The sequence below is a fragment of the Lepidochelys kempii genome, chromosome 16, assembly GCF_965140285.1.
Source record: "Lepidochelys kempii isolate rLepKem1 chromosome 16, rLepKem1.hap1, whole genome shotgun sequence".
Taxonomy (NCBI): domain Eukaryota; kingdom Metazoa; phylum Chordata; order Testudines; family Cheloniidae; genus Lepidochelys; species Lepidochelys kempii.
This window is the reverse complement of record NC_136395.1, coordinates 8,788,677-8,927,842: the sequence shown is the minus strand read 5'-3', so window position 1 is coordinate 8,927,842 and position 139,166 is coordinate 8,788,677. Positions and strand designations below refer to the sequence as shown.

At 54.4% G+C, this 139,166-nt stretch overlaps 6 protein-coding genes across 6 annotated transcripts; 2 read left to right on the top strand and 4 right to left on the bottom strand.

The window, feature by feature from the left end:
* The first annotated feature begins 31,760 nt into the window (after positions 1-31,760).
* ENTPD2 (ectonucleoside triphosphate diphosphohydrolase 2) lies at positions 31,761-77,334 on the top strand. The gene is made up of 9 exons (XM_073313981.2): positions 31,761-32,067; positions 58,324-58,441; positions 63,848-63,998; positions 65,400-65,559; positions 67,030-67,257; positions 68,406-68,675; positions 69,056-69,175; positions 71,316-71,450; positions 73,534-77,334. Exons 1-9 carry the CDS (start codon positions 31,951-31,953, stop codon positions 73,735-73,737), a joined length of 1,503 nt encoding a protein of 500 aa, XP_073170082.1. The 5' UTR covers positions 31,761-31,950; the 3' UTR covers positions 73,738-77,334.
* Positions 77,335-82,191: 4,857 nt separating this feature from the next.
* TMEM141 (transmembrane protein 141) lies at positions 82,192-87,121 on the bottom strand. Its single transcript, XM_073314534.2, has 5 exons — positions 86,799-87,121; positions 85,885-85,951; positions 83,889-83,972; positions 83,303-83,410; positions 82,192-82,533 (listed from the first exon to the last, which is right to left on the bottom strand). The coding sequence occupies exons 1-5, from the start codon at positions 86,850-86,852 to the stop codon at positions 82,454-82,456; spliced, it is 393 nt and encodes a 130-aa protein (XP_073170635.1). The 5' UTR covers positions 86,853-87,121; the 3' UTR covers positions 82,192-82,453.
* Positions 87,122-87,253: 132 nt separating this feature from the next.
* LOC144929510 (uncharacterized) lies at positions 87,254-99,551 on the bottom strand. Its single transcript, XM_078849132.1, has 7 exons — positions 99,415-99,551; positions 97,226-97,963; positions 96,180-96,246; positions 95,380-95,523; positions 91,635-91,879; positions 89,592-89,694; positions 87,254-89,105 (listed from the first exon to the last, which is right to left on the bottom strand). The coding sequence occupies exons 1-7, from the start codon at positions 99,549-99,551 to the stop codon at positions 89,046-89,048; spliced, it is 1,494 nt and encodes a 497-aa protein (XP_078705258.1). The 3' UTR covers positions 87,254-89,045.
* Positions 99,552-99,910: 359 nt separating this feature from the next.
* LOC140899379 (uncharacterized) lies at positions 99,911-111,183 on the bottom strand. Its single transcript, XM_078849131.1, has 7 exons — positions 111,002-111,183; positions 106,754-106,937; positions 105,744-105,975; positions 104,241-104,335; positions 101,799-101,995; positions 101,172-101,250; positions 99,911-100,161 (listed from the first exon to the last, which is right to left on the bottom strand). Exons 1-7 carry the CDS (start codon positions 111,181-111,183, stop codon positions 99,979-99,981), a joined length of 1,152 nt encoding a protein of 383 aa, XP_078705257.1. The 3' UTR covers positions 99,911-99,978.
* Positions 111,184-113,226: 2,043 nt separating this feature from the next.
* Positions 113,227-118,904, top strand: PAXX (PAXX non-homologous end joining factor). The gene is given in 9 exon segments (XM_073314190.2): positions 113,227-113,429; positions 115,099-115,159; positions 116,305-116,354; positions 116,456-116,646; positions 117,581-117,652; positions 118,343-118,436; positions 118,663-118,676; positions 118,679-118,801; positions 118,804-118,904. Coding segments are annotated over 9 exon segments (789 nt in total). The 5' UTR covers positions 113,227-113,331; the 3' UTR covers positions 118,890-118,904.
* Positions 118,905-120,924: 2,020 nt separating this feature from the next.
* CLIC3 (chloride intracellular channel 3) lies at positions 120,925-137,375 on the bottom strand. Its single transcript, XM_073314809.2, has 6 exons — positions 137,340-137,375; positions 124,691-124,800; positions 123,828-123,953; positions 123,329-123,435; positions 122,385-122,560; positions 120,925-121,117 (listed from the first exon to the last, which is right to left on the bottom strand). The coding sequence occupies exons 1-6, from the start codon at positions 137,373-137,375 to the stop codon at positions 120,956-120,958; spliced, it is 717 nt and encodes a 238-aa protein (XP_073170910.2). The 3' UTR covers positions 120,925-120,955.
* Between the last annotated feature and the right edge of the window lie 1,791 nt (positions 137,376-139,166).

Below are 139,166 nucleotides of genomic sequence, written 5' to 3'. Positions count from 1 at the left end.
GTAAATCTGTGCCAGTGACTAGGAGTGACACCTTGTTAACATTCCTATCAGGGAACAATCCCTCTCCATTCTTCCATGAATGAACTTGGCTTCTTTGTTTCTGCTGTCTCAGTTACAAAGTACAGATATATCTTAAAAGGCTCGGTTAGTCCAAAGCAATAGTTGGAATGAAGGATTAACTAGGCATTCACTCAATAACCTCATTTCTCCTTTATCCATTGGCAGGATCCGCCTGTGGGAAGCAAGATAGCAGAAGGAAATAAATTATCAATGACCATTTGTATTGTGCCGTTGATTTACCCATGCATTTACAAAGCACAGAGTTCGCCCTCTAACACTGCTTTTGTTTGCTGGGGATTGAGAGAAACATTATTTTGTTCCACTGATCCCACTAAAGAGCTGCCGGTGACTCATGGGGCTCTTTAGTGTTGTTGGGTTAGTAGCAAAAGTGCATTGGTGTTAGTCGTGGGATTTTACACCAATGGGGACGAGACTCCGCCAGTTAATGCACAGACACAAGGGAGCTCAGAGAAGCCTCCAGCTCCACAGGCATCATATGAGGGTGCAATTGCTCTTCGACTGTCTTTCACAGTCCCTGTTTAAATACATGAAAACAACACCACACAATGCAGGTCAGTCAACAGAGTGAGGCAGAGTAGGATTTCCCATGGGCAGTGCTGAAGTTGCCTCCCCTGGGGGCTTGTTGGAAAATGCTACACCCACCAGTTGTTTGCTGCCTTTGTTCTTTTGGATGGAATCCCAGTACTTCCAGAATCACGAATGAGCTTGCTGAGCTCAGCCTGGGGGCCAAAGGCAACAGCAGGCGAAGGATCCAAGCTCCGGCTCGAAGGAATAGAGAACATAATGATTTAAAACAGGCATGGTTTCCCCCAAGAGATAAACAGCAGAATCTAAGCTTCTCATAGGAAGGTAGCTCCTCCAGCTAACTTCTGTCTGTACACAGTTACTCCCATCTGATCTCCAGATGTCTGGCTCGAAAGAGGCATTCTCAACCCATGCACCACAAACACAGATTACACTCGCCATTATCCCTTACAGCAGTTCTTAGAATCTGTCCTCATGGGCTTTGCTCTGTCTCGTGCCGTCAGGGCTGTAGCTCACGAAAGCTCATGCTCAAATAAATTGGTTAGTCTCTAAGGTGCCACGAGTACTCCTTTTCTTTTTGCAAATACAGACTAACACGGCTGTTACTCTGAAAGCTATACCAGTGCCTCAGGATTGGGGAAAGTGGCTTAGAGCCCTCTTTGCCCCCTGTACTTGTGCCAAGCTCAAGTCAGACAAACTGGCTAATCTGAGGGCGATGTATGCTGAAGCTGGAGGGCAGGGCAGGAATTTGGCTACTCTCAGCACAGTTCATCCATGGGACAGGGTGGGTGGAGTGTAACTTTGGGGCCACCAGCGTCAAATCTGACACCTTGACGAATGATCAGACACCATGGGAATTCTAACTGGCCGGCACAATACTTGTCTGCAGTGCTGAAGTAGCCATGTCGGTCCCAGGATCTTAGAGAAACAAGGTGGGTGAGGTGATACATCTTTTACTGGGCCAACTTCTGCTGGTGAGAGGCCAGGGTTGGAGTTACACTGAGCTCTGTGACCGGAGGAAGCGCTCCCATGCAGCTCGAAGGCTTGTCTCTTTCACCAACCCCAAAGGGCACAGTAATGGTATTCTCAGCCAGGGTGGCTTCACAGGAGCAGGGCTCTGCAAAGGAAAAAGAAGCTCCAGATTTTTGGGGGGTGAGGGACGGCATTGATTGAAATATGTGCTCTTAGCAGATCGCGTTTCTCCACAGGTCTGGGGCACTGGCCCTTTACACAGAGATAACAAACAAGTGCAATGAGCGGAAACTCCACAGTCAGGGTGAGACACCACAAGGCTGTGGTGAGAGCTTGGAAAGGTTACGTTAGGCAGGATCTGCAGCTCATGTACTTAAATCTGTCCACACTGCTAAACTCCACTGCAGCTGAGAGGAAGGGCTGGCCTTGCCTATATACAGATCCACCCTATGGAGGCTGCAGCCACAGGTGTTCCCTGTGACCAGATAGCAAGTGTGAAAAATTGGGACACATTTTTTTCGGGGTGGGTTGTGGGGGGTGTAGTTGCCTATATAAGACGAAGCCCCTAATATCAGGGCGGCCCCAATAATATTGGGACATCTGGTCACCCTACCTGCAGAACCCCTCTGCAGAACCCCTCTGCAACACCTACCCAGCATTGGCTGTGACTGGGGCAGAGTAGCTCCATCGCACCGGGCTGCACTGGACTAGCTGGTGTGTCTACGTGAGGGTTTTCAGGGGTTATTTCTCCCACTTGTATGCAAGCTCAGTAACAGGGAGCTTTATAGTCTGTATTCTAGCTGGGATCCCTTCGGGTGTTGAGTGTTTACCTGGGAGTTCTTCCATGTGAATTAACAAATAGGCGCAGTTCACGCTCTGTGTGCTGCTTTGCCGGCTCACACAGCCCATCACACGCCCAGGCTGCATTTCAACTCCCCTGGGCAATGAGACAAGCCTGCCCTTCTCCTGAATCTAGTGACAGCACCACGGTCCTCTTGGGAGGCCAAAGGAATGCAGTTTGAGTGACTAGTTAGGCTACATTACTGGTCCCCAGGACTGGATACTAGACTTGAGGGACATTTTACATGCATCAGAAGCAGGAAGACTGGGAGAGCATCTGGGGGTCTGCTGAGCCAACAGGAAGTAAAGGAAGCAGTCCCAGAGGATAAGGGCATTGCAGGCAATCTAAACGATTCCCTGGCATCAGTCTTCCCCAGGTCTGTTTTTTTAGGTAATAAAGCTGAGGCCCTATCATGGGCTGAGTTGTTACAAGAGGAGGTACTGGAACAAACTGATAAATTAAACAGCCGTGAGTCACCAGGCCCAGATGGCACGATCCAAGAAGGAACTGAATGAAGTGGCTGAGCTGCTACCATCTCATTCCATCGCATTGAAATCGGCGGCTAGGGCAGAGACCTGGAGGGCAGCAAATGTTGCATTTCTCCTCAGTATCTTTTTTAAAAAGACGATCCTGGAAATCACAGAGCAGTGAGTGTTGCCACAGTACAGGTGGCAATAACTAACGAGAGAATTTGTAAATTTCTAAAGTGAACAAGCTAGGATGGGGACAAACCAGCATGGCTTCCAGAAAGGAAAATCGTGCCTTTCCATCCACTAGAATTCTCTGGGCAGGTCAAGAAAACAGCAATAAAAGACAAGCAACTAATAGAAATCCCTCACAGGGGGCTGTTCAGGAAACTAAGGGTATGTCGACACCAGAGCTGGAGGTATGATTCCCAGCTCGGGTAGCTGTACGTATACTAGCTCCTCTAAAGACAGGAGCGTAGCCACGGTGGGGCGAGCAGCAGGAGGGCGAGTACGTACCTAGGGTTTCAGATGGGATTGTAGGGTGACTTGCACCTCCAGCCACTCATGGCGCTGTGGCTACACTCCTATTTTTAGCACGCCAGCTCCATCAGAGCTAGCGCGGGTACGTCTACCCAAGCTGGAAGTTATACCTTCAGCTTCAGTGGAGCGGCACTCGCCGTAGTCATGGGGTGAGAAGGAAAACGTTGTCAGGGGTCAGAAACTGGTAAAAGTATTAGAGTAAGAATCTGTTGCCAGTTCTCATCATGACATCAGGGGACTATCTCAATGGCCTAATTCTCTGTTATGGGACTGCCCCTTTGCTCCACAGTGGTAGTACAAAGGGGTGGGAAACGTGGCTTAATCAGCTACCCAGGAATTCCCAAGCATGGTGTGTGGGGGAAGGGCTGGGGGAAAGGGGCTGCAGCAGGCAGAGAGCTTATGCCCTCCAGCTTTCCCTGGCTGCTGGAATGGCCTTTTGGGTGTAACTTAGAACCAGCCCTAGGGCTAGGCAGCCACTAAGATGGCTTCAAGCCCCCATTGTCCCTCCCCCTTCAAGGCACAGCTCAGATGGACCCAAGAACTCAGCCCAAAGTGTCTTATAGGCAGTACTAAAATATAAGGGCCCAGATCCTGTAAGGTACTGAGCACCTGCAAATTCCACTTACACCAGGGGGTCAGATCGGGAAGTCCTGACTCAGGAGTGAAAGCTAGTGTGAAATTTGCCTCAGTAAAAACTGAGCCAGGATTGAGGATTTGGCCTTATGGAAATGGAGCTAAGGAGAAGATTTAATGAACAAGGGATGCTCTGAACCTTACGAAAGGACAAGAGAAAATAATACATCTCAGCTGCAAGTCAGATGTGGAAGGTTTATGTTGCCAAACACAGATGATATCATTTATAAGGAATAAACAGTAAAACAGCTATGCAAACACCATGAGTGCTAGGAACCTGACTTTTCCCGAGAGGCCTGGGTGTGCGAGGAGTTGGGCACGCTGGCGTGAAGGCTGTGAAATAACTGGCGCACTGCTCCAAGTGGCTCAATACCTTGAAGAATCTGGTATATTGCTTGTCTTCTGCATCCTATAGAACAGTCCTATGAACAATATTGACGTTGGCTAAAAAGTGTATCCTGGGGTTTGGACTGACATCCAGGATGACCCCCAGTGAATCTTGTAAGAGGAAAACTGATCAGGGAGACAAATGACTGGGGATCCTGCGTGGGACTTGGGCCAGTTTTAAGGAAAACTTTCAACAATTGCCTTTTTTCTTCTCCCAAGCCAAACAACGCCTCCAGCTCCAGGACACCTCTGCCCCAGTGAGGAGCTCTGCACATTGCAGCCGCTGGCCCACCAGCTTGGGCATGTTTAGATGGTTCGTAAGTGATGATTTGTTAATTGATGACAAAGTGCTGGGCTCTGACGATGCAGCTGGTCGCCCTGGGGCAGCTCCTCTGCCAGTGAAGTCAATGGCACTCCAGATGCCAGCAGAGGGGCTGGATGGGGGTGCTTTCATTCCTTGGATTTGTTTTGTTCTGATCGGGTCCTCCCCTCCTCTCCGGACACACCACGTGAGTGAGACCAATTTACAAGAGGCAGCCAAGAGAATTATTGCAGTCTGGCAGTGGGTCAGTGCTCTGACCCCAGGTGATTAATTGGATTTACTTGGATCCAGTCAGCTGAAACAGCCAAGAAGTCCTGCAACTATGGTTACTTTCTGCTGTTCTTCCAGACAGATAGACAGCCTCTTCCCCATGGCCCTACACTCCCTATGCACAATTACTGGGGTTCTCCCCCACCCACACTGCAGTGTAGGGCAGAATGGGAGCATTGTATCAAAGCTGCAGAGCCTGTTAACAGGTTTGGAGGAAAAGAGCTGAGTTTCTTCCCACCCATAACAAGCCTATTTCAATTAGTGACAGGAAAAGGATTTCAAGGGAGAAAGTCCTAAACGAGAATAACCCCAGGAAACTAAACTGGGCCAGAGCCACTTGGGACAGGGCCTCTGTGCAGAGCTGGCAGGCCATGAGGATCCCCGCGCCAGGCCTCCAAAGACAGACACAATGGGATGTAAGGCCCTGGCTGCTTCTGCTGGACTGCAAAGGACAAAGGAATGCACTGAGGAAAAACGAAAGTCCTTGTGAAGGCTTCTCTGCAGGACGCTGAGCGAGCAGAGTGAACCCCCAGTGACCTGGGCCCAAGGGGGGTGTGGGTGGGGGAGACAGCATTTCCTCCCCTACATCTCACCAACATTCCCTGTAACACGTGTGGCCACACGGCAATCTTCCAGTTACTGAGTACTTACTAGCCAATCTCTAAGGTGCCACAAGTCCTCCTTTTCTTTTTGCGAATACAGACTAACACGGCTGCTACTCTGAAACCTTCCAGTTACTGTGCACATCACACACCATGCCGCTCACAGCTTCCCCCAGCCCCAGGGCGGGCGCTCCAGGGCTGGGCCAGAGACTCAGGCGGGGCTGCCTCTCACTCCTGCCCCCCATCCCTGACACCTGACTTTCCAGTGGTAGAAGCATTTGGCCCTCTTGGATGCAGCCCTGTCATCCTGTGGGGGCCCCACCCCATATATGTGCTCGTTCCTCCTAGGCTTGGCCCATCTGGGGAGTAGGAACCCTGGGGGGCCATTAAAAGTTCGGTCGGCGGTGGAGCGGGACTAAGACAGGCTCCCTGCCTGCCGTGGCTCCACAGGGCTCCTGGAAGCAGTGGCCCATCCCCCGTCTGGCTCCTATGTGTAGGGGCAGCCAGGGGGCTCTGCATGCTTCCCCCACCCCAAGCACCAGCTACGCAGCTCCCATTGGCTGGGAACCACTGCCAGTGGGAGCTGCGGTAGCGGTACCTGCTGACAGTGCAGCATGCAGAGCTGCCTGGCCGCACCTCTGCATAAGAGCTGGAGAGGGGACATGCCGCTGCTTACAGGAGTAGCCTGACGTAAGTGCCACCCGGAGCCTGCACCCTCACCAACAACCCAACCCCCTGCCACAGCCCTAAGCCCCCTCCTGCCCTCCAAACCCCTCAGTCCCAGCCTGGAGCCCCATCCTGCACCCCAAACCTCTCATCCCCAGCCCCACAGCAGAGCCTGCACCCCCACCTGGAGCCCTCACCCCCTCCCACACCCCAACCCACTGCCTCAGCCCAGAGCCCCCTCCCGCACCCTGAACCCCTCATTTCTGTCCCCACTCCAGAGCCTGCACACCCAAGCAGAGCCCTCACTCCCTCCCGCACCCCAGCCCCCTGAGCCAGCCCAGTGAAAATGACTGAGTGAGGGTGGGGAGAGCAAGTGACAGAGGGAGGGGGGATGGAGTGAGTGGGGGCTGGGCCTCAGAGAATGGGCAGGGCCTCGGAGGAGGATCAGGGCAGGGGATGGGGCAAGGCTGTTCAGTTTTGTGTGTGTAGAAAGTTGGCAATCCTACTGGGGAGAGGGCCAAGCCCTAGTGTCTGGAACAGGGCAGCCAGTTATTCCAGTCCCAGTGAGCCCCCTCAGTATATCTAGCCAGACATTTTGCTCTTATGGAGTTAGGGCAACAGTGCAAGAATGGGAGGTTAGGGTTGGAGCTAAATCAGTGGCTCAGAGAGGCCTGATCCTGATGTAAGTCGTCCTTGCTTTCCCAAGTCTCATCACTGAAGCCAGTGGGAATACGCAGGTAAGAGTTTTCAGGCATGGGCTCAGGAACAGTAACATGGAAATAATTATTCAGGGGTCACAGGGGTGTAAATGAGGGCACAATTTAGGTCACTATGGGTCAGATTTTCAAAATGATAAACTCCTACATGAAGTGGCCAGAGTTCCATTGAGAGCTGCTGGGTTCTGAGCTCTTTTGAAAATCTGGCCTGGGATGTCCACCAGTACTGAAAACTCATAAAAGTTTGGATTGTGATCATAAAAGTTTGGAAAACTGTAGAATGGAATTAAAGCAGAGCCTGCTGGATTGGGGGAAAAGGAGTTAGAGAAGTCTAGAAAAGCAGAGAGATGACATAGAAGAAAGTTAGCTATTAATTACAAGTCAAGTTTGATAAACGCAGAGTAACATGAGTTGGTCTCTGACTCCTCCTCCCTCTTCAATTCAAACCAGTAGATTTGATTTTATTGTTGAAATGTACAAAGGAATGCCAGAAAGAAATCTCCTCCAGATCATGAATATTACAGAAATTCAGAATAGATTAATTTGAAAAACAGGACACCCGCCCCTTTAAACTAAGGCCTGGGACTGTTAAAAGAAAACAAAAATGCCAAGACAAGAAATAGCAGCTGAATGCCCCCAATGGCCAGAGCAAGGGGTGCCTTCTGAGATATTTCCTAGGGCCTCCCTACTTGTCCTCAAGCACTGCCCTGGAATGTTCTTTTCAGGGATTGGTGTTTCTTGGGCAGGTCTGTGGGTGCAGGTTCCATGCTTGCCTCACCCCTGTCAGGGCTTCTGGTACTTGCATTGTATCACTGCCCTGGCTGATGAATATCCGTGCTCCCTCAGCAGCCTCTCCTGGCGCATGTAAATCTGTAGGATGTGTGTGCACGCATGGGAGGACAGCTGTGATTTATATAGCAACCCTCCTCCCCACTCTAGGATCAAGCAACAGCAGCCACCCGAATTCTGCCCTCAGTTGCATTGGTGTAAATGCAGTGACGTCATGCCCTTCAGTGGAGTTACTCCTGATTTGCTCCAGCGTAAGTGAGGGTAAAATGTGGCCCACAGTGAGGAATGGAGCAGGGTTAGTGCATTGTGTTGGCCAGTGGAATTCACAGCCCACAAGAGGAATACAATGTGTTTGTGTGTTAAGCTCAGTGCCTGTGTGACCTCAGTCATCTTAGCCAACATGGGGGTTGAGTCTCAGCTCGAGCGCTCGCGGTGGGAAGAGTAACAGATCCAGCTCCCCTGTAGCTCAGGCACAGAAGAGACCCTGTGCCACACCCAGACTGGGTTACGTGCCTCGCCTCCGAGGTATGGCTCTTACACAGTACTGTCTCATCAGTAGATCTCAAAGCACTTCATAGTCTTCATGTATTTGCCCCCACTCCACTCCTGTGAGGTAGGGCAGTGCTACTATCCCCATTGCACAGATGGAGAACAGAGGCACAGAGAGTCTAAGTGACATGCCCAAAGATACAGGGGACGTTTCACAGAAATGTCAGGCTGGAAGGGACCTTGAGAGATCATCGAGTCCAGCCCCCTGCGCTGAGACAGGACCAAGTAAAGCTAGACCATCCCTGACAGGTGTTTGTCCCACCTGTTCTTGAAAACCTCCCATGATGGGGGTTCCACAACCTTGGAAGCCTAGTCCCGAGCTAACTACCCTGAGAGTTAGAAAGTTTCTCTGCTAATATCCAACCTAAATCATCCTGGCTGCAGATCCAGGCCATCACTTCTTGTTTCTGTCAGAACATTGACTTGAACTCTGGTTTCCCTACGCTCAGGCCAGTGCCGTACCCACTCGACTAGCCTTCCTCTCACTGGCTCAGCTGACCCCCTACCCCATGTGTGATAACTGCCAGCTTGGTCAACACCCAGGTTTTGGATCAGCAACTCCAGATCTGAAAGGGTAAGTCTCGGCAGCTTGAGCTAATGCCGATGGGTTTGCCTTGCTTCTTCGTGCATCTGCTCATTCCTGCGTGTGTGTATGCGTGTGTTTGCACGAGTATACGTGTGTGAGAGCCTGCAAGGCCAGGTTATTCCCTGCCTCCAAATCTGCCTGTGTTGACCCCCTGCTCAAATGGCAGTAGAATGGCTTTCCCCAGAGCCATTTTGATTCTGCGGAACATGCTGTAAAGCATCCGTCTTCTTCAGCTCGGTCTGGAGTTAGTTCCGTTTCTCTCCCTGGCCTGCAGCCATAGAAACCCTTCCACTGCAAGGTACAGAAAAATGTTAGAAATTCTTCCGTAGTCACCTTGCACAGTATGTGTGAACGAGCGGGGAGCATATATGTCTGAACAGGGAAAAACACCGTCCTAGGGGATACAGCATAAAAATGATCCAGTATCACGCAGGCAGAGAAACTTCTTGGTTGGATGGGGTATAATTTTCACTCAGGCAGTGAGCAGTCCTGGGTTCAAAGCCCAGCCGTTCTTTGCCAGGCTCAGATTCTAATCTCAGCTACACCGGTGGAAACCCAAAGTCACTTCAGTAAAGCGAGTGGAATGGCTCCTGCTTTTCACCGGGGTCCGAGCACACCTTTAAATGGGAAGGGCCCAATTCAGAGTTGTAAGTTGCTGCACGTCCACTGACTTCCATGGGGCCACATTCACTGACCCTGCGTCTGAATTTAACCCCATCAGTGCAGGGTAGCCTGGGGTGGGGGAACAGCTGAGATTTACATGAATGTCCCTCTGTCATTGAAAGTCCAAATACAAGGGGCTCTCTGGACAAGTCACACTCAGTCTCCATGGGGCACGCCGCCATCTGGCTGGAGGCCAAGCTGCCCTAGACAGCCACTGGCTCTGGGTTTGACTGTGCGTGTCTCTGTGCGAGTGTGCAGTGGATACGAGCGCTAAACATTGAGAGCCATTGTCTCCCGGAACAAAGGTCATCTGAAGCAGCCCAGTCACTTTCATAGAGCCCACGCAATTAAAGAGCCCGCTCAGAGAGAGCCTGCCCAAAACAGCGCGAGTCTGCTGGGCTTGGATGGGAATTCTTTCCGTTTATGCAGAATTCGGTGAATCTGGGCTGTGTCCATGGCGGGGGGAGGGGATGGTTTCAGATCTCATTGAATCAAAATGAGAAATGAAGGGAATTGCCATAATTAGCAGTTTCATTAGCTGATGCCAAGGCAGAAAGTGTGTGTGTGTGTTTCAGCTACCCCAGGCCCCACCCCAAGGACATCCCCCCGAGGTCAAGGGGCCCCAGCTGACAGGAGCCCATTAAGGCTACTGGGGGTGTGGCACCTGCCAAATTTTGCTCCATCTCCAAGATCCACTTTCTCCCAGTCCCACTTGCATTTCAACACAAAATGCTTTCTCCCATTTAGGGGGAAGGACTCCACCACACCAGCTCTAGAGTCCGATTCTGGATGGGCCTTACTCGGCCTCCTGGCAATCCCTTCCAGCAGAGGGGTAGCCAGCAATATAGCCAGGGCAGCTGGCTCACTGTGGTGGAGCTGTTGGGAATTCTGAGCCATGGGGCTGGGCTGGAACTGTTTGCGTGAAAGAACTGGAGATGACCTGGGCTTTATTGACAGGCCGCCCAGTCACCCTGCTGAGAACGTCCCCACAGTTGTGTTGCTTGGATTTTGGGCGACCTTCATCCCTTGTGAACTGCCTGGGGCTCCCCTGGATTGTCAGCCAGCCAGCAGGGGCAGGGCCAAACTCTATTAAAACTTTTTGGGCTATGCTTGTGGGTAGACTTTGTTCGAGCCTGGACTTTGACCTCACTTGGAAAGCTGCCGGAGGGGAGACCTGCCGGGTGTCTTGGCCCCTGGCTGCCCTCTGGGGCCTTTCAGTTTCCCCTGGGTGGGAGTGAGGGCTGAGCAGGGAGCAGGTATCATGTCTGCTAGAGCCCTTTTGGGAGAGCTGAGGGGGCAGGGATAGACTTAATCTCAAAAAAGATCTATTGGAATTGGAAAAGGTTCAGAAAAGGGCAACAAAAACGAGGGGGATGGAACGGCTTCCGTAGGAGGAGAGATTAAGAAGACTGGGATGTTTCAGCTTGGAAACGAGATGACTAAGGGGGGACAGGACAGAGGTCTGTAAAATGATGACGGGTGTGGAGAAAGTAAATCAGGAAGTGTTATTTACTCCTTCACATAGCACAAGAACTAGGGGTCACCAAATGAAATGAATAGGCAGCAGGTTTAAAACAAACAAAAGGAAGTGTTTTTTCACACAACGTACAGTCAACTTGTGAAACTCTTTGTCAGGGGACGTTGTGAAGGCCAAGATTATAACAGGGTTCAAAAAAGAACTAGATAAGTTCATAGAGGATAGGTCCATCAATGGCTATTAATAAAGCTACGATTTAGTCATGGAGGTCATGGCAGTCACGGATCCCATGATTTTACCGGACCCCCGTGACTTTTTCCACTTCCGCTGTCAGGAGCTGAAGTGGGGGTTAGAGGCAGGACTATGCACCTTTTCCCTGCTGCAACTGGGGCTGGATGGCTAGAATCAGGACCCTGTGTGCCGCTGTGGCCAGCTCCAAAAGGGGGGCTGTGCTCCCCGCGTGGCTGCACCCCCTGCTGAGCCCCAGCCCCGTGGCTTCCGTCTGGGGCTGCAGCCAGGGCCACATGCCCCAACCCTGCATGACCTTGCCCCGCGGGGTCCCAGGACTGTGTGACCCCGTCCCTCCTCCAGACCTGGGGCTGCACCCCCCCCCCCGGCTGCACTCCAGCCCCACGGCTTCTGCTGCTGCGGGCTGCAGCTGGGGTCACACGCCAGCCCAGTGGCAGGAGCTGCAGCGGAGACTGTGTGCCCCTGCCCTGCGCCGTCCCAGGGCCGTGCCCCCCCTCCTGGCTGCGGCTGAGGCTTGGGGGGGCTGCAGCTGGGACCGCACACCCCGTCCTGCAGCTACAGTCAGCTCCAGAGCAGGGGGCTGTGCGCCCCCTGTGGCTGCATCCCTCTGCTGTGGCCGCTGGAGCTGGGGCTGTGGCCCCTGCCATGGCAGGGCTCTTGGCCTATCAGTCCCCCCTCCATGGGACTCCATTCCTCCCCACTCTTTAGCTCTGCCCCCAGATATTTTCAGTAAAGTCACGGATAGGTCATGGGCTCCCTGAATTTTTGTTTATTGCCCGTGACCTGTCCATGACTTTTACTAAAAATAACCTTGACAAAATCGTAGCCTTAGCTATTAGCCAGGATGGGCAGGGATGGCGTCCCTAGCCTGTTTGCCAGAAGCTGGAAATGGGCGACAGGGGATGGATCACTTGAGGATTCCCTGTTCTGTTCATTTCCTCTGGGGCACCTGGCATTGGCCACTGTCGAAAGGCGGGATACTGGACTAGATGGACCTTTGGTCTGACCCAGAATGGCCGTTCTTATGTATGCCTCCAGGTGGGAGGCCCTGGGAGTTGCTGCTTGACAGAAAGTGTAAGGAGGCTGCAGAGAGCTGCAGGCTTTTGTGGTCTGTGAGCAGGAGACTCCTGAAGGAGACCCTTAGACATCAGGAAGGAAAAGACTCCAACCAGGTGGGGCTGGGAGTGGCCTGCCAAAACAGGAAAGCCTCCAGGCTGGAAGGCCAAGGAGTGGGTTGAATAGCCCCAGTGGAGCAGAACTCTTGTTTGTGTGGACTTATATTACCCAGAAAGGAGACTGAGCTCTGAAAGTGACCCAGCCAGAGGGCCAAGCCATGTAAATCCCTGAGAGAGATGGAAAATGCTGGTGCGGAAACACTGAGGCAGAGCATTGTCACTCAGTATAGAGCCACCTCAGGTCACAAGGGGTGCTTGGGAGGCTGCTGCCTGGTGACACTTGCATTGCAAGCCCTTTGGGGAAGGGACTGCCTCCTCTATGCTTGTACAGCACCCACCACACTGGGGCTTTGGCCTCTAGCTGTTACTGCAACACAGCTAATAATAATCACAACTAGATTCTACTTTCACTGGTGCCCTGTAAGGCCCCAGGAAATCAAGAGTAAACCAGCCACGTCATGCCCACCTCCAGCCATTGTGTAACCCACACACCTCCGGGGGTGGTGTTCTGTCACCAAGACCACTTAGAGAAAGATTAATGAGTCTGCTCTACAGCCTTAGTTAACAGTCAGTTGGCTTTTAGCTCATGGGGTAGAAGCTCATGCACTAAGCTCCAGAGGTCCTTGGTTCGATCCCACTATGAAAGTAGAATGAATTATATTGAAATTATAATTCATTAAAGAAATGCTGCTTGAAAGATTTGTTGAAATATAGTTGTCAGGAAGAGAAACATTAAGGAGTGTGAGACAATGGGTCCTCAAACCAATTAACTTAGAGCTCCTACTGAGCTAGGAGATTGGTAAATGTTAGTATGCAAATAAGATATGTATGTATATTTGTCAGTTTCTGCTTCATTTTGTCTCCTATGTTGGATTGGCTTTGGTTTGTCTGTATAAATGGGTTGGCTTGAGCTTTTTGCAGAAGGCTCACATATATCTGGGTGCACTGGCAAAGCGCTTTGCTAATAAACAGAGTGGTCTGACAAATTCAGTGAGTCTTGAATCTGACTTTCAAAAAGAAAAGGAGTACTTGTGGCACCTTAGAGACTAACCAATTTATTTGAGCATAAGCTTTCGTGAGCTACAGCTCACTTCATCGGATGCATACTGCGGAAAGTGTAGAAGATCTTTTTATATACACACAAAGCATGAAAAAATACCTCCTCCCACCCCACTCTCCTGCTGGTAATAGCTTATCTAAAGTGATCACTCTCCTTACAATGTGTATGATAATCAAGTTGGGCCATTTCCAGCACAAATCCAGGTTTTCTCACACTCCCCCCCACCCCCCCCACAAACCCACTCTCCTGCTGGTAATAGCTTATCTAAAGTGACCACTCTCCTTACAATGTGTATGATAATCAAGGTGGGCCATTTCCAGCACAAATCCAGGGTTTAACACGAACGTCTGAGGGGGGGGAGGGGGTAGGAAGAAACAAGGGGAAATAGGTTACCTTGCATAATGACTTAGCCACTCCCAGTCTCTATTCAAGCCTAAGTTAATTGTATCCAATTTGCAAATGAATTCCAATTCAACAGTTTCTCGCTGGAGTCTGGATTTGAAGTTTTTTTGTTTTAATATTGCGACCTTTAGGTCTGAGATCGAGTGACCAGAGAGATTGAAGTGTTCTCCGACTGGTTTATGAATGTTATAATTCTTGACATCTGAATGTCAAGATGAATGAATCAGATTCATACAGAAGTGAGCTGTAGCTCACGAAAGCTCATGCTCAAATAAATTGGTTAGTCTCTAAGGTGCCACAAGTACTCCTTTTCTTTTTGCAAAGACAGACTAACACGGCTGTTACTCTGAAAATTGTAAGGAGAGTGATCACTTTAGATAAGCTATTACCAGCAGGAGAGTGGGGTGGGAGGAGGTATTTTTTCATGCTTTGTGTGTATATAAAAAGATCTTCTACACTTTCCTCAGTATGCATCCGATGAAGTGAGCTGTAGCTCACGAAAGCTTATGCTCAAATAAATTGGTTAGTCTCTAAGGTGCCACAAGTCCTCCCTTTCTTTTTGCGAATACAGACTAACACGGCTGTTACTCTGGAATCTGACTTTGACACCACCCACCAACGACTGGGGTCTGTCAGCGTTACAATTGCACTGCAAGAAATCATCTCTCGAAATAGCATTTCATGAATCGTATCAGCCCTAATAAGGGAATGGCAGCCTCAGCAAACAAGGCGTTAATTACAGAAGCAGAGAATTCATCAGGCTAGATGATTTGGTATTAGCCAAATAAAACGCCAAGGGCTTGATTCTGATCTCAGCTGCACTTGCGCCAGGCCCTTTAGGTTACTAAATACACCACCGCTCTGTGATAAGTGAGGGCCTACCGCTGACCTCGCTCATGCCGGTGTCAATCAGGAATAACTCTCATGATGGTCATGGAGTGACGCTGGTGTCGGTGGAGCAGAATCAGGTCCCGCGTGAGGTTCACTGCAGCGAATGTACAGCTGTGCAAGCTGGAGTCGCTCTCCCAGCTGCAGGGGAGACGGACCCATGGGAGGGCCGAGCTAACTCCTGGGTCGGGCTCAGTGTGTCAGGAGAGCTCTTGTTATTTTAGCAGGAAATTCAGCTTGGAACCCAGGTGTGTTTCCCACCTAGGGCCCGTTCTCCGAGCATGGCTGAGCGTGGGGGGCAGGGGATTAGCTTTTCTCCTTTGTCGGCTGTCAGGATATTGTGACTGCCCTGTGTGGTTCAGATCCCCTGCTCCTCCTCTCCTTCTCATTTTGGGTATCCCCCTTCCAGCTCCTGCCATCGGGGCATCTCCTCTGCTCCTTCAGGGCTTGGGTGCTGGGGTTAGCAAAGCCCAGCTGGGAATCTGTAGGGTTTCTAGGGTCAGAAGTTTCTTTTCTGCAGCATGCTGAGCTGGGGAGTTGGTTGCTTAAAAGGGAGGAATGGTCACAGGACACTGGGAGCTCTTTCTCCAATAGTTCCTAAAATCTTTGACATTAAATATATGGCCCATATATGACTGTCCAGCAGCAGGGTGCAGGAGCGTAGGGAGCCCGCAAGGTCTCTTGGGAGATGAGCACCATTGAAAACCTTTTGCTGTCAGAGTGGTCCATTGGGTAGGGGGCTGGACTCAGAGTCAGAAGACCTGGATCTTGGTCTAATCTCTGCTGCTGCCTCTCTGAGCACTATGGGGATAATGGTATTTACCACCCTCTGTGATGTACTTTGAGATCTATGGATGAAAAGTGGAGAATGACTGATTGGCTGCCTTTGCCAGTCTGCCCTTCTGTTCTGTTGTTTCTATATCACAAGTCACTTCAGTTTTAAAATAAATGAACGAACTGAAATCCTGCAGGGGCTAAATCTGTGTCAGCAAATGCAGTCCCTACACTGCTGGGTCAAACTCCATTTACTTCCTGTTCTCATTTGGCAAGCAGAACTATGGTCTGTGTTTTCCATGTCAACCAAGAACCCATCCACTCCGCTCTATTCTCCTTTGCAAAGAAAGCCTGACTCATCCATTCAGACAGACCCTTTGCTCTCGCTCTCTCTGTTCAATTCTCCCATTGAAAAAGGTCATGCTTTGAGGTTATTTTTGATTCTTTGATGCAGCTTCCTCAGTCATGAAATTTCCATTTTTGTAAACACAGCAGCTCATTTCCCTTCAGACTTCCTTTGTTTTCATCCTTTGCGTTACTTAGTTTTAGAGGGACCGGACCATAGCGCCACAATCAGATCGCATGGTCCCAGCTCTGCAGAGACCTGATTCTCCCATCTGCCAGAGGAAATGAGTAAACCCCTCGATTTCATTGGCAGCTACTGATCTTCTGTTTGGGGTGAACTCTTCCCATTTGTTTAAACAGAAAACGGAAACATCCACTCCCTGGCTCAGCGAGTATCTCCTTTCTTTGGGCCCAGTCAAGTCAACAGCCAATCTTCAGTTGACCAGGATTGGGGCCTTTTGCACGGCTCAGCTGGGAATATCCTGTCTTCTAATATAATGGTTCTCCCTCTCTGACTTGATTTCTAGGGATCACTAAATTCCTATTTCCTCATGCCTACCTGTCTTTAGTCTCTGATATGCAGGGTGGACAGCTGTCAAGACAGTTGGTGTTTGTCTTAAAGCCCCAGATCCAGGAGTCATGTGCAGAATCTGAAGTAGGAGCTGCTTGAAGGAGAGCCAGCCTGGAGCAGACAGGACAGCAGAGACCGCACCGCCAGATCCACCATTCTGTGCTCACAGTCTGTCTCTAGCGGGGGGAGGCAGGGTTGTGTGCTGTACCCTGTGCCAGGCCTGGGCAAGGGTCTGCATAACCCTTGCCCGAGATCCTCCCCTGGGTCTGCTCCTGGCTGGGCCAGAGTTAGAGAAAAGTCTTGTTCTGTTGCTAAGTGAGGTGCTTGTTCCAGGGGCTAACCCTGGGACCCCTAGAAGGGAGTGTTGGTGTTTCTGCAGAGGTGCTTGGCTAGGCCCCCCGGGCCCCTCTCCAGACTGCGGGAGCCCCTCATGCGACAAGTGGGCTCGCAAACAGGATATGGGGAGTTTAGGCAGAGAGCCCTGGGGACAGCGGCTGAGGCGCGCAGGGTGGCAGGTGCGGTCGGGGGAGAGACCCAGCCCCAAACAGTGGAGGAGTTGGGCCCCCGGCCCTGAATATTTCTGGAGCACTCCCTGAGGTACAGGTGGTTGGAGGGTCAAGGACATCTGTGAGTATAATGGATGCTTAGCCAACCCCCCCAGCCCCCGCTGGCCGGCCTGCCTCCTGGCAACCTGCCCAGCCCCCATGACTTTGACATGGCATTTTGGGGTGTATATGTCGGGGCATTGCCAGCAGATCGAGGGACGTGATCGTTCCCCTCTATTCGACATTGGTGAGGCCTCATCTGGAGTACTGTGTCCAGTTTTGGGCCCCACACTACAAGAAGGATGTGGAAAAATTGGAAAATGTCCAGCAGAGAGCAACAAAAATGATTCAGGGACTGGAACACATGACTTATGAGGAGATGCTGCGGGAACTGGGATTGTTTAGTCTGCGGAAGAGAAGAATGAGGGGGGATTTGATAGCTGCTTTCAACTACCTGAAAGGGGGTTCCAAAGAGGATGGATCTAGACTATTCTCAGTGACAGCAGATGACAGAACAAGGAGTAATGGTCTCAAGTTGCAGTGGGGGAGGTTTAGGTTGGATATTAGGAAAAATTTTTCACTAGGAGGGTGGTGAAACACTGGAATGCGTTACCTAGGGAGGTGGTGGAATCTCCTTCCTTAGATATTTTTAAGGTCAGGCTTGACAAAGCCCTGGCTGGGATGATTTAGTTGGGGATGGGTCCTGCTTTGAGCAGAGGGTTGGACTAGATGACCTCCTGAGGTCCCTTCCAACCCTGATATTCTATGATATGACATACCACCTGGGGCCCTGTGGCCACTCCGGTTTACAGGCTGGAATCCATGTTTAACATGTGCAGCCTCCCTGAGCACCAGAAGCTGGGGATCTGGTTGGGCCAGCTGGGAGCCGTCCTAGTGGTACAAGGAACACCTGAAACACCTGGATGTGGGGTTCACCCAACTAACCAGGTGCAGGCTGAAGATCAAATCCTCCACATGTGACATGCTGAAGGAGAAGCGGGTGTAACCTGGGCCATGTGGTGACAACTGAGGGTGTAGCCCCTGAACCGGAGAAGGTGCAGGTCATTGAGCCATGGCTGAGGCCCACCACAGCATGAGATGTCCAGAGGTACCTGGGCTTTGCTGGGTACTATAGACATTTCATAGAAGACTTTGCCAAGCTAGCTGTGCCCCTATATGCGGGCTACAAGGGCTCTACATGGGCAGGGCTGTACAGAAGGGTCCTCTGAACAGGGAGGCAGGCTGCCAGAGGGTTTTTGAATGCTTGAAATCTGCCCTGGTGAAAGCACCAATACTGGTCTATCCAGGCTACCCTCTGCTTTCCTACAGATACAGATGCCAACAATCAGGGGCTGGGGGGCCACGCTCTCCTAGCACCAGGATGGGCAGATGAGGGGATCGTGAACACCAGCCAAGAACTGAAACAGTCAGATGAGAACAACAAACACTACAGATCCTTCAAACTAAAATTCCCGGCCCTGGTCTGGACCCTCACCAAGAAACATAAGGGCTCCCTGGCAGCCATTCCCTTCACCCTATAAACGGACAACAATCCCTGGCATATTGGCTCTGCCAAGCTGGGAGCACTGGAACAACACAGGACATCGAGACTGGCCAATTATAAGGCTCAGTGGAATTCCAGTGTGACTGGAGCGATGCCATTGCTGATGCCCCGTTCAGGCTGCCTACAGTGCCAGAAACCAAAGGACCAGATGTCTGCGAGGACCTGAGGAAGTTACCATTAGTGGCAGTCCTGCTGAAGTGGTACAAGTGTTCTGCGAGGCAGGTGGCATCACCCTTGACACTCCCAAGGGCATAGAGAGAGTGCTAGAGATTATCCAACAGGGTGCTGCACTCTCTGCCATTGAGTGGAGCCGTCTGCCCCTGGAAGCATCCTGGAGTAGCAGGCCTAGTTACAAGACCCAGGACCCTGGGACAAATAGAGATCACCCAGAGGGGGCTCCCCCAGACAGCAGCTGAGATGGTGCTCCAAGCCTGCTAGGATGCTTTGGGCCACTTTGGCTCCAGAAAGACTGAGATGAACATTCGCAGGAGGGATGGCCATAGCCATGCAGAAGTGATGTGACAGCTGCTCAGTCTGCACCTACAGAAGGAAACCCGGGGCAGAAGACAGGGCCCCATTCCAGCAGATAGAGATCAGAGTGCTGTGGAGTTGGTATCACTGGGCCACGTGAAGGTGGAACCAAGCCAGAGTGATGCATCTTACGTCATGACCACGGTGGATCACTACACCAAATTCCTGGTCACCGTGCCCCTCAGGGTGATCACAGCCAGAACACACGCAGTAGCCATCTGGTGCTACTTTGTCCAGCCCTACAGCTACCCCACCAAGGTGCTTATGGACTGCCCTGCAAGTCACAGATGTTCAAGGAACTGGGCTCTCCATCTGGCAGGAACAAGCTAAGGACGACAGCCTACTGACCACAAGGCAATGGCCTCTGCCAGCGAGCCAGCCAGATGCTGCTGAGGACCCTGGCAGAGACACGGCAGAGAGACTGGCCTTCCTACCAACCAGAGCTGACCTACATGTATAACAAAACGGCATATACAAAGAACAACCCCTACTTCCTGATGTTTGGCGGGCATGGCCAGCTGCCAATAGACATGACCCTGAGCATCTGCCTGGGGACCCCCCCAAGATCCATGGGCCCCAGAATGGGTCCATGAGGCAGGCTGGATTGTAGCTACTAACATGAGCCAAACCTGAGACAGACAGAAGTGGAGCTATGACAGACATGCTGGTGCCAGGCCATTGGTGCTGGGGGACCAGGCTCTACTCAAGCAGCCGAGGTGTTCCAAACTGGACACGGCCTTGGGCCCCGAACTATACATTGTCTGTGGGAACCCGTACTTCAAATGGTCAGTGTACAAGATCCGAGCAGAGTCTGCGGCTAGGCCAGAGAGGGTGGGATCCACCGGAACATGGCCAGGCCTTGCCACATTGAGCCTGAGCCAATGGAATGAGGTGGGGGAGGAGATCCTAGTCCTAGGAGCCAGGAGGCAGAGTCATAAGGGGTCATTGGGCCCCCATTAGTAGGGTGGCTCACATTTGAGGGAGCCCCACCAGAAGCAACTGACCCTGGTCCTAGCCCCAAGGCAGGGAGAAGCAGAGCAGAGAGGTAGGAGCATCCAGAGAAGAGGCACCTGAGCCTGACCCTGGGGCAAGGGGGCACAGAGCGATGGAGCCAAATAGGAGAATCTCCTATCCAACTGATACAGCAGAACACCTGGTGTGCCCAATCCCTGGGGACAGGTGTGCTTATGTGGCGGGTGGTGTAGAGCCCCTCCCCCCTTTCCCTTCCTTTCTCCCACATCTTCCCCGACATGTGATTACATGAGAGTCTGAACAATCATTTAAAACAAAACAAGATTCTAGCCCTTGTGACTGCAGAAAAAAACTGGCAAGTGAGGTTCATGTTTATTTGCCGTCTGTTTTAACTCCGCAATGGTTTTTCAGTTTACAGTTCTGCGGTGGAGAGAGACTGAAATTACACTGATCTACGGGGAGAAAAACTTGCATGGATCCTAGCAGAATCAGGAGCAGCTCAATTTACCTCCAATGGATCCTCTGTCTGACTGCTTCTGATATTGAGCCTGGAGTCTCATTTCCTCTCAGAGGACAAATAAAATAAAAGGAGTGTCACCCCTCCCTCAAGGATCTGGGTTCAGTATATTCACTGGGGTTTCACTGTAATGCATAGACACTCCGCAGTGTTTATCAGCTGGGCTGACTCCATCAGGTAGTTTAGCCAGCCCAAAGTCAGTTCTTGTTTCTTAAAAAATGAGGCCATGTGTGTGTGTAATAGGGTCCTTGGTGGCCTAGAGGTTAGTGCCCACCCAGTAGTGGGGGCAGTGGTAGGGGAGCCTTGGCCTGACATCTCCACTGTGCTTTGACCCAGGTCCTAGGAGGGTCAGCAGTGCGTGGCCTCTGAGGGGGCCCTCTGAGTTACTGGCCCTAGGTCACTTCCTACCACTGCTTTCCTTTCTCAGCTTCTGGTCCAGATAAGACAAAAGAAAAAGAAACCAAACCGTCAGCCCCAAATGGGCTCAACATATAGTCCTATTCCCTCAAGGAGGCTTCTCCGGCCCCCTTGTCAGGAGCTTTCAGGATAGGTCTGTCTCCCTTCCCAGCCTCTCCCTTCTGAGCTGGGCTGGTCCCTGTTCAACCTTGTCTCCAACTGGCACATGCTCTGCAGGGCTAGTGGGGCCCAGTACTGTCATTTAACACTTTCCAGCCCAGTGTGGGGGTTGTATATATCGGCTGGAGGATGTTTTTGAAACCTCAGCGCACAATCTTGCAATCAGAGTCATGCCCATTTAAGAGTCTGACCAGGCTGATCTGGCTGTAGAACTCGAGCAGTAATATGAAAAGACATATTTTCTTTTCAAGCTGGGCAAAAGCTCTTTAAGAAAAAAGAATTGCCTTGCAGTGTGGGAAAGCCAACCACAAGAGTGTTGTGCTTGATGATTACCTGTTCTGTTCTTTCCCTCTGAAGCACCTGGCAGTCAGGCATGTCAGAAGACAGGATCCTGGGCTAGATGGACCATTGGTCTGACCCAGTCTGGCCGTTCTTATGCTAGTGCACAGGAGATAGGACTGGGATTTTCAAAAGAGCCTAAGGGGTTTGGGTGCCCATATCCCATTGAAGTGCACTGGGAGTTCAGTGCCTAAAACCCTTGGGCTGTTTTGGAAATCCCAGCCCAGGATGTGAAGTCGATGGGTCTAGTTTCACACTCCAAACCGAATGAAATAAACAAAGAACATCAACAGTCAACATGAAAACTCTGTCACAATGAGTTCCAGCTGTTTTACTAGTAACAGGGACAAGGGTGTTTTCTCAGCAAGGATAGGGTTTCTGCCTTAAGCCTTTTTCATTTGTTGGTTATCTGAGAGTTTTATGTTCTCCATTTCTCCCCTGTAATTATATTAGTTCCCTCCCCAACATACATGGAAGTTCCCTTTGTTCTTTTTCTTCTGTGCCCACTTCTCTCTTCTCAGAGATCTTCCTGGTTCATACTGTCCACATTTCTCTCTGTTTTTAATTTTTTTCCTGCACTCTAATTATATACAATTTCATTATTGAATCATGTAGTGTATAATGACATCTGATTTTCCTCCTGAGGTTCAGTGGATGTTCATGTTCTCGGACTGAATTTCAGGGCCATTGGGCCACAGAAAATAAATGAGTCCAGTTGTAGAATTCAAGACTGGTATCAGATTCCAGCAGTCTGGGGGCCTGAGCCAAAGCCCACTGATGTCACTGGGGCTTGAATCAGCTTCTGGGTGCATTGTTGTAAGTTGCAACCACTGATAAAAATAATCGGTACTTTAAAAGGGCCAGTTTCACAAAGCTGAAAGCAATTATGAGTGAAATCCGCTGGGAGGAAGAACTGAATCAGACAAAAGTGAATGATAATTGGGCATTGTTCAAGAACACTTTACTAGATACCCAAAGAGCCACAATCCCACAGCTAAGGAAAAAGACTATATTGGTTAAAAAAAACACGACATGATTTAGAGGGCAAGTGAAGGCAGCTATGGAAAATTAAAAAATGATATACTGTATAACAAATGGTAGAAAGGGGAAGTTGGTCCTGCTTTGAGCAGGGGGTTGGACTAGATGACCTCCTGAGGTCCCTTCCAACCCTGATATTCTATGATTCTATGATAATAAATATAAATCAGAAGCTAGGAATTGTAGAAACTTGATAAGAGAAGCAAAGGGACACAAGAAGAAATCTATGGCCCACAGAGTTAAGGACAATAAGAAGGAGATTTTTAAAATATATCAGGAACAAAAAGAATCCTGTCAATTGTATTGATCATTAATAGATGGAAGTGGTAGAATTATCAATAGTAATGCAGAAAAATGCAGAATGGCTTCATGTCTAGTTGGCAGCCAGTATCAAGTGGAGTGCCCCAAGGGTCGGTCCTGGGACCGGTTTTGTTCAATATCTTCATTAATGATCTGGAGGATGGCATGGATTGCACTCTCAGCAAGTTTTCAGATGACACTAAACTGGGAGGAGTGGTAGATACGCTGGAGGGTAGGGATAGGATACAGAGGGCCCTAGACAAATTAGAGGATTGGGCCAAAAGAAATCTGATGAGGTTCAACAAGCACAAGTGTAGAATCCTGCACTTAGGATGGAAGAATCCCATGCACCGCTACGGACTAGGGACTGAGTGGCTAGGCAGCAGTTCTGCAGAAAAGGACCTAGGGGTTACAGTGGATGAGAAGGTGGATATGGGTCAATGGTGTGCCCTTGTTGCCAAGAAGGCTAACGGCATTTTGAGCTGTATAAGTAGGAGCATTGCCAGCAGATCAAGGGATGTGATCGTTCCCCTCTATTCAGCATTGGTGAGGCTTCATCTGGAGTACTGTGTCCAGTTTTGGGCCCCACACTACAAGAAGGATGTGGAAAAATTGGAAAGAGTCCAGTGAAGGGCAACAAAAATGATTAGGGGACTGGAGCACATGACTTATAAGGAGAGGCTGCGGGAACTGGGATTGTTTAGCCTGCGGAAGAAAAGAATGAGGGGGGTTTTGATAGCTGCTTTCAACTACCTGAAAGGGGGTTCCAAAGAAGATGGCTCTAGACTGTTCTCAGTGGTAGAAGAGGACAGGACAAGGAGTAATGGTCTCAAGTTTCAGCGGGGGAGGTTTAGGTTGGATTTTAGGAAAAACTTTTTCACTAGGAGGGTGGTGAAACACTGGAATGCGTTACCTAGGGAGGTGGTGGAATCTCCTTCCTTAGAGGTTTTTAAGGTCAGGCTTGAGAAAGCCCTGGCTGGGATGATTTAGTTGGGGATTGGTCCTGCTTTGAGCAGGGGGTTGGACTAGATGACCTCCTGAGGTCCCTTCCAACCCTGATATTCTATGATTCTATGAAAAAGCAGAAGTGTTCAATAAATATTTCTGTTCTGTATTTGGGGTAAAAAAACAGATGCTTGATGCTAATGCTGACACTCTTTCCGTTCCAGTGGTAACTCAGAAGGATGTTAAATAGCAGCTACTAAAGTCAAACATTTTAAGAGATATCTTGAATCCAAGAGTTTTAAATGTGAAGCAGTGACTCTGAAAAAGGTTTGGAGGTCATGGTGGATAGTCCACTGAACATGATCTCCCAATGCAATGCTGTGGCTAATGGGATCATGGGATGCAAAAACAAGGGAATCTCAAGTCGGAGTAGAGAGGTAATTTTACCTCTGTATTTGGCACGGGTGCATCTGCTGCTGGAATCCTATGTCCAGTTCTGATGTCCACTCTTCAAGAGGGATGTAGATAAATTGGAGAAGGTCCAGAGGAGAGCCATGAGAATGATTGAAGAACTAAAAACTTGCCTTATAGTGACAGACATACAAAGCTCAATCTATTTAGTTGAACAAAGTGAAGGCGAAGGGGTGACTTGAATACAATCTATAAGTACCTAGCTGGGTAATAAATATTTAATAATGGGGCTCTTCAACCGAGAAGAGAAAGCTCTAACACGATCCAGTTGAAGTTGAAGCTGGACAAATTCGGACCTGAAATAAGGCATACATTTTAAACAGAGGGAGTAATTAACCATTGGAACAACTTATCAATTTTCCATCACTGACCATTTTAAAATCAAGATTAGAGGTTTTTCTAACAGATCTGATCTAGGAATTATTTGGGGGCAGTTCTACGGCCTGGCTATGCAGGAGGTCAGACTGATCACAGTGGTCCCTTCTGGCCTTGGAATCTATGAATCCACGCAAAACAGCATTTGCCCTTGCAAGGATACTCCCTGTCAATGCCCCAGCTGGGTGCAGAGTTCCCCAGTGCAGCAATCTCTCTCTGTGCAGTTCAGAAATGAAGGCAAACCTGTTATTGTTCCTGTTCTCTCGCTACACCGGTTCCAATCAGGGACTCCAATGCTGGTTTTCGGATGCAGAGGTACAGCACAAGCCTATGCACCAGTTAAGTGCACTTACGGGGTGACTAGGCCTTGGGAGTCTATATGGTGCCTAGGTCTTATGCTGGCTCCTCTGCAGAGGGGAGAATTTCCCCCATGGGGAGGACTGAGATAGAAAACAGTGGCATTATCCTTCACCCCACGTACAGTGCTGAAGATGGGCTCCTTCTCCCACCACATTCAGTCTCCTTCAACGTTGTCATGAAATGCACTCCCAACTACATGCATGCAACATCAGTCCATTGCTATGAGATTGAGACTCAGGTCCTTATGCTGCGCCCATCTCCCTGGTATCTGAACACCACTTTGTCAGCCCAGTGACTTTGCTGTGAGAGAAAATGGGACCGTGAAAGAGAAATGCCCTTGTTTACAATCAGTTTGCAGGCAGTGATGGAAGCCACGTGGAAGGAATTTATGGTTAAATAGGGTGCTGGGTACTTGGCATGGTGCTGCCATGTGCAAAATCTTTACTGAGTCAAGGAAAGAGCCGCTGTCTTGCAGGGTGAAGCTGGGTTTTGAATTGACCAGGATACACTTCTTTAGCAATCAAACTGCCAAGTAGGAAGTACTAGGGCTAGGATTTAGCAGGGTGCTCAGATGCTGTGATGATGGGCATGGTATAATAGCTAGAGTTGGGCAACAAATGTTTTGGTGGAAAACAGCCTTGGTGACACCGAACCTTTTGGCAAATTTGTGTCAGTTTCACTGAATTGTTTGTGTTGAAAAACAAACAGATTCTGACATTTTCAAAACCATTTCAATTTTTCAGTTTGAAAGGACTTTTTGTTGCAAAATTTTCCTTCAATTTTATTATTTAAAAAGCACTCAAATATAAATTAAACATTTAATTTGGGATCAAACAAATTTTTCCATTCAGCCCAAAATGAATGTTTTCCTTTACGATTTGTTGAAAAGTTTTAAAATTCAGTTCAATGTGAAACCATTTTTTTTTCAATTTTTTGGAATTGTCAGAAAACCAAACTAAATAAATAATAATAATCATAAAAAAAATCTGTTATTTGAACCTGTATAAAAATAGAACAGGTTTCAGAGTAGCAGCCGTGTTAGTCTGTATTCGCAAAAAGAACAGGAGGACTTGTGGCACCTTAGAGACTAACCAATTTATTTGAGATGAAGTGAGCTGTAGCTCACGAAAGCTTATGCGCAAATAAGTTTGTTAGTCTCAAAAATAGAACAGATGCACTTAAGTATGTCAGTAGATATAAGTATATGCTGCTTTGCTGGACTGGAACCTAAGTGCATAGATGGCACAATGATGGACATGGCAGGAACCTTGGTAGAGTTACAAATGCATAGGGCAGATAGCCTAGCAAAATATGGGAAGTTTTAGCCATGGCCTAAAAAACAATCCATTCTGCAAGTTCTTGGAGTGAAGTGAGAACTGGGTTGGAAGCTCTCTTCTTTCTCATATTTTTCTCCCTGCTGACATTTTATATTTATTATTTTGCTCTAGTTCTTCTTTCTACACATGTAAGCTTTTAAAATGGTCTGATTTGGAGCCAGGTGATGTAACCTTTGCCTTTGCTTGTAATGTGCTTAGTGAAAACACACAAGATTATTCCCTTGTGGACTTAATAAAAATATTCAAAATATATACAGAAAGCCTCTATTGAAATCGACCTCCTACTCCCTTTGGCTATATTAAGGAATAGTAAAAGGACACTATCCAGAAATAAATAATATTTAGAAACACTTGTCTTCAGCTGTGTTACAACCTCCTCCAGGAATATTAAAAATGTAACTTTAAAAAAACATTTACTCCACTTTTCCTCATGTAGGTGGTTTATTGGTCGTTCATGACACACCTGCTTTGCTGTCCCTCCAAACCCATCTCTCTAGAGTCAGCGGTAGCTGAATGGGGCCCCAAGCCAATCCACCCCATGCAAATGCGCTCATGGCACGGATAGTTTCCCGCCATTTTTGTCCAAAAAGTCCCAGATTCCAAGGCCAGAAGGGACCACTGTGATCATCTAGTCTGACCTCCTGTAGAACACAGGCCAGAGACCTGCCCCAAAATAATTCCTAGAGAAGAGCTTTTAGAAAAACATCCAGTCTTGATTTAAAAGTTGCCAGTGACGGAGAATCCATCCCAACCCTTGGTAAACTGTCCCAGCAGTTAATTACCCTCAATGTTGAAAATTTACACCTTATTCCCCATCAGAATTTGTCCAGCTTCAACTTCCAACCATTGGATCGTGATCAAGTAACCCCTTCACCTTCTCTTCGTTAAGCTAATAAAAGCTATTGTTTAAATACTTACCCAAGACTCTGGAATTGGATATCTCGGACCAGGTGGGTAACAGGTCGAACCCGCAAAGGAGCACTTTTGCTTGAGAAGGGAAAGACTCAGTAGTGCTCAACCATATCAAGTCAAATGCTTCACAGGATTCTAAGTACATTACATCAGCACTATTACCTTTAGCAGCCAAACTTGTCATCTCATCAAAAAAAGATATCAAGTTGGTTTGACAGGATCTATTTTCCATAAACCCATGTTGATTAGTATAAATTACATTATGCTCCTTTAATTCTTTATTAATCAAGTTCCTTATCAGCCACTCCATTATCTTGCCTGGGATTGATGTCAGATTGACAGGCCTGTAATGACCCATGTTGTCCAGTTTACCCTTTTTAAATATTGGCACAACGTTAGCTTTCTTTCAATCGTTTGGAACTTCCCCAGTATTCTAAGACATCTTACAGATCAACATTAAGGCTCCAGTGACGCCCTGAGCCAGCTCTTTTAAAACTCTTGGGTGCAAGTTATCCAGACCTGCTGATTTACAAATATCTGACTTTAGCAGCTGCTGTTTAACATCCTCCTAAGTTATGATTGGAATGGAATGTCATCATCATCATGTAATATGACTATATCATCTTTTTTCCCCACGCTTCTGATTTATATCAGTTACTATCCACTTCTCCATTCTATTTGTTGTCTTTTTTTTTTTTTTAAATTTTCCATAGCTGCCTTTCACTTCCCCACCTGACCAGGTTGGTTTTTAACCAGTACGTCCTCTGTCCTCGATTGTGGCTTGTATCTCCTGTTTCCTCCTTCCCTGTAGCAGATTCTGGCATTCTTTGACACGGGACCCCTTACCCATGTGTTATCCACACACTCAAGGGCACCCTACCTTTACCCTTCTGTGGGCTCATGGCGTAACCTGGTTAATTTAGGCATCCCTGCCCCTTTCCCAGTTCCTAGTGCTCTAGGCGAAATGCACCTACCCTTCCTAGGGCTCAGCACCACCCATACCCAATTTCTAGTGCTCAGTGCATAATGTTCTACACATCTGCAGGGCCTTTTACCAGTGAAAGAGCCTTACCCAATAATATCCTTAACATCTATTTATTAACAGTTACCAGAACAGAATACTCATGCTAAGCATACAACGCTGAGTACTCCCAATAAGGCAGACAAACTTTTCCTGGTGGTCAGTCAGGATCAGGTCATCTGGGGTTATCAAACAAAATTTTCTTTAAATATCTTAAGATCTATTTCTTTATCTGGTGATGGCGGGTACTATTAGGGCAGGAGTGCCTTCTTAACAGCTCAATATTTCATTATTTTGGTCTAATTTAGAGGGAACCTGAGTATATGACTTTCTGCTCATAGCTGCTACTGTCCTAATGTGGCTGCAGAGTACGGCCTCAGACCTTACACATGGATCAAAAACCTATGGGCCTGTGGACCCCCAATCCCATCCAGCCTGGACCTACAGAGGCATAGAGGTGCAGATGTTGTGAAGGCCAAGACTATAACAGGGTTCAAAAAAGAACTCGATGCATTCATGGAGGATAGGTCCATCAATGGCTATTAGCCAGGATGGGCAGCGATGGTGTCTCTTGCCTCTGTTTGCCAGAAGCTGGGAATCGGCAACAGGGGTGGATCACTTGATGATTCCCTGTTCTGTTCATTCCCTCTGGGGCACCTGGCACTGGTCACTATTGGAAGACAGGATCCTGGGCTAGATGGATTAGTCTGACCCAGGATGGCCGTTCTTATAGTCTTATAGACCCTTCCTTAACTCACCTCTTTCTAGGTGTCTCCCAGGCCGGGTACTTCTGTCTCCTCCCCTGACGCTCGCCAGGGCTCAGTAGCCTGCACCCTCACTCCTCCCTGCTGCCTCAAAATCAATGCCGTGCACCCACCTCTGACGCGGCACGGGGGTGAAGATGGGGCCCTGCGGGTGCAGCCACACTGGTGACCTGTTCCTAGGGATGGCTCTGCCTTTTGAGGCCCCAGCATTGCCACCCCATGAGGTTCACCTTGTGCTGCCTGGCAGTGGACCCCTCCCGGGAGGCTCACAGCAGATGCACAGGTGAATTGACTGACCCGCGCTGCTCTAAAAGCCCAAGTGCTAGGGCTGTTCAGCAGCCAGTGGAACCCAGGAAATGGACAGGGGGTAAGAATGGCCATATTGGGTCAGACCGATGGCCCACCTAGCCCAGTGTCCTGTCTCCGAAAGCCAATACCAGAGCTCAGGGGGAGTGTATAGAACAAGGCAGTTGGAAAGGTTCACCCCGTCTTCCTCTCCCAGCTTCAAGTTTGAAGCAAGGCTCCACCAATCCCTTCGGTCCTACCCCTCTGGAAACTGACCCCATGCTCAGAAAGGGGTGGCCCTGCTACCCCCTGGGCAGGCACCTTCGCCCACTCCAGTCCATTAGTGTAGGATAGTGTAGAATCCCTTCTCAAGCGGGTGCGGAAGGGGTAACTCCAACCCCACATTTGTCAGATGGTAAGTAGTCACTGGAACTAGAAATGTCATTCCCAGCTTGGGTGACATACACTCTAACCCAGGGGTGGGCAAACTTTTTGGACCGAGGGGCCACATCTGGGTGGGGAAATTGCATGCAGGGCCATGAATGTAGGGCTTGGGAAGGGGGTTGGGGTGTGGGAGGGGGTGCGGTGTGCAGGAAGGGGCTTTGGGCAGGAGGTTGGGGTGCAGGAGGGGGTGCAGGGCAGGGGTGCAGGGCGGGGTGTGGAGTGCAGTAGGGGGCCTAGGGCAGGGGGTTGGGGTGCAGGAGGGGTGTGGCAGGAGGTTGGGGGCTCAGGGCAGGGGGTTGAGGTGCACGAGGAGTGCAGCAGGGTGCTCAGGGAAGGGGGTTGGGGTGCAGGAGGGGTTCGGGTTGCGGGCTCCGGCCCGCGTCACTTACCTTGAGCAGCTCTGGGGTGACAGCGGCGCTCTCCCTGCCTGCCTGCCCTGGCCCCACACTGCTCCCGGAAGCAGCACCACGTCCCTATAGCCCCTGGGGGAGAGGGGGCAGAGGGCTTGGCGCGCTGCCCCAGCCTGCGTGTACCTCCCCTGAAGCTCCCATTGGCTGCAGTTCCCCGTTCCCGGCCAATGGGAGCTGCGGGGGGCGGTGCCTGCAGGCAAGGGCAGAGCGCGGAGCCCTCTGTCCCAGCACCCCCAGGGGCCACAGGGACATGGTGCCGGCCGCTTCCGGGAGTGGCGCGGGCCCTGCGGTGCCAAGGGGGTGACAATCCTGCAGGCCGGATCCAAAGTCCTGATGGGCCGGATCCGGCCTGCGGGCCATAGTTTGCCCACCCCTGTCCTAACCCTAACCCTAGTGCACTGAAAACAGCAGTGTAGCAGCCCCAGCACCATCCGAGAACACACCCATCCAAGGCGCTAGGCACATACTCAGGGTGGCTACTAACCTCTCCAGTTGGCTGCGGTGGCTATGTGTCTATTTCTAGAGAACTAGCTGGGTCAGAACCAGCATGGGAACACATACCTGAGCTGGAAATGACACGTCCAGCTCCACGGTAGAGGTACCCTAGCAGAACGCAGTGCATGGCTTGCCAAGTCGGGCAGGAAGCACACAGGGTATGTCTCGGTAGGGAAGCCACTCATCCGCTATTAAACTGGACAGTCTTTTTGAGAGGATCGTACCCTGTCCAGTACTGGGACAAAACTGGGGGTGGTTTTGTCCGGTATCAGAGGGGGGTACACCATTGTGAAGAGCACGCTGCTCTCCCGCTGCTGCCCCGGTTACTTGGCATACATGTCACACTGGCAGGGGTGGGCCTGCGGTGTCCTTGCCAGCACTGGAATGGCTGGTACTCAGGCAACGTGTGATCGCCCTGTGTCTACACTGCGAACAAGGGGCTATCTACACAGCATTTTGGAGCAAGCGTGGGAGTAGCCTCCCAGTCCAGGCTGGGCGAGTGGGGCTTGCGCTAAGGAAAAGAGCTGCGTAGACAATGCTTGAAATGAGGCTAGGACGGGGGAGGGGGGGACGATTGGGTTTCACAACCCACAGTCAAAGCGCTGTCCACACAAGCCCCCTGCCCCACATCTCGCCACCTAGGCTGGGGGCTCGCTCCTGCGCTGTGTGGACCTCCCCCCAAAGGGGTGCTCTTAAGGCAGGTTAAAGTTTGCAGCGAAGGCAGAGCCGGGGGGGGGGCCTGGAACTGGGGCTGGCGGCTGCAGAGGCCAACCCCCGGCTGCCCCACGCAGGCTCAGCCTGGGACGAGAGAGCCAAGAAGGGCGGCTGGCTGCCCCAGCGCAGCGCCCCCACTGCCTGCAGAGCCCAGCGGGGCGCGGGGCCCTGCTCTGGGCAGCTGGGAGACCAAAGGGGAGCGAGCGAGCGCCCGGCGCCCACCTGGCCCGGCCCCAGCTCCGGGGCGCAGCGCGCAGGGCCCGGCGCAGCAGCCGCCCCGGCAGCCGCAGTGTCTCGGCCCCAGCGGGAGGAGGAGCCACGGGCCCATCACCTGCGCCCCCTCGCACGGCTCCTGGCCCGTCTCAGCGCCCGGGCAGCGCGCCAAGAAGCAGGAGGAAGCCCCGCCTGCTCATGCAGCCGCCCCGGCCCCGGCCCCGGCCCCGGCCCCAGCCCAGCCGGCTCCAGTCCTGCGGGGACCGCACACCATGGCCAGGAAGGCGATCGCGGTGCTGCTGCTGCTGCTGCTGTGCGGGATCGGCATCGTGGGCATCCTGCTGCTGTGCTTGCCCACCAAGGACCTGCGGGAGCCGCCGGGCTTCAAGGTGAGCGGGGGCCACCCAGAGCGTGGGGAGCACAGGGGCGCCCGGAGCCAGGCACAGCCGGAGCCCCGGGCCAGGCAGAGCCCGGGCGCCCGCAGCTCCCGAGATGCTGGCTCAGGGATCCCAGCGCCGAGGAGCCGTCCTGTCCCCCCCGCTGCAGCCGGGTGAACTCGGAGGCTCAGCTCCCTGGCAGGACAGCGAGCCCCCGCGTAACGCTGAGCTCAGGGCTGCTGGGCCGGTCCCTGCAAGCGCCCTTCCTTGCGAATAGTTTTATTTTCTCATTCAAAAAAATACACGGCTGGAAAACCGTAGCGGGTTGAGATGCAGTTCTCCGCTCTAGGAGCAGCTCTCAGGGCTCGCTTGTCCCCGAGCTGAGCGCCCACTGTTGTGGTGAAGCCAGTGGGACCTGTGGACTTCGCCAGCCCCTGGGCAGAGCCAGCCCCTGTCTGAAAGAAAAATGTCTGCAGAAAATTTTGATTTTTTTTCCCCCAGCAAAATTTTCAAAAGAAGCTGAAACCCCTCCCAAAATTTGACCCACACCCAGAGTCATGTTTTTTGGCCAAAATCTTTTGAGTTGGGGATTTTTGAGTTTTTCAATTAAAAATCTAAATTTTCCGCAGAAAGCAGATCCTGCCCGTGAAAAATGTGTATTAGTCGAAAACCCCAATGTTCCCTGAAAAAACAGGTTTCTTGGAAAACTTTTGATCCGCCCAAGACTGATTTTACTATGTTGCCTTTTGTGAAGATTTGATAACTAAGATCCATACAGCTCTTAAGAGAGGCAAGGGTAGCACACTGCCAGCCGTGGATTTTAGAACTAGTCATTTCCTAGTCATCATTATTACCCCTTTGACAACGTGGTGCTTGTGTTTACCAATCCAGCCTCCCATCAGACATGTGCAAACACATAATGGGCCAGAGTCTCAGCTGGTGTAAATCATGCTAATGCCACCGAAAGGAAGAGATGCTGATTTACACCTGGCCTATATTCACTGTACTTTATGTAGTTTTGAATGACTAATGTCTCCTGCAGTTGATTCCTCACTGGGGGCCTTTTCTCTTTAACAAACTGCATTAATAATGATCAATATTTTATTCTGTAGCTAGGGTTTTGGGGAACTTTTCCTGAGGTTTCCCCAGCGTTAGTGGCTTTTGAGTTTCTGAGCACTGCTGTTGTTTTGGTGTTGCTGGGGGATCATGAATTTGCTTTTCAGACCTGCTCCTACTTTCCTTGTGCACCTCCCAAAGCCAAGGGAATTAGAGTGCCCAGGGAATGCAGGATCCGGTCTATGCCGGGTCATGCTTGTTCTAGGAAGGGCTCCACTTTCCTTGAGGCATGATGACTAAAGCAGGGCTTTAGAAAAACAAAACTGAGAGTCAAGGCTTTGTGCTGTCCCTGGATAGAACAAGCACATCAGGATCCACTGGACAGTAAGAGGCACAGATGATAAACTCTCTTTGTTCCTCTCTTGCTTTATGATTCCTACAGGCCCCCTTTTCTTTTTTTCCCTCAAGTTGTGCACAGCAGGCAGGGCTGCTCTGCTCAAAGGATGAAGCATGTATGGGTGTTTGGTTACTGGGATACAGAGCATTTATAAATACACAGGGCTAGAGAGAAGGAAAAGAAATGAAGAAACTCCCTGAATCAGACTTACTGCTAGATAAAACCTCCCCCAAGTCTTCTGTGAGGGCTGATCAGCTGGGCAATAAAACCTGTGTATGGAATATTCTAGGAGCTTTAACAAAGTTAACGGGCCTGATTCTGATCTCACTTATCCCCATGTAAATTGGAAAGGACTGAAGTTAGATAGGTATGGGGGGGGGAGGATTGGGCCCAGCTGACCTGGCTTGCACCACCTCAGGGGAGCCTTAAAGGGTGACAGTTCCAGTCTCTAATCTCCCCTTCCTAGGAAAGAAGTGGGGGAAAGGGAGTGAACAAGCATGGTCCTGTTCTCCCTGCCCTAGAACAGAGAAGAAATGTTGGCAGCAGGGAGCATGAGCTTTGTCTTGCCCTCCCCCTGTGGAAGAAGTGGGATGATCCCCCAAAGTCAGGGTGGGGCTCTGTAGGACTCTGCTGCCGCTGGATATGGCGCTTGCCCCAGACGTTGGGAATGGAGGGAGAGTCTGAAGGAGCCCAACCCATTCATCTGCCTCCCTCTACCCCCAGCCCGCTCTCTCTGTCCTGCCCCCCAACCCTGCGGAACTGGAACCCGGCAGGGTCCTTACAGCAGGGCCTCCATACAATGTGTGGGGCGGTGGGGGCATGCAGAACACGCCTGCCCACTCCACCTGGCCCCAGCCGCAGGCTGTCTTCAGCAGGTGGACACAGGCTCATGGAACAAAATTATGTTTGTTTCTTAATGCTCCTTGCCAGCTTGCTGCAAAGAGGAAAGACAGTAAATATGGGAACTAGAGCCCTGCAATTATCCAGCTTGTTAAAGTGGGTGGTAGTTCCTGGGATATTCCTGCTGATGTTGCTCGCCCTGTTTTACAAGGCATGAGCCCTGCCTCCAGGAGGCCACAGTAGTAGGCTGCATTAACTAAGTAAGGCCCAGCTGCTTTACTCCGGTGCAGCTCCCATTGACTGTGAGGGGAGTTTCATGTGCATGAATGACACCAGATTGGAGTCCTTAAGGGTACGTTTACACTGCAATAGAAGACCCACTGCAGCCACAGCTGGCCCAGGTCAGCTGACTGGGGCTCGCAGCTGTAAAGTTGCAGGGTAGACATTCAGGCTTGGGCTGGCACCTGGGATCCTCCCCCTCAAGAGGTCCTGGAGCCCAGACTCCAGCCCAAGCCCAAACATCTACTCTGCCTGAGCCGGCTGACTGGGTGCTGAGACTGGGTTTTTTATCGCAGGGGAGACTACTGTGAGTTGAGGCTTTTCTCCACGAACCACATGTATGGGTCTGAACCTACCTTCTAAACTGGGGCTCTGCCCCCGTTGAAATCAGTCAGGAGTGCTGCATCAGGCCCGGGGTCTGTTGCCAGCTAGCATCAAGCAATTTCCCTGACTGGTGCAGAGAGCGATAATTTGCTATGAGAACCGTATTGCAAAACCTGGCAGTTGCCTCCCTGAGCAGGACGGGCGCAGTTAGTCCATTGCACCATCCTCTGGATAAAGAGCATCCTGAGCCTGCTTTCCAGGGCATCCTCCCTGGAATTGCACCAGCACCAACCCTGCTCCGTGGCTGCAGCCCCAGGGCTTTCCGCTGGAGGCTGCTGGACTCTCACTAGCCTGCTGTGATTTCCCAGCGATTCTCCTCTCTAGCCTGCCCCCTCAAGGCAGCTTTTGAAACCTTTAAAGGTGCTGGTCAGGAGCGGTTGGCACATGGTGAACCTGAGCCATCAGCCTGGCTCCAGTCTCCAGGCTGGACCTTCTGTGTCACTTGCTTTGCCTGTTACTGCTGGGCCCTTGTTAGTGTCGGCCCAGTTGAATTTACTGGCAGATTTGGAGAGTTCTCAGCAGCTATGGGATTAAAGTGCAGGTCACGTGGGAATTACATAAATGTCCAGCTCTGTTGCCTTCTCTTCCAGCCTGAAACTCTGCTTGGAATTCAGCTGCCACAAATAGTAACCCTAAAAATATCCCAAACTGTGTTTATTTCCCTACCCAAGGGCCTGATCCAATGAGGAGCACCCTAGATTCTCTTGGGTGGGTGGTGGCTGCTCGTTACCTAGAAGAACTGAGTTCTAATGCCCCATGCCGTCTCCTTTTTTATTTTTTTTTCTCTACTAGAATTCTGTAGGTCTTCTCCAAGTGGCCTTATAAAAAACCAGGCCAGCTAGTTCTCTCTTAGCAACTCCAGGGAGAGCTCTTGGAATGACCCCGTGATAAATGAGCAGGGAGGAGAGCATGCATGGATTTCCAGAAGGGACTGTAGCAGAGCCCTTCCAGCATCCTGCTACAGTCCCTTCTGGAAATCCATGCATGCTCTCCTCCCTGCTCATTTATCACGGGGTCATTCCAAGAGCTCTCCCTGGAGCTGCTAAGAGAGAACTAGCTGGCCTGGTTTTTTATAAGGCCACTTGGAGAAGACCTACAGAATTCTAGTAGAGAAAAAAAAATAAAAAAGGAGACGGCATGGGGCATTAGAACTCAGTTCTTCTAGGTAACGAGCAGCCACCACCCACCCAAGAGAATCTAGGGTGCTCCTCATTGGATCAGGCCCTTGGGTAGGGAAATAAACACAGTTCGGGATATTTTTAGGGTTACTATTTGTGGCAGCTGAATTCCAAGCAGAGTTTCAGGCTGGAAGAGAAGGCAACAGAGGTGAGGAGGCATGGGAGCCAAGCTCTGGGATAGCGGCAAAGAGTCCTGTGGCACCTTATAGACTAACAGACGTATTGGAGCATGAGCTTTCATGGGTGAATACGCACTTCGTCGGATGCATGTGGAAATTTCCAGAGGCAGGTATAAATATGCAAGCTCTGGGATGCGTGTGTCTCCCTGAGCTAGGGCTGGCCCCTAGCGGTATGCTGAGTTATGCTATGAAGTGGTGAGAACTGGAACAGCCCAAGAGAGAATTGGCCTGGGGAAATGGCTCTGACCTTGGTCTCTCTGGATCCTGTGCCCCTGGGAGGCGAAGGTGCAGGTTGGACCCAGCATTTGGCATGAGGGACCATGTGTCTCATCATCCCAACTCCACTTCGGACAAACTTAAGGCGGGAGGTCGGGGGAAGGAAGGAGAGAGCTGCATGTGGCAGGGAGCCCAGAGATGAACTTTGCAGCAATCTAGCCGGCAGTGCCAATGCTCAGCTTACCTTGCTCAGCCAATGCTCTGGGTGCTGGCCAGGGAAGCACTAAGAGATTGAGAGAATGCCAGGAAACTCAGCCGAACCTGTTGAAATCCTCCACATCTGCTCCTTTTTCAAGCGGCCAGGCCTGGCGGCTCTGTGGGACATGCTGTGCCCTGGGCTGTGAGTCTGCAGTGACGGTATCAAGCCATCAACAGGGATGCTAGCCTCAGTTTCCTGGCTTCTGGGTCAAGCGGCACTTTCCCTTTGCCTGGAGATTTCACCCTGCGTGTTACCAGCTGCTTCAGAGGCTGCAGTGCCTCCATGAGCCTCTTTGGCCGAGCCTCAGGGGCTCTGTGTCCCTCAGCCTCCCCCCGTCACCACACTGCAGCGGGAATCGACCGCGCGCCCCCAAACCTCAGCGCTCTGAGCCCTGCTGCCCTTTCCCAGGAGCAGTGCTTGGGTCCCGTCCGCAGAAATTGGGGTTCCTCTGCTAGCCGTGCAGGAGCTTCGCGCCCCTATTAGCGCAGCATTTGCCGCCTCTCCAGTGTGGTTCGTGAGGGAAGCTGCAACAACAGGCCCTGCGTCTCTCTGGGCTTTCCCCACTGCTGCTCAGTGACGGCCTGGCACGGTGCTAAGGAGAGCTGCGCCCAAATGCGGCACTGGGTCAGTGATGGCGAGAGTCCATCTTCCACAAGCAGCAAGGGTTGGGCCCCTTCCACCATGGAAATCTGTTCCTGTCTGCACCCTCCAGCTGCTGCCTGGTGCCTTTTACCTGCCCTTTGCAGAGGGGAAGGGAAGCTGGCAGCCAGCTGGCTAAGGCTGATGTTTCCACTGGGACAGCTGAGCTGGGCTGGTCCTGGAGGAGGCTGCTAAGTGACACAGGAAAAGAAGCTCTGAAACGTCCCGTGTGTCATGCAGAAACCTTGCTGTGGTTGAGTATTCCAGTGCTGTGCGTGCATAGCCCCAGGAATTCCTACACTGGCACATCTACATCACTCCGAGATGTGAATTTTTCACACCCCTGAGCAATGCAGTTAAGCTGACCGAACTCCCGATGTACACAGCGCTTGGTCAACAGGAGAATTCTCCCATCGAGCTAGCTACCACCCCTCCGGGAGGTGGATTCCTATGTTGATGGCAGAACCCCTCCTGTGCCATCGTGGTGAGCCATACCCTCAGTGTACAGCTTACATTTGTGGGTGGGAGTGTGGTCTAGTGGTTAGAATACAGCACTGGGAGGCAGGACACCCCTCTGCTGCCTGCATGTGACTTTGGATAAGGTCACTTCCCCACTCTGTGCCTCAATTTCCCACTGTGTAGTGGATGTACTTGTGCTCTGTGAGAGCGCTTTGAGATCATCGGGGGCAAGTGCTACCTAAGGGCAGAGTGTTATCAATGGAGGGCATTGTAACGTTGTCATTCACAAATAGGCTGGCAGCAGGGCAGAGGCCTGAGTGCCGGGCTGCTTGTCAGCTGCTTAGGGTGAGGGTGGAGGAATGTTGGCTGCAGGTGGCAGGAAGGAGATAGGTGAGGTTGTGAAAGGGGAATTGATGATTGGAGCATAGATTGGATATGGAATGATGGAACTGCTTATCTCCTTGCCTTTTATGGCTTGCCTTACAGTCAGGCAACCTTGACTCAAAGTGAAAGGAGTGTTGCAAATGGCAAGTTAAACTTTCTGTACTCTTTTGAAGGCGCGCTGTAATTAGACATTCCTAATTAATGGCAGTGTTAAGCAACCATCCTGGATCCAGTTGCTCAGACAAAATGAAAAAAACAGGAGGGACTTAAGGCGTGTCTACATTTGCCATTTAAAGCGGAAAAAGTCCCTTTTTTGCGCAAATACCGTGGGAGCGTCTGCACTTGCCAATAACTTTTTGTGGTGAAACTCAGAAGTTTCACTGCAGAAAGAAAATCACTTCCATGAGAGGCACACACTGTTACTGTTGCTTTTGTGGTGATGTGCAAGGGAAGACACATTCTTCCTGTTTACAGAGCCTTTAGCCTCCTGAGGGTATCCCACAGTGCCTAGGTGACCACTCTGGCCAGCAGCCAGGTAAACAAACGTCCCCCACTTCCCCTGTAAAGCCCTGGGAACTTTGAAACTCCCCTGCCTGTTGTCTTGGCGAGTGCTCACATATCATCTGGCCAGGTGACAATGGCTGCTCCGTGAGCAAACGATCCCCTGCTTGGAGCTATGCTGAGGTACTGGAGCTGATCAGTATTTGGGGGAGGAGGCTTTGCAGGGACCCAGGATGCCCCGTGATCACACGCCCCCTTCCCCCAAGGCCTATCGTCAAAATAGAGAGAGCTGCACTGTGGGATAGCTGCCCTTAGTGCGCTGCTCTCATCGGGGATGGAAGTGCTGCAAATGTGAACGCTCTCTGACGCCTGTGGAAGTGGGTGAGTACACAAACCAGTGCTTTTCTTTCACCGGCTCACTGTCTCTGCAAATGTAGACATAGCCTTAGGGCTGGCTTTTCAGAAGAGCTCAGGGAGGGATTTTCCAGGGCTCAGCAGCACCCAACCTGCACCAAGCACTCTGAGCTCTTTTGGAAATCTGATCTCAGCTGTACATGGGGGCTTTGTGCTCTTCTGAACACCTGGCCACTACGGAACTTCCCTTGAACAATAGAACTGATCCTTCCCACAGCCAGAACCCATCAGTCACAATAGCCTATCCACATAGCTACCATATCCCCACCCCATCAATCTGCCTGCTCCTCACATCTCTATGAGAATGGATGGGCCTGTGAGGTTCACAGCCCCAGGTCCTGGCAGACCAAAGGGGGAGTGAGCCCCAAAGCAGAGTCCTTCACAGAAAACATCTGGTGAACTTAAATGAAAAAGAACCAGTGTCTGGCCCAAGTGAGCCCTTAATAAGGCTGGCAGGGCAGGGCAAAGCTGGAATCTGCACTGGAATGACTGTCAGCTCTCTGGAGCCGGGACTGTCTTTGCTCCCTCTTTGATCTTCAAAGACTCGATCCTAAGACCAAGACACTGGAGAGGCTTCTTGTTGAGGCACTTTTTGCAGATGACTGTGCCTTGATGGCCCATAGACAAGACGACCTTCTGGTCATCGCTGATAGATTTTCTGAAGCATCCCAGCTCTTTGGCCTCACCATCAGTCTCGGGAAGACCGAGGTCTTGTTCCAACCAGCACCTCATTCCAATGCCCCAGTGCCAGCCATCTTCATCCAAGGCACAGACCTGAAAAATGTGGATCAGTTCAAGTATTTGGGCAGCACCGTCTCAAGTGACAGTTCCCTTGATCAGGAAATCTCCAGAATTAGTAAAGCCAGCCAGGTCCTCGGCTGACTTCGAACAAAAGTTCTTAACCAACACAACATCTGTCTTTCCACCGAATTGAAGATCTAAAGTGCAGTGGTTCTAACATCTCTCCTGTATGGATCTGAGACGTGGACTCTTTATAGATGTCACAGTAAACAGCTTGAGCAATTTCACATATGCTCCTTCCGCTCAATAATGAGCATTCGCTGGTAGGACAGAGTGACCGATATTAAGGTCCTTGAGAGAACAAACACAACCAGCATTGAGGAAATGTAACTGAGAGCACAACTTAGGTAGATCTTGTTTGGGGAGCTGAATCAGGGCAAAAGAAAGAAGAGTCATCCATATGAGCGCTTCAAAGATAATCTGAAGAGGAGTCTCCAGTGGGTTGGCATCAATACCAAAGAACTTGAGCAAATGGCTCAAAACAGGACTCGCTGGCTGCCTCTGACAGGATCAGCATGTGACAAGTTTGAGTGGGAGCAACGAAATTATGTCCAGGCTGCACGTGAAAGGTGACATAAAGCTGCATCATCAAACATCGTAGATACAGATTTCCCATGCCCTCAGTGCAGCCGACTCTGTGCATCATATGCGTAGCCATATATGAGAATTGCGACAATATCATCAGCGATGGACTACCAATATATATGTACAGCGCCCGGCACCGTGGGGTCCTGGGCTGTGACGAGGGCTCCTAAGTGCTATGGTAAAGCACTGATAATTATTGCAGGGACTATTGATGCAAATGTGCAGTCTGCTGCGAGTTTGCTATAGGTACTTGCTGGGGGTGCAGCCGAGGCTGAGGGTGCCCTGGATTACTCTCTGAGGAGTGCAGTGTGTGTTTGTGAGTCTGGGGTGGGGGGAGGGGGAGAAGGTGGGCCTTGTTAACCTCAGACACAGACTACTCTTGCCTGGCTTCTTTACAGGTTAAATCTTATGCCCCTTCCCCGCCTTTAATCTTGGGGTGATCATGGTGCTCTGTGACTGAGGGGGATCATTCTAGCTAGATCCAGGCACAATGAGTCAGCAGGATTAAGGGGCACCAGTAGAGCTGGGGGTAGGGGCATCCAGGGCTGGGATAGCGGGTTGGGATTGAGGGGCACCAGCAGGGCTGTGAGTGGGGGTGCTGAGGGCTCGGAGAGCAGGGAGCTGTGGGTTGGGATTGAGAGGCACCATCAGAGCTGGGGAGGCGGGGGAAGGGAGCCCAGGGCTGGGTTTGCAGGGGCTGCAGGTCGGGATTCAGGGGCACCGGCAGAGCTGGAGTGGGGGAGTCCAGGACTGGGATAGCAGGGAGCTGTGCGTTGGGACTAGGGTAGCCAGCCCTCCTGGTTTCACCAGGAGTCTCCTGGAATCGGACTCTATCTCCTGGAGGCTACTGAAGCCAAACTGGGAGATTTTAGGCGCTGAAAGTCCAGTGGGGCTAAAGCAGGTTCCCTACCTGCCCTGGCCCCGCACTGCTCCCAGAAGCGGCTGGCGTGTCCCTGCGGTCCATGGGGGTGGGATCAGGGGGACTCCGTGTGCTGCCCCCACCCCCAGAGCAGAATCCGCAGCTTCCATTGGCCGGGAACTACAGCCAGTGGGAGCTGCGGGGACAGTATCTGCGGGTGTGGGCAGCGCTTCCCTAATCGCCCCCCCAGGGGCCGTGCCTCCGCCTAGCCACTTCTGAGAGCGGCGCAGGGCCAGGACAGGTAGGGAGCCTGCCTTAGCCCTGCTGCCCCACTGCCCGGGAGCTGCCTGAGGTAAGTGCCTCCTGGCCAGAGCCCACACCCCCTCCTGCACCCAAACTCCCTACAAGAGCCCGCACCCCCTCCTGCACTCCAACCCCCAGCCCTAAGCCCCCTCCTGCACCCAAACTCCCTACAAGAGCCCGCACCCCCTCCTACACCCCAACCCCTGTCCCAACCCAGTGAAAGTGAGTGAGGGTGGGAGGAGAGCGAGAGACGGAGGGAGGAGGGATGGAGTGAGCAGGACAGGGCCTCAGGGAAGGGGCAGGGCAGGGAGTGGGGCCAGGGTGATTGGGCTTGTGTGGTTAGACAGTTGGAAACCCTAGTCAGGACTGAACCCACTACTCTCGGAGTACCCCTGGTGCAGGGGGCAGAAGAGGGCATGGCCAAGGCATTCCCCTGCCCCAGCTATTCCCCAGTGGTGTGAGGCCTACAGGGGCCATTGTCATCTGGGTGCAAGTTGGGCAGAGCTCAGGGATGCCCTAATGTGTGTCAGGGCTGACCCGACCCCATGCCCAGCATTTTCCCACCGCTGACATTTCACCCTGACTTCGCTCTTCATCATCCTTTTATCTTTGTGATTGACCTCGACTGCAGTCATTGAACAGTTCAAGCCTTAGTAGAACAGTACCCCGGCTGGCCTTTGTTGTTGCTGGCTCCTTGGCCCCCTGTAGACACCTCATGAGAGCGACTCTCCACCCATCCCCTCCTGTTGGCGTTACACTGCCATCTCCTGCTTGATGCCCTACTGGAGACTTGGCACAGCATCGCTGGAAGCAGAGCGTCGGCACGCTCAGGCCCTATGTACGCACAGCAGCCGCCCCAGGTGTTCTGCACCTCCTGCTGTGAGATCTTGGTGGGCTGGGCCCCCTACGATGGTCTCGCCCCAATGTGGTTGGGAAGTCAAGAGTGTCGCTATGCTATTGAAAAGTACCCAGCCCCCAACTCCGAGCAAGCATACCCTGGACAGCCACCCTGGAAAGACGTGTGGGTGCATCATGGTCCTGTTCCATGGGACCTCAGCATCAGGGTAGGCATGATTAAACCATGGAGTGAAAGAGGAAGGTGGGGGAGGGAAATCTCTGAGCTGATGTGTTTGTGAACTGGCCTCAGAGCTGGGCCCACTGACACACACAAGCAGGGAATCAAAGGACAATGTTGCAGGAGAAAGCGGCTTATTAAAGAAAAACTAGGTCAGAGCTTAACCTGATTTGAATTCTGTCTTCGTATTCCTACTGGAGACATAACACTTTCTCCCACCAGCTGACGGGCATTCAGGGCCAACTGGTAGAAGAGCTTGTGTAAAAATGGACTTAGCCCTGGGAAAGGTACAGCACCCCAGGAAGAGCAGAGAAGGTGCAGGGTGGACAGCAGCAACGCCTGTCTCCTCCCCTCCAGGTTGCCCCAACAGTGAGACGGCAGGAGAGTTCATTCTCCATGCCTATCCAACCTGTGCCCTTCTGCTGTGAGTTTGCTGTGTGGTATGGGGCTGTGTCCAACCTTGGGCCTGGACTGAGACATGGAGCTTGTCCAAAGTTAAATGATGCACTGGCTCTTAAGTGTCTGAAACACTAAACGTCAAACTGAAAGGCCTCCAATTGTCACCGTGCCCTGGAGTGACACACAGGCAACCTGGTGAGGGATGAGGATCTGACCAGAGCTTCCTCAGCAGTCAGGCTTAGGCTAGGGAACTCCCTTCTGTCACAGGTGCCAACTTTTGTCAGCACCGGTGGGTTCTTGCGCCCCCCCACCCCGCCCTGCCCCAGCTCCACCCCTCCCTGCCCCTATTGGAACCCTCCCCAAATCCCCGCCCCGGCTCCGCCTCCTCCCACAAGTGCATCGCATTCCCCTTCCTCCTCCCTCCCTCCCAGGCTTGCCGTGTGAAACAGGTGTTTCGCAGCGCAAGCGCTGGGAGGGATGGGGGAGAAGCAGGACCCAGCGGCGCGCTCAGGGGAGGAGGCGGAGCAGAGGCGGAGGTGAGCTGGGGTGGGGCGGGGAGCTGCTGGTGGGTGCAGAGCACCCACCAATTTTTCCCTGTGGGTGCTCCAGCCCCGGAGCACCCACGGAGTCGGCGCCGATGCCTTCTGTTAGAGCTGAGAATGATCAGGGGTTTTGCCCCTTCCAGAGGAAAGTGGAAATCTCCCTACTTCAGCTTGGCCGCAGCAAAGACCCTGGTGAGGGGGGGACGGTGAAGGTGGAGGGGACAGATTTCAGGGTGGAGAGAGGAAACTAGACTACGTGTGAGCCTCTCAGTGGTGATGGCATAGGTTTTGGAACTAGGGTGTTGCCACACCCCCTGGCTTGAATTAGTTTCCATCATACACAGGGTTTCCAGTTTGGTTCGATGGCTCTCAGCACCCCGACTATACGAATTGTTCCAGCTCCGCTGGCCGGTGGTGATGGTTTTATTAGGTGCTGAGGTGCTCTGGTGGTGATCACAGTGTAAGTGCTTAGACAGCTCCATTCTGAAGACCCTCAAGCGTCAACCTGCTGCCTACAGCAGCCCCCCAACAGCCTGGTGGGGCTGAGCGAGGGAGTGTGGATACGTGGGGTCAGGGCTGCAAGCCTGTCTCTCAAATGTCCCTCTTCTCTAGGGACGTCACTCACGTTTCATCCCCAAATTCCCAGTGTCTCCCCTTCTCATCGGTTATTGACAATTGTTCACATCAGAAATGAAGAATTCATCATTCATAAGGCCAGACAGGACCCGTACGAGACTTCCAGGGCCCAGACTGTCGCCCCGTGACACCCGCATTGACCCAAACAGCTTGTGTCTGCGCTGCAGTGTAACTCTGAGCTAGACAGCCAGGCTTCATTGAAAGGAGAATGTCCCATGTTGCAATGGTTAATTACCATTCCTGTTTAAAACTGTGGCTCTCAATGCCAGTTTGCTTAACTTCAGTCCTGCCAGGGAGGTCACAGAGCGCCGGTTACCCTGCAGGAAGGAATCCCACGGCATTTTTAAAATTCCTGCCCAAATAATGCTTGTGCATCCCTCATTTGGGGTCACACGCTGCACCCCGCATTTGGGCCTGCACTGGCTGAGGGACAGGTGCCTGATTTCTGTCTAAGTGACTCGCACCGGGTATCTAGGCCCTTAATCTGCTCTGATCTTCAGGCCAGGCGGAGATGGGGGCAGCCATCAGATGGTCTGTGTGCCCCCGACATGTACACAATTGGGGGAGCAGAACTCCAGCTTAAAGCATGTTTGTGCAATGAGAGGCTGGCGGGCTTGCCTGGGGGCAGCAGACGGTGTTGGGAACCTGTTCTGCCAGCGTCTGATGGGAAAGGCCATCACCAAGCACTAGCCAATGAGAGAGCAAATGGGTCTCCATAAAGCTCTTTGCCGGTGTGCCCAGCGGCTCAACAGCAAAGCCTCCATCCTACAGCATCAGCAGTTGGCCTCACTGGGGTGGAAGTAGAAGAATGTGGCTAGTGTACTCTTCTTGAGCTCCAAGGTGATGGGTTCAAATCCTGATTAGGTCACAAGTGAGTTTGGTGAGCTCAGAGCCCCCAGTGGGTATCTGGCCTTTTATTAACTGTCTCTGCCCACGCAAAGGTGTCCTTGGGGATGCTGGGTTCATGTAAACCCAGCCACTTCATGGGAGAGGAACGATTCAGCCTAGGACAGCGAAGAGTTAACAGAACACCAGCTAGCGGAAGCACCTTTGAACCCCCCAAATATGGAAGTTGCTGAGTGGAAAACCAAGACACTGGCCCTGGGTTTGACCAAATTTAAATTTAGCTCTGCTGGATCTATCAGTTGATTTCATTTCCCCTCTCTCTGCAGGGGTGAGGTGAGGCTTGCAACAGTCTAGTAACCTCTGATTGTTTGCTCATCGGTGACATGCTTCAGCGTGTGCTGCACTGGGATCCCGACCCTCGCTCTCAGGACAAGCTCCCTTGTGGTCCTTCTGAGACTCAGGAACTGGTCTGAAGGATGCCTAGTCTAGGAGTCCTATAGAGTCCTCAGTATTAGGACCAGCCTTGTGGGTTTGTGTGTGAATCTGCCCTGCAGGCTCCGTTCCCTATGGCTGGGACGTGCTGCTGGCAGGTCATTAGGAAGCAGGAATCCCAGCCTGGACATCTTCCTCCTTCAGCCTTGTCATTATGCCTCTTGCCACCACCCCAGCTCCCCCAGAGAATTGATCCCGAGTGAATGAGATGGGAGGGAGCCCTATGCCCAGGACGGAGCATCAGGAAACCTGGGGACTAGACCTGGCTCTACCGCAAACTCGCAAGTCATTTCCCTTCTCTGTGCCTCAGTTTCCCCACCTGGAACTTGGGGAGAACTCATCCCTGGTCCAACGGGGCGCTGTGCAGGTTAATGTTTGTAGGGCCCCATAGCTCGATAAAAGACTCCAGCAATGCATGCAGGCAAGTCAGACCTCATTATTAAACCCCCTCCCCACCGCTCTGCCTTGGCCTCTTGCTGTGACGCCCCTGACATTCTGGTTCTAGGTTTCTGAGAGGAGACTCTTGGGCCATCTGTTAGTCTCTTAAAATGGGGCATCCTAACTAGGTTTCACTCATGACCTCACCAGGTTTCCAGAGGGGAAAGCCTAATGCACTAACCCACTGTACTTGTCTCGCTGCCCGGCAGGGGCCCTATTCATCAGTCCAGTTGGGTACAGTTTGCCAGCAGGGACGGAGATCTGTACATATTTGGTTCGTTTTCCTCTCCAGAGGGCTCTTTCTGTAGCTGGACCTCAAACCTGGCAGCTGCCCTCCAGATCTGTATGTTTATCTCTACTATGCCCATCCCCCACAGTACATGCCTGTCTCCCTTAGGGTTACTGTCTCCATCCCTGGGGTGGATTATGGCTGGAAGGTTACAGCAAATCGGTGGTTTTAAGTCCCAGCTTAGCTGCTCCAGAAGCTCATTCTACAGCTGGCACTTTCCTCTGAAAGCATCCCACCTTTGATTCTCGTGAGTATCACCCGAAACTGCACCCCGAAGGATGCAGCTGTCTCAGAGGGTCATAGATAGGAGTTGCAATATCTGGTGTGGCTGGGTCCTGCGCTACCGCGGGACTTGACAATCAAGACCAAGGCCTTGCAGTGGAACCGGGTGCCAGGCATTGTGGCAGGTGAGCAATAAGGTATGCCAAGCTGGCAATTTGGGGAATACGGCTCACCTTGCACAGAAGGTAGTGTGGCTGTAACTGCCTGCCATTCAGTGGTTACTGGCCTGAATCCTAGTGGCACAGGAGTTAAGGGGAATGCTGCTGGTTACATCTGTCCTGTCCTACTGTCCCATCTCCATTGCAGATGTGCTGTGTCTGGGCGCCACATTGCTCTTGATGTCCTCTCCTGCTGTATTATAACCCCCGTTTGATCTTGCCTGTTTGCCTGGGTGCAAACTGTGTCCTGCACGGTGTATTTCACAAAGCAGACATGGGGACAGCACCTTGGCTAGCAGAACTTGGAATAATTCCGCCAATACAGCCGTTCCAGGATGGAGACCCTAGGCAGGTGGCTTTGATCTGTGTTTTAAGGCTGGGTGGCCGGCTGATGGGAGATAGGAGTGCTCCTTCCACATCGCCACACATGGCAGCCTGCTGGGAAATGCTAAACACCATTCTCCTTCCCTGCGGTGTGCGATGAGGGGAGAGGCTGGTTCTGGGCTGCTGGCTGATGTGAGCTCTACGGTGGGAATGGCTAGGAAATGGAGATCCTTGGGGCACTGTTTACAGTAGGACTGGGCTATGTGTCTGTGCTCTGTAACTCCAGGGAAGCAGTCTATAAACAGGCGGAGACAGGGGCTGGGATTTCATCTATTAATATCAGCTGTGCTGGCATTGTGGTTCGTTCTTGTGCATCACTTTCTCCAGTCAAGGCTCTGTCCTGGGGCAGGTTGGGAGAGGAGGCTGAGGCGGTGAAGCCCCTTTGAGTAGCTCACGCAGTGTGTACCCCAGCTCTGACTCGCCTCAGCTCGGCCCACGGGCCGTGCTCTTTGATCCCTGTGCTGGGGTTTTATCTTAGCCCTCAGAGTTCTGCAAGGTATCTTCTTGCACTGGCAGAGCAGGAGGGTGTATAGTACAGGCAGGAGCTGGCTGGCTTCCCTGCACACTTGTCAGTGCATCCCAGCACAGACCCGGGGCACCCCTGGCTACTGCACCCTGAGGACTCCCACACATCTTTTCCAACCTGCTATAGAGCTGTTTTCCCTGTCCTGTGGCTCTCGCTAACCGGTTCTCATTTCTTTCCCACCTCCACTCCCCGCTGCTCTCTGCATTCTCTGCTGCCCTCTCCTTTGTGTCTCACTTCTTTTTTCACCCCAGGTGCTGCTCCTCAGATTTTCCCGTCCCCATGGCCCATCTTCTGGCCGCTTCACCAACTTTTCACACAGCTTTACTTCTCTCTCCCCTCCGGTCCCCGCCACCCTCACACTGCTCTGCCTGATGGCTTGGCCAGGCAGGTTAAGTACTTACTATGACCTAGTGCAGGGGTCAGCAACCTGTGGCATGAGTGCCAAAGCCGGCATGCGAGCTGATTTTTCGTGGCACTCTGCTGCCAGCCAGGGTCCCGGCCGCTGGCCCTGCTCAGCCTGCTGCCGGCCTGGATGGACGGAACCCCAGACCATCTGCGGGCTGGGCAGGGCCGGCGCCGGCCGCCAGGACCCCAGTTGGCAGGGGCCGGTGGACAGAACCCCAGACCGGCTATGGGCTGAGCGGCTCAGCGGGCTGCTGGTCTAGGGTTCTGTCTGCCAGCCCCGCTCAGCCCGCAGCCGGCCCAGGGTTCTGTCGGGGGGGGGCCCTGTAAATGTAAAATGTATTACTGGCAGGCGAAACCTTAAACTAATGAAGACTTGGCATGCCACTTCTCAAAGGTGGCTGACCCATGCCAGCCCCGTGAGTGCTCGGCTCCTCGTGCTGGTGCAGGTTCGTAGGTTGCCGGACCAAACCAAGCAAGAGAGCCAGGCCAACCCTGGAGTTTCCAGTTTGCTGACGATTCTGGAAAAATTGCAAGTTATATTTATTTATGGCTGAACAAAGCTCTTCATCCTCCCCCAGCGAACGTTTCACTGTGAGCATGAGCATTTTAAACATTTTTTTTTAATAAAACAGAAGGAAATATAAAAAAAAACCCAAAATGTTTTGAACATATAAAAATGAAACATTTTGATTTTTTTTCCCAGTGTCTTTTTTGGGTCATGGTTTTTTACCGAAGCAATTCGGCAAACTGCCACGAGTTCTTGGGAGTGTCAATATAGTCGAACCTGCATTTTTTTTTTTTTCCCCCCTGAAAAAAAGATTTTCGCTGAAAAATTTCGCCCAGCTCTACCCATCCGGGCCTTCTCCAGCCTGCCCCACCCCCACCTCTACACGTGCCCTCTGACACATCCCTGTCTGTTTGCAGTTTTCTCTGTGGCTGTCCCAGAAGCACAGAGCATTGTTCTTGTAAAAGAACCCCCTTCCAGGTATGCTTGTAAGACATCAAAGCCCCAGATGGAGAGATCCTGGCCATGAATGCCTCGAGCAAAATCCTTACACACAGGGCACTTGTGGGAAAGGGCGTTGGGACCAAGGAAACCTATTCTGTGAAGTGCCTTGCATTTATCTGAATGGAAGCTCTCTTGGACAGACCTACAAAGACTGTCTAATCTCACAGTGGCTTTGATGAGGCATCAAGAGCTGATCTGTCATTTAAACCAGCAACTGCACACCCCGTAGCTGAGGTCTCGCCAATCAGATACTCTGACCAGGCAGTTCTACTCTGGGCTAAATCCTTTAGTCTTTAGTGCAGCAAATCTTCTGTAGATTTAAAGGAGAGATTTGCATGATTAAGGACCATGGAATTTGGCTCTAGGTAAAGATTGCTCCTATTCACTCAATGGACTTACTCCCCCTGTGTATTCAGACCTAGATCTGGGGACTTTGATGGCTAAAGTAAGTTTTTGCTGCATTTTGCTCCTGTTTTCCCAAGGAGGGGAGCATAGCTCAAGGCAGGGAGCTGGATTATGCTAGCTCACACATCATTAAACAATTATCTGTGTCACGAATGCAGAATCTTTGATTTAGGAGAAGGCAGTTGGGAGTCCGCTGACTAATCCTCTCATCCCCATCCTACCTAGTGAGTGTACCTGTGTACAACTTCCTGAATCACTACTTAAAGCCACAATAACATTGTATCCTTCTCTAACACCTTTTAGCCAAGGAGCTAACAAAAGCACCCAACCTACAGTGAATGTACCCCCACCCCCATGTATGTTACCAGCCCTTAAGGGAACAACAGGGGAGGTCTCTCAGGTTAGAGCACCCTACCCTTATGTCTCCCTCCATATGCCTTGTAAAAATGGTAGCCTAGCAACTGAGTGGCTGCTCTCAGGGAAGCGTTTGTAGTGATTCCAGATCCAAGGGGGTCCAGTGGCTGGAAGTTCCACTGGACCACCTTGTTTTAAATGGATTGAGTCACACATGGGGTTGATGCTCTTTGTGAGTCCATCTGGTTTCATAGAATCATAGAATATCAGGGTTGAGTTTGTCCCAGTGGCGCCTCCTAGTTCTTGTGAGATGCTTGCAGGTCCCAGGCCCACAATCGCTTTGGACCCTCAGAATATCCCAGGGTTGGGTAAGAGCACAAAAGCCCCATGTGCAGTCATAGTGTTGCACAGCAACGGGCCAATGCCGCGCTGTGACCAGGGGGCACTTTGTGGCCACACAAATAGGAGACACGGAAAAAAACTGACAACCCTGAGGTGGTTCTTGCATCAACAAAGCGGTGGAGCAGACCTTGCCAGCCCTGCTCCTTACACGAAAACGTCCTGTCCCAGAGGCATTGCCGGGGATGTGGGCCCCACGCATCACAGACTCGTAACAGGTCTCCTGTGAAGCCAATGGCCTGTGGGGGTGGGAGGAACCAGCTGGTTTTGACATATATATTTTGAAATCAGTTTCTCAATTGAGAGTAATTCTGGCAATGCAGAACACTGCGTTCATTGTCTGTAGTGGCACTCTCTGTGTTTACATCTGGGCCCATCAAGTGGTCACAGATGGCTTACTTCAGTCATTTGGCAACCTCGGAGTCCAAGTTCCCAGCACTTGTAACGCACGGTTCCCATTGTTCCAAGGGAGCAGGGCTCGTGGGGTTGATCCAAGACAGGGCATTCCCCATACTCTGCGTGGAGCACACACCCTTAAAGACCTGCCATGCTCTCCAACTCACCACCCAGCCTAGCTCTTAGTTAAATCAACCTTTAGCTGTGCAACTTGATGTCGTAAGGGGGAGACTTCCTGCTCAGCTTCCTGTGTCAGTGGAGATAAGGATGGCCTCATGGTGAAGCAATGGGTCTGGGTGTGGGGAGACCTGGGAGCTATTGTTGGCTCTGATGCTGAGTTACCCTGTGATCATGGGGAAGTCACTGCATCATTGTGCTTCAGTTTCCCCATCTGTAAAGTGGGGGTAATGTCACTTACCTCCCCACCAGGGAGCTGTGAAATACAGTGAATGTTTGTAATGCGGTTGAGGCTCCTCAGAGGGCAGGTGGTGGAGAAGGGCAGCTGCTGCTGATTGCCAAAGGAGTCTGGCAGCCAGGTTTATCCCCTGTTAATTACATGTCTAGCACGCGCCTTCCAGGCAGAGGATTTTCCATGGTGGGACCCACTGGTCAGATTCAGGCAGTAACTTGCATGGAAATAACCATAGCTTGGCAGCCTACCCAGCCCTCTCCATGACAGGAGTTCGTAGCCCTGTATCTCGCAGTGGTGATGCCCAGGAAAAGCACAGGCTGGGTGGGACGGGGTAACCCTGTTCTCTAAGGTGGCAGGACTGATTCAGGGCTGCAGAATTCCCTGCCCCGTTCCCATTGCAAGGGATCCAGGAAAGACAGTGGATGGGTATTTTTCTTGGGATGTGAGTGTCTGCTTCATAAAATGGGCAGTAACAGTGCTTCAAAGCTGCCCAGAGTCTGGATAACTGCAGATTGTGGGAGATCCCTGCAGTGCAGCATAGGGGGCCAGAATAACATGTCACACCTGGAGCCCAGCTTCCTTTCTAGTTACTGTGCAGGGAAGCAAACTGATTCAGGGCAGTTTGCTTTGGAAAGCGAGAGAGCTTTGTTCAAGACTGTGGTTCTCAACTAGGATACGTGTACCTCTGGGGGTACTCAGAGGTCTTCCAGGGGTACATCAACTCCTCTAGAGATTTGCCTAGTTTTACAATGGGCTACAGAAAAAGCACTAGTGAAGTCAGTACAAACTAAAATTTCACACAGACAATGACTTGTTTATACTGCACTATAGACTATACACTGAAAAGTAAGTACAATATTTATATTCCAGTTGATTTATTTTATAATTATAAGGTAAAAGTGAGACAGTCAGCCGTTATTCAGTAACAGTGGGCTGTGACACTTTTGTGTATTTTTATGTCTGATTTTGTAAGAAAGGAGTTTTTAAGTGAGGTGAAACTTGGGGATCCGCAAGCCAAATCAGACTCCTGAAAGGGGTACAGTTGTCTGGAAAGATTGAGAGCTGCTTGTCTAGCACATGTGTTTTCTATGTAACTTATTCAGGCTGTTTATCTCCAGGAGTGGGAAAGTTCTGCTGACAGGTTTGTGCTCTTGGGATGCTGTCCCCATATGTTTATTCTTTGTATTACTGTAGTGACCTATCAGGCCCAGCCATGGAGCAGGACCCCATTGTGCCGGACACTGTACAGACAGAACCAAAGGCAGAGGTGAAAGTAAGCCGGTACGCCCCGGTACAGTGTACTGGCAAGAGTCGGTGCGCCGTACCGGGGTGGATCAGCTTCTCCAGGAGCAATTTAAAGGGCCTGGGGCTCCCAGCAGTGGCTGGAGCCCCCAGCCCTTTAAATTGCTGCCAGAACCCCGCTGCCGGAGCCCTGGAGTAGCGGCGGCGGGGCTGGGGCGGCGATTTAAAGGGCCCGGGGCGGTAGCGGCAGCCGAGCCCTGGGCCCTTTAAACCGTCCCCGGAGGCCTGCCGCCACTTCCCCGGGGCTCCAGCAGGCTCCGGGGACGATTTAAAGGGCCCGGGACGGTAGTGGCAGCCGGAGCCCAGTCCCCGGAGCGCTGCTGCCGGAGCCCTGGGGAAGCAGCGGCTGGGCTCCGGGGACGATATAAAGGGCCCAGGGCTCTGGCCGCCACTATCACTCAGGGCCCTTTAAACTGTTGCCAGAGCCCCCGGCTGCCGCTGTTACCCTGGGGAGGGGGAAGGAGGCGCTTGCCGGTACAGGGTGGGCCGGGGCTGGCGCTGACCTCCCCCAGCCCCATCCCTTCCGCCCGAGGCCCCGCCCCTTCCGGGGGCCAGAGCCGGCCCCAGCCCAGCCCCGTACTGGTAAGTCTCTAGACTTACTTTCACCCCTAACCAAAGGACAGTCCCTGTCCCAAGGAGCTTACAATCTAAGTATAAGACAAGAGACAACAGATGGATACAGACGGAAGGGGGAGTACAAAGAAATAATGAGACAATACTGGTAGCAGGATGAGCTATAAACATTCCCTCTTGCACAGCTGGGGCTAGTTCCTTCTTTGTGTCATACCACTATTTTACAACACATTTAGAACATGTTAATTTAAGAAAATATTTCCAGGTAGTGCCACTGTGATGAAACAATCTGACACCGTATCTTCGATCCATGAGCGGCCAATTCTCTCTGAATTTCTCCGGCATTTGTTACTTTCTGGTGTACTTAAACTCGGAACAACAGTGCCCTCTTCCCTAGCACTCAGCAGACTGGCTCCCTGGGCATATTTGATTAACTTAAGAACGGCCATACTGGGTCAGATCAATGCTCCATCTAGCCTAGTACCCTGTCTTTCGACAGTGGCCAATGCCAAGTGCCCCAGCGGGAATGAACCAAACAGGTAACCATCAAGTGATCCATCCCCTATTGCCCGTTGCCAGCTTCTGGCAAACAGAGGCTAGGGACACCTTCTCTACCCATCCTGGCTAATAGCCACTGATGGACCTATCCTCTATGAACTTATCTAGTTCTTTTTTGAACCCTATTATAGTCTTGGCCTTCACAATATCCTCTGGCAAAGAGTTCCACAGGTTGACTGTGCGTTGAGTAAAGAAATACTTCCTTTTGTTTGTTTTAAACCTGCTGCCTATTAATTTCATTGGGAGACCCCTAGTTCTTGTGTTATGAGGAGCAAATAACACTCCCTTATTTACTTTCTCCGCACCTGTCATGATTTTATACACCTCTATCATATCCTCCCTGAGTCATCTCTTTTCCAAGCTGAAAAGTCCCAGTCTTATTAATCTCTCCTCATACGGAAGCCGTTCCATACCCCTGATCGTTTTTGTTGCCCTTTTCTGAACCTTTTCCAATTCCAATGTATCTTTTTTGAGGCAGGATGACCAGATCTGCACACAGGATTCAAGATGTGGGCGTACCAGATGTGGTCTCCCCATCTCAAAAAAGATATATTGGAATTGGAAACAGCTTGTTTTACAGAGCCCAGCACTGCGATACGCTCCAGTGAACAAGCCTGCACTGGCTGGGGTTAGGCCATCATCCATGTCTACCCATCAGCTCTGGGGTTACTTGCTCTGGCAATGGGTGTATTATACCAGGGAGGTTAGGAAAGTACTGGGAGCTAATGTTACCTCATAGTTGGAGCACCAGCTGGGGATTTCAAACATGGGTTCTGTTCCTGGCTCTGTCATTGGCCAGCTGGATAACATTGGGCAGGTCACTTCACCTATCCCGTGCCTCAGTTTCCCCTCTGTACCATGGGGATTATGACACTGCTCTCCTGAGTATAGGAGCTTTGAGATCTATTGGTGAAAAACACTGTTGAAGAGCTGGGTACTAGAGTGGGGCCCTTCCCTTGGAGAATGGGGGAAGGGCGGGTGTTGGCATAAATTCGGGCCCCATCCTGGCATAGGGGACGCCGCGTTAGCCAGAAGGTTGCTTGGCCATGGTTCCTCCCAGCTCGTGCTGTGCAGCCCAGCCCAGCCACTTATCTCTGTCTTAGCCAGCATTTTCTAGCCTAGGGCCTTACCCAGGAGCGGGGTTCCCTTTGGCCTGGGGGGATAAAGGCAGGGATTCCATTGGCAGAGCCTGTGCAAGGACCCATCTGTGTGTGTGGGGGGGGTAACGAGGGTTCCCAGGTGGGGGTGTGGGGCTTCCTTGTGGATTGGGGGGGTGAGGATAGTGGTGAAGGATAAGGCCACTAAGCTGCTTCCCTATCTCCCCTCTCCTCCAAAGGTCCCTGCAGCAAAGCTCTGCCTGCTTTCATTTACCGCATCTGTCTCCTCCAGGCCCCGGGCTCTCTCCTGGCCCCTCTCTTCCCCACCCTCACAGGCAGAGCCCAGCACCGCAGCTGTTTCTAAAACCCGAGCTCGGGCCCATCCAGAAAAACACGTCTGAGGCTACTACAAACTCGGCATAGGCAAGGCCGTCAGCATCCGAGCTGGAGACGCAATCCCGGCTCCGAGGGCCCAGGCCCTTTCGTGTTGCCCTGCTGGTCTTTTCTCCCCTCTTGCCCTGGCCCGAGGGAGAGGAACAGACAGGGCCCTGTCTCTCCCTCGCGGCCGCTTGCTTTGTCCATATGTGTCCGGCAGAGCAGGGGTAACCGCAGTGACGGAACAGCAGCTGGGGATTCACGTGTCTTGGTGCCTAGATGGCCCGGTGATGAAAGTACCAGGTGGGCAGCGTGCTCAGACTGCAGCAGGAGGAGGAGCGGGAGGTGGGAAGAATCAGCCAGGGAATGGGGGGAGAAAATAAAACTGGAGAAACTAACTATAGCTCTCCCGCTAGCTCTGGCTGGAGCCTGGGTGCTCAGTGCAGGGGACCGTGCCTGCGCTGGAGAGCACACATCAAAGGAGAAACAGAGCAAAGACTCTGGTCTCCCTATAGAGACTTAAGTGGGGCCCCAGTGTGAATTCCCCAGGACCCCAACGAGACGGTAAAATTTACCCCTGCACAGAGGGCTAGCCTGAGGCCACTTCCCTACAGTAAACCCTTTAATTACCTGCTAGAAAGGATGGCAAACACGCAGTTTAGGGCTCGTCTACATGGGGAACTCAGAAAAATTAATCCAACTTCACTAAAGGTGTGAATTTAAAATGGATTGGTTAAACTGCATTAAGTGCCTGTGTGGACCCTCTGATTCAGAATTAAAGTGGCCTTAATTCAGCTTAGTTTAATTCACTTTGGAAGTGAATTAAGCTAAACTGAATTAAATCAACTTTAATTCTGAATCAGAGCATCCACATGGGGGCTTGCTGCAGTTTAACCAATCCACTTTAAATTCACACTTTAGTTAATTTGGATTAATTTTTCTGGATGTCCCCATGTAGACAAACCCATGTTTAAACCAATGGCCTTAAACAATGCTTAGGCCTCTTATTGGCCTGATGCACAGGGTAAATTCCACCTGTGGTGTTTTAACAGTAAATATGCTCAGAATAAAGTTACTTGGTTGATCAGGGTCGGATACTTATACACGGTTCACCTCTTGAAAGCTAATTCCTAATCGACTGGGCCTAAACCACAATAAGCCTGGTTTAAACCAAAATCGGGGTGTCCACACAGCCTTCTTCAGTCATGAAAAATCACAATTCAATCAGTGCAACTTTCCAGTGTACACAAGCCCAGAGCAGTTTGGTTTTGCACAGGGTTTGGTGGTTTGGTGGCAGGATTTTCGAGCTCGAAGAAAAGCCCAAAGCATAAATTTGACAGAGATGAAATTCAGCCCCATTCTGCAGAGGTGGGTAAGCAGAGCAGTGCACTGGGGATGCCCCGGAACAACAGAAAGCTGAATCTGCTCTGGCTTTCTTTTTTGGGTGCTGTGGAAATCTTGTCTGAGAGGAAAGAGGTGGATCTATTTATAGAAGAATGGCAAATCCATTCATGGGCAAAGAATTAATTAGTGAACTCTCAGTCCTTCTTTGGAGCCAGAGCTGCAGTCCCCACACAGGTCTCTCTTGATCCTTGCAGATGGGAAGCAAGCAGCTCGCCTTGCCTAGAGGAGGGAGGGAGCCCTTTGTAATAAGTAATGAATGGCAAAAGCAAGGCGATTAACCAGGCAGTTTCACTTCTCTGTAATTCCCTGCTAGGAAGGACGTCAAACAGGGTGTGTCTGTCTCAGTGGTAGGGAGAGAAAAGTAAAGGGAAAGAACTCAAAAAGAAGGTTAATGCTGAGAACTGTACAGGAGTTAGGGAAGGATGGGGCTACCATCCAACTGGGATTAGGAGGGGCCAAACCAATGATCAGAATCCAGATACTTAGAATCATAGAATATCAGGGTTGGAAGGGACCTCAGGAGGTCATCTAGTCCAACCCCCTGCTCAAAGCAGGACCAATCCCCAATTAAATCATCCCAGCCAGGGCTTTGTCAAGCCTGACCTTAAAAACTTCTAAGGAAGGAGATTCTACCACCTCCCTAGGTAACGCATTCCAGTGTTTCACCACCCTCCTAGTGAAAAAGTTTTTCCTAATATCCAACCTAAACCTCCCCCACTGCAACTTGAGACCATTACTCCTTGTCCTGTCCTCTTCTACCACTGAGAATAGTCTAGAACCATCCTCTTTGGAACCCCCTCTCAGGTAGTTGAAAGCAGCTATCAAATCCCCCCTCATTCTTCTCCTCTGCAGACTAAACAATCCCAGTTCCCTCAGCCTCTCCTCATAAGTCATGTGTTCCAGACCCCTAATCATTTTTGTTGCCCTTCGCTGGACTCTCTCCAATTTATCCACATCCTTCTTGTAGTGCGGGGCCCAAAACGGACACAGTACTCCAGATGAGGCCTCACCAATGTCAAATAGAGGGGAACGATCACGTCCCTCGATCTGCTGGCTATGCCCCTACTTATACATCCCAAAATGCCATTGGCCTTCTTGGCAACAAGGGCACACTGTTGACTCACTTGCCTGTGCCCTTATCCTGGGGTCTCACTGGGACTTCATTCTAGGGAATCTTACTTCCCATTCATGCTCCCTCTGCTTCATGTGCACCGGGGTTAGCACCACTGGGAGCCCTAATGTAGGCAAGGCTCTGGCAGCTTCCTGTGTTGTCATCACCCTGTCAGTGAACCTGCTCAGTCAAGGCACTGACTGGCCCCATATGCGCCCCCTCTGCCCCCCGGTTCAGTCAGTGGCAGAGTCCAGAACTCCCGGCCCATACGCTCCATTTGGACCATGATGCCTCAAGCCGAATCTCCAGCCAATCGGCTGCGGTTAGGCAGTGTGCAGGGTCCCCAGAAGAGCTTGTGTCAGTGCACGGTGGGTGCAGAGCTCGTCTGCCTCTGGCCCCACTGTGCTCAGCTTGTCTTTCTGCCGGAAGATGCTCATTGCGTTTCGTGCCCGGGGTGATTCTTGGAAGGGAAATGGCCTTGCAGTCTCTGGCCAATAGGAAACGCAAAGCAGGGCTTCTAGTCTTCCGAATTTCCCTCTAAATGGCTGCACATCAGGCCCTTTGGGAGCATCTTGTGGGACTCGACGGTAGCAGAATTCACGTGCTGCTGCTCCGCACCGGCCTCGGTTCCAGCCTGAGCCTTTCCCCCTCTCTCCCTGTGCACGCAGTATGGAATCGTTCTGGACGCCGGCTCCTCCCACACTGCCATGTTCGTCTACAAGTGGCCTGCGGACAAAGAGAATGACACGGGGATTGTCAGCCAGCACAGCATGTGCGACGTGGAAGGTAGGAGTCAATTAATTGCTTGTGCTACGTCACCTGGCTCTGTAGTGGGCGCTGTCTGGGTACTGTTGGCGACTTCAGACTGGCTGGGCTGGGCCTGCTTCTTGTCTGGCTTACATCAGTGTAACTCCATTGACTTCAGTGCCGTTGCTCCTAATTCTACCCCATGGTGAGAGAAGAATCAGGCTAGTGACTTTTACAAGCCTTGTAATTCACAGTGCCTTCCCTGCCAAACTATAGGTTATTAGGGTTGCCAGGTGCCTGGTTTTGAACCAGAACACCCGGTTGAAAAGAGACCCTGGCAGCTCTGGTCAGCACACCTGACCGGGCCACTAAAAGTCCGGTTGGCCACAGCGGGGTTAAGGCAGACTCCATACGCGGCTCCGTGCGGCTCCCAGGAAGCGGCCGGCATGTCGGCTCCAAGGTGGGGGGGTGGCCAGTAGAGCTCCATGCGCTACCCCCACCGGCAGGCGCCACCCCGAGCGCCGGCTCTGCAGCACCCATTGACCAGGAACGCCATGGCCAATGGGAGCTGCAGAGCCAGTGCTTGGAGCTGTGCCTGCAGGTGGGGCAGCACACACAGCCCCCCTGGCCACCCCTCCACCTAGGAGCCGGACGTGCTACCACTTCCCAGGAGCCATGCAGACTTCCTCTGTCCCCAAGAAATGCGGGGGCAGCACTGGTGTAGCTGCTATTTAAGGGGCCACCTGAGGTCAGCACCTTAGTCCCGGAGCCCCCGCGCACCACAGCAGCCAGAACTGCCTGGAGCCCGTACCCCAAACCCCGTCCTGCACACATTCCATCTCCCACATTCAAACTGTTGCAGCTCCTGGCCTTCTCTTAATGCCTGCTTGTGCCTTGCAGAGAAATTGAGCGAGGGTAGGGGAGAGCAAGCAATCAAGGGAGTGGGGATGGAGTGAGCAGAGGTCAGGGCCTCAGGGCAGGGGCGGGGAAAGGGTGTTGGGTTTTCCGCAATTAGAAAGTTGGCAACCCTAAAAGATTATTGTGATGAAGAATTAGAGCAGGTGGAATAACCCAACATCTCCAGGGAGTGGGACTGAGTCTGTTTTACTGAAGTGTCTGTGTTGTGCCATGGTTTTCATCTCTACCTTATAAGGTCAAATTCTGGATTTAGTAGATACGGGCTCCATTGATTTCAATGGGGTTACACCCCTTGGGCCACCAGCAAATTGGATGCAGAGCTTACTTGGCCACTGCCTTGTGCCATTGCTTATAGCAGTGCAGAGTGGTAACAGATCAAAAATGACAGCCACAAATGACCACACAAGGTGCAAGACAGGAGAGAATTGGGCCCAGAATTGTACTAGATACACTGGCTGTTATGGAACTATTTGATTTGTTACCCCACCTGGACATAAGGGAGGTGAGAGCAGCGTTCTGGAGAGTGGTTTTAGAGTAGCAGCCATGTTAGTCTGTATCCGCAAAAACCACGAGGAGTCCTTGTGGCACCTTAGAGACTAAAATTTATTTGGGCGTAAGCTTTCATGGGCTAAAACCCACTTCATCAGGTGCATGGAGTGGAAGATACAGTAGCAGGTATGTTTATACATAGTACATGAAAAGATGGGAGTTGCCTTACCAGGTGGGGGAGTCAGTCTAACAAGACAATTTATCAGTAGAATACCAAGGGAGGAAAAATCACTTTTGTAGTGGTAATGAAGGTGGTCCATTTCAAACAGTTGACAAGAAGGTGTGAGTAATAGTAGGGGGAAATTAGTATGGTAAAATTAGGTTTTGTAATGACTTATCCACTCCCAGTCTTTAGTCAGGCCTAATTTGATGGTGTCCAGTTTGCAAATTAATTCCAGTTCTGCAGTTTCATGTTGGAGTCTGTTTTTGATGTTTTTTTGTTGAAGAATTGCCACTTTTAAGTCTGTTATTGAGTGACCAGGGAGGTTGAAGTGTTCTCCTACTGGTTTTTGAATGTTGTAATTCCTGATGTCAGATTTGTGTCCATTTATTCTTTTGCGTAGAGACTGTCCAGTTTGGCCAATGTACATGGCAGAGGGGCACTGCTGGCACATGATGGCATACATCACATTGGTAGATGTGCATGTGAATGAGCCCCTGATGGTGTGGCTGATGTGGTTAGGTCCTATGATGGTGTCTCTTGAATAGATATGTGGACAGAGTTGGCAATGGGGTTTGTTGCAGGGTTTGGTTCCTGGGTTAGTGTTTTTGTTGTTTGGTGTGTAGTTGCTGGTGAGTATTTGCTTCAGGTTGGGGGGCTGTCTGTAAGCGAGGACTGGACTGTCTCCCAAGGTCTGTGAGAGTAAGGGATCGTCCTTCAGGATAGGTTGTAGATCTTTGATGATGTGCTGGAGAGGTTTTAGTTGGGGACTGTAGGTGACGGCTAGTGGCGTTCTGTTACTTTATTTGTTGGGCTTGTCTTGTAGTAGATGACTTCTGGGTACCCTTCTGGATCTGTCAATCTGTTTCTTAACTTCACCAGGTGGGCTTTGTACTTTTAAGAACACTTGATAGAGATCCTGTAGGTGTTTTCTCTGTCTGAGGCATTAGAGCAAATGCAGTTGTCTTGAGCTTGGCTGCTTAGAGCTTGGCTGTGGACAATGGTAGATGTGGTCTGGATGAAAGCTGGAGGCATGTAGGTAAGTATAGCGGACAGTAGGTTTCTGGTATAGGGTGGTGTTTATGTGACCATTGCTTATTAGCACTGTAGTGTCTAGGAAGTGGATCTCTTGTGTGGACTGGTCCAGGCTGAGGTTGATGGTGGGGTTGAAATTGTTGAAATCCTGGTGGAATTCCTCAAGGGCCTCCTTCCCATGGGTCCAGATGATGAAGATGTCATCAATGTAACGCAAGTAGAGTAGCGGCGTTAGGAGACTAGAGCTGAGGAAGCGTTGTTCTAAGTCAGCCATAAAAATGTTGGCATACTGTTTTGGAGATTGAGGATTTAGGGTGTGGGCTGAGCAGTCCTAACGGCCGAATCTTTGATACAGCCAAAGCCTGGGCAGAAGATTTGAGCTGAGCTTTGTTATGTTGTTGCTAATTTCCTGGAGTTTGGCTTTCATTAACCAAGACGGGGTTTTAGAACACACTGTGGATGGTCTTGGTTTTAAAACAGAATGATAAAGGTACCTGCTCCCAGGGCTGTGTATATGAATGGGGTATACAGGGTTCACCAGCTCTCATTTGGGATGATCCACATAATTCACTCAAGTCTCTGCCATTTGTGAGTCATACAGCAATCCTGGACTCATCCCGTGTAAGTCTTTATGCCAGGCTGCCTTGTGTGCCCTAGCCAAACAGCACCACGCTCCTCGGGTGTTTGTGGCTCTCCCAGACGTGCACGCACCGTCAGAAGCACATGCCCCGTCACACGCTAATGCTGATGCCAGACATTTGGCCCCTCAAACCTTTTCCCCTCCCACTCTGCATTTGAGGAGTGGACTTCAGAACTGCAACGATCATCTCTGAGCCTCACCCATACCACAGCCAAAATCCAGCCTGCATCATTTCCATGCCCATCATCCCAGGATAAGGTTGAAAATATCCCCCACCCCCTCTCTGCGTGGCACTCTGTCCCCTCTAGTAGTGACTGGGCCACATACAGAGATTCATGAGCCTGCAACAGGGCGGTCTGCAGAGCTGGGTCTCTTAGCTCTGGCAGTAGGGCCATGGTTTTAGATCACGAGGTCCCAGGTTCGATTCCCCACACTGTCAACAACCCCCCCTCCCTCCCGGGTCGTGTCATTACAAACATGCTGCAGTAGCTCTGTGTACTTCAGGCTTGTCAGCTGTGCTTGGCAAAGGATGGGTCCCTCCCCTCAGCTCCCCTTGTGAATGTCGGGACATGGGCCTGGAACATGGCAAACAATTCGGTCAAGTCCTCTCGTCCGTACACCTTCTCTTGGCACTGAGCTGCTGGCAGGGGCTGGGTTGCCCATGCTTTATTAAACCAGGCATTGAACTCAGCCACTCCATCCCCTGCAGCCTGTTCCTGGAGCTCAGCTGAGAGAGAGGCTAGCGTGTGTGTCTGGGGAGCGGGGAGGTAGGTGTGACACCTCTTGTCCAGCACATCTGGGAATCCCAGGGTCAGAATGGCCTGGAGTCCTGTCTGCACTGGACTGTCTAAGTGAGTCTGTAACCACGCGGTGATCCAGCTGCCTGTAGTCCCTGTGTACTCTGCATGGGCCATGTGGTCCAAACCTGCAGCCGGATGGAGCTTTGGTCTGGCCAGGATGGAGGCTGGCACCATTCCCGTCCTGTCCCCGATTAAACTCACAGCTTCCGTACTGCGTAGCTGGGCCTCCTAACCGGGCCTGTGTTACCCAGTCAGCTGGGCCTTCTTTCTCCCAGCCCTCTGTGCAGTAGGATGACCCAGGGTGCATCGCTCCAGGGGCTGCCACTGTGCTTATAACATAGGTGGAGCTGTAGGAGGGACGCTGCTGTATACGGTGCATTTTATCCTATGGCTCCGCTCATGCCAGCCAGAGATCCTCTCCCAGAATCCTCGGGGTGACAGCCACCTTTAAGCATGGCCATTGCTAGCATGGGGCTGAACCCTGCCATGCCATGTGGGACAAGCCCCTGAGCTCTGACTGCCTGGCATAGGGTTGAACTCCTGGGAACGAGAGGGAGGGTGGCTCCCCTTGCTATCTGCCCGAGCCGGGGCTCCCCTGGTTCAGCCTGGCTTTCAGCTGGCGGGGGATTTTGTGTTGGGTGGAGAGCAGAAGTGGCTGTATTGTTTGGACGTTGGAATGGCTAATCCCAGCCCTTGTTATATGTGCCTGGGCGTGACACGATGGGCACAAAATAACCCGACTGAAGTAGAGGATTGTGCCGACGCACCCACAAGCCTGGGTGTGTTTTCCCTTCCCACCTTCTCAGCTGTGTGTGTACAGCTGCAAAAACCCAGCCAAGGCTCCACCACGCCGGCCCTTTGACCAGTCTGGAGAGAACGGAGCTGCCTTACAGTGAGGAAAGCCCCGTGGTCCCCTCCCTAAAAGGAGCTGGCACAGGCTTGGGAAGAGGGCACAACCCCCCCACCCCACCCCGGCTGCTCCTACTGAAGAAAGAGAACAAATGGGATTGGCTGGAGTATGCAAGCCAAGACCACCCATGCTGCGTGCTGTGTTTGCATAAGGCCCATGGTGGGCTCCCCATCCTGGGGGACGTCTTTTGCTCCCCCGCACCATCCCTGCAGGAGGGTTTGGGTCACAGCTGTCGTGCGGGTGGAGGCTAGGGGCGCCTCTTGGGGTGCGCCTCTGCTGGGGCAGCTGGCCGGTTAGAGCCACAGTCGCTCTCCATCCCCGCACTCCCTTCCCGGCCCGGCAGTTGCTGACGCTCAGCACAGCTCCCCAGTTCCTCAGCATGTCCCTGGACCAAGCGGCCAGAGACCAGTGCCCGTTTTCATCTCGCCTGCAGGTGGTGGGATTTCCAGCTATGCCGAGGACCCCCCGGCCGCCGGCAAGAGCCTCAAACAATGTCTCGACCAGGCTGTGAGCGACATCCCCAGGGAAAGGCATCCACTCACCCCCCTCTACCTGGGGGCCACCGCGGGCATGAGGCTGCTGAAGTGAGCTTTTGCTGTCGTCTGCTGTCGAACCCCCTCCCTCTTGCCAGGGCCCGAGCCAGGCCAGGGCTCTGGTCTTTAAAGGGAATGTGCTTGGGTTAAACTCTTCCACCACCCATCTGTGCAGCAGCCCTGTTGCCTGTAGAGGCGCGGCTGAGCACGGGAACATGTGAATTGTCACCCTTGGTCCATCTGGCTCAGCGCCTTGTCTCCAACCGCCCGAGCCCATCAGCTTCCTGAGAGGGGGCAGGGAGCCCCCCAGTGGACATTAATGGCCCATAGGAGAAGTTTCTTCCTGACCCGGGAAGTTACAGGTTGGACCTGCCCTGGTGCAGGAGGGTTTATCATCCCTATAAAAATGTTTTGCTCCAAATATGTCCCTGGGTTTTCTCCTCCATAAAGGTGTGATCCTTTTTCAAATCCTGCAAAGTGCATGTTCTACGTTATTGCAAATGAACCCCAGAGGGGTTAGCTCTGTTGCTATATTGGCTGGAAAGGGTGGTGTGGAGAATAGGCTAGACCAGCACAGGGTCCTCCACCTCTCCTTTTCTGTAAGGGGAAGCTGGGTGGAGTTAGAAGTGCTCCCCTTCCTCATGAGTCCCGCAGCCCTACCTGGGCCCCTGGGTCACCTTGTCCAATGCAGGATAAATATCCTGCATTAGATCTGCACGGATTGGGGAGCCACATGTCCCCACCCAAGCAAGAAGCCCATCTAACCATGGCTCACAGGAAGGAAGGAATGAACCTTCTCTGGCCAATGCAGGCTTATGAATCAATGCTTCTCCCCACCCTGCCCTAACGCAGCAAGGGCGTTGCCCAGTCAGCAATAGTGGAGGTAAGCGTAGAATGCCTGCCAGACGAGCAATGGCAAGACCCTGGCTGGTGCCTGTCTGTAATGCCGGCAGGAGGGAATGACGGCCAAGGCAAGCACTAGTCCGGCTGAGGGGCTCACTCAGTCTTCCATGCTGTCCTGGGGAGAAGAAACTGAACTGAGATTTTGTGGCTCGGGTCCCGCGTGGAAACGTAGAGACCCTCCAGGTCTGTGACTAGTTCAGCCCTGTGCAGCGGGACAGCTCCAGGTCCGGGCACTATTTAAGTCCCACCTAAGCCCCGTGCAGTGGCCGGTTTCACTGTTGAAGGGGGCTCGGGCAGCCTTTCTCCTGGATTGCTGAAGCGATGCTTGCTTGGTCCCTCGTATGCCATAGCTGTGGCATGCCTTAGAATAACCACTGCCTTTCATTGCCCTCTGAGGGAGGGAGGTTGCAGAGCTGTCTCCCTTTGCCCCACGTTCCACGGCCCTGACTGTGCTGGGTGGTTCGGGGAGTGGCTCACGGTTTGACCCCCTTGGTGCAGACATTTGCTTCTCTTCTCTCGCAGTGAAGCATTGCTTTGTGTCTTCTGTAGCCTCACCAACTCGATGGCCTCAGACAGCATCCTCAGCGCAGTGACCTCAACGCTGAAGTCGTACCCCTTTGACTTTCGGGGGGCAAAAATTCTGTCGGGTGAAGACGAGGGGTTGTTTGGCTGGGTCACAGCTAACTATCTCCTGGAGAACTTCATCAAGGTATGCCCAGCAGGACTGGCTTCCTAGGACGGTCCCTTCCAGTGCCCATCGAGGCATGGACTCACCCCATCATTCGCCTGCAAGCCTGTCTGCTCCACATAGGTAGCTGGCATAGCGGGGAAGAGAAAAAGCCCATTTCTCCATGGCTGCCTCATTACCTAGGACCTAGGTTTTCCTCTTTAAAAACAGCTACCTTGTCCCTTGCATAGGCAGAGTGCTGCTGAGAGACTTCCGCTTTGTGGAGACCACTGGGCCAGAGATGTGAAATCACCCCCTCCTCCTGTATTCACTGCACTGAGGTGGGAATGCCAAAGCCCTGTTGAGACCACTTGAAAGGCTAGTGCTATTAAGCAGAGGGTCTGACACATGCTTGCGGTCTGGACCCTTTTTAATGCTGCCTCTTGGAGGTGGGGACACCAGTGCTGGCCCTTCTCCGTAGAGCATCAGGAGAGCTGCGTGTTAGAAGCCTCTGCAAGTGCCAGGTGTTATTAATGTTACCGGCCAATGGCAGCTGTTGTTCAGACGCGCAAACAAGTTGAATGGCTCTACGTGTCGGTCAGATACCACGGTGATGGGCAACCCTCTAAAAACCTAGCTAGGGACGCTGTGGCGCATGGCCTGGGTTTGCTGTATAGAAGTAGCAAATAGCCCAGGTCTCTAGCCAGCCTCGAGGAGAACAGTGGGACCTGATCCTTGCAGTGAACATGAAGGGGCTGGATTTTCCTTCCACCTTCCCGGCATTGGTCTCATTCAGTCCCCAGCAGCGACTGATTCTCTCCAGTGCCCAAGGGAATCTGGAGGCTGCTTTTAACATAGCCCCTGGTGGATCTGCTCACGGAACGTCCATCTTGAACTGGGTAGAAATGCAGAGGTCTCCCTCACCAGTTCAGCAAGGAAAACTGGGATCAGCTTCATGCCCGGAGACTGCTCCATCCATTCTGGAGCTGCAGTTAGGGAGCAGGGGAGTACCCAGCACGTGCTGTTGGCTCAGCCATGGAGGTGCAGTGGAGGCAGAGGGTAGGAACCTGCTGGGATCAAACTGTCCCCCTGCTGCATGCATGCAGCTCCTGCTGCCTTCAACAGGAGCCGACCATGCGCGATTGAGAGGCCTGCAGTGACACGTACGCAGCTACTGGGACTTGCAGAATGCCTTGCCTGGCCCCAGCCTTAGGCAGAATGACCTCTTGGCGTTCTTGTGTCCAAAGGAAGCTACTGACCATGAGCCAGCCCCTCTTCCTTCTCCAGCAGGGACCCTCCTCTGCAAGCTATTGTGCCCCATGGCAGCAGGGTGCTGAGCCCCCTCACCCCAAGAGAGGTCAGTGAGTGTGGACGGTGCTCACACCTCGCTCGACTGTGCCCTACCAGTTTGCGGCTGGCGGGAGCGCTGCCAGAGCGGACGGGCATTCTGCATGGTCTGAGCCACGCAATTAACCATCTCTGTGACTTTGCTTCCGTCCCCCCTCCCCACAGTACGGCTGGATCGGGCAGTGGTTCCGGCCAAAGAGACCCACATTGGGGGCCATGGACTTGGGGGGAGCCTCTACCCAGATCACCTTTGAAACCCAGAAGCGGATCGAGGACCCCCAGAGCGGGGTGACGCTGCGGCTCTACGGACAGATGTACAGGGTGTACACCCACAGCTTCCTGTGCTACGGCAGGGACCAGATCCTCAGGAGGATGTTCTCCAAGGTCATGAAGGTACGGAGGCCTGGCTCTGCCCCAGCGGGCTCTCCTCAATGGCCTGCAGGGCGAGCTCCCAGCATTCATCCCCGCTCCCTCCTCAACCACCAGCCCCCCACGCCATGTTCCCACCCAGGCTGCTACACACAGGGCTCCGGGTTCAGGTCACCAGGTGCTTTGCAAAGAGCAGGGAGGGTGCTTGCCCCGCTCTGGAGCATGTTCTGCTCCTCTCCCCCCGATCCCCCCGTCCCCACAACCTGGAGCAGCAGTAGTGAACGGCAGCTCGTTAGCGGGGAGCCAAGGCTCAGCCTGTTACAACCCATGCTGAGGGGCCTAGAATTCCCGACGGAGCAGGGAGGGCTCAGCCGGGTGCCCCCTATGGGCGCCACAGCGGCATAGCTAGGGTGCCCGAGTGCAGACGCACACGACAGCGACCAGAAGGGCTTTTCCCCTCGCCATGGGAGCGCCACCCCCCTGAGCGATAGGAAATGCTCACGGCTCTGTTATCGCCCTCCCAAGGATGGAGGCTGAGCTCCCTTCACGGGGTTTGAACCTGAGGGCTGAGCTCCCTTCACGGGGTTTGAACCTGGGGGCTGAGCTCCCTTCACGGGGTTTGAACCCGGGGGCTTCGAAAGTCTGGGAATTTCAAACATGCTCTGCAGCCTCCCCCATGCGACTGGTGCTGATGCAGAGCCGGGCACAGTGCACATCACGCACGTTAGTTCAACTCCTTTGGTGCTCTGGAAGGGACCCCTGAGGAAAGCCAGGTCTCCTCCCCGCTGCTCTTTGTTGCCAGCATAGGCTGTGCCAGTTAGGAGTTACTCATCTTCCGGGGCTGAGCTGCCACCTCCCTGCCTTCAGAGACAGCCATGGACACATAGGGTTGGACACTATCTTGTCAGAGCACCATCACTACTGAAACCTTGCAGCCCCTGTGAGGGCGGATCCCCCTGTTTTACGGCTGGGGAAACTGAGGCATGCAGCAGGGACATGATTGGCTCACCGTGATGCACGGTGGATCAGGGGCAGAACTGGGGGGCAGTGTTTCTGAATGCCAGTCCTTGACTCCACCCACTACACCGCACTGCCTGGCCCTAGACCGCCTCATGGCTGTGGTAGCTGCAGACAAAGACAGGCTTGGGTGGTACCCTTTCTTTGCCCAACAGGCTGGCGGCTACAAAACAAATGTGTCCAACCCCTGCTGGCCCAAAGGCTATCAAAGGAACTTCCTGCTCCAAGACGTCTACAACTCTCCCTGCACGGCAGCTGAGAAGCCTGACAGCTACGATCCCCAACGTACCATCGGCATGGACGGATCCGGGGACGCAGCCCAGTGCCGCCTGCACGTGGACAGTCTCTTCAATTTCACCAGCTGTGGCTTCTCCAGCTGCTCCTTCGACGGGGTTTTCCAGCCCGACCTCTCGGGAAACTTCATTGTAAGTGTCCCGAGGTTGCAGGTCTAGTGGGCAGCCGGCAGCCTCTGACTGTTGGTGCTGCCTCCAGGGTATTGTGCATGGGGGCAGCCCAGAGCCCTGGAGCCCGAGTCTCCTACTGAATGCTATGGGAGCCCCTTCTATCCTGCAGCTGGAGGATTAGGCTCCAGGTGCAAGAAGGTTGCTGGAATGGGAATGGGGCCCTGGGTATGCTCAGCGCAGTGGTTAGCAGCAAGAGCGCTGCCCCCTGCGGGTGAGGTGAACATACCCCAAACTCTGCTCCCACATTGAATCAACAAGCCCGGCCTTTGTGTCTGAGCAGGGAAATTGAGGGCTGTGCTAGTGAGCTTCTGCTTTCTCACCTCCTCTCTCCCTGGCATCAGGCCTTCTCTGCCTTCTTCTACACGGTGGATTTTATCCAGACAGTGATGAAGAGACGCGTGGCCTCACCAGATGATCTTAACGCTGCTGCCGAAGCCATCTGCAGTGCCAGCTGGACCGAGGTGAGTGCCCTGGCAGCAGAGGGCTAGTCTAATGGGTGTCAGACGATCTAGGAGGCCAGCCTGGATTTCCGTGCCCTATAGGCCTGCAGCCAAAATAGCATGGGCTGCGGATCCTGTTATATCTCACAAGCTCCAGGACTCAGGACTGGGCTAGGATGTCTCCAACCCCTTGGTATTGCAGTAGGGCTGCCAACATTGTATTTCAAAAATACAGGACAGATCTCAGATGTCCTCAGTCTCGACTTGAACCTCTGGGGGCAATTCCCTTCCATCCCCACCATGCCCCACAGACTGGCTCCCCGGTGGCCAGGTCCATCCCCTGCCTGTTGGGGTTCACCTGAAGTGGTGGGCCAGGGACCAGCGGCAGCATGGCATGGCTGGACGTGGGCAGCTGGCTGGTGGCTGAGCAGAGAGGCAGCAGGTCCAGATTGCACTGCTCTGCCTCCTTCCCCTGCCACACTGTGGCCAGGCTGACTCGGTGCCTCGTCCTCAACTGGCAGGCCAAGGTCAGATGGGGGAGGAGACCGTGTGTCCCTTCACCCCCACTCAGATGCCTCCACTCCTCCCATCCCCGTGTGTCCATCCACCCCCACTCCTCCCATCCCCATGTGTCCTTGCACCCCCACTACCCGCTGTCCCCACTAGGGTTGCCAACCCTCCCAGTTTCACCAGGAGTCTCCTGGAATCAGGCCCTATCTCCCAGAGGCTACTGATGCCAAACTGGGAGATTTTAGATGCTAAAAGTCCGGCGGCGCAGCAGGGCTAAGGCAGACCAATGGGAGCTGCAGAAACAGAGCCTGCAGGCAGGGGCAGCACATGGGAACCCCCTGCCTCCTCCAGGGGCCACAGGGACATGCACCGACTCCACAGCTCTCATTGGCCAGGGAACTGTGGCCAATGGAGCTGCTGGGGTGGTGCCTGTGGGCTGGGGCAGCACGTGGAGACCCCTGGCCCTGCCACCTAGTAGCCACTGCTAGACAGATGTGCCGGTCACTTTCAGGAGCTGCCCAAGGTAAGTGCCACCCCCCTCACCTCAACCCCCTGCCCCAGCCTACGTCCCGCACCCAAAATCCCTCCCAGAGCCTGACCCCTCACCCCCTCCTACACCCAAACTCCCTCCCAGAGCCCACACCCCCTCCTGCACCTCAACTCCCTCCCTCAGGCTCAGCCCAGAGCCCCTTCCCACACTCCAAACCCCTCAGCTCCACACCTCAAGCCCAGATCCTGCACCCCGTCCCGCTCTCCAACCCCCTGCCCCAGCCTGGTGAAAATGAGTGAGGGTGGGGGAGAGCAAGGGAGTGGGAGGTGGGGCTTCAGAGAAGGGGTGGGGCAGGGGTATGGCCATGGGGAAGGGGCGGGGCAATGGTGTTTGGGTTTGTGCGATTAGACAGTTGGCAACCCTAGTCCCCATGTGGCCCTGCACCCCCACTCAACTCCAGGCTCAGTTTTGTCACCCACCAACTCCTGTGTCCCTGCCCGAGTCTGTCCCCACGACTAGCCCTTATGAACCCATGTGCATGACCCCCCCCCCAGCACCCCTGTGTGCCCTGCTCTGTCCATCCGTCCACCCCCCCAACACACACACACACACACATATCCTGTGCCTCCTAACTGGCCTCATGGGCAGGGTGCTGTGAGGAAAGCAGCCTCTGCCCCCTCCATCTCCGCAGCTGTCTGCTCTGGCCCATGAGCCCGCTGCCCTGAGTAATGGTCTCAAGTTGCAGTGTGGGAGGCTTAGGTTGGATGTTAGGAAAACCTTTTTCACTAGGAGGGTGGTGAAGCACTGGAATGGATTACCTAGGGAGGTGGTGGAATCTCCTTCCTTAGAGGTTTTTAAGGTCAGGCTTGACAAAGCCCTGGCTGGGATGATTTAGTTGGGGATTGGTCCTGCTTTGAGCAGGGGGTTGGACTAGATGACCTCCTGAGGTCCCTTCCAACCCTGATATTCTACAATTCGATGATTCTAGGAGGCCACAGCCGCCCCTGGTGGAAGAAGGTTGTAATTGCAGCTTCCCTGCGCCTCCCCATCCCAGATCCCCCTCCCTGTGAAGGGTCTATAACTGATTCTGATGGGCCAGAGCAGGGAGGACTCATCTCTTTTCTTTCTGTCCCCTCTTTCTTCCCCGTCCATGGTGGCCAGCTGTGGCTAAAAGCCCCAAAGCAGGAGAAGTGGTTGCCGGATTACTGCACGGTTGCCAACTTTGTTTATCTGCTGATCACCAAGGGCTACCACTTTGATGAGAGCTCTTTCCCCAACATCGCCTTCCAGAAAAAGGTTGGTATTTGGCCCAGATGGGGTCCCGCCATTAGCCAGGCTCTGCCATGCAGCAGCTGTCTGTCTCTCTCATTGTTTGCCAACATATGACATGGGGAAGCCCTAGTCTGATGGGTTTTGCCAGGATCCCTGCAGGAAATGAGCTTGAGTGAAGGCTTTTCGCAGGGACAGGGATCCTGACGGGTGCCCAGGTCGGACAGTTGCTTTTAGTTGAAATGGATGTTACTTCTGTGAGCTAGAGAAGATGCCTCAGAGGAGGAGAAATGGCCAATGGGACGTTGTGGATGGTTCTCGGAAAACTTCCGTTCAGTGCACAGCAGCAGAAAGGCTGATGGAACGTTCGGGACTGTTAGGAAAGGGATAGAAAATAAGGCAGTAAATATCACAACGCCACCTTATAAAACCATGAATACTGTGTGCAGTTCTGGTCGCCCCATCTCAAAAAGGACATAGTGGAACTGGAAAAGGTTCAAAGAAGGGCAAAAAAGATAATCGGAGGTATGGAACAGCTTCCGTCTGAAGAGAGATTAAAAGGATTAGTGCTGTTCATTTTTGAAAAGAGATGACTAAGGCGGGATAAGATAGAGGTCATGAATGGTGAGAAGAAAATGAATAGAGAAGTGTTATTTACCTTTTTCCACAATACAAAAACCGGGGTCGCCAGATGAAATTAACAGACAACAGGTTTAATACAAACAAGAGGAAGGACTTTATCACACAAGACACTGTTAACCTGTGGAACTCACTGCCAGGGGATGTTGTGATGGCCAAATGTATAACTGGGTTCCAAAAAGAACTAGATAAGTTCACGGAGGATAGGTCCATCAATGGCTAATAGCCAAGATGGTCAGGGATATAGCCCCATGCTTAGGGTGACCCTAACCTCTGACTGCCAGAAGCTGGGGCTAGGTAACAGGCGTGGATCTCTCCAGAATTGCTCTGTTCTGTACACTCCCCCTGAAGCTCTGTGACTGGCCACCGTTGGAGACAGGACACTGGGCTAGATGGACCATGGTCTGATCCAGTAGGGCTGTTCTTATGTTCTTAAACACCTCTTTAGCCTTGGGCGGGGAACAGGCCACATCGTGCTGAACTTCATGCGGCCTTTTCCCAGGGAGAAAATAACTCCTGACTACGGAGGATGTAAACTCAGCCCAGATTTCGATATCAGTTACTCTAGTGTAAAGCAGGAGTGGCTCTGCTGAGATCAGTGGAGTTACACTGGATTTACTCTGGTGTAAAAAAGATCAGGATCTGGCCTGCTGAGCCCAGTTCCTCTGTAAACAGACCACAGGGACGAAGAAAACAGGCAGCACTGCATAGGGAGCAGGGCAGAAGGAGGAGCCCTGCCCAGGAGCAGCACCAGCAGCTCTGTTCCACGTGCTCCCCTTATTCCTCCGGCACCGCCAGGATGGCAGTAGCTGAGCGCTGGGCTGTGCACTGGCCTCCAGACCTGCTTCGTTCGGTTGCCTAAAGGCAGCAGGGTCCTGGGAATGGAGCAAAGGACGGGGACGCCTGGGTTCTATTCACCTCACTGGCTTGCTGAGGGTCAAAGGTCTTCTGGGCCTCCCGTTGCCCCACCTTGGCAATGCAGCTGGGCTTTGCCCACCGTTGTGAAGCCTTCCCAGATCTCAGGATCAGCGAGGGCTAAGAATTGATGATGATGAGAGAGACCAGGAGAGGGTCACTCACAGTAGCAGTGGAGGGAACAGGCAGGGCAATGGGTGATTCCCTTTGCTACTGCAGCTACTCCTAGCCTCTGAGGGTACATCCACACTGCAGCTAGACACCCGCTGCTGGCCCATGCCAGCTGGCTCACGGGGCCTGAGCTAAGAAGCTAACTGTGGTGTAGATGTTTGGGCTCAGGCTGGAGGCCTGGATCTAGGACCTTGCAAGGTGGGAGGGTCCCAGAGCTCAGGCCGGAACGTCTACACTGCAGTGAAACAACCCCTTAGCCCGAGCCCCTTAGCCCAAGTCAGCTGGCAGGGGCCCACCACAGGTGTCTGACTGCAGTGTAGACATACCCTCATGAGGCAATGTTACTAGCAAGTTTCTGAGCTGCTTTGTCTTGCTGTTTTCACAGGCTGGGGACACTTCCATCGGCTGGGCCCTGGGCTACATGCTGAACCTCACCAACATGATCCCGGCTGACGAAGTGGGTTTCCGAAAGGGCACGAACTACAGCTCCTGGGTTGTCCTCATCCTCCTCTTCGTGGCTGTAATCCTGATGGCACTGGTGACAGCATTCTGCCTGCTCCGGTCCGGCAAGCAGCACCGCACCATGTAGGAGGTGGGCGGAAGAGGCCAAGAGACATGGCTCCCTGGAGCTGACATGAGCGCTACTGATCCTGGCAGGTGACCCAACATCCTACATGCTTCAGATGTGAGCGTTTCCTGGAGGCCCTGTCCCTCCCCGCTGCCTGTTTGTAGCCCTGAGGGAAACCAGTCCTGTTGCCTTTCTTTTGTCCCTGATTGGAAGCCGGAGAAGCGGACAGAAGAGGAGAACTGACACCCAGGGAGTTGCATGAGGAGCAAATGTAAATGGTTTCCTAGTGCATCCCCTTTGGTGCATCCTGGAGCAGCGTCAGAGCCTGGATAGCCAGATCCGGGGCATCCTCCTTTGCCTGCCAGCAGACGGAGACCAGACACAAAGTAAACGGACAGCAACAGCCAGCAGGCAACTGGCTCTGTGCAAAGGAAGGGAGGTTTTTATACTCACATCCAAGGGGGTGGGGTTCATGGTGGAGAGGGTTACTTACCTAAGCATCTCTGGAAGGCTTTTCCCTCCAGCCCCCCTACCTGGAGACCTGTCCTATCCCTTCCCGGGAATTTGTGACTTGTGGTCCTGGGTGTTATCCATGGACCTGCACTATCCTCCTTGAGCAAGGACCAAATCACAGCCCCCAGGAAGTCTCTGGGAGTTTGGCCATTGATCTCAGTGCTATTCAGCTCTCCCCAGGCCCGGGAAGCCCCTCCATCTCTGCAGAGCAGTGTTGCCCAGGACAGGCTCTGACAATCTGGGGGGGCTTCCACTCTTAGGACCACAACACAGTGTGTGGCCTCTTTTGTTTGTTTACAATTGGCGCTGCTCCTAGCCAATCCTGCCTGCCGAGGGGGAAGTTTTAAGATTTAGGGTGGGGGTGGAGCCTGAGCAGGTGTGTAATTCAACAGGGGGTGCCCTGGGTACCTTAGGGAGCATTGTAAACCACCCCCCTGGCATGATGGAGAAAATTCTCAGGGCTCCCTCGCACAGCCCTGAGACCTTCTCTGAGCTGCCAGCTAAGACACACCGGGGCAGGGCATGTTGAGACCCAAACCCTCCACCCCCACAGGGCCGGTGCAAGGAGGTTTCACACCCTAGGCGAAACTTCCAGCTTGCGCTGCCCCCCTTCCCCCACCCTGCGGCAGCTCCCCACCGCCGCCCCCTCCCCTCGGCCCGGGGAGCCCCCCCGCGGCAGCTCCCCACCGCCGCCCCCTCCCCTCGGCCCGGGGAGCCCCCCCGCGGCAGCTCCCCACTGCCGCCCCCTCCCCTCGGCCCGGGGAGCTGCGTGCAGCAGCTCCCCATCCCAGCTCACCTCCGCTCCGCCTCCTCCCCGAGCACGCCACTGCTTCTCCCGCCTCCCAGGCTTGCGATGCCAAACCAGCTGTTTGGCGCACAAGACTGGGAAGGAGAGAAGCAGAGCGGGGCGGAGCTCAGGGGAGGAGGCGGAGCATAGGTGAGCTGGGGCGGGGAGCGGTTCCCCTGTGCACCCCCCACCCCCCCGTTACTTGCTGCAGGAGGCCCTCCCCGCACCCCCGTGCCCCAGCTCGCCTCCGTGCCACCGCCCCCAACCACTTGGCGCCCTAGGAGACCGCCTAGTTTGCCTAGTGATTGCACCGGCCCTGCACCCCCAGCCTCATCAGCCTGGGGACAGGGAGGGTCTGTCTTTAGTTCTAGATAAGATCAGACAGGGATTTGTGTGTTTTAATGATCACAAAAACTAACAACGTAACAATGTAAACCCACAGGAGGATTTTAGATGAAACAGCAAATAACCTTTGTTAAAGGGAAGCTACCCCGAGACAGCGGTAGGGTGGTGGAGACTGTATAACACTGAGCTCTTCCAAACGTTTCCTGAGGCAGAGCTCCGAGCTTGCAGCAGAGCTGCTGTGACTGGATGGGATTGCACCCCTTGTAAGGACAACAGGCAGCCTATGCGATAGTTATGCCTTTGGGGAGCTCAGTTGACGGTGTCACCTCTGTCGGGGGTTCTCAAAATATTGTGCGGCTTAGCCAAAGCACAGAGCTGGCACTTCTGTTTCTGAGTGCTGAAATACACACATTTCCAAAGAAGTGGAAGAGAAATTGCTGCTGATAAAATCCAGGTCAATATTTGAAAATTTGAAATGTCAAGACTGTGTAACATTCTCTTATCAGGATGGAAAGATCAGCTCTCTGCAGAGTAAGAGCTTATACTAAATATAATTGCACAGTGGTGAAATTATCACAAACTATAATCCCACTAATAAATTTATATCCTCAGTCTGTTCACTAAGCAGGTTATTTCACTACTCAGATGGTAGGGATGCTGCAGTTTGCCAGTCCAGTTACATGCCAATCAATTTAAGCAACAATGGAAGATCTATTCCAATCAGAACCGCAGGGATGGTGTAGGGAGAGTACACCCAGCAATAACTCTGTGATTACTGTTTGGAAGTTTAGACACTTAGTTACAAAAAATCAGTTTAAACCAAAATGGCCTTCCCCGCTACTCATAACCCAGAGCTAATCATCTCCTCCCTAAGTCCACAAATATTGAACACTCGTACCACAGACTGACCCTCACTCTCTGCGTGACGCAGTTTAATGTTGTTTCGAGTTTCTCCCCAATACACTTAACAAACATGATAGGAACTGCAGCCCAGGGGCCGGATTCCTGCGAATCCCTCTGCTGCTTTACTTTACACACGTTAAACCAGTGACGCTCTGTTGCTCTAAAAAAATTCACTTTCCGCTTCTGTATCCTTTGCCTAAGAAGTCATCGCTTTTTTGTAACCACATCCCAGGACGGGTTTTGGCTTTGACTGCGCTAAAGGGGGGTGCTCGGTCTCTAATTGCTTTAGTCTGCTGGGCAGCACAGGGCCAGTTCAATCAACTTTACAGCAAAGTCTTGAAACAAGTTTTGTGCCTCAGACCTTTTCAGTCACTGGCTGATTTTGATTCCTTCTGTGGCTCACCCCGGCTCAGCCCCATTTCCAGTGAGGAGATGGTGCTGTCCGAGGGCCAGCTCTTTAGCTGCCACTTTTAGCAAGCCAATGAGACAAACGGAGGCAGTTCTCTTGTGATTTGACAACTGGACAGCCGTTGTTCTGGGCGTATCTTCAGGACAAGAGAGTTCTTTACTTGAAACCCCAGTGTGGATTTTTCCAATGTGCAGTTCAGACCCAATGAGATACCTACTAGGGACACCCTGTTTTTACTGACAGTGGGTGTTTTTTAACAAACCTCTTCATTTTCCTCAGGGGCTCTGGCCAGCCGCTGAGATGGCAAGTCCCCACCAATGACTGTCCCCTAACAAACAGGGCCAGCTTTGACTCTGCTCTTCAGACAATCTGGCCGCGTTCCTTGGACGGGTTGTAGACTTGGTCCAGCTCACTCCTCCAGATTACTTTTACAAAGGAGGGGATGACGCTGTGGGTGTCTTTACTCCTCCTTTGTAGACAACCCCATTCTGCAGCACAAACCCACATAGCGGGGCTGGCCATGCAAAGAGAAGTGGAGAACAGGAGGCTTCTCCCTGACCCATGGTAGCCAACGTTGGGTGATTACTTGCCCCTTACTGACTCCATCCGTTTGCCTCTCTTCTGCTCATGAAACTTTTATTAAAACAAGATGGAAATGTTATATTGTGTGTCTGGTTTGGGATTTTTAAAAACCCGGGCCTCCTGCAAACAAGTGTCGACCAGAAAGTTGTCAAGAGACCCTCTTTCTTCTGGAAAGCCCTACTGAGCCAACGAGGGGCAGGTAAATACTTCACTGTTAGTTAAGAGGACGGGGGCAAATTGTCTTCATGGGTTACAGATGGGCCGTCATAAAGGTACCAAACGCCTAGACAGCCCACAGCAGACGTGTGTGTCAGGGCCAGGGAAAGGAGCTCTGAGCCAGGGGGTACAGAGTGGGCAAATGGATGGAGGTGGCTGATGCCCCTGCCATGGGAGTACAAAGGGCATTGTAGCTCCAGGGGAGGGGGTTGTGAAGAGCTAAGTGGCTGCCCAGCTGGCAGAGCGGGACTTGGGCATTGGACCCTCCCTTCTAGGCCATGGAGAGAACAGGAAGTTCTGCATTGCCCTCGCCATGCTCGGAACACTTGCAGCTCGGCATTAAGACAATGAATTTAACCCAAGCTCATGCTTCAGGACTTCAACCAGCCACCTTCAGGGCTCAGGAAGGAATTTCTCCCCCACTGCTCCCCATGCACAAATGGTCAGATGCATGCTGGGGATTTTTCACATTCCTCTGAAGCATCTGGTATGGGCGACAAACAGCTGAGATAACCACCCCTCTGCGGTGGTATAGTGACTCCTCTACTCCAAGAGGCTTGGCTGGCTGCTTGCCCCCATGCGCAGGGTTACACTAATGGCCAGATTTGGGGTCAGGAAGGAATTTTCCACCGGATCAGATTGGCAGGAACCTGGGTAGTGTTTTTCCTTCCTCTGCAGTGTGGAGCAAGGAATCTGTGGGCATCATCACCTGAATCAGTTTCCTGCTATTGCAGGGGCCTCGGTCCTCTCCGCCTGGGGCACATAAGAGTTTAGTATCCTGAGGTTTGGAAAGGGGAGACGATATTTGGCTCTCATTTGGGTCAAACTGAATCTGGAGTGATTCAGCAGTGAGCTGTCTTTTCTCTCGAGTGGGTGATAAACTAGGGCCAAGACAGGGTGAGTGATTTAGCCCAGCTCGTGAGATGCATTAGTGGCAGGGCTAGGACCAGAACCCAGGAGTCCTGCCACTGAGGTGCACTAGACCTTAGGGCTAGAGTGTTGCTGAACAGAGGCTGTAAGAGGAGGGCAGAGCCTGGCTGGAGCAGGAGGCCGATATCGGCGCAGCAGTGAGCATGGCACCAAGGAGCGGAGAGAAGGCAAGAGCAGCCTTGTGAAAAATAACGGGCACAAAATGCAGTGGGGAGGCCTGGTGGGGCAATCACAGATACAGCCCTGCTGGGAAATGGCCCCCTCAGTGCCCTGACGAGGGAGGGTCAGACCCAGACTGCTGTGAATTGGGGAAACTATGACTACGCCCAGTGGGGGAGGAATTGTGAGCCCTGCATCTCTCCCCAGTCCTTCGAGGCTTCTTCCTGGGGGAGCCAGGAACATGGGGGCAAAGGGTCTGCGTGAGCTCCAGAGAGGAGGTCACAGCAGGAACCAAGCACCCATCACGAGGCGAAAGGGGGTGAAATTAACAGGCTGTGAATCCAGAGGCAGGAACTCCAGTCACTGGAATACAGCGCCTCGCATGACGAGGCCAACCTGGCCGCAAGCTGAATGCTGATACTTACAATCCAAACCAGTCAGTTAAACTTTTTGTTAAGCTTGTGAAGTCAAAAAATGCTGTACCCAGGGTGCCGGCGCAGCCTTTCTTTAGCCCTCGACCCTATGTGTTAATGAACCGATCACCTAGCCTGTGTTCTACGGGGCCGTGCCTCATTCAGGGCCCCAATCACCTAGCCTGTGTTCTACGGGGCCGTGCCTCATTCAGGGCCCAGGACAGGCGGCACTGGCTGAATGGGTTGCTAGTCAGTACCGCTGTTTACCCGCATTGGTCACGGTGTAGCCCCGGGCCTTATTTACTGCACACCATTCAAACCCGGCACGGCACGCAGGATTGTTAGTTTCCTCAGGGCTGTCTATGCTGCTCTCCTCATAGTTCTAGAGCTCTTCACACAGCATGATTAATTTTTCTTTACAACCCCCCTGTGGGGGGAGGGAAGCGTTAGCCTCCTTTTACACCTGGGGAACTAACACAGAGATTAAAGCACTTTACATGGGCAAAGCATCGCTTCCACTGACTTCACTGGCAGCTGGGAGGGCTCAGCCCTTCTGCAAATAAGACCCCTCTCCCCCTGGTCTCACACTGGGTACCACACAGTAGCCATCTCAGAAAATGTTGGTTTAAGTGACTTGCCCAACATCATACAGGAGCTCTGTGGCACAGGCTTGGCTAGAAGCCAGAGCTCCAGGACAGAGCCCGTCCTGCATCTTCCTGCAGATCCTGACCGTATTCACTAAACACCTTCCAGCCTCTGCAACAAATGCAGCAGGGGTCTCACAGACACTAGCCTCCTCCCTACACAACCCTGATTATTTTCCAGCAGATTCTGTGCACTGAATGAGGCTGGGGTCCTGTGGGGATAAAATAGCATGTGATCATGTGATTAACATCTTTAGCACAACGTGTGCACAAAAGGGAGAGATGTAAGGTTGCATGGCAAACCTTAATTCTGGCATTCCCCAACTTTTTTGAGTGCTTGACTTGCAACCTTCATGTTCTTTCAGCATGGCTGTCACAGGGTGGCTGGCCTCTTTAAGGGAAGTCAGGGCCCTGCTCAGCCCACCTGTAAGTAAGTAACTGCCTAGGTGGCTTGCTGGCTAATGAGCCCCTGTACCTGACAAACTACCACCAAAGGTCAGTTAGAGAGGAGCTCCCAGGGAAAGGAACGTGGAGAAGAGATCTCGCTGCCAGCTGCAGGAGACGCAGCCTGGGTGCTGCTGGGAGGAGAGGTGCAGTCAGCCGGCAGGCCCTGGCTCCAGGGAAGGAATCCACGTGAAGATTGCCTGGCAGGTAAAGGGCTTGGATGAGGAACTGATAGACTCTGCTGCCCTGCTATGAACTCTGGTCTCTTGGATTTCCGTTAACAAATCAGACCCCCAGAAGGGGGCGCTGCTCAATGAATAAAACTCCTGCTGAGCCTATTGACAGCCCGAAGTGGGAAATGAAGGCAGGGCACAGCCACGGCACCATGCCTGGACGGAAGGGGGCGTTGGGGGGATGGCAGGTGCTCTTACCATTGCTTTTGGGCCGTAAAACTGGGATTGCACCAACCACTGTGTGGAAACTAGTTTATCAGGATTGTTCTGAGCCACTTTGAGTTCCACAGTGCAGTTTTCCCTGCAAAGAAGCCCTTCGGTGAGGTTTGTCTATGCTCCACGTTCCCTCCAGGCATGAGACTCCTCCCAAGGGGTGGGGGGTAGAGTTTCTTAAGTGTCACTCTGCCTGCACTGGCGAATGCAGATCATGGAGCCCCTTTACTTGTCTAATCCAGGGGCTCAATTCTGGAGCCCCCGATTCTAACACCAGGTGCCGGGCTCTTGGTGTGGCATGTTGCTGCTATATCCCTCTACCCGCCCTTGTTCCTGGAGTCCACCTGAACATCTTATGCAGGCATCGAAGCGGTAGGTGCAGGCTGCAGGGGCACTGACAGAGCTGGGCACGGGGTGCGGGCACGGGACGGGGGTGGCAGGTCTAAGACGCACTGATGGGGTTCTGGTACGCATGGCAGAGCAATGCTACTGTGCCGTATTTCCACTGGTCCGGTTCTCTCATGGGCCTTCTTCTTTCCCCCTCCCTGGTCTGGGTTTCCAAGAAAGGGAGCCTGGAGGTTGGACCAAGAGCCAGAGGGAAAGGAGCAGCCAAGAGAGCCCAGCAGCCCAGGTTCCTTGCCATTCACCCCTTGTGTAAACTGGGTGGGTCTAGAAGGCAGGGGAGGAAGAGCAGACCCACACTTTTCACTTCAGGACAGGGGAGGAAGGAGCAGTGTGGGCTCAGAGCTGCAGGGGTCCTTCCTCCTCTCTTGTGAAAATGATATCGGCCAGACACCCTCCCCTCTGTGAACTCTCCTGTGGGGCGAAGGAGAGCTGGCCCGGTCGCAGGTGGTGTCCCTGACTGGCTGTCCTTCCCCTGGAGGCAAGAAGACCATGACAATCGGAAGGGTTAGCCCCAGCATAAAGCACCTAGCCTGGGATAATGAGAACAGTGGCTACGACGCAAGAACAGAGCCCAGGAGTTAACAGACCATTACTAAGGTTGCAAAGCACGCCAAAGTTACAGTCGCCTGTTCAACCCAAATCCCCCCCGCCCCCCGAGACCGTCTTTAATCACCTGCTCTCATGCTACAGTTTCCACAGGACCCCTGCCTCCTTCGGTGCCGGGGCTCACTTCAGGAACAGCCAGCCTTCTCCTCGCTGTGCAGTGGCCCTAGGCCTCTTCCTGCACGCTATTCAGACCCTGCTCTGAAGATGAAATGACTAATTCATTTACACAGACAACCTTAGTTCAGGCTTTTCCAAACTTCCAAGCACTTGACTTTGCAACCTGACTATTCTCTCCACGTAGTTCTTGGGTAATATCGATGCAGGGCTCAGGGCGGGGGTCAGATGGCCTGATATGGACCCAGAACTCCCGCTAGTGCAGCGGTAAAGATGGGGGTGTCCTCTCTCCTAGTCAGTGAGGGTACAGGCTATTGATGCTACTGGACGTTTCACGTGAGCACTGAGGGCAGAACAGACCCCCCAGGGCAGGGACAGGCCCAGCAGCGTGACTGGGATCCTCCAGCCCACTCTGGGGGATACCTGCCTCCCTGGGCATTTACATCAGCCTTTCCCCTGCAGTAGCTGCTGCCACCCCCCACACAGTGATTTCACATGCTACCCCCATACCTCCCCCTTCTCTGTACCCCCATACCTCCCCCTCTCCGACCACCCCTAAACTTCACTTTGTCCAAAATGTCCATTTTTAGCTATATATTTGTATTACTTTTCCAACCTTTGCTGCTCACACAAAGTCCGTCTGGGCTTTGCACACCCTACCTCCATCCCACCCTAAATCCTTCCCTGCACTTCCCCGAGCCTCATGAATCGGCAGTGGAGGGGACGTTCCTCGCTCCCCAGGTGTCGCAATGCAGCTCTAGCCCCGGTCACACACAGTACAAGTTGTAAAGGAGTCGGGACGGAGCTCCAGGCTCCCCCAGCTATTCCATGTCGTCTCCATATTTGTTTCTCCTCATCCTCGTTTCTGCATTCTCTGTGGGATCTGGACTGTGGAGATTTTCTGCAACAGATGAGAGAAAGCTATTTAGAACTCAGACCGGCCAGGAACGCTGATAAAAACACCCACCCCCCACGTGGTGTAACTCAGTGAGACAGCACACCAGGCTCTCGGGATCCCCAGCAGAGACACACCCGCACTCAGCAAGCAGTCTAGGGGAATCATTACGGCACCTGCTTTTGGGTGCGTTTCCCTGTGCTCCCTGCTGTCATAGTATCACCTTACAAGGTGATCAGAGACCAGCATGACCCCAGGACACTAATGTAGGGGGGTTCTCAGCCCATTCCATCCCATCCCATCCCCCAGGAGAGGCGCTAGGAATTAACCCGAAACCAGAACCAAACCATCTCTCCCTCCTCAATGAGACAGCCCCTAACTTGGATGAGGACCCGCTCAGACACCCATGGACGTGTCAAAAGCGTGGCAAACACAGGGGGCCTATGGGAGCCATTGCACTGCACTGGCTGCGTGCGCGGCTGCCTCGGGGATGGCGTCTCCAGCAGTTGATCCACAGAGAGGATAAACGACCTCGCGCTGCTGCCAATTAGGGGGATTCTCCTCGAGCGCAAGAGCTGAAGGCCTGGAATTCCAGCCTGGGCTTCGTAGGTGTGTGGGATTTATACAGCGATTTTTGGTTAAACGACAAAGCACAAGATGCTAGTGGAGCCAAGGCAGGACCCTTCAGAACTGGAGATGCAGCCCACGTGAAACCAGCCACACGGAGCCCCAAGTACAGCAGGTAACTGCTGCCTCAGCAGTGAATGCCTCTCACCTTTGGCCACTCCCTGCGGGGACTGCCCTGTCTCCAGGTAGATCCAGAGGTTGGAACACTTCCGGGTCTCTATCCTGGTCACGGCGTAGCTGGCAACTGAACCTGCAACTGAAAGCACCAACAGGCAGGGGTGTTTCCAAGTCCCATGGGAAGCAAAGGTGTCCCAGCAGGTGGGGTCCTGCTCTCTGTAAAGAACAACTGGGGCTGCGTGAAAAGGGCTGTTGGTTTCTGAGTCGCCTTTTGCTCACCCGCGTGAACCAGGAGTGATCCCCGGGAAGTCCACCGGTGTCACTGCAAACATGCTCACTGGTGTGTGTGTGGGGGGGGGGGGGGGGGGGGGGGGGAGTGCAGGTGGCCTGAGTCAGTCTGAGCACTTTAAAGGGAAGCAGGGATTTCACTACATCACAGGTGGGAGCGAGGATCCTTCTCTGGTAAGACAGAACTGTGAGTCCTGTTCCTGGCTCTCGTGAACTACAGGCAAACCCCAGGACCTTGGACTGTTAAGAGCGTAACATGCCTGCCCCGCTGATGGAACCCCTGGGGGATGGGGGCTGCCTGAGAGGCCCAGCGCGCATTGAGGACTGACCTACAGACAGCAGCACGTTCCACTGCAGGGGGTAGGGCAGCTTCTTGTTGATCAGCTTCTGAAGAACGAAAGCTGCTCCGATGCCTGTTAATACGAGACCCGCGTGAGTGTGGATGCAGTTACTGCAGCTGACCTCTCTGTTGCAGCTTGCATGCTCCTCCGGGCAGGGGCTGCATCTCCCTCTGGGTTTGGAAGGTGCCCGGCACACAGTGGGCACCACCGCAATCTAACAAATGGCAGTGATAGTGCCTTCCATCCAGAGACCCCAAAGCACAGAACAAGCATTCCTAACACTACAGTACAGGGATCCCTTCAGCCAACACTGAATGCAGCCCCTCCAGGGTAACAATTTAGGACAGGAAGTGAAGAATCATAGAACTGGAAGGGACCTCGAGAGGTCATCTAGTCCACTCCCCTGCACTCATGGCAGGGCTAAGTATTATCTACACCAGTGGTTCTCAACCAGGGGTCCATGGCCCACTGTGGGGCCATGAGCAGGTTTCAGGGGGTCTGCCAAAATAAGCCAGAGAGCAAGGCCAGCGTTAGACTCACTGGTGCCTGGGGCTGATGCCGAAGTCTGAGCCCCACCACCCTGGGTTGAAGCCAAAGCCTGAGCAACTTAGCTTTGCAGGGCCTCCCAGGCACTTGTCCTGCTTGCTACCCCACAATGCCAGCCCTGGCTTTTAATCTACTGGATATGCAGAAAAAGAGTCGTGGCACAGGGGGGCCGTGGAGGTTTTTATAACATGTTGGGGGAAAGGGGGCTCAGAAAGAAAAAGGTTGAGAACCCCTGATCTAGACCATCCCTGACAGGTGTTTGTCTAACCGCTCTTAAAAATCCCCAATGTTGGAGATTCCACAACCTCCCTCGGCAATTTATTCCAGTGCGTAACCACCCTGACAGTTAGGAAGTTTTTCCTAATGTCCAACCTAAACCGCCCTTGCTGCAATTTAAGCCCATTACTTCTTGTCCTGTCCTCAGAGGTTACAGAGAACCATTTTTCTCCTTCCTCCTTGTAACAACCTTTTATGTACTTGAAAACTGTTATCATGTCCCCTCTCTGTCGTCTCTTCTCCAGACTAAACAAACCCAATTTTTTCAATCTTCCCTCACAGATCATGTTTTCTAGACCTTTAATCATTTTTGTTGTTCTTCTCTGGACTTTCTCCAATTTGTCCACATCTTTCCTGACATGTGGCACCCGGAACTGGACACAATACTCCAGCTGAGGCCTAATCAGAGCGGAAGAATTACTTCTTGTCTCTTGCTTACAACACTCCCATTAATACAACACGCTTGCGAATATCAGAGCCAATTGCAGCTGCGGGAAAATGTAGGGGGGCAGGATGCAATAACCCAGCTGAAAGTGGCCAGGTTAATTCCCTGACTACTGCAAAAGTCCCATGGGATGGAAGATAGTTACACATGGATGAGACTTTGCTTTGATTTCTCCTCCACAAGATGGCAGCCCGTAGTGCTAGGCTGGGGCACTGGGGGAGGAGTGTCACTCGCTGAATCACTCCTGCGGTGCCCTGCCTTTCCCACGGACTCTCACCCAGGTACCAACAGCCCCAACCCAGTTTGGCCTATAGCTCTAATGGGAGCATGGCATGAAGTGCGACGCCTGCAGGCTCGGCCCCCGGGGAGGAGTCACACTGAGCATCTGGGCTTTGAACTGGTCCCTCTTGCAGTTCCAGCTAAACCCAGCAAAACTCTGCAGAGTCAGGGGGACAGGGAGGAGGGCAGCCCTTCAGAGAGGAAGATGCCCAGAGCTCTGGCTCAGACCCCAGTGCTCCGGCCGGTCCATTGCTGGGAGCTGGATGAGCTGGGGGGATGCAAATGGGCAGTCTGAGAGCCAACGAGCTGGGGGAGATGGCTGTTCGTGCCCTAGACCCTCAACCTGGCCTCTCCCTCCCCAGGCCCCGTGATGCCCAGTGGCCCCAACAGGTTGTGTCTGCCTGCAGAGCAGCAGGAGGGCCGCCCGCTGCACCCTACCTGTGATAAAGGTCCCGATGCCCTTCATGAACGCGTGGGACTGGCACAGAGCGTATTCCTGCAGCCCCTGGAACAGCAGCAAGGAAAGGGAGTTGGGGGCAGCAGACGAGACGGTGTGAAAAGGACAAACAAGGAAACCCTGGGCTCGAGTCTCCTCCCTCGCTGCGCCGGAACCTGCTTCTCCTTGGGCCCCGCATTGATCCGCCCACGGCGACCCCCAGGTCCCTCTCGCTGAGCGGCCCCGGCACCTGGCTTCCGCCCCAGCCACCTGCCCGGGGAGCTCACCTGTCCCTCCCGGGTGCATCACCCGCCTGCTCGCACCTGCCAGCGGGCGGCTCGGGGTCCGCTAACGTCCCTCAGTGCCTGCAGGGGCAAATCCTGCCCCCGCCCCGCTGCTCACTGCAGGACACCTGCACCCGGCCGTGCCCAGGGCAACGACAGCTGCTCCCGGCCCTACCTCTCGGAGCCGGTCCTGCCCCCGGCCCCTCACCCCACAGCTGCCCTGGCCCCGGGCTCTGCGGACGGCCCGCTCGAGCCCGGGGCTGCTGCCGAGCGGAAGGTCCTGGCCCGGGCTGGGGGCAGCGCACAGCCCCGGTCTGCTCCCCGCGAGCCCCCGGCCACCAGCCCCCTCCGCCGCGGGACCGTGCGCCCTGCCCCGGCCCCTGCCCCTGCCCCGCCGGGCCCCCCCCACCCGAACCCCCAGGGCCGGGGCTGAGCCCCCCCGCCCAGCCCTGCCCTGCCCAGCCCAGCCCGGGCCCCCCCATCCGAACCCCCAGGGCCGGGGCTGAGCCCCCCCGCCCTGCCCAGCCCAGCCCAGCCCACCCCACCCCACCCGAACCCCCAGGGCCGGGGCTGAGCCCCCCCGCCCAGCCCAGCCCAGCCCAGCCCAGCCCAGCCCGGGCCCTGCCACCGACCGGGTGTTTCGCAGCCACGGTGTCGTCCACCCGCGACAGCCCCAGGTTCACCATGGCCGCAGAGAGCCCCTAGACCGCGCCCCCGGCTCCCGCCGCGCCCTGCCCGGCCTCCGCCCCGGCTGCCAGCCCGGCTCTTCCTGCTTCCTCCGGCAGCGAGGGAGCGCCCGGCCCGGCCCGGCCCGGCCCGGCGAGCAGCACCATCTGCAGGGCTGGCTGCCCTGGCCACGGCTCTGCCCCGGGGCCGTCCTCCTCTCGCCCACCGGCCCGCCCCGGGGTGCCCCTGGCTGAACCCCAGCGCGGTCCGGTGTGTGTGTCTCTCCACGGGGGTGCATCGCGCGTGTGCACTTGCATGGGGGTTCTGCGTGCGTGCGTGTGCATACGGGGTCTGTGCAGGCTCGTGTGTGTGCCTGGGGGGGGGGGGGGTGCATGCATGCCGCTGCGCGCGGGTGGGTGGCTGTGCACGTGCTCCGGAGATCCCCGAGACTACAAAGCGGGATGCACGTAACTGTGCACAGGGGAGGGGTCCCATTGGAGTCCATGGGGCTAGCGGGCTGCTCGTTGTTAAGCGTCTCCGTAAGCCCTTGCAACGACCTGTGTTAGGCTCGGCCTTTGTGGGAGACGTCGCCGTCTACTGGTGTGCGGGGGTGACCCTCTGTTGGCGGGGTACGTTGGGCACGCTCGGTGGGCGAATGTGGAGGTGTGAGGTGTGTGGGTGTGTTTTTGTGCAAGCGTGTTTTTGCGTGTGGTGCCCCCTGGCCCCCGCTCTGTGAATGTGCCCGGTGTCTGCGGCCCGTGAGCGAGCGCATGGGGGCGGGAGGCGAAGCCCCCCAGTACTTCGGGCTGTGGTCACGGGAGGATTATGCATGTGGACCCCGCAGTCCAGAATGGGTGTGAACGCGACGCTCTGCCGGTGAATGGGTGGGGGCGCCCCCTGCTGCGCCCAGTGTTGTTTGTGGTGCTCTCCGCAGGCCGAATCTGTCTCTGGCCTCCTGGGCTGCTCCATAGGTGGCATCTTGCAGCGCGCCTGGTTCCCAGGGATGCGGCTGGTTTTAGTCCTGTTACCCGCATTCCACACACACACCTGGCGCCTCCCCGGTTTCCCTTTTGTTGCTGAAAATGATTTACTGCAGCTAGAACAGGAAGAGCCAGGCACATGCCAGGGCGCAAATCCCACAGCGTTTCCCGTCTCCTGCATAAAAGGTATCTTTTGTGTCCCTCCCTTGGGGTCCCGCTTGGGGGCTTTGTCAGGTGTGGGAGGGCATGGTCAGGGCCTCTGATTCTGTGACGGGGGTGCCTGTGGTGGATGACATGGAGGGGGACCCTCGATGGGTGAGCGGCATGTTTGGTGAATCTTTGCGTGACGCCCTCTCGTGCGTGTGCACGTGTGTGCTGGGGAAGGTGCTGTGCCCTCTGATGGGGAATGAGTTTGCAGGGCACCCTCTCTCGGGTTGTTTGTGCCCAGGGAACATCCCAGTCTCGACGGCAGCAGAGACGGTTTATTCCAAAGCTGTTTAGCTCTAGGGACAATCCCCAGCGAATCGTTTCTGGGGTCTGGATGTGAGTTCTGAGCCTGGCAAACCTCGGGTGTTTGACAAGATGAGAGCTGTGGCTGGTGGCCCTGTGTCAGCACTTTCCCGTGCACCGCAGGCTGGACAGCAGAGACAAGGGGGCCTCTAGGGCCCCCCATTTCTCATCCCTTTTTGCCCCCACCTCCAGGCCCTGTCTGTAGTCTCCTGGCCCTCCTGTCATTGGCCAACGGGGGTCAGAGAGTAACACACCAAGTGTGTGTGTGTTAATCTCCAGCAAGCCACCCTCCGTGGCTGTACCCAGAGCCCCTCCCTGCCCAGGGGTGTGCCAAACATTCACTGTCTCCACTTTCCCTCCAATCTAAAGGTTGTGGGGTCCAGTCCTGCACCAGGGCTTGGGTTCCCTGCAGAGCAGCACCAGGGCAGGCAGCTGGCACAGGTGCCAGCCTTTAGATGAGATGTTGCTCTGCTCTGCCAGTGGGTGTCTGGGGAGACAGTCGAGATCCCAGACACTGTCACGGTGGGCATCAAAGGCCAGGGTGTGTAAAGCCCCTGGGGACCCCTTGGGTAGGCAGAGCCATGAGGTCAGGTCAGTTCTGTATGAGAAATCCAGACTCGAGTGATGATTTCCTGCTCCCCAGGCCTCCGTTAGTGCTGAGTCAGGCCATGGAGATGGCACAGGGCATTACCCAGGACCACAGCTTTTCAGGGCGTGGCCCTGTCAGCACCCACCAGTACAAGCAGCTCCGGCCTCAGTTTCCCATCCAAAGGGCCACGGTTTCTGGAAGGCAAAAACGACTGAATCCACTCGTCTCCACCAGCTCAGCGCTTGGAACAGGGCTATGTCCGGGGGAAGAAGCTGGTCGAGGCAAGCACCGAGAGGCTCCTTCAGTGCAAGGAGGGCTTGGCCTGGTGGCGGTGGCAGTGAGCAGGTCGCTGGTCCCCAAAACGCCTGCTCCTGGCCATAGAGGAGGGGGCTCTATAGCACCCCCTGGAGATGGGCCATGGAATTGCACTGGCACCCAGAGCAGGGTCAGGGCAGTGCTGCGGCAGGGAAGTCAGGGGAGTATGGACATGCCAGCTGGGCTGGAATCCAGCAACAGCCGCAATCCCAGGACATAGGAGCAGGAAAAGCCCACAGACAGTCCAGCCACCTAACACCTTCCACTGCACCCCCTCCCCAGCACAGGACTAATGGCTCCCGTTCCCCTCTCCCATCGGGGGGCCACCGGTTTGCTGTCCCACCTCTTCCCCCTGCCCCATTTACCTGCTTTTCATGGCTGCTTTCCGTTGCAAACTCTTGTCTCCCTGCTGAGGCTGTGGTGCCAGGAGGTGCAGCAGGCCCTGCCCGCATCCTCCTTCTGGGGCTGCTGGAGAGACACAGATGCTCAGTGCTTTTACTGCCATGGGGATTCTCCCTGAGATCTGGAACTCGCCCTTGGCCAAGCCAGCCTGCTCACGGAGTGCAGAGACCCTGGCAGCCATGGGCAGTGCCCAGCTTGAGGCAGGGCCGAGCTCTGATGCTCAGGGCCTCTGCCCTGGGACTGCAGGTGGCTACTGGGAGGCCCTGACCATTTCCTTCAGAACAGAGCCTCCCCCCACCCTGGGCCATAGCCCTGAGAACTGGGAGCTTTGGAGGGTCTGCAGTGAGGGAGGATGGGGGCGTCAAAGGAGCAGAAAAGGGAAGGCAGTGCAGCCTAGCGGTTAGCAGGCTGGACAGGGGCTCAAGGGACCCAGGGTCTATTGCCAGCTCTGCCACTGACCTTCTGGGTGACCTTGGGCAAGTCGCTTCCCCTTTCTGTGCATTAGTTCCTCTTGCCACCCTTTGTCTCTTGAGGCTGTAAGCTTTTGGGGCAGGGACTGTGTCAGTCCAGTGCCCTGAGCTCAGCTGAGACCTCCAGGAGCTCTGGTAGTAACAACACAAAGGGAGGTGGTAAAGCCAGCCGGGATCACTTTGGAAATGCACAACCCCCCAGCAAGGAGAGGAGACAGGAGAGATTCCTTCTTGGCCCACACTGGGGCCTGACAGGGCCCCGGGCTCGGAGACTGCTGGTGCCAGGTGAGGAGTACGACACAGAGTGTTCCCGGGGCCTGAGTCCTAGCTGCACAGGGGAGCACATCCCGAGAGTCACCACTTACCACAGCCTGGGCGAGCAGGTGGTCTCCGAGGAGCGTCCCCTGGGGTGTCTGGCCAGAGGGCCTCCTGCCCATCGCAGGGAGGAGGTTAGCCGGGAAGCTTCGGGGGCCTGCAGGGAATCTGGGCATCAGAGCCCTCCAGGTCCCCTCACGCTCCAACATGCTCAGCCCCCGGCACCTGCCATGCTGTGGGGCCCGCCGGCTGAGCCCTGCCAGCCAATCTGAAAGGCAGAGCAGTGGCAGGCAGGGGTGACCTCTCCCCGAGGGCATGTCTTCCCTTGTGCATTCAGCGTTAAACCCAGCTCCATGCCTGCAGCCATCCCGCTGCTGTGGGCAGAGAACTCTCGTGGGTGCCATTGCAGGGTAGAGGCTGACGTTTCCCTTGTGAGACACGCCCAGGGGCACAGCTGTCTTCTGAGGACTCCGGGGCTGCTCCTCGGCGGGCAGGAGCCGGCTACAGCCCCGGCCAGTCCTGCCCTGGGACGAGAGCGGACACAGCAAAGCCGCGGTCATTCTGTTAGCCGCTTTGGGGCAGAGCCACAACTGGTGTGAAGTGTCATAGCACCATTAGGGGGCGGGGTGCAGGCAGAACTTTGCATCTCAGGGCACTAGTTCAAGGCCTTTGTGTTGTTTGATTTGCAGGCAATGCCTGGGCATTAGCAGGCCAGCGAGTGCACTGAGCTTCTCTGGAGGCCTCGGCTGGCTTGGTTTGCCCAGCCCCCAGCCCCACCCGCCGCTCCAAAGAGAGCCCTTGGCACTGGAGCCAGCTCCAGAGCTGGGCCCACGCTGGGGGCAGCCGAGAGGCCCGTGCTGCCGTGGGTGTCCTGGGGGAGCTCCTGCTGGGGGAGCTGGGGGTGCTGGGGGAGCTCCTGCTGACTGAGCCGGGGGCTGGGAACAGCATGCTGCAGTCACATGCCGAGGGCTGCGTCAGCTCCAGGGTGTGCCGGGGGCACCAAGCTCCAGGGTGTACCGGGGGACTGGCTCCGGGGCAGGAGTGCAAAAGTTTATTGCATGCCTAAGGCTGAGCACAACCTTGCCCTCGGTTCCTAGCTGCCTCCCTGCCCCCCACCCCGTCCCCCGTGCTGTGTGGCTCTGGCTCCCGTGCAGGCCAGGGAGCTGCCCGGCGAAGGAGTGCAGGGGCAGGGGGAAGTCGCTCGGCGTGGAGGGCACTCACCTTGTTTGTGGCTTTGGCCTCTGCAGCCCCCGGAGCTGTTGGCTCCCCAATGGAGCCCTGAGCTGCGGATGCCCCGAGCTCTCCAGGACAGGGGGGAGCCCGTAGCTCGGCCTCTGCTGGCCTGAGGCTGCCGGTCTGGGTTTCCTCCGCTCTAGGGAGCGACTGAGCTGAAGGGACATGGGCACAGCACGCAGACCGGGTGAGCCCTGCCTAGCCGGGTGCCCGAGAGGGAGGACTGTTGCCAGCTGTTTGAGAGACAAGAAGGAGACACCAGGAAGGCCCTGTGCGGGGCGTATTTGAAAGGGGTTTTACCTCCTGCAATTTCTCTGCCCTGGTGTGGTGCCCGGGGGGCTGCTGGGACTAGCTGGGGCAGGGCCTGGTGGCCCCCTGTGGACTGCAGAGAATTTTTTGCCGCCTGTGATTCCATATGAGCCCTCCCGCGCATGGCACAGATGTTGTCTGGCCGACCCCTCGCAGCAGGCTGGCCCGCGGTCCCTCCGGGCTGGGCTCGCTCACTAACCAGTGTCAGTAGCTCCAGCAGCCTGGGAAGCGTGAGCCCATTTCCCAGGGGAGGGAGACACTGAACTCCAGCCCCTCCCTGCATGGCAAGGGGGCTGGGGGAGGAGTTATTTCTGTGCCACTCGCTGTCAGCTAATGTCAGTAGTGCTGCTGGGGCTTTTCCCTAGGTCACCTGCACAGACACTCACATTCAAATATGCACAGGGATGAACCCCCACGCATGCACACCACTTGCCTGTACACACACGCACCCACACACGCACCCACACACGCACAGGGATGCACCCACACGCATGCACACCACTCGCCTGTACACACACGCACCCACACACGCACCCACACACGCACAGGGATGCACCCACACACATGCACACCACTCGCCTGTACACACACATTGTACACACACACACGCACAGGGATGCACCCCCACGCATGCACACCACTCGCCTGTATACACACATTGTACACACACGCACCCACACACGCACAGGGATGCACCCACACGCATGCACACCACTCGCCTGTATACACACATTGTACACACACGCACCCACACACGCACAGGGATGCACCCACACGCATGCACACCACTCGCCTGTATACACACATTGTACACACACACACCCACACACGCACAGGGATGCACCCACACGCATGCACACCACTCGCCTGTACACACACATTGTACACACAACGCGCTATCTCAGAGTCACCACTCGCCTGTACACACATTGTACACCCACACACCCACACACGCACCCACACACGCACAGGGATGCACCCACACGCATGCACACCACTCGCCTGTACACACACATTGTACACACACGCACCCACACACGCACCCACACACGCACAGGGATGCACCCACACGCATGCACACCACTCGCCTGTACACACACATTGTACACACACGCACCCACACACGCACAGGGATGCACCCACACACGTGCACACCACTCGCCTGTACACACACATTGTACACACACCACGCACACACGCACAGGGATGCACCCACACGCATGCACACCACTCGCCTGTACACACACATTGTACACACACACACGCACAGGGATGCACCCACACACATGCACACCACTCGCCTGTACACACATTGTACACACACGCACCCACCACGCACGGGGATGCACCCACACGCATGCACACCACTCGCCTGTACACACACATTGTACACACGCACCCACACGCACACGCACAGGGATGCACCCACACACATGCACACCACTCGCCTGTATACACACATTGTACACACACGCACCCACACACGCACAGGGATGCACCCACACACATGCACACCACTCGCCTGTATACACACATTGTACACACACGCACCCACACACGCACGGGGATGCACCCACACGCATGCACACCACTCGCCTGTACACACACATTGTACACACACGCACCCACACATGCACAGGGATGCACCCACACACATGCACACCACTCGCCCGTATACACACATTGTACACACACGCACCCACCACGCACGGGGATGCACCCACACGCATGCACACCACTCGCCTGTATACACACATTGTACACACACGCACGCACGGGGATGCACCCACACACATGCACACCACTCGCCTGTACACACACATTGTACACACACGCACCCACACATGCACAGGGATGCACCCACACACATGCACACCACTCGCCCGTATACACACATTGTACACACACGCACCCACACACGCACGGGGATGCACCCACACACATGCACACCACTCGCCTGTACACACACATTGTACACACACGCACCCACACATGCACAGGGATGCACCCACACACATGCACACCACTCGCCCGTATACACACATTGTACACACACGCACCCACCACGCACGGGGATGCACCCACACGCATGCACACCACTCGCCTGTATACACACATTGTACACACACGCACCCACCACACACGGGGATGCACCCACACGCATGCACACCACTCGCCTGTATACACACATTGTACACACACACACGCACAGGGATGCACCCCCACGCATGCACACCACTCGCCTGTATACACACATTGTACACACACGTACCCACACACGCACAGGGATGCACCCCCACGCATGCACACCACTCGCCTGTACACACACATTGTACACACACGCACCCACACACGCACAGGGATGCACCCACACACGTGCACACCACTCGCCTGTATACACACATTGTACACACACGCACCCACACACGCACAGGGATGTACCCACACACATGCACACCACTCGCCTGTACACACATTGTACACACACACACGCACGCACAGGGATGCACCCACACGCATGCACACCACTCGCCTGTATACACACACACACACACACGCACAGGGATGAACCCACACGCATGCACACCACTCACCTGTACACACACATTGTACACACGCACCCACACACATGCACACCACTCGCCTGTATACACACATTGTACACACACACACGCACAGGGATGCACCCACACACATGCACACCACTCGCCCGTATACACACATTGTACACACGCACAGGGATGCACATGTACTCGGTGTTACGCTGAGAGGTCCTGGTGACTACATTGATCTCAGAGACGGGGGGTGACGCACCGGTCAGGTAACTCAGGCTGAGCTGACCAGAAGCCCCCACCCAGGAGAAGAGGGGGATGCGCCCCTGCCCAGGAGTTGGGCTGAGTGAGGGGAGGGGGGGCTGGCTGTCTTTGTGTGAAGGAAGGCTGAACACCCAGAAACTGTGAAGAGGCAGAACAGAGAGCAGGGCAGAGGCAAAGGGGAGGGAGGCCAAGCAGCAGCTGGTAAGCACAGGGTGACCTGGAGAGAGAGAGCGAGAGCTTTAGGGTCTGGTGGCTAAAGAGGCTGCTAAGACACTGCTCCTTTTGTTCTGGGTTCCCCCTGTGTCTGGAGAAGCAGGGCCTTGTGCCTTCCTTGTCACCGTTCATCAGAGAAGTACCCGCCTGGCACCAATTTCTGCTCCCCGGGAAGAGGCCCAGGCCCCCACACGTTGACTAGCTGCTTGGGCTGAAAGAGGGGCAATGTTGCCCACCCCTGCATGCATGCCCGGAGAAGAGCACACATGCAAACACACACACACACGCACAGCAATGCGTGCAGATGCCCACTGGTGCACAGGGATACACACTGAGGGTTGCATGCACACACACATGGGGGGTGCCCCCTGCAGCTGGCCAGATATTGCTGGTACCTCTGGGAAGAGCCGTCTGCTCAGCGCCCCAGGTTCGGCTGAGCTGTTCTCCCCACTGGGCTGAAGTGCAGTTTGCCTGGGGAGGCTCTTTGCATCCGGCGCCCGCTGCTTTGGGTGCCCAGCGTCCCTGGGAAGTGGGGCAGCCTGGTGAGAAGGGAGGCACAAAGGAGGGGTTGGCCTGTCGAGTGGGGGTTTTCTGTTCATCCTGTTTACACAAGGGAGCTAGGAAAGGTCTCACTCCGCTCCCTGGCCCTGGGGGATTCAGCAGTGATCCCACAGCAGTCACTGGAGGCATCGGGAGAGAGCGGCGTCTCGCCCCAGGGGCTGAGCATGCTCTGGTTTCCCTGGGACCCAAATCCTGCATGGCTGTGTGCTCGTGTCTCTCAGTGAGGCCGGGTGAACTAGGCCTCTGGCAGCTGGCCAGCAGCCAGAACGGTCCCCCCCATGACAAGAAGCCAAGCTGCCCCAGGACTCTCGTCTCTCTGCCCTGGCACCAGCAAGTCTTAACGCTGTCTGTGCCGAGCGGGCCTTCCTGGCTGGGCATGTCCCTGAACTGGCCTTGGGTCTCGGGGCCAGGGCTTTGGAGGATGGAGCAGAACCCCAGGGATGGTTAATGGACAAGTGTCAGACACCAGCTGCTTATGCCCCAAAGTCCCCTTCCCCACCGGGCACCTGAGCCAAGCCCCCACCCCTGCTGCTTCCAGCGTTGCATCAGGCCTGTGGGGTCTCAGGTTCCTGGCCTGACCTGTTCCCACTGTGTGTGTGTGTGGAGGGGTGCGGGGGGTGCTGCCCATACCCACCTTGGAGGGGCCGGCAGCTCGAGTCTCCTGGCTTCGCTGTCTGGAGCAGGACAGGGAAGGGTCTCTCCTGGGGGAGGAAGCATGGCAGCTCTCTTAGCGCCGGGCTGTAAAACCACCTCAGGTGGGATGGGGACAGAGATTCAACTAACCCCAGGGGCATGTAAGGGCAGAGCGAAGGGGGCACAGGTGCTGATGCTCTGCCCTCCAGCCATGGCATGGGGTGTGATCCTCCAGCCATGCTCGGCTCTGACCCTGGAACTGGCAGCAGGCTCCCATGGTCTATGCCCTCTTGGTGGTGCTCAGAGGATCCCCTCATGTCTCTCGTCTGCCCCATCTCCTCCCCTGGTTCCCACCTGCTGATCCCCATGGAAGAGATCCCAGCCAGAGCACCTGCAGTAGCTGCCCAGCCCCAAGCCGTACCTGGGCGTGCCAGGGGGTTTTGCGCTGCTCTTAATCTCCCAGGGTTTACTGGCCCTTCTGCTCAGCAGGAGAGGGGCTCTCGGGGGCCTGGCAGGGGAAGGTTTGAAAGACTCCCCTGTGTTGCCTCTGCCCCTTCCTGGCTCCTGAGGGAATTCCGGAGTCTCGCTGGGAGTGGAGGCTGTGGCAGGCTGCCCACTCCCTGAGGAGGGATAATGGCACCAGAGGGAGCAGGCAACACACAAGAACTCCTTCAAATCCAGGCTCAGGGAACAGTGCTGGAGAACTTCGCTTCAGTCTAGACCAACCAGCTCTGGAAAGGTGTGGGCTCAGCTTGGCTGGCGGGCAAGCCAAGTTTGGGTGTAGGAAAGAGGGGCCGAGGGGGTGGCACTGTGGAGGCTGCGGTGAACCGGGCCGGGTCTTGGCACAGGCAGGGGCAGAGTCATAGTGGTAGTGCTGAGTAGGGGGCCGAGGGGGGTGGAGATGGAGGTGGTGATGCCAAGAGAGCTAAAAGGGCACCAGGGTGGTGGTGGGTCTAGCCAAGGCAGGGGTGTTTTCAGGGTGACAGTGTTGGGGATAACAGGGGCCCGCCCAAGGGGCACCATGTGGCTGTGACAGTGAGATCTCACCTGCTGACATCGCTGTACTCGTCCCTGGGTGTGCGTTTGGTGACTGGCCGGCTGACACAGCGACCCGCGCTGGTGAGGGCACTGACGGTGCAGGTGTAGGCCGTGTTGGCCCTGAGCCTGCGGGCCATGTAGGAGCGTGCCGTGCCCAGGTACACCACTTCCCCATTCAGGCACAGCTCATAGTTAAAGAAGCGTCCCAGGGGTGCTTTGGGCACGTCCCACGTCACAAAGATCTCACTGCGCCCCAGCACTAGAAGGGTTAACCCCTCCGGGGCATGGCCCCTCAGGGACATGGTCTTGGTGAGCAGCGTGGCCTTCCCTCCCTGGACTTTGCTGGTGCATGCGCAGACGCTGACCCGGTAGCTCGTGGAAGGGGCCAAGCCTCCCACAACACAGCTGAGTTCTGGGGTGGAGCCCACCAGGGCCTCCCCTCTGTACACTGTGTAGTGTTTGATGGGGCCGTTAGGCTCGGCCGGAGGGGCCCAGCTCAATTTTAACTGGGTGGCCGTGCGACCTGTCACGTGGAAGTCCAAGGGGCAACTGGGCACTGGCTCTTCTCTGGTCAGCACCGTAGCATCGCTGTACGGCCCCCGGTCGCCCCTCGCCTCAAGGCAGAGCTGAAAGTGGTATTCCTGGCGTGGCACGCTGCCTGCGAAGGCATAGCTGAGCGCTGGCCCCCGGTACAGCAGGGCATCCCCATCATAGAGCCTGCAGACACAGCAGGAGATAACAGAACCACTTAGCAGAAGTGAACGTGGTGTCTTCTCAGGTCAGCCAAGGCTAGACCCAAAGACATGCTAGCCCAGCAGACAGAGGGCCAGATTCTGCTCTTAGCCACACCGGTCGGGGTAGCTCTATGGGCTTCAGAGAGTTACTGTGGATTTACACCAGTGTGACCAAGAGCCAGATCTGGCACAAAGGATCCATCCTTTATGGCAGTGGGCCACAATCAACCGTGATGGGAACGGGAGTGGACAGTGACGGCCGGGGCATGGTTCTGGTCTCAGTGGCATGGGTGTAAATCAGGAGTAACTCTGCTGAGGTCAGTGAGAGGAGAACCAGGCTTTCAGTGTAAATGGGTTGTAAATAGCACAGGAGGCAAAGCGGTACAACTTGCACCCCACTGGAGACCATGGAGTCAGGGGGTCACATTCAGTTGTATAACCCAAGTGTGACATTACACTCCATATTCTTTGCGAAAATATGCTTATGATATGGATGTGACATAACTGAGATATACTTCATGCAAGATGACTCATGTAAGATATCATTGGAAAGGTTATGATTTACTGAATTTGTATGCATGTATCATTTCTGCATCTAAAGTTAGGAATATGGACTATGTAACAATTACAACTGGGTGTGTATTAGGAAGACGCCCACCAGATGAGCCATGTGGAAGAAACAAGATTGAAGATACTAATCTCTCTCCCTCCTGGGAGGCGTCCTGGGACGTAACTGTGACACTACTAGGTCAGGTGGTCTTGTCACCTGATCCAAAACATTGTCTTGGTCTTCTTGTAACTTTCCACTAAAAGGGAAGGTGGGTCACGTTTGGGAAATAAAGGATTCCTGCCTTATGTAAATCTTATTTAAGGGTGAGGAGAAAGGCAAATGACACTCTCCTCCGTCGCTTACCCAAGAATCATAGAATATCAGGGTTGGAAGAGACCTCAGGAGGTCATCTAGTCCAACCCCCTGCTCAAAGCAGGACCAATCCCCAATTTTTGCCCCAGATCCCTAGATGGTTGTGAACTCATAACCCTGGGTTTAGCAGGCCAATGCTCAAACCACTGAGCTATTCCTCCCCCCATGAAGGAAGACTGCTGAAAGTATCTGGAGGAACAAAGGCCCTAACCTGAAGGGAAGGGCACGGGAGAGTCCAGACTGAGACGGAGGCCAGTCTGTAAGAAGAAATGACTGGAACTCTGAGCTACAGAAACTCTGCATCCTGCCTAATTCAACATTTAGGGGGAGAAATTACATTCTGTAACCTGTTTCTTTAGTGAATCAAGCTTAGTTTGCATGGTTTGATTTTATTTGCTCAGTAATCTCCTTTGCTCTGTTTGTTATCTCTTATACTTACTTAATAGCTACTCTTTCTAGTTAATAAACTTGTTTTCTGTTTATTCTGAAACCCAGTTTATGCAATTCATAATGGGGGGGGGCAGGTAAGAGGCTGTACATACCTTCCACCACATTGAGGAAGGAGGTGGATTTCGTAATATACCTTTGGTTCTGCACTCCAAGAGAGGTGGACACCTGAGTGTTGGGGCAAGTCCCATAAGCTGATTCTTCCCAGAGCTGATCTCAGTGTCTGCGTCATTCTGCAGTTGGGGGTAGCCCTTCCTGTGTGGGTGCTAGAGGAGGCTTAAGAGCCTGGCTCAACAAGACAGGTTAAAGGGGGCTCAGGCTGGCAGAACAGGTGGGCTCAGTGGATTTAAGCACATCAGGTGGCATCTTAAAGGGGGGGGGGCAACAAGTCACACCAAGCATCACTCCATTGAAGTCTTACTAGTGTAAACCCAATGGAAGCGCCAAATCAGGCCCATAGACCCAGCAGAATAAGTTACCCTAGATCTACAGAGCCACACCTGACAACAGGTCTTGTCTCTAGGGGGTTGTGTAGAGGACAGCCCTAGGGTCATGGTGAGCTCCCCTCCTTCCCATTACACTTTTTATCCCTGCACCCAAGGTCAAAGTCACCCCGCTCTGCTCAGTGCATTCCTAGAGGATGCTGGACTCTCATGCTATCACCTGTAATTGATCTCAAGGCTGCTCTGAGGCCTGAAACTTTCCCAGGTCACCTGGATGGAACCAGAATCCAGAACTTTGGCTTCCGGGGGTGGGGGTTTCGGGAGGCGCCAGAGCTTGGCCAGGGTGCCAGTCACTTCCTCTAGCAGCTCTTGTCCTGCTGTCTCTGAGGCAGCCACTTCCTGTGGAGAGAAAATGCTGCCTTCACTGATACGGGCAGCACCTTGCACCAGTGTGGACAGGTTTCAGAGTAACAGCCGTGTTAGTCTGTATTCGAAAAAAGAAAAGGAGTACTTGTGGCACACACAAGTAGAGCTGGACACAAAATGGAAGGATTCCATAGAAATTTTTTTTTTAACAGAAATTTCAATACCAAAATATTTTGATTTGGAAATGATGCAGTATTGCCTCATGGGAGTTATACTTCAGGAACCTCATACTTTCATTCTCCTCTACAGGCTGAGCTCATTGATCAGACTACATCTCCCATGATGCAACAAGGTCCCCTACTTGGAAGGGGGTGATGCATTATGGGAGTCCCTTGCTGAGGGGCATTATGGGAGATGCAGTGCAGGCAGGGAGTCCAGCCTATTGAGGAGAATAGAAATGTGAGGCAACTGAACTGCAAGTCCCATCAGGCCTTGTGACAGTCTTTCCAAATAAAAATATTTTAGGTTTCTTAATAAAAAATCAGAATTCTCCAGGAAAAGGAGCCACTTCTTACAAGACAATTTTGTTTAGTAGAAAACCCAATTTTCTGTCAAAAAAGAGTTTTGATGGAAAATGTTTGACTGGCCCCGCCTCCCTCCCCCTCCCACAAACTTCCAGGACTTGACTGAAGGAATAGAGCTTGGAGGGGAGTTCAAGGGGGTTGTCAGCAGGCATGGGGGAGGGGCAGTATTGTTTGTGTTTGGACAGCACCTAGCACATTCAGGGTACTCTGGTAAACAAGGGATTCATATTAAGAATTGTTTGATGATACAGTGGGACAGATCTGACCTTGGTGTAAATCTGAAGTGACTCCAGGGACTTGATTCTTATCTCTGTTTCCCCGGTGTAATCTGGAGTAACTCCAGCCAAGTCAATATAGTGACAGTGCTGAGATCTGAAACTGGTGCTCTTGATTTTATCGCTAAGATCAGAATGTGGCCCAGCCTGAGCAGCTGCCCCCTATCGGATGGTAGCAGTGTACCTGCAGAAGGTGTTCCAGGTCTGGGTGCTCTCTGAGTTTCATCACCCCCCTGGGCTGGCTGGCGAGCACATGCAAGGTCCTAGAAAACACGAATGGCTGCTGTTATGGGTCGTGTCCAGCGGGGGGCAGGGGCCAGCCCCATAGATCTGGTGGACAAGCGAAGAGAGAGGGCTCAGCTATGGGCCGAGCCAAAGAATAAACCCCAGAACGGAGAAGGACCATTCACCCTGCGCCCACAGGTCACTCAGGGAGGCGCTGCAGGCTCCAGTGGACGAAATGGGGGAGGCTCACATAAGCGATGGGTGAGTGAGGGCTGAGCGATGCCCCCATCCACCAGCTGGATTCCAGCCTCCCAGTGCCTGGGCCATGGTGCGCTGAAATCAGCTCCCATGGCCTTGCTTGTGTGAGTCCTGTGTCATGGGCTCCCATTGGCTTTGTGTGTGAGCTCTGTGCCAGGCACTCCCAGTGCCCTCTTGTGAGCTCTGCCCCAGGCGCTCCCAGTGCCCTCTTGTGAGCTCTATGCCACAGCTTTGTCCTGCCCCTGCCATTTCTAAGTGATGAGTTCAGACGTCCCTCCGCCCTGCTCTCCTGGGCACCCCTTACAGTGTGCGGGGAAGCGTCACCCACATGGCAGCAAACCAGGAGGACTCCTGCTCCTCGGCGCAAAGCAGGTGGCCCAGCGTATCCAGAGCCCGGGGGAAGGCAGGGCTCTGCAGCACGTGGTCATGCCCCTCCTTGTTGGCAGCCAGGCAGCTGAGAGCAAAGCAGGCGTTCCGGCTCCCTCCTGCCTCCGCGCTGGCCATCATGGACACCAGGGCATGGATCTGGAAAGGAAACGCCTCACCTAGTGCCTGGTCCTCGGGCAGCGGCTGCTGGGGGCTGTGCCCGCCCCTTCCCATGGCTGCCCCTGCGTTGGGTTCCCAGTGGTTGTCCCCTGGACAGCGTGAGCACGGCTGCCTCGTCGTCTCCTAATGTCCAGGGGGGCTGGGCCGGGCCAGAGTGGAGCAGTGCCCAGAACAAACCCAGGCTGCCACTGAAAATGAGTGTTGGGGAAAGTGCTGTTTGCTTGTGCCCAGAGCAGGAAGCTGCAGGGCAACCTGCCCCCTTGATACTCTGCTGCTGTGCCCAGCCGGAGCCGGCCTGGAAGGGGGGCGCTAGCTAACCTCACGCAGTCCGGCCGGAGACTGCCAGCCAGCAAAGCCGGTTTCCTCAGCAGATTTGGGGGTGGAGGCGCATCTCCACTTCCCCCCACCCAATGCATGACCAAAGGGCAAGGGCACGAGGGGAACCACTACTGACCTGGGGCTTCCCAGCAGTTCAGAGGGGAGAGGCTCCCATTCCCAGTCCCCTGTGCTGTGCCCCGGGGGCAGGACCCTGTAACCGCTCTGCATGCTGCTCTCTCAGGTCAAGGGCCACGGACACGGACACTGGGCCTGGGCCCTTACTTTCAGGATAAGTGGCACCCGTGCTGTCCCTACTGAATGTGTGTGAGCTGGAAATGCCCCATGCAGAGCCTCTGGGGCCGCATGGGGAAACCCTCCCAAATCTTCTTGTTGGAAACAATCCCCCTTTCAGAGCATGTGTTGTATAGGCCGAGTTGTCCAGTGGTTAGAACAGGGGCTGGGCATCCTGAGCTCTGACACTGACTCTCTGGGTGACCTTGGATGCAGCACTCCCCTGCTCTGTGCCTCAGTTTCCCCAGCTGTAACACAGGGCTAATGATACTACCCCACCTCACCTGGAGTTGTGGGGCTAAGGAATGCCTGTGAAGTGCTCTGAAATCCTCCAGGGAAGGGCACTGGGGATAAGCAGGGGTTATTGTTATACTGGCTGCAGACCAGCCTGGTGCTGCTGGGGAAGCCAAGTCTGGTGCAGAGCTTGGGCTGTGGATTTGGGAGGGACACTGAATGCCCTGTTACTCTCTGGGGCCCCTTCTGGTTGATTTAAGGAGCAGCTCTGAAGGGCTGCAGAGGGGAGGATCCCTGGGACTCCAAGTCCATCCCCTGCTGCTGCTAGGGTTGCCAACTTTCTAATGGCACAAAACCAAACAACCCTGCCCCGCCCCTTCCCTGAGGCCCCGCCCCTTCACCTGCCCCTTCTCTGAGGCCCCACCCCCGCTCGCTCCATCCCCCCTTTCTCCGTTGCTCCCTCTCCCCCACCCTCACTCACTTTCACCAGGCTGGGGCAGGGGGTTGGGGTGGGGGTGGGGGTAAGGGCTCCGGCTGGGGGTGCAGGCTCTGGGGTGGGGCAAGAGATGAGGGATGTGGGGTGCAGGAGGGGGCTCAGGTCTGGGGCAGGAGGTTGGGATCTTGGGACCTGCGGGGTGAGGGCTCCGCCAGGGGGTTGGGGTGCAGGAGGGGACTCTGGGCTGGGACGGAGTTGGATGTGGGAGGGGGTTTGGGGTGTGGGGTTCCGGAAGCGCTTATCGCGGCTCCCAGGAAGTGCCAGCCAGATCCCTGCAGCCCCATGGTGCATGGGCGGCCCGGGAGGCTGCGCGCGCTGCCCTCGAGCCTGCAGGTGCTGTCCCCGCAGCTCCCATTGGTCGCAGTTCCTGGCCAATGGGAGCTGCGGAGCTGGCACTAGGGGCAAGGGCAGCACGCGGAGTCTCCCTGGCCGCCCATGTGCCTAGGGGCTGCAAGGACTGGTGGCCACTTCTGGGAGCCGCACGGAGCTAGGGCAGGCAGGGAGCCTGCCTTCGCCCTGGGCCCCCGCTGCGCTGCCAGCTGGACTTTCAACGGCCGACCGGAGCCGCCAGGGTCCCTTTTCGACCGGGCGTTCCAGTCGAAAACCGGACGCCGGGCAACCCTAGCTGCTGCCCTTCCCTGCGAGATGCTGGGTCTGTCCTGCGAAGAGCAGAGGTGGCTGCTATCGGTGTGACGGACAGGTGTCAACCGTGCCCCTTGCTCCTGTGGTGGCATCTCTGTGTTGTTTCTACCATGGACAGGGCTTGTGATAGGGACTCTGGGCCTGCTCCTGGCCCCCCAGCATTCTTGACAATCCCCCCTCCCCTCCCCGGATGCTGGGGGAACAGGTCTCCCCTCCGCCAACCCCGCTTGCCTCTCCTCTTACCATGCTGGGGACTTCAGGGAGGGCAAAGAGCTGCCGCAGGCCGAGGTCCGTGTCACACAGGCGCCCCAGCGCGAAGGCAGCGTTCATGCTGCAGCCTGGAATCCCAGCAGGAAGAAACTCGTCAGGAGCCAGAGGCTCAGAAGTGCTGGGCTCTCATGCGGCCCCCAGGACCGTGGGGGGCGGGGGCGGGACAGTTCTGCTCTGCATGGTTGGGGGTCCCCGACAGGCTGCCTGGTGGAGAACTGGCTGCTTATGCCACTGGTGATGGGGGTGTGGCATGGAGTTCTGGGCCTGGGTTCCCCTACCTACTCCAGCCAGGGGCTTTTGGAGGAGACAGTCTTAAGCCTAGGAGACCATGGGCTGATTAGCCCTGCTAGAGTCAAGGAACTTCTGACTCCCGGCCACCCTGAAGGGGCCAGAGACTACTGAGGACCTGACCAAGTCATAACAAAGACTTGACAAACGCCAAATTAGTGAAAAGAACAGGAGGACTTGTGGCACCTTAGAGACTAACAAATTTATTTGAGCATAAGCTTTCGTGAGCTACAGCTCACTTCAAATTAGTGGTGGTGACAGGGACAAACCAGGTTGGTGTAGCGCCCCCTCTCACCACAAGGAGGTGCTAATAGACAAAGCCCCCCATATTACAGGGGGTGCTGTATTAGGGGGATTTTACCACTTCCTCTTCAGCCTGGAGCCAACACCGCGGTCAGGGGCAGGGCAACCGTCTAGGTCTGCTGCAGAAGATACTTCCTAGGCTCTGGCATTAACTTCCTGCCCAGGTCTCAGTCAAGTGCAGGGTGGACCTGCTGCTTCTCCAGCCCCGGCCACTTCTCACTCCTCCCCTTACAAATCCCTGGGCCCGAGGGACCTGAGATGGGGAAATGTTGCCACGGGGCAACTGCTTTCTGCTTCTGCATGGGCAGGGACCAACCCGTGCAGAGAGGCGCGCCTGAGCCTGGAGTGAGCAGCTCAGACTTCTGGTTTCCGGCTGTCTTGGGGGTTTTGAGGAGTTGGAGCCTTTAAAACATATTCTGAAAAACTGTATCTCAGCCAGGCAGATCCCAGAGACCCCAAGACAAACAGACAGACCCTCAGATAGTGCTACAGACAGATGGGACAGGTGGTGATAGAGAGAACGAGAGATCTTCTCCTTGTCTGTAGATTGTCCCCTTTCCTCCATGACGCTCCCCTGCTTTGGCCCATCCATAATATAGACTATCAAGGTTGGAAGGCACCTCAAGAGGTCATCTAGTCCAAACCCCTGCTCAAAAGCAGGGCCAATCCCCAATTTTTGCCCCAGATCCCTAAATTGCCCCCTCAAGGATTGAACTCACACCTGTGGGTTTAGCAGGCCAATGCTCAAACCACTGAGCTTTCCCTTCCTCATACAATCTGCTATGTTCTCATTGATCCTTTCTCCACCCCCTTTCTGGTCTCCCATGAGCCCTCCCAACCCCTACCTCCACCCCAGGCACCGAGCCCTGGCTCATCCCAACCCACCTGCTTCCTCTGCTCTCAGGGAGGCGATCAGCTGTCTCAGGAGGTGCTGGGAGCGAGGGTGTCCCAGCAGTTTCACGCGGCCCTCCTGGGAGCCAGCGATTCGGGCCAGCCCCAGGGCAGCGTTGCTTGCCGTGCCTTCGTCAGCTGAGGCCAGCAGCCCTCTGAGCTTGTCAACAATCTCGTCAGCTTTCTGGGCTTGGAGCAGCCATTGCCGGCTGGGACCTGTTTCCGCCTCGGGGAGAAAATGGGTGAAAAGATGGGAATCAGGGGAATACCTGATAGCCACAAATGGCAGGTCAGGGTGTGTGCACTCAGGAGGCGGGTGCGGGGGGAGGGGGGGAGGTTATCTGGGGCACAGCCTTCCCTTCCCTACTGCAGCTATCATGAGTCTAATGGAGACAGCACTAGGCTAGGGCTTGGGGGACCTAGGTTTACTCCTGACTCTGCCACAGACTGTGACCTTGGGCAAGTCACTTCCTTGATCTGTGTCTCAGTTTTCCCTCTTGTACAATGGGGAGAATGATCCTGACCTCTTGCGTAAAGCGCTTTGAGATCTACAGATGAGAAGCGCCGTGTAAGAGCTGGGTTTTATGAAAGCAGGAGGGAAGTGAATCCTGTGCACCAGGTTGTATGACTGCCCCTCACGGCTCTCCCTCTCTGAGTGCCAAGGTGCTGCCCCTGCCCTGTCTCCTGGAGCTCAGGCTGCTCTACAAGCCAGTGGTGAGATTGCAAAAGCCAGCCCTGTTCCCTGCAGGCTGGTGCAGCCCATGCCCCATGGGCATTAAAGTAGAGGTGGCTGGCACAGGTGAGGCCTTAGCCAGTCCAGCTGCTCTGGGAGGAGGGGCTGCCTGCACTAATCTCAGCCAGCTGAATCCCTGAATGGGCTGGGCATGGGACTGTTAATGGACGGGAGCCTCATGCAATGGGATGCTCCAAGGAGGGATTCCACCTACGCAAACCTTGGAGCCCCCTGGGATACACCTAGTGCCTAGGGAAAGAGCGTTTCTTACCAGGGAGCCCAGGGTGCCTGCCGCATTCATCACAGCCTCTGGGTCGTCCCAGGTCAGCATGGCGCTCAGGCTATCCAGGAGATCCTCGGAGCCCGAGCCACCCCCTGCCAGTGCCACCAGGCGTGCCGCCCCGCTCTCATTCTCGGCGATGGTGCCCAGGATGTAGGCGACGTTGCTGCACAGCCTGGTACAGGAGAGAGCCAGTCAGGTCTTGGGGCTGTTTCATGTCCCACCCACCTGGCAGAGAGCCAGGGGTGCTGCGAGCCTGGAGCAGAGTGCTGGCAATGAGACCCTGGCACCAACGGCTCCTTGTGCAGCTGTGCTAGGGCTGGGGGCAACCTGGCCTGTCGCGGCAGTTGCAAGCTGCAGCCTGCCCCAAGTGCAGCAATTTGGGTTTGCAGGTTAGGGTTTTATTTGATCTGGTTGGAGGCTTTTAAGCAAATTGGCATATTTTAGGAACGTGTGTGCGTGTTATACCGCGTTCAGCCAAACTCAGCCCCCCTGGAGCCCTGCGCTGCCAGCCGGCACTGGGGGTGTTAGGCCCCAGCAGCCCCCTCTAGCTACAGTTCCCAACGTCCCCGAAGTGGTAAATCCGGCGTATTTTGGGTGCATTCCTTAGCTGGGCCTTGTGGAGTTAGAACTAGAGGCAGAAGCGCCAGGTGGTGATGAAAGGCGACAGACAGCACCAGGTTCGTAGGGAGTGTGAGTGAGTGTGTGTCTCTGTGTGTGTGTGTCTGTGTGGGCTGCAGAAGAATTGGACTGAAACTGAGCAACGCAGCTCAAAATCAGGGTGGAGGAGAGAGAAGGGCAGTTAGGGCCTGATCCTGCAGGGTGCCCTGGGTGGTGCTGAGCACCTGCAATTCCCATTCACTTTCGCTGGAGTGGGGTGCTGGCAGGAAGCGCTGAGCGACCGGTTGATGCTGGTTGCTGTGGAGTAGGGCAGGGAAACCCAGCCTGGAGGGTACAGTCGTGGTGCAGTGCTGAATGCCGGGCTCCCCCGCGCTGAGTTACAGCCGTTACCATGGCTTGCTCCTGAACTTTGGACCTTCTGCAGCAGGCTTATGCGTTCCCAAAACTACAGGAAAGAGGTGCCAGGGCTCCAGCAAGAATGAGACCGTTCCTAGCCCAACATGGCACCCTCTGCACAGCCTACCCTCACATGCGCCATACAGATGAGCTCACGCCCAGCATGCAAACGTAGAATTGCCAGAGCGGCATGCCAGCACGAAAAGCTTGTTAACCTCACCCAGTGACTCCTAGCAGGGAAGGCAGGAGGGGGACAGGAAGCCCATCAGAACCATATACCCATCTCATCTGCCCACTTATCCTGAAGGATCCCAGCCGGCAGGAGTCTGCAGATTGTATAAACTATAGGGCAGCCCATCCAAACAGGGTGGAGGAAGGAGACAGGCAGTGACAGGAAGGGAAGGAGGAAGAGCAATGAAATTCTTCTACCTGTGAAGTTTCAGTACCTGACCATTTCTGGACCCTCCTTGGGAGGCAGGGACAGCTTCCTTAGACTGGCCAAACCGTGGGGCAGAGCTTGTCTGTCTTCTGGGTCTGTACAGCACCTAGCACTGGGGTGGGAGGGGTCTTGATCCATGAGTGGGGGTCCTAGTGCTACCGCAATACAAATACTGTACATAAATAATACTAAGCACTGGAGATCATGAGAAAGACCCATGTTTGGGAGAGCGGGGCACCTTCTTGGGGGGCAGGATCTGTGGAGGATTGGTGCAAATTCTTACCAGGTGCCTTCCGGGCACTCCTGCAGTACAGCAGTGCCCCAGTGCGGTGAGTGCAGCCCCTGCTCTGCAGACAGAGCCACCTCTGGCCACCGAACCAGGCAGGGTGCATAGGCTTGTCTACACTACGGGGGCTTCAGTCGACCTAGCCGTGTCGATGCTGGAGGTCAAGTAGGCATAGCGACAGCACTCAGGACTGAGTGACATTTTTACCGCACACCAGGCCTGTATCGTGCAGCGTGATGGGCTGGCCCGTTTGGGAAAACATCCCCCTTCCACTGTAAAGACAGGCAGGAGCTGGGCTCCTCGTTCGTTACACCCCAGCAGTGCGCTCAGAACAGGGGTGGAGAGGATGCTGCTCAGGGACGAATAATGCCCAGAATCGCACGGGGATTTTAGCCTCAAAACAGTTTGATTTTTGCATGAATAAAACCCATATGGGGCCAAGTTGAGCTCTGTTGTAAGCGGGTGTAACCCACACTGTCTTCAGGGGGAGCTGCCCCTGCTTACGCCAGGGCTGCATTGGAGCCGGCGATGGGTTAGAAAGTAGCTATTTTGTCACTGCCTAAGCCACCTGGTAAATGGGGCAGGCTGCCCCACGTGGTACCTGGGTGCACTGCAAGAGCCCAATGGGATATGGCCCCGCTGCGCTCCAGCTCCCACACAGGCTGCTGCGGGGTCAGGCACGGAGATCAGAGGTCATTAGCCTCGGTGCCAGCACGGTGCCCAGCATTCCCATGCCTCCAGCCTGGAGTCATTATTCTGCCTGTCCCATGGCTGGCCTGGCCTCTGCAGAAATGGCCGGCAGCAGCCTCCAGGAAGGTGAAGGCCGCTAGGTTTAATGCCGTTACCTGACTGGCAGTGATCAGCCGTGAGGAGGGGGAGCTGAGAGCGTTTCCAGCCCGGCTGGGAAGAACAGAGCAGAAAGCTCAGGGAGAATCCAGCTAGTGCAGAGCCAGGCGCTGAGGGTGCCATCCTGCAAGGGCAGCAGCTGCGCCAAACAACTGAGCAGCGGGGTGCAAGGGAGACTAGGGTTCGACAGCTGTTTGGGGCTTTGCCATCGCAACTGCCTGGAGACTGAAACTCAGGCCAGGCCGTGGCTCCGAGAGGCCCAGCCCTAACCAAGTGGCTGGGGGCTGATCCCCTCTCGGTTTGAATGGCAGCGCCACACCCGGGAACAGTGCCTGCCAAACTCAGAGCCTCTTTGCCTTCCTTTGTAGCTGTGCACCGGGTGTAACAGCCTAACCCTAATGGGAGCCATTTATCTTCCCAGGGCCTGTTAAGGGTGTTGGCAACAACCCTGCAAGAGCAAATACCAGACCGGGAGGCGCCCATTGTCCAGTCTCTGTAGGACACAGGGTCTGGAGATTAGAGCACAGGAGAGTGAGGCCCAGATCCTAGGCTTCATTTAGGGGCTGATCCAAAGCTCAGGGAGATCAGGGGAAACTTTCCTTTGATTCCTATGGGTTTTGGGTGAGGGGCTCAAGCGTAGGCTTGACTGTGCTCAGTGAACAGGGCAACGGTTCAATGTCCTCTGTTTAACCGCTCACCCCTGTGTCTTCCACTCCACATCCTCTGTCCCGCCCAGTGCAAGTACCAACATGCTCTCCACACACTGGCGGGTCTGTGGGTTTACTTTAAATTTACACTCCAGTAACTACACACGTCTGTGGAGAGCCAGTCCCCCTGCCTTATTCACTATGGACCCCATGCTGCTGGTAACGATGGTTAGTGTTTTCTTCTTAAAGCCCCAACTCCTGGAGTAGGTGAGACTGGCAACTGTCATGTGGTGGGGGGGAAAAGTCTGTTAGCGGTCGCAGAGAGGAGCTTGAAAACATAGCAAACCCCAGCAGGTCAATAAACAGAGCCCAACTGTATTATGTTTAAAGTCCCCTGGATTTAAAGCAATCTCATGAGCTGAATGAGGCAGAGGGCCTGCCGAAAATAGTATGGGCCCATCTGGTTAAAGACTGAACTGAAATGTAGACACAGCAGGGGCAGAGTTAAAGTCACCAGGACAAACTGATCCTCGGCATTTCCTGATGTTTTAGTGCTTCACTCTGCCACCTTCATCCCTTTATGGACTTTTTGTGGGTGGAATTTTCCTGTTTTATTTTTTAAAGGAAAATGATAAAACAATGAATTCCCATCACATGCTGGAGAGAATCATAGAACCATAGGGTTAGAAGGGACCGCAAGGATCATCTAATCTAAACCCCACAGAGCCAAAGACCACTGTGTCCTGCACTGGATGGTCCCTCAGTCAGGGCATCTGAACTGCCCTGCCTCAGTCAATGCATCTATTCATAGACCGCATGGAATGAGGCAGGGTGGATCTGGCTGTGCCAGGCTAGGAGGGTCCAGTCTGGGTCCATCTCTAGTTAGAAGCAGCCGCCATAGAAGTGGATGGTGTGAGAGAGCAGGGGAGTCATAGATAAGCACACCACGTCACACGGGTATCCCCTCTAAGCCGTACAAGGGGAATAGTCCCACACTCACTCACCTCACTTCAGGAGCAGCCAGGAGTCTACAAAGAGCCCCCAGATACTCTTCACACTCAGCATCTCCCAAGAAAACCTCCAGCATGCCTTCTCTGTCCTTGTGAAGATCAGCCACTAGGCCTTGGACAGCCTGCAGCACCTGCTGGGGGTCTGGGGAAAGCAGCAGGGGGAAGGGGCTGCACATCTCAGCAGCGTCCTCAGTAGGAACCAGACCAGGAGCAAACTTCCCAAGAAGCCTCCTCCCTTCCGCCTGCCAGTATCTAGAGGAGCCACCAGAGATGTCTAGTCAGGCAGCTGCAAAGATTCATCCAGGCAGGTGGCTGAAAGGACAGAACTGCTACCAGGAGCTACAGTGATCTTCCTCCTTGGAAAAGACATGGGAGCAAACATGGCCAAGAGAGCGGTCACTCCCAACTCCTTTCTTCCAGATCTCGCTCCAGCTCACTGCAGTCTCCAAAGGAAAAGATAAACCTGCCCTGGCACCTCCGTTGGGTAGGAAACATCAAGCGGAGGTTCAGCAACCCCACAGCCACTTGCCCCCAGGTCTGTTCTTTCCCCTGCCCCTTCCCCCAGCTGTTTCTCTCTTTAGCACTAGGAGGGTCAGGAAGCAGCAGTCACAGAGTCACAAGCAGGAAAGGGAAAGTGCAAACCCAGGAGTTTGCTTCGTGTTAAGTTTTTCCTAGTGCCTTGCCTGCTCCTTGCTCCTTTCAGCCTGGCTCCCTGCAGCCAATGCCCACTGCCAGTGTGTGAACACATCTCATGGACTGTGGCATTCCGGGGGAGAGGGGCCTTTCAGATCGCAGAAGATTGATGCCCCATGCCGCCAATCAAAGGGAAGCCCTGCCTGGGGAGGGAAGGCCCTTAGCTACTCCAGTTAGTTACTGTAGTTGTCAGTTGCTTTGTTGTCATGCCACATTTAAAGGGGAATACCCCTGTAACAATGGGCACAAAACCACTGTAAACCAATTCTCGCCTGCAGATGGAAATATACATGAAGGAAATAATGTATAAAATGTTGCATCCAATGAAGTGAGCTGTAGCTCACGAAAGCTCATGCTCAAATAAATTGGTGAGTCTCTAAGGTGCCACAAGTCCTCCTTTTCTTTTTGCGAATACAGACTAACACGGCTGCTACTCTGAAACCTGTCAATGTATAAAGAGGAATCCAATATTTCCTGCTATAAAAGTCAACCTTCCCACTGAAAGCAGGAAAGAATTTTAGATCGCTGACAAAGAGAGCAAACAAAGGCCCCAATCCTGCAGTCGGAGCTGCACATCCACCAGATGCTTGTGCCCATGCAGAGTCAGGGATTAAATGATTTTCTCCCATGTGCCAGCTGTCAGATGTGTCTGTTGCCCTGTGCAGGTGAATTAGTGCTTGCTGGTGAGAAGGGAGAAGGCAGAGACCGGCAGGCCGCTTATCTTTTGAATGAGAAACTCCCATTTGGAACTAGTGATCCTGGTTTGTTTTGTTTCTGCACCTTGGTGGAGGGGCGGGGGGGGGGGGAGAAGGGGTGTGTGAATAGGATTGTGTGACCATTCCCCGCACCAGCAGGGAGAGATGAAATCTCCCCTGGGCACCCATGTATATCTGTTCATTCAGACAAAGATGAAATGGACGCCCTGCACCTTGGGTTGGCAGGTGCCCCCAGCATGTGCCAGGTGACTGGTGTTATGTTTCTCTTTGCACTGGTGGAAATAGCTTCACACGGCGCAGGCAGGAGAGAATCAGGACAGGAGCCTGTAACCTGAACAACAAGTGTCTTTCTTGTGTTACTAACAGTGTAACCCCCTGGGCAGAGTGTGGTGTGTCCCCGCTGGGCCCAGTCCCCGCAGCATGAGGCTGGGCCAGCTCCAGGCGCGGCTCTTTGGTTCAAGCTGGGACTCCGGAGGGATCAGACACGGGGGGAGGCAAAACATCGAAATCTCTCCCTGCGCCCTGCTGCCTGGCTCGCCTAGGCTCCCTGCGCCCTGGCTCTGCGCAGCCGGGCAGGTGCCCCACGCGGCATCTTGTCTCCTTGAAGCCAGCTGAGCTCCTGCTGGCTCAGATTAAGCACGTCCTGGCAAACCCTGGTTCAATCCAGAACGAAACCTGTTTCCATTCGGCACGAACAGCGGGAACCTGCCCGCGCCCCCTGGGGCCCGTAGCGCCCCCGGCCCGAGCCCCGGCCCGCCTGGCCGCGTCCCCTTTAAGCCGAGCGGGGAGGTGGAAAGAGACGCGCTCGCCCCTCCTCCCAGCCCGGCCCCTTCCTGCCCCAGCCTCTGGCCTGGGGAGCGGCCCCCAGCCCCGCTAGGGCCGAGCTGCCCGCGCCCTGGGTCCCCCACCCCAGGCATGGCCGAGCCGGCGGGGCCCTTTTACGCGCTGCGGCTCGGGGATCACCAGTATCTCTGCTACTGCGCCGCGCAGGAGAGCAGCGGCTTCAATATCTAGTAAGTGCGGGGCATTCACCGCCCCGCCCGCCCCAGGTACCCGGGGGGGCGCGAGGCTGCAGGGAGCCAGCACCCCCCCCCCCCCCCGGCAGGCCAAGGGGGTTAACGGGGCTCAGGCCCCTGCGATCGCATCCCAGCTCTGCGGGGGGGGGCTGTTTCCCTGCCTGCTGCAGGACCTGCCCCCCCCCCGCCCCAGCGCCTGGGGCAATTACCCCCCGCCCCGCCCCGCCGTGCGATCTCTGCCCGTGCGGTTTGCACGCACCGGGCCCCGTGAACCGCGGCTGCTCCGCCTCCCGGGGTGGGTAACCGGCTTCGAGGGGCCGAGGGGGGGCGGGGGTCCTGCTTCCTGCGGGGCTTGACCCGCAAACCCAGGGCCCGTGGCTGCGGCGTGGGCCCCTCTCCCGGCCGGGAGCCGGTGACTGCCCCCCGGCCGCAGCACGCCGGGTTCCCGGGGCTCCGCTTCCAAGCCGGGAAGGAGCCGCCTGGTTTCGGCGCGGGGCCGGGGGCTTCGGCTGCGGGCCTAGCTCGATCTCCGCCTGCAGCGTTTGCAGGTCCAGGGACGGCCCGGGCCGGGCTGATGCAAAGCCCCGTTTGCGGACGTGCCTCGGGCTTCCCCGCGTGAGTGGCGCCTCGGGTGGCCCCAGCCGATCAGGTTCTCCGCTATTTCCGCCGCCTTTTCTCCCTTTGGGGGGCTCCCTTGGGACAGTGGAGATGTGGGTCCGTCCGTGTCCGTTTCTCCCGCAAGGTCTCCTTGCACCCGTGGCAAATCGCGCAGGAGAAGAGTTTCTTTCCCGCTAAGAAACTAACCCGAGGTGGGAATCTCGGAATTGTCAGGTCTGTGTAAACTGGGTATCTAAATCTGTGCTCCCCTTTTTAAAACACGAATCCCAGGGCCCGGATCTCAGTTTTCCCTCCACCTAGCAGCGCAAAGGGAATCATTAAAGGGGACCTCACTTGCCTTTGGGCTTGATTTAGGGCCCCTTTGCACGGCGGGTGCCAGGGGTTTTTAAAGGGACCAGTGAGGAATGAGAATACAGCTCTCTTGATGTGAACTGTTCTGCTTTTTGTATTAAAGGGATGCCACCTCAAAAGTGCATTTCTGTCCGAATCTTCGACATGCAAGGCTCTCACCCACAGCTGTATCTGAAAGAGATTAGAGAAATAGCTTCTTTCTGTGTGTCCTACAGTTCTCAGAGTAGCAGCCGTGTTAGCCTGTATCCGCAAAAAGAACAGGAGGACTTGTGGCTGCGGGCCTAGCTCGATCTCCGCCTTAGAGACTAACAAATTTATTTGAGCATGAGCTTTCGTGAGCTACAGCTCACTTTGATGAATGGAGGGAAGCTTCAGTGAAGTGAGCTGGAGCTCACGGAAGCTTATGCTCAAATAAATTTGTTAGTCTCTAAGGTGCCACAAGTCCTCCTGTTCTTTCTACAGTTTTCTGGTTCCCTGGTATAGTCAGTTCCCAGCAGGTAAGTCACTTTCCCCTGTTTGGGCCGGTCTTCCCCAGGGTAAAAGGAGAGAGTAAAACAATTCTTAAACACAGGACACTGTGATTGTAAAAACCACAGCTGGCATGGGGCCCCAAACTACTTCAACCATTTTTTTTTTAAATGGGCTAGATGTCACCTTTATAAGGTCCCTTTAACTTCATCCCATCTTGTTTCCCCAGTGTAACCAATGCATCTGAGGTGTGGAGTACTGATTTCACCCTGGAGAAGCTGGAAGGACATGTAGGTAACAATTGTGCAGGTTCCAACCTTGGGAGGCTGATGCCAGTCACAATGCGTACCACGCACATCAAGTCAACTTAAAGGGGACCTGCAAATGTGGGGTGGCCCAGGGGGGTGTTAAACTTTATATATACATTTTAGGAGAGCAACGTTTTAAAAACATGGATTAAAAAGCAACAGTTTGGCTCATTTAAAAACATAAGCAGAGAAAATCAGGAAAAAATGATTGTACGAGAACCAATGTCTCTAATTATAACTTTCAGAGTTATAACTTTCCAAGCTGTTAGGAACAATAATTGATATTTATTGTGGCTGTAAAAGTTCACTTGGCAGAATTCAATTTTTATTTTTTATAATTTTGAGGGCTAATATCAATGTTAACTTTTAAAAAAAAATTAATATTTTCATGTATTTAAATTTTTACAGTTGTGGGAAATTAGTGTGGGTCAGACAATAATTAAATGACAGTTGATGTTGAGATTTAAAAAGTTAAAGCTTTATAACAATTAGAACACACATTGTCAGCATCACATGTCAAAATGTACAAAGTAAATGTCCTTCAATCAACTTCTAATAAGTTCTCGGTGACATATTTCTTTCTTTGCCTATCTCTAAGTTTTGATTATTATAAGTGAAAATTTTTCATCTGTTTGTGTGTGTATGTGCAGAAATCAGTGTTTTCTGATATCCATAAACATTAACTCTTTCCAAACCTATGTATAAGTACCTTAACAGGGGAGAAAAAAACAGGTACTGAAGTGCTCTGCAGTGTAATGGAGAAGGCACTACAAGAACCAGTGGCTGGAAATTAAACCAGACAAATTCAACTTAGAAACAAGGCCCTCATTTGTAGCAGTGCGGGTAGCTGTAACTACGTGCTCCATGTACCCCAGAGGGGTGCTTGCTCTCTGCAAGGTCATCCAGCTGTGAAATAGCTCAATGCCAGTCCATGACACTAGGGCCTGATTTGCCTTTGGCCTGCACCTCGTGTGGCTGCTTCCACCAGTAGAGAGTGGTTGTAAAATCAGAATGTGCTTTGCACCCGTGCTCGCTGGTGTAAGGGGCTGCACACGACGGAGCTGGATCAGGCCCCTCGTATCTGTCACTGGTGGCTAAGCCTTCCTCTGGGGCTCTCTCTCTTTCAGAAGGCCCAGAGTGGGATGTGTCCTTCTGAAGATTACAGCACAAAGTTCAGGTGAGCTCTAAGGTGAGATCTTCCGCCTGGGAACGAACAATCGGGGCTCGTTTTGGTGGGTCTGGAAACCCTTGTCTCACGCCAATCTCTTCCCTGCACAGAGAAGCCTTTGAGCACAGAGCTGCTGCCTTGACAGTACATGACAGCAAAGCCACCCTGCGGCTGAAGGAAGGTACCTGGAGCTTGACTTTTGACCTATTCAAGCTACCCTGCTCTGAAGCTAGGAACCAGTTGCAGGCATTGATGTTTGGCTTAGTGGGGTGTGTCAGCAGCCTGGAGAAACGTCTTGAAGGTACCGTGTGGACATTTTTTGGAGTCAGGGGAGGGGAACATTGATTTCAGCTGCCGTTATCTTGCCATCTGCTGCCCACCGCTGTAATTCAGGGCAGCCCCTCCTGGCTGGGCAAGGGCAGATTCCTCATTATGGCTCTCAGGGCATGTGGGAAGCTGGTGCTTGGAGGTGGCTGCACCTTGTCCACCTACAATGGAGGAAGATGTTTTACCTGCAACCTGCACTTGGAAAACCAAGCTGCGACTGGGCCAGCCTGTGTGTGGCGAGCACACTGGGGTACAGAGCCAACTTGGGGGGGGGTGCCGATGGGGTTGTGCTGCCCTCCTCTGAGTCTGGGGTAACTTGCATCCCCCCTTGCCTCTCCCACACACAGTCATGGAAGGGGGCCCAGCCCTCAGGGCTGTTGCTCTGCGGGGGTGCAGCAATTGGGAGTGAAAGGCTGGTGAGAAGCCATAGTTGGACTGGTTTCTAGCCGGAGCCTGCCAGGACCTCTGCTGGCTACAGAAGAGTAAAGGCCTGTGGCTGTTTGCGGGCTGTTGGGGCAGGTGGATGTGAGGAGACAGCCTAGAAAACCCAGTGGTGGCCGAGTGTGAATGTAACAGCCCAGCTGGAGATGACAGAGTGCAAACGGACCTTTTTGGCACAGCGGTCCCTGCCCTGGGAGTTTGATGGTGACCCACTGCAGGGTGCAGGGCAGGGTTATGGGGGAGGCACTAGAAGGAGAACGCTGCTCGGGGGGAGCATGGTATTTTCAAGTCCAGCTGTGCAAGCATCACTCTAAGCCCACGTGCACTTGGCTCTTCTCCCATTTGCTCTGCGCCTCCCCCCGGGTGGTGCTGACCGCTGCACGCAGCAGCTGGTCTGGGAGCACAGGGCTGTGTACGCTGCACCGGGGGCAAACCTTGACCAGACGTCGTCTGTCTCCTTCTCTTAGCTGCAGAGGATGCTGCTGCTTCATGCAGTCCAGAGAAGAACCTGCTCCAGAGCCAAAGGCTGTTGATCCCAGGTAGGGACGGGATGGTTGCCAGGGTTTTGCTGCCTTGCTTGCAGTTTGTCCCACATAAGGTTTCTTGCTGCTGGATCCATTCACTCTCCAGAACTCCCCTGTGCGCCACGGATTAAATGCACCCCCCCCATGTTAATGCAACGTTGGGGTTCACGGATAGTCACTGAAAGTCAGGGAATCGAGAAGTTCGCTTCCAATGGCGACAGTAACTCAGCCCTGGGGCATGTGGTGTGTCTGAGACCCTCCACCAATACCACATGCTGGCCAGCGTTGCTCTAGCATCCCTCCAGCTGGATTCACAGTGGAAACGTTGCCAAGCACTGAAACATCCTGCCCTTTCGTTGGCCTTTGCTCTTAAGCCAGTGCCACTCCAGCAAAGCTCACTAGGAGCGGGTCCCTCTCTAAACACCACCTTAAACCTGGAGCCTCTGCCGCTCAGTGGGGCAACCTGGCATGCGGCAACAGCAGCAAGGATGGAACTGGGACCCTTCTGCCCAAAAGCACCCACTTGGCATGGCCCCGGTGGCTTGCCGGTAATGGCTTTATAGAGGCTGCTAGCCACAGACAGACCCAGTGGGTTCTCTGTGGCTCCCAGGCTGAGTAAACGCAGCCTAATGTCCCCACACAAGGTTTCACCCTGGCCTGGCCTCAGCAGCACTTTGACCAGAGGCTCTCATCCTTTCTGAGCAGACCTGAGTCCCAGGAAGAACAGGGGAGGCGGCTCAGCCATGACAGCCAAGAGACGAGTCCCAGGAGAGTCTCTCATTAACCCGGGATTCAAAAGGTAATTCCTCCAGCATCTGCTCCTCTCCCAGCCTTTGAGCCGCAGCCCCGGGTCACTGCCCGCAGCCCAGTGACCTGCGATGGCCACCTGGAGCCAGCCTGGGCAGACTCGACCAGGACGGGTTTGTACGACGGCTGGCAGCTGCAGAGCTGCCAGTGTGGCCCTCTGAGTTTGCGTGTCCAAGCGCCATAGCCAGCGACTCAACCCCTTCCTCTGTTCTCTTTAGTGGGGCCAGGTGTCCGTCAGATGTATTGACCGGACGCCCAGAGTCCGGTTACCATGGCGGGGCAGGAGGCCCTGGGTCATCAACCTGCACCAGCTCCTTCTCAGCTGTGGCCACCTCCTTCCTACCTGCATCACAGGCAGGCAGACAGCGGGCTGCAGCTCCCGTCCCAGCCCCAGAGCAGAGGGAGCCCAGCTGGTGGAGGAGGAAGATGGAGAAGATTGAGCTAAAAGGGGTGGGGGGAGAGAGGAGCGAGTGGGGGGCAGGGCCTCGGGGACAGAGGTGGGATTTCAGAGGAAGAGGCTGGGCAAGGGATGGGGCCTTGGGGAAGAGTCAGGATTGGGGGGTGGAGGGTCTGGTTTTCAGAAATTAGAAAGTTGGCAACCCCAGTTCTCTTCCAGTAAGAAGGCACCTACCGGGGTGGATTTTGAAGACTCCTGACGCAGCCTGGACCCCTCTGATGTGCATCCCCTTAATGAAGCTTTTTAATGACCTGTGCAAACTGTGGTGGTTTACCGCCCTACCTAGGAGCTTCCAGCCTCCTGCCACGCACCATGTGTGAATGCTGAGAGCCTTGCCCGGCCCTGTGTTCAACCACATCGTGGGGAGTGGACGTGGCACTTGCAATCTGAGGGCCAGGAACCCTCCACTACAACCATGAGCCATGCAGCCATGGCAGGGAGCAGAACCTCCAACAGAGGCCATTGGCCTGAGCTCTGGGCAGAGTGGCTACCCTTCTCGAAACGCAGCCCAGGGGGTCAAGCCCATACCCCCCAGCTGCTCCCTTCAGGCCCCCGCTGCTGGCAGGCAGTCTCCCTCGCTCCGCACAAGGGGCTTGGCATGAATTACTGTTTTAATGACTTTTCACCAATGTGTTAACTCCACGCTGTGTGTCTGTAACTTATTCTAAATAAACCCATGACTCCAGCCTGCTTTCATTGTCTCTCCTGCAAAGATCCCACTCCGCACGCAGGGGACGTTTGTAGGGAGGCGCTGTCAAGGGTCGGGGTCTGAAGACTCTCCGCAGGGCTGTTGTAGAGGCAGGAGATGTATCTAGCGCCTTGCGGGTATCCCGTCCCCCTGTGGAAGAGTGGAGCTGGGGTGGGCGGGGGTGAGAATCTGCCCTCGAGCCCTGCCCCATCTCTGTAGCAGGCTGTGCATTCATGACAATTCATGACATCACCACCTGCTTGCTTTCCTATTTATTGATTTTAAATGCTCTGACATAATACAGGTAACCCCCTCCCCCCTAGCAGGTGGGGGAGACAAACTCATTCCCGGTTGGGAAGGAGGGTCCAGCTACTGGGCTGAGCAACTGCCAAAGGCGATTGCATGCTGGTAGCCAGGAGTCGCCAGCCCCTAGTCCAGCACTGGCAGCCCTACTGAGCCACACAGGGCTTCCCGGGCACTGCACAGCAATCCTGGGCTGATCTGCAAAGGCTGGGTGATGCCACATGGGTTCCCCACCACGGCTGCACCAGCCCAGCCCCACGCGATCGTCTCCTGGGGCGAGCGTCGGCTGCCTTTGCTGCTGTGGGTGCTCCGACCCCTGTCTCCCCGATAGCTTCTGGGGAGCTGCCTCAGCCTGGCCTGTTTCGCAGCTGGGCAGACCCGAGCCCGCGCTGGACACAAACTGCTGGGGCTGACATGGCCCCTCCAGCAGCATCGCTGCCGAGAGCATGGCTGAGCCTAGGGGCGGCTGCACCCCCTGGCGGGGGAGGATCATGCAACTTTCTCAGCCCCCACTGCTCTTCTCTGCCCCTCACCTCTGCCGGGCTCATCTGCCCTGCCCTGGGTGGCCCTCCACAGGCTGGGGCCACAGCCCGCGGCTGCCCTCTCTGCAGACGGTGGAGCAGGAGCTGAAAGGGGAATGTTAGCTGAGTTGCCAAGAGGAGGCTCTGGCAGCGAGGGTTGTGTGGGGGAAGGGGAGGAAAAGGTGCCAAATGAGGCCCCCCCGCCCCCCAATAAGTACAGGAAGGGGAGGGGGACTGGGTTTGAGGAGCCAGGGGGTCCGGTCCTGTCCTGTGTTCTGCTGCAGAGTCCTGACTGGCGAAGGGGGTGCGGCTACCTCTGCCCCACAGGAGTCCAGGCTGGCCGAGCCCCCAGGCTGCTGAGCCCAGGGGCGGTGAGAAGGGCAGTGGCTCCAGTTCCCTCAACCCTTGTCTGATGTTCATGGGCGGCAAGGCAGAGAGATGGAGGAGGACCGGGCCAGGCAGGGCAGCGCCAGGCCTCTCTCCAGCACTGGCAGCGGGCGCAGGGCAGCGCCAGGCTGAGCAGAGGCAGCATCGGGCTCTGGCTACTTGAGCGGCCTCACCACAGTGCGATAGGCCTGCACGATCTCCTCGCTCTTGGGGCAGCTGTATTTGAACTCCTTGGCCTCGCCGGCACTGTCCAGGTAGCGCCAGACCCCACGCAGCTCCTGGGGGATCCCCAGCTGCCGGTAGTGTTTGCACACGATCTGGGGACAGAGGTGGGGTGAATGGAGAGAGTGTCCCAATGGACAAATCCTCCTCCGGTCCCAGGCTGGCCCTGCACCCCCTCACCTGCCCCACAAGGCCCTGCACCTCCCCTCAGCTAACCTGCTCAGCTCTGGGCTGGCTCTGTGCCCCCCCTCGGCTAACCCCCCTTGCCTGCCCCACGGTTAACCTGCCCAGCTCTGGGCTGCCCCCCTCCCTTGACTAACCTGCCCAGCTCCAGGTTAGTCCTGCGCCCCCTTGGCTAACCCACCCTGCCTGGCCCCACTGCTAACCCACCCAAAGTTGGGCTGGCCCAATGCTCCCTAGACTAACCCACCCTGCCTTCCCCCACAGCTAACCTGCCTGGCCTGGGACAGACCCCCGCGCCCCCCTGGCTAATCCACCCAGCTCTGCTCTGACCCCATGCCCCCTTGGCTAACCTACTCTGCCTGCCCCCACAGCTAATCTGCCCAGCTCTGGACTGGCCCTATAGCTAACCCACCTTGCCTGCCCCTACAGCTAACCAGCTCAGCCTGGAACTACCCCTCATCCAACCCACCTGGCCCTGGAAGCCCCCATGACCCCACAGCTAACCCACCCTCCCCATAGCAACTCCTCGCAGGCTTGAATAACGCACGCTGTGCCAGAGGACAGAGCTGCCTGGCTCCTGGGCTCTGGTCTGCGATCCGCTCCCGTGTCCGAGAAACTCATTTAGGCAAGGTGGGGCCTGGTGCACAGGTAAGGGGGCCGAATGGTGGGTGGTGGGCCATCACAGATTGGGGGGGTGAAGGGGATGTTCTAGATCGCAGGGGGAAGAGTGGGGGAGTGTGGGTAGGCGGTGACTAGGGAGGCCGTAGAGGTAGAGGATGATGGGGGGGAGCTGGTGGTAGATGGGGGGGGGCATACGGGTGGAGGTTGGTGGGGAGGGCTGTCAGTGGCTGGGGAGCCATATGGGAGGGAGATGGTGGGGTGGCTGGGGGCCCATATGGGTGGGGGCTGGTGGGTGGACTGGCGGTGGGTGGGGGGCTGTATGGGTGGGGGCTGGTAGGCAGGCTGGTGGTGTCCGTACATGGTGGTGGCTGTGGGGTGCCCACAGGGGTAGGGGGTGGTTGGTGGGGTGGTGGGGGGCTGGCAGAATCTGTACCCCTGGCAGTGCCTGTGGGGGGCCCACAAGGGTAGGGGGTAGTGGCTGGGGGGGTCGTATGGATTGGAGATGGTGGGGGAGCTGGCGGTGGCTGTGGGGGTCCCACCCGGGGCACCCATACTCACATGGACAATGTTAAGTTTGGGCAGCAGGCTGCAGTCGGCCAGTGTCAGCTGATCGCCGTCCAGGAGCCTCCTCTGGGAGACGGTGAGGCTGGGGTCCCGGGCGAGCTCGTACTCCAGGGGGGTGCTCAGGTACCTGTCCAGCTTCAGGAGGGCCTTCAGCAGGTTCTTCTGTAGCACTGCGGGTGGAGGGCGGAGAGTCGCTGTACAGCGGGCACCTGCCCTGGGCCGGTGCTGGGGTCCTCAAGTGACGCGGCACTGTGGGCACCCCTCACCCCCGTGCGGAGAGGAACCTGGGGGCTCCCGAGGCATTTGCACGCTGGGGGTGGTGGCATTTCCTGCGGGGTGGCGCCGGACTGCCAGCCTCCCTAGTCACCCCCAGAATGGGGCAGCACCGGAGTAACCCCCCCTCCACACACACACACACCAGGGCAGTAAGGCCCCCGGCTCTCCCCACCCCTAGGTTTCTATCGGGGCTGGGCAGAGCAGCAGATGGTTGGATGCACCAGGGCATAAACCCCCTCCGGCCTCTTGGGGGAGCCCCTCCAGGGCAGAATCGACCGGTGTTGGTGGGGGAATGGAGAGCCCCTCCGGAGCCAGCCCTTCACCCCCACAGTCCGTGCCATGACAAGGGCCAGCAGCAGAGGGGGGGCTGGACTGGAGAGCCAGGCCGTGGCCTTGCTCAGCTGCAAGGGGGTCAGGGGAGGCTGCTGGGTGAGTGTGGCCCCTCGCCCCGTCCTGTCCCATCTGCTCACAGGATCCCACTGGATTCCAGGATCCCAGCAAGGGGTGCAGCAGCGAGTTCGTGCAGTGCCGTGGGGGAGCACTGGGGGGGGGGGAGGGTGAGCAGGCCAAGAGCTTTGGTGGTGGCCGCAGTGTTACCCCCTTGTGGCTGCATGTGGACACACACACACCCTGCCCGTCCCTCGGTGAGCCAAGTCCCTCACCCTCGTCCTGGGCCGGCAGCGAGTTCTTGATGAACACGGAGAACTTGTGGAAGATGTCGTTCCCGGCCGTGGTGGACTCCTTGTACCGGGGAACCAGGCTGGGGAAGCTGCAGGAGGCAAAGGGAGGGAGTGAGAGGGGGCTGTGGTGGGGCTGGGGGCTCAGACCGTGCCCCTCTGCCCTGGGCACCAGAACTCAGTGCGATGCCCTGAGAACCGACCCTCCTCCCCTCCTCTCCATCCTGCTCCATCTCCTCTGTCACTCCATTCCCCTCCCGCATCCATGGTTTCCCCACATCCTCCCCCATTGGTCCCACCTGTGCCCCCTTGACCCTCACACCCTGCCTGGCCCCGAGTCCCCAGCCCACCTTGCCTCCCATCACCGCAGGGGCTCCTCTCCCCGCTCTGGATTGATGCCCCCAGCCCCTCTCCCATGGGGCCAATCTCTTGCTGTGCCCACATGGGACGCTCAACTCTCGGGGGAGGGGCTGACCCCACTCACTTTGGGGGGCCCAGGGTCTCCTCCAGGAACTCCTCGATCTTGTTGGTGTCAGTTTTGGGCTCCCCATTATACAGCAGCACGGGCAGCTGGGCTCCTGGGGCAAAATCCTTCAGCACATCCGGGGCCCTGCAGGGGGGAGGGCAGAGGCTCTCGGTGACCCCAGGGCATTGCCACAGGGCTGGCGCGGGCAGAGGGCAGCAGGTGCCGGTCACCCTCCTCCTGGCTGCAGAGGGCAGTGATACAATGGCTTCAGGCTGCCCCGATGCCGGCTATTGGCCAGCGCTGCCTGTCCCGGCCTCCCAAGGGCTGAGCGCCCGCGACTGCTGCACCCTGCGTGGTGATTGCCCTCCAACCGGCCGACTGCGCGGGGCTCTGCCGTGGGAAGGGGCTGCCTAGGAGGAGCCCTGGCCGTGGGAAGCGGCTGCCCTCAGGGCTCTGACAGACGGATTCTCCCCCCCTTGGCACTGGTAGTAGGGTGGGGGTTGCAGCGTTGTCCCACCAGACAGCGGCCAGGGCCACCTTCCCAGCCCCTCAGTGCTGCCACCAGGCTTTGCTCCGTGAGCGCGCTGGGGATGATTGCAGCAGGAGCCTCCTGCCCCCCCGCCCCCCCCCCCCGGCAATTCTTTGTGCTCTCCAGTCTTGTGGTCTGTGCGGCGCCTCCACCCGGATGCCGGGGCTGTTTGGAACAGTCAGGGAGCTGGCAGCCACAGCGCTGGGTGTGAGTCAGCCAGGCAGACGCACTGCCAGAGGAAAGGGGGAGTTGGGGGCCTGGCAGGGGGCTCGATGGGAAAACCATGCAGGTGGGTGGGGTAGCGTCCTGGGGCCATGCTGACCATAGTCCATGGTTCCCACTGTGTCCTTACCTCTTCATATCCACTGTGGTCAGAGTAAAGGGGATCCCCTTGAGCAGCAGAACCATGAAGAGGCGCTGGCAGAAGGGGCAGTGCCCGATGCTCTCCCCATCATCGCTTGCCTTGGGAGACAAGAACGACGCTTAGTGAGCTGAAAACCAGGAAGCGCTGCCATCCCAGTGACCCTGAACAGCATTGCCACTGCTCACCAGGAGGCGCCATGCTCATGCTTCAGGGCCAACCTCCATGGCTGGCTGAGATCAGGAAGGATTTTCCCTGATGGTACAGTACTGCACAAGTTGGATTTCATGCTGAGTCTCTCCTTGCCTTATTTTCTCCCATCTATATAATGGGGGTTATGATTAGAGAGGGGCCTGTGCCCCAAAACCAGGCTGTCTGGATCTGTGATTTTTTTCTTTGGATCCATCTCTTTGTGACACTCCTTGATCCGGATCCAGTGGGTGGGGGTTTGGGGAGAACCGAGAGGTGCATCAACCAGTCACAGCTTGTAAAGTGCTGGGGGATGTAAATGTCTATTCCTCTGGCGTGGCCATTGGGATGGTATCAGTCCCCCCATTATACAGATGGGGAAAATGAGTCACTATGTGGCAGTGACTCCGTCTAGAAGAGACAATGACTCAGTGGCCAGTCCCATAATAGAACCCTCCAGGTATCCCCCCTCCCCAAAGCAAAAATAGTTGACTACCAAGTTTCATCCTTTTCCCAACAGGTAGAAAATTCTCCTATTTCTAAAATAACCTCCCCCAAGCCGTGGAGGGAGGCAAGCTGGGCTTGGTTATGAACGGCCCCTTCTGGTACTTTTAGACCCAACAGTTGGTTACATTTGTGTATTAAACATGGGATTTTACTGTCTTCACATGTCTTCACGGCCCATATTTTAAAATATCAATGATAAGGGGCAATTTCTGGCACTGAACTGATGCTTTGCAGCCGAGGATGCCAAATGCCACTGGGTTCAGTTCTCTGGCTTTGCACCCTGTGCCTTGATTCACACCTGTGGGGGAGTGTGAACCACTAGTATATGACACAAGTGAGTAGACAAAGGGCAGAGCAGGCATTCCTCAGGCCCAACGAACTGCTCTCTATTAACGCAGGAGAGCCAGCAAGGCCACAGGCCGGCAGCGAGGGGGAAGGCGACTATCTCCCAGCACTGGCTGAGCGGAGGGAAATTGGAGACAGGAACAAACAGCAGGAAGGCTAGAAAATACTTTTGGGCCCAGATCTTTGGCTGGTGTAACATGGTGAGGCTGCAGGAAGCTGGTGTAAATCACCATCGCTCCAGTCTAGTCATTTACATCTGCCCATTTGCACCAGGGAAGGATCTGGCCCTTGATTCTTGAAGTCCGTTGTTCTCATGACGACCCCAAACCATGAGCAACTTTCCACTCCGCTCGCTGGCAATGTGACTACAACCATCATGCCCAAAGATCAAAATACTTCCCGAAACCAGCAGAGAGCACAAAAGGACTGCTCGACAAAACCACCAAGGGAGAGATCCATCGTTAGCTACACCGAGCAATGACCTCCATCCCTCCAGGAGACCCCCCACCGCCAGCAGCACAGATAAAAAATAAAGGAGAGTTTAGCTGCATTCAGCAAGGGAAGGAGGCCGGTGGAGATGGTATCCCACTCAAATTTCTTCATCAACTAGGCTCCAAGGGACTCCATTGGCTGGCGAAATGACACCAAAACGTTGGAATCCGGATGAATCCCAAAAGCCTGTCTGGAGGGGATAGTAATTGCCATACTCAAACCAGGCAAGCCAACCGATGACCCGGGAAGCTATAGGCCGATATCACTCCTGTGTATGACCTACAAACTCCCGGAACATATCATCCCCTGGAGAATCAGTCTTCTCGTCGAGTCAGTGATCCCCGAAGAACAAGAGGGATTGTGGCCTAAACGCAGTTGCTGCGCCCAAGTTTTGGCCCTTGTAACACACATCGAGGCCAGATTCCAGAAGAAAACCAAGACCGGTGCAGCCTTTGCAGACCTGTCATTGGCCTACGACAGGGTCTGGATGAAAGGCCTGATGCTGAAGCTTGCAAGGGTCATCCCTTGTCTCAAAACACTGTGCCTGCTATGGACGATGCTGAACGGGAGGCGGCTACGTGTCCATTTGGGTGACAAAGTCAGCTCGCCCCAGCTCCTCAACAACGGGCTGCCACAAGGCTCAGTACTTGCGCCGATGCCTTCCAATGTCTACACAAGCAACATGCTGCCAACCGAGTAATGTAAATTTTCATATGCGGTTGACCTTGCCCTGGCAATGCAAGCAGCCACCTTCAAGTCATCGAGTGCACCTTGAATGGGACCTAAAAACCAGGAAGGAATATCTCCGGAAATTGAGGCTCAAGCCAACTGCCCACAAACCAGCAGTCACTGCATCCCATCGTGACAACAGGAATGCTAAGCGCACCCTGAAATGACCTTCTTCAGCACCAATGGCCACATGACCCCACTCTGACTTGTCTTGGAGTGAAGCTGGATTGCACACTGACTTTCCAGGATCACCTGGAGAAGGCAGCTGCTAAGATGAAGACAAGGGTCAACCTGGTCCAGAAACTGGCAGGCACAAGCTGGGGAGCATCAGCATCAGTGCTATGGATCACAGTGTTGGCCCTTGTGTACTCCAAAGCCGAGTATTTTGCACCAGAAGTAGCCACACTCGACTTGTTGATGTCCAACTGACCCAGCAATGTGGTGCACCTCTGGAACCCTCAAGTCGATCCCAGCACCCTGGCTGCCCGTGCTGCCAGATGTCGCTCCCCCACCCATTTGCCACGATGCCGCAACCCTCCGGGAAGTCCAGCAAATCGAGAAAAGCGAACGTCTCTCCATCCACCAGGACCTCAGCAATCTCCCTCAGCACCTCTTGAAGTCATGCAGGCCCTTCTGGACTCACGTGCTTAATCTTAGACAATGTGACTTCAGCCCGATGAAGCTTGGAAAGCCAAATGAAGTTCACATGACATCACAAATACCCTGTGAAAGACCTGACACAGAAGATCCCTGGCTTTGATCTTCCATGAAGGTTACAAGCAACCCTAAACCACATCTGCACAAACCATGGCAAATGCGGCTACTTGCAGCACAAAGGGAAAATTCAAAACTCTGCAGCGTGCGACCGTGGTCATCCAGAAGAGACCCTGGAACATATAATGACTCAGTGCCCGATTCACGGAAATGAAGGAGGCATCAGGGTGATACACTCCTCTACTCCTGACACAATTATCTGGCTTAACCCTCCGAGTGTGGTTGTTGCTCTCATCAGCCATAGGAAGAAGATGACCAGGCGTATTGTTAATCCCCCAGGGTACAAGGGAGGCTTTGTTTAACCAATGCTATCCCTTTAGATTTGTGGGTGGGTTTTGTGCCCCTGACCTTGAGGGACCAGTTGCACCAGCTGGAACTGGACTTGAACTGGCAGCAGCAAGGCTAATGTCCCTCCACACAGTCCCAAGGCTCTCAAAAGGACAGACCACAAGCAACTGCTGCTTCCGTGGACAAAACGGCTGCGTCTTGGCTGGTGGGGCAGAGAAAGGAAAGCGAGGGACCGGCGGCAAAGTGTGTCTGCCCCCAGTGACATATCAAAGGAAAGGCCTGAGCAATCCTGATGAATATCACTTCACAGCGCTTCGGGCTCCCCTCAGGGTCTTGGCACAGCTCCCCTTTCGATTTTTACCTGAATTGTGGGCGTTGGTATGCAGCCTCTGATTTATAGCACTGAAACCACCTGCTGGGTGGGGCTGCTGGATTACTAAGGATCTGGGCTAGACTTTGACCTCAGTTACAGTAAATCTAGAGTAGCTTTTACAGTTTTTACAAGCTTTTACAGCTTTTACTCCAACGAGATGTTTTTCCGCTGGAAAATATCGAATTATTGCAAGCGAAACGTTTCGTGGCGACCGGCCCATTTCGAGGCAAGGTTTGTTTAGCAAGAAGATGCTTTTAAAAAGCCCTTTGCCCCTTTTTGGAATGGAACCGTTTGTATCATTTTCAGCTTTTCAGAAATGGCCATGCAAAGCCACTTCAGAACAGAAACGCCAAGTCAAAATCGGAAGGAAACATTTTGATTTTAGCAAAATGAAACTTTTCAATGGACCCCAGAATGAACATTGGGGGGAATTTCACGTCACAGTGAAACGATCTGGCTTCGTTCCATTTCCAACGGGGACAAAAAAAGCCGAAATCCCGAATTGTCCTGTGAAATGACAAACCCCGTCCCCACGCAGCGCCACGCAAATCTCCGTCGCCTTGTGCCAACGTTTACAGGGGTGCCTGGGGTGTGTGAAATGCTCCCACTGTGGGTGTGTTATACCCTTCTGCACTAGTGTAAGTGATGACAGGTGGGGAATGGGGCCCAGGGGACGTACCTCGGTGTAACAGATCAGAACCTGTCCCCTTGCCATAAAGCACAAGGCCCAGCTTGCTGTGTCATACACCCAGGCTCCTTGCCCTCTTCTATTGCTAGGGGTGGGCAGGGCACTGTGGGTTACTGGAATGAAGGGCGCAGCTGGTTGCAGCGAAGCGGATTTCTTAGAAGCTACTTCCCATGCACTGTCCCCTCAACAACGGGCTGAGCTGAGCCTTGCCCCAGTGGAATCAGCCTTGTGGAATCCAACCTCCAGCTAAGGTCAGACACAAGAAGAAAGACCGGTGCAGCCAAGGTCCCTGACTACAAGCCCCATCTTACGCCCACCCCCATGGCCCTGCCTGCTCTCACTAGTCTGTCCCCTCCCACCGCCCCTTCACAGGGCGTAGGGCCATGCAGAAAGGGTCAGGGTTTGGCTCAGGCCCAGCTCTGTGACACTGCTGTTCCTCTTCCCCCCCCCGGCCATGTCAGCCTTTCCTGAGAGCCCCCTTGTGACAGCTGCCCACGTTCGCCCAGATGGGGGCTGTCAGACTAGTGGCAAAGTCCTGTTCTGTGGGAGGCCCGAGTGCTCGCTTCACTCTGGGGCACAGAACTGTGCCCGGGTGCCCTCTGCAGGCCGGGGCCCGGGAGTCACGGCCCTGCCTGGATCCTGCCCCACCTCTGTGCAATTCCCCGCTGTGGCGGTGCACAGAACTGGGCCAAAGGGGAATGAATCAGACCCTGGTTGAATTGTCTCCTCTCCCCAAGCGGGGCAGAGCTGCCCCTGAGCCTACAGCCGCGCTCCCAGGAGACCTGGGCTGGCTCATGGAGGAGCACTGCTCTAAGCTGCCGGCCCTACGGCCCTGCGCAGTGCTGTTCCTTGGGGCAGCTTGGCCTTCCCCTGCCAGCCACTTACGGAAGCAGCAGTGAAAGGAGGTGGCCTGCTGCTCCCATGGCAGAGCAGGTGAGGTCTAGGGACTCGGAAGTTGGGCATGCATTTCCCCAGAGCACTGCGAATAAGAGCCTAGCCTCTGCCAGCCTGGTCCGTCTCCTGGTCCCAGGGCCGTACTCTGGTGACCAAGGGCCTCATGCTCTGTCCTCGTCTGGGAAGGCAGGGCTGGTTCTGTGAGTGCGGTGCAGGATCTCGGGGAAAGGCACTACAGTGACTCCAGCTTGCTCCCCACCACGAGTGGCTTGCAGAGTTGGGGGGGCTGAGCCCCTAACACCCCAGTCTGGTGCGCTGGAGCTTCCAATAACCCTTCTCTGGAGCAGAGACCCTGTGGATCCTTCCAGCCACCAAGACAAGCTAGCTGCCACGGCCGGGAAAGGCCCCAGGCCAGCAGATGCCGGCATTTCCTGGCACAGCCGTGGGTGATGCAGGCAGGTCAATAATCCCCAAGGCACAGACAGTTTCATGACAAAGTTTATTCTAAGCGGACGTGCCCTTCTCTCTAGTCACAGGGTGGATGCTGTGGGCTGGTTACATCTGGTCTGGTCCATCTGGTGAGTCGGACATTGGTCTGTACAGTTACACCCAAGTTAGCAGCAGTGAAAAACAAGCTCCATTGCACAGAATACATGTTCTTGCAGACACAGACTCTAGAGAGGGCAAAACTGATTGGGTCTTTGAGTACAAAGGCTAGACCCAGCTATATGATCCAGTGGCTGTTAGAGCCAGCAGTTTCCACTGTGTTGAATGGGGTTGAAATCAGGCCTGTGATCTACTCGAGAATGCGTCAGCTCTTGAATTGAGGGTCATAGTTTCCAAGGCCAGAAGGGATCACTGGGATTGTTTAGTCTGACCTCCCAGGTATAACACAGGCCAGAGACCTGCCCCAAAATAAGTCTTGGAGCAAATCTTTTAGAAAAACACCCAGTCTTGATTTTAAAATTGCCAGTGATGGAGAATTCACCATGACTCTTGGGAAATTGTCCCAACGGTTAATTACTCTCACTATTAAAATTGTATGCCTTATTTCTAGTCCGAATCTTGCTGGCTTCAATGTCCAGCCATTGGCTTGGGTTAGACCTTTCTCTGTTAGATTGAAAAGCCCAGTATTAAATATTTGTTCCCTGTGTAGGTACTTATAGACTGTGATCAAGTCACTTCTTCACCTTCTCTTTTGTTAACTAAATAGATTGAGCTCCTTCTATCTTTCACTATAAGGCAGGTTTTCTGATCCTTTAATTATTGTTGTGGCTCTTCTCTGACCCCTCTTCATCAAGCTCCTTCCTGAATTGTGGACACCAGAACTGGACACAGGATTCCAGCAATGGTTGCACCAGTGCTGAGCAGAGGTAAAATAACCTCTCTACTCCTGCTCGAGATTCACCTGTTTATGCATCTTTTTGAGAGACTCCACTGAGCTTAGCCAAAGGATCCCATAGCATATTTCATGGACCATTACACGAGATGTTTGCACTTGCATGTGATCCATGCTCATGGTCTATGCTGCATGAGTTGCTGGTGAGTTATGGCTCATATGAGGCATTAATACTGTACATGTCTGTAAGTGGCAAGAAGAAATATGCGCGTGAGCAAGGGCTTTTTGGAGCTGGCTGCTCCCCTAGTGGAGGGGCCTGTGTGAGGATAAAACGTAGAAATGAATGAATTCTGTACATTGATTTTATCCTTTTATATTGACACCTCTCTAGCAAATCTGCAAATCAATCAAACATTTGTCTGGAGAGTATTAATACCTCAAGTCAAATCTGAAACCTAATTGCCAACCTAAGAATGGCACATGGCCCAGATGTCAACTCCTACCAGTCTAGGAGGAGTCCAAGTGCAAACATCAGTCAAGAGTGCTCAAATTATAGATCTACATAATGGACATAAAGACGCACATTCATGTCCTATCTCACCCGTCTAGAGCGCCTGCCATGGGAGGCTCTCAAAGTGCTTTACCCATCTGTGGGGCTGGCCACAAACCACATAATACATTAAGGGGTGGGCGTGTTTGTTACAAAATGTTACTAGGAGTGGGTGGGTCTTAAAAAATCACCAAAAAAATGTTACCTAATTTATGGATAGCCCCTTATTAAATCAAAACTCATGACTACCCTGTGGGAAGTAGGTGTTTATTACTAGTCCCTATTTTATGGATGGGGAAACTGAGGCACACAGCTGCTGTGACTTGCCCAAGGTGACACAGCGCTCAGTAGCAGAACCAGTAGACCCAGATCCTGACTTCCAGTCTTGTTTGAGGATCACTGGATGATTCTACTGCCCCATCCAAACACCAACCCCTCTCCACTGCAATCCACACAGCAGCTCTTCACGCTCAAAGACACAAATACTGACGAACAAACATGTATTGCCCAAATTCCAGCAGAGCTAAGTGGAGTCTGCCAGCCACAAATCCCCACGGCAGTTACCACTGGGTGCAGAATTCTTCTTCATGTCCTGCCCTAAACTGCGGCGCAGCATTGCCACAAACTGTTCCACCCCAGCGGCGGCTGCATAGATGAAGTCTGTGAAACACGTCTGGAGCCTCCTGGATGAATGGCGCTGTAGAGGACATCTGCTTGCTTGAGGGTTTGCCAGAGGTAAGGGGTTGGGCAGGGTGCACTTTGCTCTCCACGCCCGTCCAGGTAACCAGTTGGGGATGTTGTGCTCATTATCTTGGCAGGGTGTCAGCCAGAAACCAGGGGTTTGTCTTTTGCTGCAGCCAGCTTGGCAGCAGGAAATCAGTCGGTTGCTTTGCTCCTGCAAATGCCCCTGAGGCTTGGGCCGTGGTGCAGGGCATTCTGCCCCAGGCAGGCCACAGCAACACGCACCCAGCCGCTCCAGAGACTGGGGCTGGGCTCCTGGCAGGATGAGCCGTGGCTGTCATTGACTGACGCCCGGCAAGGGGCCAGTGATCTGCTCCTCAGCCTTTCGTCAGCCCCTTCCCATCAACCGGCAATAGGGCAGGGGCTGCAGGATTTCCAGGGTGTGCTGGAGACATGGGTGGGGACAGCGGGGGAGGGAAATGGGGGGGGAGGTTCTTCAGGATCCCTGTTCCCCTCCCCAGGGGTGCTGTGGCCACTCCAAGCACTGGCAGGACACGGGAGGGATGGCGCGTCAACCTGCTCTGTCCCCACCACGCTGCGTGTGCTGCCTCGGCCCTGCTTCCACCCTGGCTGGCCTGGGGCCTCAGCCCCACCCCCAAGCAGGCCTGGGTATAGGGATGGGCATGTGTGCTCTCTCGACATAGGGCTACTGGAACTCGACATAGGGCTACTCGACACACGGCTCCTTGGCAGCAGCCATCGGGCATAGGCAGCCCCTCAGTGGGACTCTGCGGCTGGGGCAAAGAGGTTGATCACTAGAACGCCCGCTGCCCATGCTGACTAGGGCCATCAACCTGACCCATGGGCAGCCAGCAGCAGTTCCAGGGCAGGGAGCCCTGAGTCAGCCTAGGTCAGAGCTCTGTACAGCTCCATCGCTGCAGGGATCGGTTTCTGAACAGGGCTCCAGCTCCTTCCCAGACTGGCGCCACATGGAGCCCTTCACTTACGGCCTTGTAGCCGGGGGGTGCCAGGAGCTCTGCACTCTCCAGTCCCCACAGGGTCAGATGGGAGCAGTGGCTGTGCCAGGAGCACGTGGGCACAAGCATCTCTGCCCCCTGACCTGTATGCCAGGTATGGGGCTGAAGGGCCTGGCACAGAAAAGTGTTTCCCATGGTGAACGTGCCCCTGCATGAGCCCACAGGAGGCTTCAGCGGAACCCCGCTGAGCGGATACAGGAGGGGCCCGGTCTCAGAGAGGTCAAGCCAGGGGAGCCCATGCCCTCTGTGTGCCCTGGGGCCACCAAAGCAGCTCTCTTGGAACCACGGGATAGAGGGGCTTGGGGATGGCGCAGGGGCTGGGGGGATGGCCAGGGGAGCCATGAGTAACCAGGGGGTGCCAGGCTGGTATCCCGGGACAGGAGCCTGGAGCCTGCTGCTACAGCCTGGCTGTCTTGAGCCAAGGGGGTGTATGAAGTCAGCTGGCTTCTTTGCACATGACGGGGCTGGGTGGGATCAACCCCCAGGGGATCTCGAGTTCCCTCCTCCGCAAAGGAGGCTGTTTTGCTGGCTCTGAGGAGCAGCCAGTGTCCCAGGGTGTGTGTGATCCATACAGGCACCAACAGGCCCTGGGCAGCTGAACGCCCTCCTCCCCTGCAATGTGCTGCGAAAATGCTTGCGCACAAGGCAGGCAGCTGCGGTAATTGGGTGCAATGGGCCAGGGAGCGAGTGGCTGGGCTGGGCGGATGGAACCTCAGCTGTGGAGACACCCAGTGGCGGCTGGCCTAGGCAGGGGGAGCAGAGCTTGGTAGGGGGCAGCGTATGAGAAGGCGGGGGCTGGGGGGAGAAGCAGGGCAGACGGGTTCTGTGCTCTGAGGCTGCACAGGAGGGACTGGCTGATGAGTTTGTCCGAGTGCGTCTCCCTTCCCAGCCCCTCGGCCCCCTTCGCTCACTGGCACTTCTCCCTCCCCCATGCCAGACTTCTCCACAGCTTGGCCTGGTGCCCCTCTACACAGCCCTGCCCCACACCCCAACCCCTGCTCCCCCAGGCTCCTGCACAGACCTGCTCCCAGTCCGAGAGTGCTGAAGGAATTGGTGGCTGTGATTGCAGAGCCATTGGCCATTATCTTTGAAAACTCCTGGCGAACCGGGGAAGTCCCGGACGACTGGAAAAAGGCTAATGTAGTGCCAATCTTTAAAAAAGGGAAGAAGGAGGATCCTGGGAACTACAGGCCAGTCAGCCTCACCTCAGTCCCTGGAAAAATCATGGAGCAGGTCCTCAAGGAATCAATCCTGAAGCACTTGCATGAGAGGAAAGTGATCAGGAACAGCCAGCATGGATTCACCAAGGGAAGGTCATGCCTGACTAATCTAATCGCCTTTTATGATGAGATTACTGGTTCTGTGGATGAAGGGAAAGCAGTGGATGTATTGTTTCTTGACTTTAGCAAAGCTTTTGACACGGTCTCCCACAGTATTCTTGTCAGCAAGTTAAGGAAGTATGGGCTGGATGAATGCACTATAAAGTGGGTAGAAAGCTGGCTAGATTGTCGGGCTCAACGGGTAGTGATCAATGGCTCCATGTCTAGTTGGCAGCCGGTATCAAGTGGAGTGCCCCAAGGGTCGGTCCTGGGGCCGGTTTTGTTCAATATCTTCATAAATGATCTGGAGGATGGTGTGGATTGCACTCTCAGCAAATTTGCGGATGATACTAAACTGGGAGGAGTGGTAGATACGCTGGAGGGGAGGGATAGGATACAGAAGGACCTAGACAAATTGGAGGATTGGGCCAAAAGAAATCTGATGAGGTTCAATAAGGATAAGTGCAGGGTCCTGCACTTAGGACGGAAGAACCCAATGCACTGCTACAGACTAGGGACCGAATGGCTAGGCAGCAGTTCTGTGGAAAAGGCCCTAAGGGTGACAGTGGACGAGAAGCTGGATATGAGTCAGCAGTGTGCCCTTGTTGCCAAGAAGGCCAATGGCATTTTGGGATGTATAAGTAGGGGCATAGCGAGCAGATCGAGGGACGTGATCGTTCCCCTCTATTCGACATTGGTGAGGCCTCATCTGGAGTACTGTGTCCAGTTTTGGGCCCCACACTACAAGAAGGATGTGGATAAATTGGAGAGAGTCCAGCGAAGGGCAACAAAAATGATTAGGGGTCTGGAACACATGACTTATGAGGAGAGGCTGAGGGAGCTGGGATTGTTTAGCCTGCAGAAGAGAAGAATGAGGGGGGATTTGATAGCTGCTTTCAACTACCTGAAAGGGGGTTCCAAAGAGGATGGCTCTAGACTGTTCTCAATGGTAGCAGATGACAGAACGAGGAGTAATGGTCTCAAGTTGCAGTGGGGAGGTTTAGGTTGGATATTAGGAAAAACTTTTTCACTGAGAGGATGGTGAAACACTGGAATGCGTTACCTAGGGAGGTGGTAGAATCTCCTTCCTTAGAGGTTTTTAAGGTCAGGCTTGACAAAGCCCTGGCTGGGATGATTTAACTGGGAATTGGTCCTGCTTTGAGCAGGGGGTTGGACTAGATGACCTCCTGGGGTCCCTTCCAACCCTGATATTCTATGATTCTGTGAAATGATCCCCAGCAACGGCTGCAAGCTGAATGTGCTTCTGGGGCATGATGGGGGGGACATACAGAGGAATGGGGGAGCAGTGGTACCTTGCAGGCTGTGTATGGGGTACCATGGGTGGGAGAGATGCAGGATCTGGGGGAGGCGAGGCACATCTGTGTTAGGCAGACAGTACATGACACTGAGTGTGACCCCTGGGACTAGCTGCCAACATTGCTCAATTCAAGAAGGCAGTCCTGCAATCCCGCCGACACAAGAAACCAGGGGTAACACCAGCTGAACGGAGCCTCATTCCCATTAACTTCCAATGCCCTTCCGGACTGCTTATATCCACCCGCACCCCCACTGCACTGGGGCATACGGCCAGCCACGATGCACCCCCCATCCCACCCCCATTGCTAGAGCTGGTCAAAATTTTTCAATCAAAACTTTTTTTAAGCAACAAATGCAGATTTGGTGACACCAGACTATTTCATGTCAATCCCATCAAATTGTTTTGTTTAAAAACAAACAAACTCCAAACCCACAAAAAATCCCCCCCAAAATATCAAAACGTTTCAATTTTTTGATTCAAAATAACTTTATTTTGAAATTTTGTTTTTGAAAAATTTAAAACCATTAAAATGCTCAAAATCGAAACCAACCATTTGGGTCTGACCTGACCCCCCCTCTTTTTTTTTGATTTGCCAAAACTTTAGTTTCCATTTTAGCCCCAAGTGACCTTTTTCTTTACATTGCCAACCCCGGCTCGGGACAGATCGATGGGGACCTGTTCAAAAGCATCTCTGGTCCACTTTCAGAATGGCTGTACGTGCCCAAGACCCAGGGATTTCAGCTCCCACGTGACCAAGTCCTGTCTGAAAATATTCTCCAGAGTCTTTCTAGGCACGCTGCTCTCTGGCGCGATGGCCAAGCCTATGGCAGGTGTTGTGCCCTCCGGAAGGAGAAGGCCCATGCTACGGCACAGAGCCCGAGGGTGATTTTCGTGCAGTTACAGCGGGACTGTCCTGCCAGCCTGCACCTTCCCACACTGGGTCTCGGCTCCAAGATCATTCCCAGCCCCCCCTTCACTGTATGAATCGATAGTAACAAGTGACTCTCTCTAGTTCAGTGATGTGCTGTGCACAAATCCAACCAGCATTTACTACAGCATCCCCCTCGCCAGCCCCTGCTCCTAGTTCCAATGGGAGCTGGGCAGCTGCACCCCTCACCTTGACGAAGAGCTGGAGTTTGGAGCTCTCGGCCATCCTTTGCCGGCTGCTCTGGACTGGCAGGAGTTGCTCTGAGTACACTCGCTCAGGCAGGCCGTCTTTATACAGCCCCGTCAGGCACTGCCCCGCCTTTTCCTGAGCTCCTCCAAGTGCATTCCTCTCTGGGGAGAGTGCAGCACCCTGGGCCGGGGGTTGGTTTCCTCCCCGTTCTGGTGCACAGAAACTAACCCACTGCACCTGGTAGCTATTTCCAGAGAGATCAATGGAGAGAATTCCTGGGACCCTCTTCCGAGTGTCCGATGGCCACACGGCAACACCATGCCCGCATCACGCAGCAGCCGTCGGACAACGCAGCTGCCGTATTCACTACCAACTTGTGCAACCGACCATGGGTCGTGTATTTCATAGACCCTCCAACCCCAAGTGCTTCCCAGCCAGGGAGGGCACACAACAGGGAGGGGACCGAAGAGGCCTAGGTGTGGGAGAAGGGAACTGTTTGGGCAGAGCCGAGTATTCTAATAGCATGAGTCAGGCCTCCCGAAATCATGAGTTTGACTTTAAAAAAATCACGAGATTTTAGAAGAGAATCGGCGCTGGGTGTGTTTGCGCTTCTCTCTGCAGCCATGAGGGCAAGAAACGGCCTTTCTTCGAGAACAGGCATTGCCATTTTCCCCTGATTTGTGATGTGTATTACTGCTCTGTGGGCAGATCCTCATGGCCACCTGAGACCCCAGGAGTCAGTGGGGCTCTGGCTAGGCTCAGCGGTTGCCGGAAGAGAGCAGCTTGCAGGATCAGGCCGTAGTGGGTTTCCCCTGCTGGCTGAGTGGGCAGTCAGGGTCTGGACCTGTTGTCAGCTCTTTTTCCTGGCTCAGTGACTAGAGCTCATGTTGCCCATGTCCCTTTATCAGTGAGACTGGGCAGAGGGGCGGGAGCAGGGCAGGGTAGAGACAGGGCAGATCTGGGAGGCTGGCTGCAGCAACAGGGCAGCGTGGAGCCGACATGATGGAGGCTGGGTGGTGGGTTAGCTGGAGGACGGTGGGGGCAGGCGATGCTGGGAGCTGAGCTGAGGGGCAATGTCCTGCAGCAGCTGGAGTCAGGGGGAGCTGAGACGTGAGGGGGCCTGGAGCAGGGCAAGCGGAGGCTGATGGGGCTGAGGGTGGCAGTGGAGATGGAATGAGGCAGCATGTGGCCAGGGGATTGGGTGGGGGCGCGGACCCCTGTGCTTCACATCTGCCCTGCCCAGCTAATCGTGGCTCTGGCCCTGCCAGCCCTGGCACCTGGGGCACTCCTGCGAGTGGCACTGCTCCCCTGCAGAGCTAAGCAGGGGCTGAGCAATGGGGCTAGGAGAGAACACTCACAGGTCCGTGATGCTGGCTAAATTGGGGGTCACAGCAGGGAGGCTGGCTAGGGGACGGGCATGCAGTGCTGTTCACTCTCCTTTGCACCCCTTGTAGTGTGCCATGTTCCCATCCCCCCTGAGCGCCCCAGCTGTATCTCATGGGGATTAACAAGCAGCCTCCTTCCCCAGGTTGCCCTGCAGGGGCTGGGACCCTGGTAACATACTCCACCATGAGCTCTTGGGTGCAGTGTAGGTTACAACAGCCGGGGGGTCTGTGGCTGGGTTGGGGAGTACAGAAAATTCCCCCACCCCTGGAGTAACTCTAACAGCATATGGGGCTTGCTCCTCTGGTCATGTGACACTCAGGGCTGGGATAGCAAGGGGCTGTGGGTCAGAACTGAGGGGCCTCAGAAGAGCGTGAAGGGAGCCCAGGGCTGGAATAGCAGAGTTGGGATTGAGGGTCATCGGCAGAACAGGGTGGGACAGCA

What these genes read in the sequence shown, in the direction of transcription:
- TMEM141 (XM_073314534.2), bottom strand. Translation starts at nt 86,852, where the DNA reads ATGGTGAACCTGGGGCTGTCGCGGGTGGACGACACCGTGGCTGCGAAA. An exon ending in CATCGGGACCTTTATCACAG is followed by an intron (nt 83,973 to 85,884) that starts GTAGGGTGCAGC and finishes TCGTATTAACAG; the next exon opens with GCATCGGAGCAGCTTTCGTT. An exon ending in CCCGCAGGGAGTGGCCAAAG is followed by an intron (nt 82,534 to 83,302) that starts GTGAGAGGCATT and finishes CATCTGTTGCAG; the next exon opens with AAAATCTCCACAGTCCAGAT.
- LOC144929510 (XM_078849132.1), bottom strand. Translation starts at nt 99,551, where the DNA reads ATGACGCAGACACTGAGATCAGCTCTGGGAAGAATCAGCTTATGGGAC. An exon ending in GAGCTGCCGGCCCCTCCAAG is followed by an intron (nt 95,524 to 96,179) that starts GTGGGTATGGGC and finishes CCTTCTCACCAG; the next exon opens with GCTGCCCCACTTCCCAGGGA. An exon ending in AGGCCAAAGCCACAAACAAG is followed by an intron (nt 89,695 to 91,634) that starts GTGAGTGCCCTC and finishes GTGTCTCTCCAG; the next exon opens with CAGCCCCAGAAGGAGGATGC.
- ENTPD2 (XM_073313981.2), top strand. Translation starts at nt 31,951, where the DNA reads ATGGCCAGGAAGGCGATCGCGGTGCTGCTGCTGCTGCTGCTGTGCGGG. An exon ending in GGGAGCCGCCGGGCTTCAAG is followed by an intron (nt 32,068 to 58,323) that starts GTGAGCGGGGGC and finishes CTGTGCACGCAG; the next exon opens with TATGGAATCGTTCTGGACGC. An exon ending in ACCTCTCGGGAAACTTCATT is followed by an intron (nt 68,676 to 69,055) that starts GTAAGTGTCCCG and finishes CCCTGGCATCAG; the next exon opens with GCCTTCTCTGCCTTCTTCTA.
- CLIC3 (XM_073314809.2), bottom strand. Translation starts at nt 137,375, where the DNA reads ATGGCCGAGAGCTCCAAACTCCAGCTCTTCGTCAAG. An exon ending in GCTGCCGGCCCAGGACGAGG is followed by an intron (nt 122,561 to 123,328) that starts GTGAGGGACTTG and finishes CTCCACCCGCAG; the next exon opens with TGCTACAGAAGAACCTGCTG. An exon ending in CCAAACTTAACATTGTCCAT is followed by an intron (nt 121,118 to 122,384) that starts GTGAGTATGGGT and finishes CTCTGTCCCCAG; the next exon opens with ATCGTGTGCAAACACTACCG.
- LOC140899379 (XM_078849131.1), bottom strand. Translation starts at nt 111,183, where the DNA reads ATGTGCAGCCCCTTCCCCCTGCTGCTTTCCCCAGACCCCCAGCAGGTG. An exon ending in TCCCTGAAGTCCCCAGCATG is followed by an intron (nt 101,996 to 104,240) that starts GTAAGAGGAGAG and finishes TTTCCTTTCCAG; the next exon opens with ATCCATGCCCTGGTGTCCAT. An exon ending in ACCTGGAACACCTTCTGCAG is followed by an intron (nt 100,162 to 101,171) that starts GTACACTGCTAC and finishes TTCTCTCCACAG; the next exon opens with GAAGTGGCTGCCTCAGAGAC.